At 34.5% G+C, this 133148-nt stretch overlaps 7 protein-coding genes, 1 long non-coding RNA gene, 1 other non-coding gene and 1 pseudogene across 12 annotated transcripts; 6 read left to right on the top strand and 4 right to left on the bottom strand.

Annotated features, from left to right (window-relative positions):
- Positions 1–2363: 2363 nt before the first annotated feature.
- LOC132640909 (RGG repeats nuclear RNA binding protein A-like) lies at positions 2364–7414 on the top strand. Its single transcript, XM_060357723.1, has 7 exons — positions 2364–2757; positions 4770–5091; positions 5247–5312; positions 5404–5536; positions 5814–5972; positions 6070–6117; positions 6877–7414. The coding sequence occupies exons 1-7, from the start codon at positions 2577–2579 to the stop codon at positions 7075–7077; spliced, it is 1110 nt and encodes a 369-aa protein (XP_060213706.1). The 5' UTR covers positions 2364–2576; the 3' UTR covers positions 7078–7414.
- A 2385-nt stretch (positions 7415–9799) lies between these two features.
- On the bottom strand, positions 9800–18484 carry LOC132640918 (GTP-binding protein YPTM2). The gene is made up of 8 exons (XM_060357733.1): positions 18471–18484; positions 11689–11758; positions 10962–11009; positions 10833–10880; positions 10550–10621; positions 10307–10462; positions 10073–10176; positions 9800–9982 (listed from the first exon to the last, which is right to left on the bottom strand). Exons 1-8 carry the CDS (start codon positions 18482–18484, stop codon positions 9886–9888), a joined length of 609 nt encoding a protein of 202 aa, XP_060213716.1. The 3' UTR covers positions 9800–9885.
- Positions 18485–46248: 27764 nt separating this feature from the next.
- LOC132640901 (receptor-like protein 53) lies at positions 46249–47835 on the top strand. The gene has a single exon (XM_060357712.1). It carries the CDS (start codon positions 46290–46292, stop codon positions 47724–47726), a length of 1437 nt encoding a protein of 478 aa, XP_060213695.1. The 5' UTR covers positions 46249–46289; the 3' UTR covers positions 47727–47835.
- A 14577-nt stretch (positions 47836–62412) lies between these two features.
- LOC132640893 (monooxygenase 2-like) lies at positions 62413–66964 on the bottom strand (annotated as a pseudogene).
- Positions 66965–68159: 1195 nt separating this feature from the next.
- Positions 68160–68233, top strand: TRNAN-GUU (transfer RNA asparagine (anticodon GUU)). Its single transcript has one exon. It is a non-coding gene; the product is annotated as a tRNA-Asn (tRNA).
- Positions 68234–69432: 1199 nt separating this feature from the next.
- On the top strand, positions 69433–77251 carry LOC132640885 (uncharacterized). 2 transcript variants are annotated; one of them, XM_060357695.1, is made up of 8 exons: positions 69433–69866; positions 71161–71249; positions 71340–71415; positions 73804–73853; positions 73953–74306; positions 74485–74523; positions 74665–74785; positions 75133–77251. In XM_060357695.1, exons 1-8 carry the CDS (start codon positions 69698–69700, stop codon positions 75159–75161), a joined length of 927 nt encoding a protein of 308 aa, XP_060213678.1. In that variant the 5' UTR covers positions 69433–69697; the 3' UTR covers positions 75162–77251. The 2 variants fall into 2 exon arrangements, with proteins under 2 accessions (XP_060213678.1, XP_060213670.1); XM_060357687.1 differs by lacking the exon at positions 75133–77251 and having other exon boundaries at positions 69434–69866; positions 74665–74982.
- Positions 77252–79527: 2276 nt separating this feature from the next.
- Positions 79528–85388, bottom strand: LOC132640876 (putative glycerol-3-phosphate transporter 4). The gene is made up of 3 exons (XM_060357676.1): positions 84163–85388; positions 82312–82851; positions 79528–80072 (listed from the first exon to the last, which is right to left on the bottom strand). Exons 1-3 carry the CDS (start codon positions 85190–85192, stop codon positions 80035–80037), a joined length of 1608 nt encoding a protein of 535 aa, XP_060213659.1. The 5' UTR covers positions 85193–85388; the 3' UTR covers positions 79528–80034.
- A 26937-nt stretch (positions 85389–112325) lies between these two features.
- Positions 112326–115863, bottom strand: LOC132640870 (uncharacterized). Its single transcript, XR_009582468.1, has 2 exons — positions 115228–115863; positions 112326–112524 (listed from the first exon to the last, which is right to left on the bottom strand). It is a non-coding gene; the product is annotated as an uncharacterized LOC132640870 (long non-coding RNA).
- A 1604-nt stretch (positions 115864–117467) lies between these two features.
- Positions 117468–123784, top strand: LOC132640857 (uncharacterized). 2 transcript variants are annotated; one of them, XM_060357662.1, is made up of 4 exons: positions 117468–117749; positions 118749–118859; positions 123082–123303; positions 123390–123784. In XM_060357662.1, exons 1-3 carry the CDS (start codon positions 117633–117635, stop codon positions 123289–123291), a joined length of 438 nt encoding a protein of 145 aa, XP_060213645.1. In that variant the 5' UTR covers positions 117468–117632; the 3' UTR covers positions 123292–123303; positions 123390–123784. The 2 variants fall into 2 exon arrangements, with proteins under 2 accessions (XP_060213645.1, XP_060213636.1); XM_060357653.1 differs by having other exon boundaries at positions 117472–117749; positions 123403–123784.
- Positions 123785–125154: 1370 nt separating this feature from the next.
- LOC132640846 (GATA transcription factor 26) lies at positions 125155–131762 on the top strand. Of its 2 annotated transcripts, none has more exons than XM_060357644.1 (8): positions 125155–125639; positions 127959–128318; positions 128792–129221; positions 129548–129620; positions 129987–130090; positions 130296–130482; positions 130570–130690; positions 131150–131762. In XM_060357644.1, exons 1-8 carry the CDS (start codon positions 125600–125602, stop codon positions 131443–131445), a joined length of 1611 nt encoding a protein of 536 aa, XP_060213627.1. In that variant the 5' UTR covers positions 125155–125599; the 3' UTR covers positions 131446–131762. The 2 variants fall into 2 exon arrangements, with proteins under 2 accessions (XP_060213627.1, XP_060213618.1); XM_060357635.1 differs by lacking the exon at positions 125155–125639 and adding an exon at positions 125883–127102.
- Positions 131763–133148: the final 1386 nt, after the last annotated feature.

Raw genomic sequence — 133148 nt, 5'->3', positions numbered from 1 at the left:
ACTTTGTATTAATTTAATGTATATTAAGGTAGTATTCACATTGTATTCTTTAACCATTGTGTATAAAGCAAACAATATAACAACAATTTGGCATTCTACCTTTTCATCTATTAGTTGCACCTATGTATAATAGTATATGGTCTTTTGTTTGTTTGTTTGTTAGATTATCTTTTTATACAAGGAAGCTGACCAGATGAGCTAATTCTTAATCCCTTTTTACTTTTTGCTTAACATATTTTATTTTATTTTCTTGATTATAACACCTTCTCTTCCTTAATTTCTACGGCCTTATTGTTTGAATTTTCATGTCACCTTATAAAGAAAAGATTTTTTTTCTAATCTAAGTGAAGGTGTTGTTTGAAGAAAATATTAATATATATTTTGTGATGAGAATATTTTAAGATGACGAGGCTTATCCACACTCTGGTGGAAAATCTTCATCTGAAAGGTAAGTTGCATAAGATAAATGCTTTTATCATATATCTTTCTACTCATAGACATAGCTATTTCAAGTTTAATTTGACTTATGTTTGTAATTTTTCTAGGAAAACAAGCCCTGGATAAGCTATCCAGTTGACACAAAAGTTGATTAGTGAGAATGATTTCATTGCGGTAGTCTTTATGACCTTTGCTATATTTTACTTGAATATAAATTCCACAAGAAGTAGTCAAGAGTTTTTTTTCTTTCTGTAATTCCTTTTATTTTTAGTTCTCTTCTCGTATCAAATAGAGATGTTACTATTTTCAATAGTTGTATAAATGCACTTTAGTTTTTATCTGGTTGAAAACCGTCTTTCATTATTAATTACTTCATTGTTCTTTGAGGTGAAGGATGATCCAGACAAGGGTCAAACTATTACTAAGTTGTGTTTTCGCTAAAGGCATGCTAAAAATCTTTATTGTCACTGATCTAAAAATTGGTGTTAATGAGTCCTTTGTTACAAGTTGTCGTTTATTTTGGGAATTATGTTAGCTTTTGCTTACTATGAAGTTATTATCTTCAATCCTTATATATGTGGAAGAGTAGAGTGATTGCAACACACGTTTGTTGTTTGTTGTTAGCCTTCTTTTTTCCATTTTAGTTCTAGAAGTTGATGGTCAAAATTTGTAAAAATCTCAAGTATTCATATTTTACTTCATGATCCACTGCTTATTGAACTAAATATTTATCGGTGGAAGTGAAAGTTTTAAAGTACTCATTGAATTGAGTACAAACTACTTGATTATTGTCAATAGTAATGAGACTATTCTCTCTTAATGTATTGACAATCTAATCTTAAATTAGTATCTATAGGCAATCGATGTACGGGCCTTTGGCAATATCTTGAATGTTAAAGGTGTTTTTAGGCTCAAATATTGCACATATATTTATACATTAGTGTTTACAGTCCAATTGACGCAAGTGCCTTTTGCACTTTCTTGAATGTTAAAGGTGTTTCTAAGCTCGAATATTGTACATATATCTACATGTGAGTGTCTATAGACCAGTTCATGATGCAAGAGTGGCACTTTCTTGAATGTTAAAGGTGTATTTAGTCTCGAATATTATACATACATCTATACATGAGTGTCTACAGTCTAATTGATGCAAGGGCGGCCTTTGACACTTTCTTGAATGTTAAAGGTGTAGGCTCAAATATTGTACATATATACGTGAATACTAGGTTGAAATTAATTTAAAAAGAATATTCTAAGTTGAACATATAATTTTGTAAATTTAGCTATACGTTGATTTGTACTTCACTTAGCAAAGGAAAAAGGTTTGGAAAATTTTAAGCCTGGTATGGCTTCAGCCTCTGCTTTGTATTGCTGCACTTGGTAGTTAACAAACCTAATAATAAGTTGGTATTTTTTTTAGTTTTGAATTCACGTGTTCTCTTATTTGAATATAAGAAAAATGATACTTAAAGTAAAGCATGTATTAGAACTCTTCTTCTTTTCCTATTTCTTTAGAAAGAAATTGATAATGAAAAATGCAGTTCAACTAACAACTAATTCCAAACAGTAGTATCTTTTTTATTTAATCAATATAATAAAATTAAACTTTCTATGCATATACAATGATTTTTTTATTTTATTTTTATCTATTCTATCTAAATTAATTTTATGAAAACTTATTGGTATTTTTATAATCGCGCGAAGCGCGAATAAATTTACTAGTAGAATAAAAAATTAGAGACCGGGACAAAAATTAAAGACCACCGCAAGATAGGAGCCAGATTAGTTATGCTAAAGCCCAAACCAAACGACCCCTAAAAGTTATAAAGCCCACAAACCAGGGAAGCACCACAGAGTCCACACCCACTACTACTCAGTGCACCTTCCCACACTGAATCCCCCTTCCATAGGGGTATTAAAGATTAGGTTCACTTGTCACTCATCTGCCGCATTGTCTAGGGTTTTCAAGAATTCCCACACTCTCTCTTTACAACCAGTTTCAGTCTATTAAGACACCATCACCATATCCCAATAATGGGTTCTAATCAGTAGTGTTTTATGTTTGAATTAAATCTTTGCTAAAGATACATAGTATCTTGTATCTCTCTCCATCTATACAGAAAAAAAGATCCATAAAAATGGCAACTTTGAACCCATTTGACCTTCTTGATGGTGATACTGAGGACCCAAGTTTGTTTGTTGTAGCTAAGCAGGTTCTTCCTGCTTCTGTTCCCAACAAGAAGGGTGCTGCTCAGGTTACACAACAAGCTAAGCCTACTACTAAGTTGCCCTCAAAGCCCTTACCTCCATCTGAGGCTGGTAATTCTTCGATTTCCTGTCCATCTTTGTAGTTTCTTGTCCTTCGATTTCCGGTTACTATCTGCTGTATCATATTAGTTTGCCGCAGTTACTGTTACTTTTCTTTATAATGCTTATCTATAGTATTTTGCCGCGGCTTCTTTACTTTCATCAACCCTTGCCTGACTTTTTTTGTGGGATTGCACTGGCTATGTTGTTGTACTTTGCTTGTGGATGATAACATGTGCTTTGTACCATGTGCATTACCCCAGGTGTTCCCACCTGACATCACTTTATAAAGCTCCATCCGTTTCAATTTATGTGTCTTGGTTTGACTAAGCACGGAGTTTTAGAAAGTATTTTTTTTTTGAATGTTTTGGTCTTAAATTAAATAGTACCAAGAAATTCTTTGTTTGCCATGTGGTATGACGAAATTAAAGAGTTGCTAAATTAGGAAAGAGTCATTTTTTTGTAGCAGACTAAGAGCCTGTTTGGATGGGCTTAAAAAAAGCAGCTTATAAGCTCCAGCTTATAAGTAAAAAAAAAATAAGTTGGGGTAGGCCAACTTATTTTTTTGGGCTTATAAGTTGTTTCCAGCTTATAAGCTGCTTTAGATAAGCTAAGCCAAATAGGTTCAATTATTTTTTTGGGCTTATTTTAAGCACAAAATGACTTTAAGCTGGCCAGCCAAACACTCAAACAAGCTGAAAACAGCTTATAAGCAACTTATAAGCCAATCCAAACGGGCTCTAAAAGGGAAAGTAGGACAAACAAATTGAAATAGAGGGAGTAATAATTTAGATACTTTTGCTTTGTTGCATGCTTTGCTATGTGGCGTTTTTGTTTTATGCATGCTTTGCTTTTTTGGCGTTTTTGTTTAATGCATGTTTTTTTTGGCGTTTTTGTTTATGGTGATAGTTAGTGAATGTAGCCGCCAGGATCTGGTTATGATGTAAATCTGTAGTCCTTATTCAATTGGTGTCGAACAAGTGTTTAAAGGGCAGCCCGGTGCACTAAGCTGTGTTTAGAGTTGTTTTTTTCCTGTGCTTTTAATGTCATTATACTCAAACCTGAAGTTTTCAGCTTTATTATTTCTATCGTATTACCTATTGACTAGTCTTGAGAAGTCCATGATAGTATATTTTCTTGTCTTTGCTTAGCGAGAGGCTGTACGTTCAATCCATAAAGTATGCTCCAACCCAAATTAGTTGTGTCTGGCTATATATCCATTGCGCTCTCTTCATGTCCATTTCATTCTAATACGTTCTTCTATGGCAAATTGGGGGTTCTCTAAATCCCATATTTGCCCCTACACGACAATCAAGTTTCCAACCAGAATACTCTTGAAGATAATGCAAGCGGAACTAAAATGACTAAGTTTGTTGGTTCCTCATATGGACCCTTTCGTTCTACTGTGTTATGTTCTTGGCTAGTTCTTATCCAAAGAAGTTTTAGTAAATCTGAGACAGCTCATCTCCTCCGATTTCAAGCTGCCTTGTCCAACTTTATCATCTTATATCATCAAATTGTTGCAACTAAGGACTAGTGCATCTGCATGTTTACACTCTTCTCGTAGGTCGTATATAACTTCTTTCATGGTGACACTTTTAGTTCATAAATAATAAATGGCAGTTTCTTCAATGTTTTGTGGCCTGTTGTCTGTTATTTTGATGGTATGGTAGCTTGTTGTTAGTAGATGGAAAGATGAATGTTCAGCTAGTTGGTTACTAAAGATAAGTTGATTGGCTGTTGTTTCCGTATTGAGGTTGTACTTGAATAAGGGAAATTTCCATTCATCTGGCCTTAATGTTCTCCTCTCTCTCTCTCTCTCTCTCTCTCTCTCTCGCGGATACCATCACGTTGGCCTAATTGTCATTGCTGACCTTCTTTGTTTAAGTTCTATGATATTAATGAAAACAATGTAGATGTTTTGTTACCATTTTGTTTTCTTCTGTTGTACTCCATGATCACCACTCGCGAGTCCTCCAATGGAAGTTCTCTCTGTTCTTATTTGTCTGATGATTTTTGAGCAGTGAGGGAAGCCAGGAATGATGGCCAGCGTGGGGGAGGTCATGGGGGACCACGTGGAGGATTCCGTGGACGCGGGCGCGGTCGTGGGTTTAACCAAGATTTTGCTGATGGTGAGAATACATTTGGCAGCAGTAATGGGTTCTCTGGAGGGTACAAAGCTTCAGAAGATGGAGAGTCAGGGAAGCCCTCTGAAAGGAGAGTTGGATACGGAGTACCACGCGGGGGGTATCGTGGTGTTCGACGTGGTGGTTTTAGCAATGGAGATGCTGCGGATGGTGAACGTCCCAGGAGAGCGTTTGAGCGACGAAGTGGAACTGGACATGGGTAAGTCATTTAAGGGAGTTACTAATTACTACATAAGCCAAGTGGATTCTACTTTTTTTGGGGGTGGGGTGGGGGGTCTCAACTCTCTAATGTGCTTATTTAGCTGGAATGCTTTAATGTATTAGTAATTATGTACCGATCGTCTTACTATACAGGTATGAATTTAAACGAGAGGGCGCTGGTCGTGGGAATTGGGGAACTTCCACTGATGAGCTTGCACCGTGAGTGCTTTCATCTCAATTCCTTCTTTATTCATCATGTTTTTTGTTTCTTATATAGTTTTAAAAGTTTTGTTATGGCATCTGAGTTCAGGGAGACTGAGGTACCTGTTAATGAAGGAGAAAAGATTGTTGATGCCGAGAAACAAGATGGGCAGGCAGATGCTGCAGATGCCAGTAAGGACGCTCCGGCAGTTGAGCCAGAGGAGAAGGAACCTGAGGAGAAGGTAACTTTCAGCATTTTTTGGGGCTGTTCTCCACTCTTTTACATGGTCTACTTCTATTTGTTGCAAATTAATCTGTCTCAGTGCATAGTTTTTATCTTGGGGATTTACTGGTTCTTCTACGACGAGTGATATGATTTTGTAGTGGACAGTACATGCAGTTGTTTTTTGGAGCAGCTTTAAGTTTTAATATCAAACTCTGGTGGATTAGGTTGCCTTGCATTTGTTCATGTTGCTTATGGATCTTTTATTTTAAACGACATTCTTGCTTGATATGTAGGAAATGACCCTAGAAGAGTATGAGAAGGTACTGGAAGAGAAGAGGAAAGCCTTATTGGCTCTAAAGCCTGAAGAAAGAAAGGTTAATTTGGACAAAGAGTTTGAGTCCATGCAACTTTTATCAAACAAGAAGAGTGACGATGAGGTCTTCGTTAAATTGGTGAGCTGTTCGGCATTTAGTTGCTTTAATGTGCTATTAGATACTTGATTATGCTCTATTAGTATGTTAATAACCGTGCTTGAAACATGTCACCCAGGGTTCTGAGAAAGAGAAGCATAAGGAGGCAGTGGAAAAAGCCAAGAAGGTACTTCAGGTTTCTTAGAACTTTGAAACATCTATTTTTGTTTGCAGCAAGCTGGTTTGTTGTATATTGCATCTTCTTGGGAGTCTATGCTATCTCATTATCCTACTGCTATATGAAGTCTTGACATCTTTTACTTTTCAACCTATTCCACTTTTCCTTCTTGCTGCTCCCTACATTGTTGTCGGGAATACAATGTGAAGGGAACAAAGCTCTATACATGCCTAAGAATGCGAGAAGATGCATATAATAAGTGTGGGTGAGGGAGGGATGCTCTGTCCATGCCTATCTATGCGGGAGGATGAGCCCCCTCCAATAAACAGAAGGGTTGAATACTTGAGTAATGAAAAGTAGGAAATGTTCATATAGAACTACCTTGAAAACTTTTTGTTGTAAAACTTCTGAATGAAGTCACAGAGTTTCTAACTCACTAATTGCTTTAACAAATGTCATCTGAAAAAGCGCTTATAGAAAGTTACTTAGTTGTGCCTGACTCAAGCTCCAATGTAACTTTTGTTTTGCCTTGGTGGGTTAGGGATTGGGTGGGGCATGTATATTTTAATAAGGGGCTCACCTTAAGCTTGGTTAACCTTTCTCCCGAGGCCAGATGCAATAGACAACCAAACATTTGTATTTCTTAAGAGCCTGATAGTGTGCACTATGGTTGAATTTTCCACCCCACATATATCAAACTGGTACAAAAGTTGCTTAAATGGATAAGAGGTTTAAATGCTGAAGACTTTTATTTATATTTTTTTGCAGACAAAAAGTATCAATGAGTTTCTGAAGCCTGCCGATGGAGAAAGTTACTATCGCCCAGGTGGCCGGGGAAGGGGACGTGGTCGTGGAAGGGGTGGTTCTGTTGGAAACAACAGTGTTGAAGCACCATTTGTAAAAGCACCATTCAAAAAAGCACCATCCATTGAAGATGTAGGGCAGTTCCCTTCCTTGGGTGCCAAGTAAGGAAGCAGAATTTAATATCTGGGCTCGTCTCTACTTTCGCACCATTTATCATGTTTGGGCTCAATGATGGAAGAATATCTCCGGGGATCTATTCCTGTATTAGAATTATCTGCAAAACCTTTATAGTTCATCTAATAGTGTAAATTTAGATGACTTTCTGGGATTTTATGCCCTTAGTATTTATTTACTTTTGCCATGCATGAATACCATTTCCTTCATTTAGGCATTAGAGTTGCTTTTACATTTTTTATTTTAGTTAAGAGATCAGGCTCTGATCTGGAGATTTTATCATAAAACAATTTTGTTCCTTTTTGCAAGCATTGTTTTGTAGGTCTAATTATTGTCTTACTCAAGCAATACTTCATGGATTTATGTTCTTTGCTGTGATTCTTAATGTGTACTAAATGACTTGACTAGAATTAAGCTGTTAAAATTTTGGTTGCTCTAATTGCTAAAATTACATAATTCCCAGCCAGAAATTAGGTTTTCGGAGGCATGTTCCTACTCCCGATTCATTCATTACCTACTTGTTTTCTTGATCCGGTGTAAGCTTCCACTTTGGATTAAAGCGTTGCAGCAAGATTGCTAAGCTAATTAAAGGACATGAGCTACTTCGTAAGGTTTGCATCCCAAAAAATAGAAAAAGATAGCAAGTATTTAAGCATAACTTCGAGTCTAAATTTGGTGCTCTTGTAAATGTGAAGCTTGTGTGTCAACCTGCTTTCTAGAGCCTGTTTGGATGGGCTTATGCCTATAAGTTGTTTGTGCCTATAAGCTGCAAACAACTTTTATAAGTTAAAAAAAATAAGTTGGGGTAGTTTTACTTATTTTTTTTGATTTATAAACTGTTTTCAGCTTATAAGCTGCTTTAGATAAGCTAAGTCAAATGGATTCAATTATTTTTTTGAGCTTATTTTAGGCACAAAATGACTTTAAGTTGGCCAGCCAAACACTAAAAAAGCTGAAAACAGCTTATAAGCAACTTATAAGCCAATCCAAACAGGCTCCTAGTGTACGAACTATTCATGTCTTAAAAGGCGTTGAATTTGGTTTTATAATTTTCTTTTTATAAGTTATATTTGCCCTTTTAGTCCCTTAAGTATTGACACATTTTGATTTAATTGCTTGTATTATCTTGCTAAGTATATTGAATGTTCGATTATTTGAATAGGTTCTGGTCAACATGAGATTGGATGAAGCCATAATCTACCAGTGCAAAGGTTGCCCATGCACGGCTAGTCCCATAGATTAGTGAATAACCATGCTTGCTTATGTTTTGGACAGGACGAAAGCCCATGAAAATCTCTAATGCAAAAGTATATTATCTCCGTCAACCTTTACTTGTCCTCTATACTTAAAATACATTCACCTTTACTTCTAAATTTTAGCATTGAACAACAACAACAACAACATACCTAGTGAAATCCCACAATGTGGGGTCTGAGGAGGGTAAAGTGTACGCAGACCATACCCCGATCTCGGAAGAGACTATACTTCAATTAATATGGGTATTCTAGTACTATATCGATTATTGTTTCGTAAAGGACGTGCAAAATTCAATCTGAACAAGTAAAAATGAGCGGAGGGAGTATTTTGTTGCTCTTCTTGTTGCACGAGTTCCTCAGATGCTCCTAAGACTTCCCATAACCTTCAGTTTGGTATCTCTCGCCTTCTAAATTCAAGAGCGATAATTTACGCTTAATTTGATGTATCCTTTTCTACTCTTATAGCAAAGTCTCTAGAGTTGTCTCTTTTGACTCTTGTTCAACTTTTGCAATGTACCACTAATAGAAGTACGAGTTCCTCATCCGCACCATCTGTTATAGTAGTTTTATCATCGATAGTACAGAAGCTAACATCATTTGTCTGTTATCGCAAGCAGCAACATTACTTAGGATCAGCTATTGAGGTGACAACTTGTCTCTGACACCAAGTAAAGCTTTAAAGGTCGTTTTAAATTTTCTAATGTTGCATTTAAACAACTAACGCGTTCAGGCTTGAGTTGTATTCAATTTCTAACTAAAACTTGAAGATTTTAACTAGTCCTCTTACCCTACATATGGAATTGTATTATATTATATACCAGTCTCGTAACAATTGTCGGAAGTGTTCCAGTCCTTCATTGTTTAGTGATGGCATCAAACTTACAAAAAGAAACTACGCAGATACTAAAGTGGAAATGTGGAATTGACTTCACCCATATAGAAAATGATGGAACTTCTCCTACAATGCCGAAGGTCCCAGTTTTGTTGGCGAGTTACTCTCTCTGTTGAAAACTGCCATGATCTGTGGCTTACTTTATCAGTTAATTTTAAAAGAAGGTATATTTGAATAGCAGTGAAAGACGGGTTGAAGGTAATTTCAAACCTTCTACAGAAAAGAGGTTGTGTGTGAAGGCAACAAGTTGGAGATTACTTCAAAGCTTCCCTTCATGATTAGAGTGTGAAATGTAACAAACTTCAAGAGATTAGGGTATTTTCTGAGATGTTGATAACGAGCATTTTCCACATTATTGGGTAAACTTTGGACCAACTTGTTCATTTATCATTAAGTTCAAGAGTGATGTTTAAAGCTGAAGCTACAGTGAAGATTCAAAGCATGGAATGAAAGCAAACACTAATAATTCCACCAATACTCCTAGTTTTTGTACAAATTTTGCTTAAAATCAAGTACATTGCAAAGAATGGGGTTCTTGGCAAAAGCCTGAGACAAAATATAAAGGTAGCATCTAAACATGAAACCACTGAGACTAATTTTACATGTCACATCAGATCAGAAGCATCATTGTGCTGATGTAGCTTCATCCTTTCAAGTTGAGCAGCAACCGCTTTTCTGGTTAACAGGTTGTCCGCGGATCTGCACAGTTGGAGGCCGAGCATTGTTTGATGCGGGTTGGCTCGCCATTCTAGAAAAGCAAAGAATCATAACGAGTCATCCATAAATAGATTCAGGTGTATATTTATGAATGACGTGGGTAATTTGACGAATCTGATACCTGTTCTTGATTGAAGCAGCCATGGCCATGAAAGCCTGCTCGACATTGGTCGCACTTTTTGCACTTGTTTCCATGAAAGAAATACCAATTTCATCAGCGAAAGCCTGCATATTTTGCATACCATGCATTAAGGAATATAGTACAAACTATACTCAAAGAGGCCTCCTCGCCCAAGTCCAAGAAATAGTCAATGTGGGACCTCGTCTATAATAAAAGGTGTTACGAACTTCTGACCTGAGCTGTCTCCGTGGAAACTACCTTTTGCGCTGTGAGATCACACTTATTTCCCACAAGAAGCTTGTTTACATTATCACTTGCATATCGATCAATTTCATTCAACCATTGCTTGACATTATTGAAGCTCTCTTGATCAGTCACATCATAAACCACCTGAAACGGTGCAATCGGAATAAGATCACCTTGATAGCTGAAAAAATGGAACCCCTGAATAAGTATAAGAAATAGTTTATTACTCACAATTATGCCATGAGCCCCACGATAGTAACTGCTGGTGATTGTCCTAAAATGTTCTTGACCGGCGGTGTCCCACTGTATATAACAAGGCAGAAAATAAGGGTCTAAAGGAACTAAAACAAGTTGAGAATGGATCAAATATATCTATAGATTAAAGGTTCCGACGTAGTTTCTGCCTCTCTCAATATATGGGGTAAACAACCCAGGGATTAAAGATATTCAAGCCAATTGCAATTCCTTTGACTGAGACATTAATTGCTAAGGCACTTGGAGTTCAAATACTTACAATTTGAAGTTTAATGGTTTTTCCATCCTGTTCCACTGTGCGGATTTTCTACAAGAGAATACAATTGTCACTGATATACTGCCAACGGTAGTTACAAAGACATTCTACAGAAAGGAATGGATCACTTACGAAGTCCACCCCAATGGTACTAATGTAACTTTCAAGATATGAATCATCCTGGAAACCAGAAAAGAGAAAATAATTAGGAAGAGTCTTCTTCCATAAAAATTGTTATAGCTTACAACAAAATTGCTGGGTAGTTCATAAGCAATACAAACTTAGAAAATGACAAATTCAAATCAGAAAACGACGAGAATATCCGTGGGACATGAAAGATTAAAATCATTCCAATCAACAGGAAAGAAGTTAATCCACTCTCGACATTGAGGCCATAAAAAAATTCAGACGTACGCAATTCCCTGCTGTACAAATGTCTGAAAGATGATTGAAGGAAGGAATGCCAATATATTGATTTATATTTAGATCACAGATCAATAAGAAATAAAAGGCTCCGTAATTAAACACAAGCTGAACCTCAGTGAGCCCAAAAATTAAATCGGAAATACCCACACAGACATATGTATATACTATATGGGGTCAGAGAGAGCCAAAAGGAAACGACCACAACTTGCCCAATGATTTTTCCTTTAAATCACCAAATTACAGAAGCAGAGCATGCTACCCTTTCCCTCACCTCAAGGATCCAAAAAAAGAGAAACAAAATACCTTTACAAGAAAAGTGTATCAAAGATAAAGCAAGGTAATTTCTTATCCCCAAAAGAAATGCACCAGAAGGTCTTCTCATCACATTTGAACTGAGAAGCAAACGTAGTGAAATTATGCAATTACTTAGAGCAAATCTGAGAAGGAGACATGATTTGCCAACACCAGAATCTCCAATAAGCAAAAGCTTGAAAAGATAGTCGCTGCACGGAAGAGTACAACATCAGATAAGCTATATAAATTCGAAATGTATCCAGATAAATGTAATATATCACAATGAAGACATGCCATGATTCCGAATATGATCAACAATCAACATCCATAATTAATATGCCCATAAAGCACCAGATGTTCTCAGAAGCACAAATCTAACAACACTATTTCCATGGAAAGGACTTCTCCTCCTATGAAATGGATAGGGAAAATGCTCAATCCAGACTTTGATAAATACAGTACCACTGAGATCTGACATTAGGCAACATAACCACACAGGATGCTTACTGGTACAAGTTTTAAGTGTATGAATAATCACACCAAATAAGATCCTCTAATAATCAGATAGCTTACGAAGATGGCACATCCACAAAACATAACTAAAAGAAGTTGAACTGTTCAAATCTTTTTCTACTTTGTGCTATTTGAGATTCAATGTGGCCAACTTATTCCAGTGAATTGGACATACAGATAAAATAATCACATGAAAAAGAAGTTGAAGTCTAAAAACTATAATAGAGATACTACAAATGCTTAAAAATTGTCTGAAAAACTCTGCTCAGAGTTTAAGAGAATTTGCTCCTGAACAACAATTCAGGACAGAGAGAGTAATGTCTAAAAGGGTTTTCAGATTGAAAGAGGGGAACTGACATACTCAACTCATAATGGTTGAGCCCTTGCCAACATTTTTTTTTTTGATGACAAGGGAACCCGTGCGCACAGGTAAACCCTTCTCCTGTGTAATAGGTCGCAAACCACACCGAAGAGATAACCCCGTGCGACGAGCATGTTAGCACATAATTCAAATCTGACAAGTCAATCTACACTTAATAGCTAAAACTTGGCAGCAGCTTAAACAAAATTATCAACCAGAAGTTTTACATTGCTACATTTTAGCAAAAGCTAAAACATAGTTGAGGTTACATTAACAGACAATGCACCAGGAGGTATTACTCTGTAGAATTTATAGATACTTCCTATATTCTTCTCCTTCTAGTGTAAAAGGAACACCGAACCAAACCTCGCCAACAAAAAGAGGTAGTAAATAGTTTTTTTGGAAAACCGAGAAATCCACAAGGGCCAATGGCGCACGGTTCGAAACCTAGTAGATAATGGACTTTCTCTTATACCCTGCTATACTTAAATACTATAAGTTTTTTGTCTACGGCAGGGATCACACCCGCGACGAGCGTATAACCCACACACTACGCGCTGGGCTCTAACAATTAGACTAAAGCCCAAGGGACTTGTACAACATTGTTTTCTCAAAGTTAAGATCCCAGCCTTTGAAAATAACAAATATCCAGCTACTATTTGACCAAAGAAAAGAACCGATCTCACTTAAAAGGAGTCCTAAAGGGTTAAACCAAAGCGACATGCTACTTAACTTCAACTGCTATTTGAACCTTACCAAAAAAAAGAAAGAAATCAATATTTTTTAAAGAAAAAAGTGTGGTTTGGCAGGTATGCATAGTGGCTTAGTTAAGGGTTGGTTATTATCTCTTTCCTTCTTTTTAATAATTAATAAGTGATTAGTTAGCACTGTTAACTTCCCTTATCCCTCAACCATAAAACACTGCACAATTGGTTTAATTGAAGGTCAAATGTGAAAAGGAAGGAACTTTAGTCGATCTCTGACATGAGTGAATATCGGTCTATATTGTAAAATTACTTCCATACGCTGAATTCCGAAACAATAAGGTATTGGCGGTTCCTCTACTTAGTTAAATTTCTGAAGTTAAAAAATGCTAAGAATTTAACAGTTCACATCACTACACTCCCATGAACAGAACCGATCAAAGTATATTACTTCCTCCGTCCTTTTAAGTGTCTTAGCACGGGATTTAAGAAATAAAGAGACTTTTGAATGTTGTGATCCTAAATTAAAGATGTGTATAATGTATTAAAATATCCTTTCTCTGTTCACTTTTACTTGTCCACTTTTGACTTTACACACTCCAGTGACGAAACTAGAATTTTTACTAAGAGGTATCAAAATATAAAAAAGTACATCTACGACGGAATTAAGGGGTTCAATATATAGTATATATTAAGGGTGTCAACCGGTTTGAACCGGAACCGGACCGGCAACCGGTTATAAAATCGGCCGGTTTCCGGTAAAAACCGGAACCTGCCACCGGTTCCAGTTTACCCGATTCCGGTTTACCCGTTAGAAACCCGAAACCGGAACCGGTCCGGTTCAAAACGTCCAAAACCTCTTTTTGTTTTTATTTTTTGTATAGTATATATATATATATTATAGTATTTATTAGTATATTGTAGGTATATTTACATATGTTATATAAGTTTATAAGTAAAGTTTATATATTTACTGACTAACAGGCAAAAACAGCAAGTCAGCAATACAGCATATACGTGTATATATATATATATATATATTTTTTTTTTTTTTTAAAGTTATATGTCTACTATATTGCTGACTATATATAAGTTATAAGTATATATAGTATACATACAACTTAAACATATATATATATATATATATATATATATATGTTTAAGTTATATGTATAATATATATTATAAGTATATTCTTAGTATATTCTAGTTATTTTTCAAGTATATAACTTTCTAGTTTTTAATTTAAGTAGATGTATCATGTATATTATAAGTATATTTTAGGTATATTCCTAACTTAATATAAGTAAAAATATGAACACAAGTAAATAGAAGAAAGCTCAATGAGCCATATATTTTATTCATTCTTGGATAACATTTATTTGCAAGTTGTAGTTTTTTTAACTTGCAAATAATACATGAGTCGCAAAGAAATAGTAGAATAATAAAATCACCAATTCTCAATCATTTGGTTAATTTCCCCCATATCATATTCGGCCATGGAGATATCTTTAAAGTCTTCCATTTGGTCCGGTCCACTTGCTATCAAATCTTCAATCTCTTCCTCCTCGCCTTCCTCCACTTCTAAATTTTGGTTGCGTCGCTCCGATCTAATCCAATCGCAAATGCACACTAGTACTTGCAAGCTAAAGCCGGATAATGAGTGTCTATGGTCTCCAATTTGTTGTCTTCCCTGGCTAAATGCACTCTCCGAAGCCACGGTTGATATTTGAACCGTAAGGATATCTCGAGCCATTCTTGAGAGTATCGGATGACTTACCTTGTATTTCTTCCACCATGCTAAGCCGTCCAGCTTATCTAGTTCCTTGATATCCACATTTGGCTGCATCAAATAAAAGTGATATTCATCAAAGTTTGCATTACAAGACGGAGTTAGATGTGAATGTAAAATTTTTAAACCCGACAAGCCCTTTTTGCTACTTTGAGAAGTAGTAGGGCGTGGAGCAACGGGTGTAGCATGTTCTTCCAAATTAGAATAATGAGTAAAAACTTTTCTAAACTCGTCATCAATAGCGGTTTCAGCTTCAGCTAAAGATGGTTGAACTCCCTCTTCAATTTCTAAAAATGTATAAATTTGACCAACCAATGCTTTAGTATAAGACATTTTTAAACAAGAATTTAAAAGAGAACCCAATATAAATAAAATTGCGATGGGAAAAAAATACTTCTTAAATTTTGTTGTCATATCAAAAATAGCCGCTTGATAACCGGGTTTATATTTATACTCTTGTAAAACTCTAGCTATTTCCGTTAAGTAGGCTAAAATTCCAGTTACCGTGGGATAGAATTGTTTAGAAAAAGCAAGAGTTGCATTATAAAAATTTTCTAAGAGTTCAACACATTTATTAACATCTTCCCAATCCGTAAAATTTAACCAATCATCATTATTAATATTATATTTGTTGTAAACTTGTTGTATGGGAATCCTATACTTATATGCTTGTTGTAGCATAATGTAAGTGTAGTTCCACCTAGTCTCAATTTCTACTTGAATTTTTCTAGGTCTAAGGTTATTTTCCACACAAGCATTCTTAAAATCTCTAATTCTTCCCCTATTAGTATTACAAAAAAGAAACGCAACCGCATCTCTAACTTTTTGAATAGAATCGTCAAAACGCACAAGACCATCTTTAACAATTAAGTTTAAAATGTGACAACTACATCTTACATGAAAAATATTTCTTAGCGGAGGGTTTAAAAGACCAATCGCCTTTGTATTATTAGAAGCATTATCTAAAGCAATACAAAGTGTTTTTCTATAAATGTTAAAAAATCTCATAATAGTAGACATTGAATCCGCTAAAATTTTTCCATCGTGACGACCTTTTCCTTCATCATATAAAAAAGCTATAATTCTCTTTTGTATAACTCAGTTGTCATCAACCCAATGACATGTAATAGCCAAAAAATCTAACTTGTTAAGACTAAGACCCAAATCAGCGGTAAGAGAAACATTACAATTTAAAGAATTAAATACATGGCGCAAATAAAATCTATATTTTTTTATACAAATCTATAACATCCGCTCTACAAGTACTTCTAGGAATACCCTCAAATAACGGATTATAACGTTGAATGTAAGTAACAAACCCCAAACCCGAAGGAAAGAAAAATGGTAAACAATCATAAGCTACCATTTTAGCTATTTCTACACGCTCTTTTTTCTTGTCATACTTAAAATTTTTACCGGTTCGTGGGTCTATCGTCATTTGACCCCCCCCCCCCCCCCCCCCCCCCCCATATTTAAACCCGTTTGCTCTCTCCAAACATCCATATGTTTCTTTCTCATATGACCATTTAGTGTACCCGTTCCACCATCCTTACTAGTTTCTTGCTTAAAAGTAAATATTTGTCCACATAGGGTACATTTAGTTGTTTGGCTTTCCCTATCCTTAGTCATAAATTTCCAAATTTTAGCGGTTGACTTACGAGTTCCAGGCGGTTTGTCTTGTGTATGTGATTGTGCAGGACATGTATCTCCTATGAGATTTTCGGGGGGTTGTGTTTCATCATCATCATCAATTTCATTAAAAATGCCGGTATAATGTTGTTGCATTACCTCATGACCTAAAAGTGGATTATTTCTACCAATATCAATACCTAAATTAGGTGTTTCTTTCACAAATGTTTCCTCATTAAACTCACGCCTAACAATACCACTACTACCGACACCACGTCTAAATCTCTTCGCCATTATTAAATAGAATTAATTTAAATCACACTCAAATAAATCACAAGAAAATGAATTGCAACAAATTAAATTGCTAGAATTAAATTGCGAAAAATAAAGATAGAGTTGGAACAAAGGTACCAAATTGCCGGACTAATTTTCAACAAAGTGAAGGCGACTATAATTGCAAATTCACCAAACCTACTTCGGATTGTTGCAAAATCACCAACTCCACCAACAATATTATAATTGCAAAATTAATAATTGAAACTATAATAAGACTTTATAATATTTATTTGAGAGAAATTTAAAGTGGCTAATTGTTGCAAAGTAACTATAATTGAGAGATTGAGATTTGAGAGAAAGAGAAGAGTGAATTGGTGTGGATTAAAATGGAAATGGAGAGGGTTTATATAGGGGTAGGGGATTGGTTAAAGTGTTAAAAAAAAGTTTGGGGGGTTTTGGGGGAAAAAAAGAGTTGGGGACCGTTTGGCAACGGCCATTTTTGCAAATGGACCGTTGCCCAACGGTCCAATTTGGGCCCAAGCCGCAACGGCTACAATTTTTTTTTTTTTTTTTTGAATTCCACCGGTTTACCGGTTCCGGTTTCAAAAAAATTGAAACCGTACTGGTACAAAATAAACGGTTAATCGAAACCGGTAAATCGGTTAAACCGGTTCCATTTTTATCGGTCCGGTTACCGGTTTGAACTGGTAAAACCGGACCGGTTGACGGGTTTAGTACATATACATAAAAAAAAAAAACTTTTTACGTATTTAAACAGTATAATTTTTCGGCGAAGCGCATGTGGCTCCGCCACTGTTACACCCCTTAAAAAATAAACTTGCCATGTACTTCCTCCATTTATTTTTACTTGTCCACTTTTAACTTTGCACACCCTTAAGAAATAATAAATGAAGTGCATAATTTATCAATATACTCATATTAATTGGTGCATATTTTTATTAGATTTGAAATGAGAATTTAATATTATGGGTAAAATAGAAAAAAAGAAATGATTTTCCTGATAAAAGTAAAAATCTATTTTTAGAATATCAGATAAGTAAATATGAACAGAGGGAGCAAAATTTTTGAATTGTCAACTTACTAAATATACTAAATTCATAAAGAGACTTTTTTTAGAAGAGACATAAAGAAAAGCAAGACATTTAAATTAAGACAAAGGGAGTACTAAAATCAATCTGTAACCATGATTCACCGATCCAGAGTATCTGCTCAACCAACAAGTAAATAATACTCTCTCTATCCCAATTTTATGTGACATATTTCGAATTTCGAAAGTCAAAAAAATTAATTTTGACCAGGTATGGAATCTTTAAGTATTTTAAAATAAAATTTAAGTATTTTCAAACCTCAAAAAAAAGTAGCATAAGTCACAATAATTGATAATTTAAAATATTGATAAATGATATTAAAAAAAAATTAGGGATTAAAGAAAGAAAAGACTTGTTTAAATCTCGAAACTCGAAAGACCAACACATAAATTGGTACAGAGAAAGTATTAGAAAATCACAAAAAAAACAAAAAGGGAGAACTTTTGGTTCTTTTGGAGAAAGCAGATCTAAAAGAAATTAATGAAAAGTAAGAGAACTAAAATCGTGACAAAATTAAAAAGAACAGATGCTACTTACTATTCGGGATTCATGACTGAAAATTAAAAAAATCTATGAGATTTTTTATCAGAGAATCAAAGATGAAAACAGTTGCTTATGAGAGAAGAGAGAGGGATTAAATTTGGTTTATTTTATTTTATTTCAAAAAAGAGAGAGATGAAATAGAACGGCGAAAGTTGGACTTCTTAAAGAGGTCTATAAATGTTGCAACTGTGACATGGCAATTAAATGTGTATACGGTAAAAACTGATATATGCAAGACCGATGAGATCGGGGATCGGAAATAAGAAGAAACATGCATGGTCATTGAGTCTGCCCTTAGAACTGATGGAATTGCACCGGCTGCGGCTGATCTGGAAAAAGTGAAGCAAACCTGTTTGGTCCAATATCTCCGGACCAAACTCGGCATCATAGCCAGTCCGGTTTCTCCATGACCAAGTTGATCGTGGCCGTTAGCCCGACTTCTCTATGACCGAGTTGATCGTGGCCGTTAGTCCTGTTGATCAGTTATAAAATTGCCACGTGTCAAGACCGTTCTGCTACATTGTACTGCCAATCGTACGGGTGTCAGACCGTACGGCCAACCTTATCCTTTCAGGGTTTTCTTTATTCTAAAAAGAGTTTTATGTTGTATGCAGGACCCATAAAGCAAAACTATAAATAGAGGACATTTCTCTACTTTTAAGGGTTAGCTGGTTGGAATCAAGAGCATTGTAGCAAGTCAAAATATTATTTCTCTTTAGTCTGAATCTGTGGAGTATTATTGTTAGCTGCACTCTTCTAATATCTCTTTACTTAATCATCCATAGCAACATATGCAACGTATTTATCCAAGTTATTAACGCATATATTCATATCTACAAACCATTGTACACGAATTCATACATATATAAATATTCCCTCAAAAATCAAAATAGATTAAAGTTTGTTCACATATCCTATACCTCACTTACAAATTCAATTGATTGCCTAATTTACGAGGTAAACAAAATGCAATGCATTCCACGTGGAATACAGAATCGGACTGCAATTACTGAAATTGTGTCCTGACTTGGATTAGACTGACTTGTAGGGAGTAATAATTTATTATGATTAAGTAAATTTTTTGATGAGAATAAATATGAATTTAATTATCTAATAAAAATATATGCTAAATGGATATATTGCGATCTTTTATTTGGTGTAGACTTTAAATCCTAGTGATTTTTTTCGTGGTTCCTATGCTATACTAGTATTTGATGGATATCCACTATGCTCTTGTTAAATATAAAAAGATGAAAAATAATAAGAAAAACTACACCGGGCAAGATAGTTAAGTTAAGCTATATGAAAATAAAAGAACTTAGAAATTAATTTGGATTAAACGATATGCAGTATGGCTTATATGTATTTCATTAGGTAATTTCAAGAAAAAAAAAATTTGAGCTATATCATTTTGTTAGTTAACATTAACGTAGGTTATACATCTTTTTTCAACCTACTCGAATAAAAAAATACTATAATATTTTAATAGAGAATATTATGAAGCTTTACAAACTGATACAGTACAAAAATATAAAGTTGAATGGACCACATTCATAGTTAAATTAGTCAAATGGAAGTTTTCTTTAATTTTCCAAAGTTATAGCATATATGATTGAAAGTGTTTTTGAATCTTGAAATGTTTTTGTTTTGATTATAGGAAACAACTTCCTTTTTCAAAATCAAATTCATTATTTTCTGGTTAAAACTTTTCAAACCAAACTAAAGGATATTTTTGTCATTCAGGAAACATTAAAGACATTCAAGGTGGCTGAGCCGGTAATTTCCTAGATGCCTCATATACGTGTGTACTTTTTAGTTGTAGTAAAAGTACAAAATAGCGCGTGGGCACGTTAAAAATTGAGCCAAAGATATTTCTACTTCGATTTAAATTCCTATTCAACTCTCAATACTCCCTCAATCTCAAATTCCTATAACAAAACTTGACTAGATAAGTTGATGAGACACCTCTCTATGACCATCATTGTTATTTATTTTTTTCTCAAATTTTTGACATTTTTCTCTATTTTGCTAAATAAAATAAAATATTAAAGGCTTCATCCCTCCACCCATAATAAAGACTCACTCACCATTTAATAACATTATTTATCATCACTTCCCCTATAATTATTGTGATTACTTTGTATTAAATTTGTTAGTAAATGAATTCGATCTACTCATTTAATTTAATTTGAAGGATGCAAAAATCACAAAAAACAAACAACCATTTCCTATGGAGAAGTAGCAATGTGCAAAAGCCTCCTCAAGTTTTACATTGCACTACTAGAAAGTCTAAAAGTCTTAATTTGAAAATCCAAAGGTCACAATAAGAAGCGTTCATTGGTATTAATATTAACAATTCATAATTAATGATAAAAGAAATAAGAAAAACGGAACTTCACAACAGCATAAGGGTGATATATCTATATAAAAGGGTCTAGGATGTTTGTTTTTGGGTATTCAAATTAAAATATGCACGAGTTTTGGTGCATCATGGTTTCTCTCAGAGAGGGATCCAGGATTTAAATTTTATGGGTTCAATCTATATATTTTTAGCATTGAATCCATTATATTTTTAAAGTTAGGGGTTCATATCTACTATTTATTAAAATTTTAATAATTTTTTACACATAAATTTAGGCTCCGCGTCCAAAGTTTGGGGTTCAGTTGACTCATTAACCTCCTCTTTTTGTGTGTGTATATATCATATGTGATATATATGCTATATGCCGGATTCTTGAATTCTCATATTAGGTTGTAATGCTGGATTTTTCTGCTCTGGATATTTTACTTCCTCAACTTCCTATGATTGTCTTCAGATTTTTTCCGTTTCTTTCTTTTCCTTTTAGTTTCTATAAACAAAATTGTGTCTTCAATTACTGGAATTGTGTATTCTTATCAATAAAAAATTAACAACGATATGACTAATTGTTAAGAGGAGGTTATAATGAGTCAAGAAGAGGTTAGAGCCAACTTGTGAGTTGCGAGTGGGAGATTATTGAGGATTCCAACGACTCTATTTTTCTATTTTAATATTTCTATTGTTTGAGTGTAGTTTCTTTGTCGAATTGTTAATGCTTAGATTATTGTTTGAGTGTAGTTTCTTTGTCGAATTGTTAATGCTTAGATTTAACATTGCTGATGAATATTTGTATGATTTTAGGGATTTTGCAATTGCGAGAGTTTGGAAGAATTCATCATCGATTGCGTATGTATTTTGACCTATTTGTTTTTTCTCCCCCTTGTGATATCCCTACGTATTGTGTTTATTCTGTTACTTTTTTCCCTTTTTTGTGTTTTTTCACTGTTTCTTTAGATGATGTAATTAGTTAGGTAGATTTATGAACTGGTTCTTGGATATCCAAATCCTATTTTTGAGTATTTCAAAATTGTTGAAAAGAACAAGTAAAGATTGAATAGCTCAACTTATGGTGCAAATATTATTTGGATGTGTATTTAGTAAGATTGTAGAAGATCGAAATATGTCGGTTTATTTCGCGAAAAGAGTGATTCAACTCATAGGAATAAACAAAGCAATTCAAGATCACCCAATATTCTCATGTGTAAGCGTTTCTTGAGAATGCTTATGTAATAATTCAGTATTATTGGAGTTCCTAATTGAGATATGTGTGACAACACCAAATCTTTTATCAAGAGCAATACTCCTATAATCATTGATCGGAGTTTCTTGAAAGTCAATGAAGCAATCATGTGAATACTGGAGTGTAGAGTTAGGAATACTACAATCAAACGTAAATAATTAGCAAAAAGGGTCCGTTTGGCTTAGCTTAAAACAAAGCAGCTTATAAGCTAAAAAAAAATAAGTTGGGCTACCTCAACTTATTTTTTGGGACTTATTTTAAGCACAAAATGACTTATAAGCTGACCAGTCAAACACTCAAAAAAGCTGAAAACAACTTATAAGCTATTTTTAGCAACTTATAAGCTAAGTCAAAAGGGCTCAAAGTCTCATTTCCTTTCTGTTTCATTTATAATCATCATAATGACTCCTTGTTCCTTGTATTTAAATTTAATTTTTTCCACATTTAAAGCATATGATAACATGAGCTAACTTCCAGATCCAAGCTCTGAGTTCCACCAATTAAAAGAAGCAAACAAACACACATAGAGCAGTCATAGAAGAATTTCACTAAAATAATTCGAGTGAAATGATCCTCACATCCTTACAGATAAGGAGACATGTATACAAATCAGTGAATAGAGCGCAAAAGAATGCACTTAAAAAATAAAGGACTGGATTAAGCCTATAGCAACTACTTAAATTCAGAGAATTTTAAAAAAAATTACAAGTCAAAAATTTCTAAAATTTGATTATCAAATCGGATTTTTTCCTTTTTAGTATTTTTCCAAAGCTTAATGGAAAATGTGATTTTAGATATTGATTGCATGTTGAACAATTAGACAAAAGTAAATAGCGAGGGATCCAAATGATATCCGGTTATTCACATTTCTTAGCCCTTGTAGTGGCATGTATTTTTTCAAATGTTTGATCATTTTTATGATTTATCCTACATCTTAGCAGGTTTTAGCTACAATAACATTACTATATTTTAAACAGCTTTTTCACTTTCTCAATTCTATTTCAAGCGCTCTAATTCTCCAGATTTATGGTTGACTAAGCTAATGTTCCTTGATCTTTGTCTTTTGCCTTTACTCAATACCTAGAGAAGACCGGTGTAAAACCGGAGAGTTCTTTTGATCAAAAGTTATAAAAGAAGAAATTAAGAGCCACTGAAGAAAAAGATGAAGAAGAAGCCACGTTCTGTTGCTGCTTTTGAAATGGAGAAGATAAGTTTTTTTTTTTAAAAAATTACAGGGCCGTTAGTTTGATGGTAATGACTAATGTGGTTGCTTCTGTTTTGCTTTTGTATGTTATTACAGTACATTTTTGATGTAGGTTGTGCGTCCTCCAAACAGTGTATGGGCAACTTAGTTGTGTACCAGTTCCCTTATGCAATGCAGTATGTAAAGGACACAGGATGTTACCGTGAAAAATTTCTTGCTCAAGGGATTAAAAATCACGATCTATCCGAATAGGATTTCAACTCCACTATACGAGCAGCTTCAGATTACAATCAATTGTAAGTTAGGAATTAACTCCCATAACCCCTCACCCTTTCAATGGCTCTTTTGTAACTTAGGAACTAACTCCCGTAGTCCCTCAACACTTGCGATACTCCGATTGCAATCAAACTCCCCTTGACTAACTCTAGCAAGGACCACTAATACACCTAGACTAGTTAGACCTTCTTCCTTTACTTTATTTTCCAAGACATACTCACCATTCCCTTGTCTTCCATCACACAATCAACTCCTACTCTTTTTTCTTCCTCTTCTTTCAAAGAATACTTTTTTTTCTTTTTCAATTCATTCTTCCTTTTTTTTATGTAGCAAAATCACCTTTACTTGTCCAGCTTTTGATTATTTTGCTCAAGCCTACAGCTCAATCATTTTACCACAACTCAAACACCTTCAAACTTAGAACTATGCGCAATCATCCAAGTTTGTAAAGTTCCGGAGGGAATAGTAGGAAAATGTGCAAAACTAAATACCAAAATGTTTAAGGCTTAAAACATGGATGCCAACCAAAAAAGATAAAAGGATTAAAAAGGGGTAACTAGGGTAATAATAATACAAGGTAAGAACTTTTAGTCTCTAACGATCCAAGGAAGGCCTACTCTCATCTCCTAAACCAAGTACTACATAGGATTTCGCCTCGAAGAACAAGCCGGGAAAGTTCTAGGACATAAATGCATGCAAATGAATTTTCCAATCAAACATCACTACACATGGCACATGACTTATTCAAGATGGATCAATTCACACTCCTAACAAGAACAACTGAGAAAATATCACTTTATGTAAAGCAATAATACCAATTAGTGAGTGTGGACTCAACTAGTGAGCCTAAACGTCACTAACAAGATCATTTAACTCAATTCAATTCACAAGTCAACATAAAAATCCATGGAAAATTTATTCAACTTATATGCAAGAATCTAGGTATGTTGGTATCAAATAATAATAATAATTAAAAAAAATATTGCCGAAGCCTATCAACTGCTCCGGTTGGACCGGTTAAAACCGGTAACCTGTAATCGGACCAGTTAAACCGGAACCGGAGCCGGTGGACCGGTTTACCCGTTAACGATTAACCGGGGTTTTTATACCGGTCTGGTTTTCAATTTTTGGGACTGGTTAACCGGCTAACTGGTCAAAAAAAAAAATGTTGCGTGGACTTGACCAACTGGACTGTTGGGCATCGGTCCATTTTGCAAAAATGGCCATTGCCAACGGCTCCAAACGGTCATTTTGGCCTCCCAACCCCCGCCATTTTTTTATACACTTTAACCCATCCCCCACCCCTATATAAACCTCTCTCCATTTTCAATTTTAATCCACACCAATTCGCTCTTCTCTTTTTCTCAATTTCTCTCAATTATAGCTACTTTGCAACAATTAACCACTTTAAATTTCTCTTAATTAAATATTATAAAGTTTTATTCTAGTTTCAATCATTAGTTTTGCAATTATGAAAAAAAATTGTTGGTGGAGTTGGTGATTTTGCAACAATCCGAAGTAGCTCCAAAGCTTTGGTGGATTTGCAATTCTAGTCGCCTTTACTTTGGTGGAAATTAGTCCGGCAATTTAGTACCTTCGTTCCAACTCTATATTTATTTTCCGCTATTTAATTTACGCAATTTAATTCTAGCAATTTAATTTGTTACAATTTATTTTCTTGTGATTTATTTGTGTGTAATGTAAATTAATTCTATTTAATAATGTCGAAGAGAGTGAGACGTGGTGGCGGTAGTAGTGGTATTGTTAGGGGTGGGCTTAATGAGGAAACATTTGTGAACGAAACACGTAATTTAGGTATTGATATTGGTGGAAATAATCCACTTTTAGATCCTGAGATAATGCAACACTATACCGGCACTTATAATGAAATTGATGATGATGATGATGAAACACAAGCCCCCGAAAATTTCATAGGAGATACAGGTACTGCACAATCACATACACACGACAAACCGCCAAGAACTTGTAGGCCAACCGCTGGAATTTGGAAATATATGACTAAGGATAAGGACAGACAAACAACTACATGTAGTTTATGTCAACAAGAATTTGTTTTTAGGCAACAAAGTAGTAAGGATGGTGGAACGGGTTCACTAACGGGTCATATGAAAGCTAAACATAGGGATGTTTGGGGAGAGAAATCGGGTTCAAATGTGGGGGATATTCAACAAACAATAGACCCACGAACCGGTAGAAATTTTAGCTATGACAAGAAAAAAGATCGTATAGAAATAGCTAAAATGGCTGCTTTTGATGCTCTACCATTTTCCTTTCCTTCGGGTTTGGGGCTTGTTACTTATATTCAACGTTGTTATAATCCGTTGTTTGAGGGTACTCCTAGAAATACTTGTAGAGCGGATATTATAGATTTATATCAAAAATATAGATTTTATTTGCGTCATGTATTTAATTCTTTAAAATTGTAGTGTTTCTCTTACCGCCGATTTGGGTCTTAGTCTTAACAAGTTAGATTTTTTTTGCTATTACATGTCATTGGGTTGATGATAATTGGGTGATGCAAAAAAGAATTATAACTTTTTTATATGATGAAGGGAAAGGTCGTCATGATGGAACATTTTTAGCGGATTCAATGTCGACTATTATGAAATTTTTTAACATCTATAGAAAAACACTTTGTATTATTTTAGATAATGCTTCTAATAATACAAAGGCGGTTGGTCTTTTAAAAAGGGAATTAAACCCTCCACTAAGAAATATTTTTCATGTGAGATATAATTGTCATATTTTAAACTTGATTGTTAGAGATGGTCTTAACTATTTTGAAGATTCTATTTAAAAAGTTAGAAATGCGGTTGCTTTTCTTTTTTGTAATGTTAATAAGCAACAAATGAGAGATTTTAAGAATTCTTGTGTGCAAAATGGCCTTAGACCTAGGAAAATTCAAGTAGAAGTTGAAACTAGGTGGAACGACACTTACATTATGTTATAACAAGCATATGATTATAGGATTCCCATACAATAAGTTCACAACCATTTTAATACGGATAGTGATGATTAGTTAAATATTACGGATTAGGAAGATGTTAAGGAATGTATTGAACTTTTACAAAAATTTTATAATGCAACTCTTGCTTTTTCTAGACAATTCTATCCCACGGTAACTGAAATTTTAGCCTATTTAGCAGAAATAGCTAGAGTTTTATATGAGTATAAAGATAAATCTGGTTATCAAGCGGTTATTTTTAATATGATAACAAAATTTAAGAATTATTTTTTCCCCACCCCAACTTTATTTATATTGGGTTCTCTTTTTAAATCCTTATTTTAAAATGTCTTATACTAGAGCATTGGTTGGTCAAATTTATAACTATTTAGAAATTGACGAGGAAGTTGAACCATCTTTACATGACGCCGAGCTCGCGATTGATGCCGAGTTTAAAAAAGCTTTTAGTCATTATTCTACTTTGGAAGAAAGTACTACACCCGTTGCCCCACGCCCTACTACTTCTCAAAGTAGCAAAAAAGGCTTGTCGGGTTTGTCGAATTTAAAAGTTTTACATTCACATCCAACTCCTTCTCATAATGCAAACTTTGATGAATATCACCTTTATTTGACGCAACCAAATGTGAATATCAACCAACTAGATGATTTGGACATCTTAGCATGGTGGAAGAAATACAAGGCGAGTCATCCGGTACTTTCAAGAATGACTCGAGATATCCTTACGGTTCAAATATCAACCGTGGCTTCGGAAAGTGCATTTAGCCAAGGAAAACAACAAATTGGAGACCATAGACACTCACTATCCGGATTTAGCTTGCAAGTGCTAGTTTGCATTCGCGATTAGATTACATCGGAGCGACGCAACCAAAACTTAGAAGCGGTGGAAGGCGAAGAGGAAGAGATTGAAAATTTGATAGCAAGTGGAATAGACCAAATGGAAGACTTTGAAGATATCTCAAAGACCGAATATGGTATGGCGGATATTAGCCGAATGATTGACACTTTTTGATTTTATTATGCTACTACTTTTTTGCAACTCATGTATTATTTGCAAGTTAAAAAAAACTACAACTTGCAAATAAATGTTATCCATGAATGAATAAAATATATGACTCATTGAGCTTTCTTCTATTTACTTGTGTTCATATTTTTACTTATATTAAGTTAGGAATATACTTAAAATATACTTATAATATACATCTACTTAAATTAAAAAATAGAAAGTTATATACTTGAAAAATAACTAAAATATACTAAGAATGTACTTATAATATAAATATACATAAGTTATAAAATAAGAATTTATAAACTTATAAAAAAAACTTAAGTTATATAAGTATATATAGTATACATATAACTTAAACATATATATAAGTTATAAGTATATATATATTTAAGTTATATGTATTATAACTTAACTTATTTATATTATAAGTGTAATCTTTGTATAAATTTGTAACTTAAGTATATTTATATTATAAGTACATTCTTCGTATATTTTAGGTATATCTAGCATATATATATATTTAAGTTATATGTATTATAACTTAACTTATTTATATTATAAGTGTATTCTTAGTATAAATTTGTAACTTAAGTATATTTATATTATAAGTACATTCTTAGTATATTTTAGGTATATCTAGTATAAATATACTTAAGTTATAAATAGAAAGTTATAACTTAAGCATATAACTTAATATATATATATATATATATATACACACACATATATGTTGTTAGTTAGTAAATATATAAACTGTAGCTATAAACTTATACTTCCTCCATTTCTATTTATGTGAACCCATTTCACTGGGCACGACATTTAAGAAAAAGTGAAGACTTTTGAAACTTATAGTTCAAAATAAGTCTTGAATATTTATGTGGCTGTAAATCATTTCATAAAATGAATTTGTTTCCAAATTAGGAAAGAGGTCATTCATTTTAGCAAGGATTAAAAAGGAAATAGATTCACATAAATTGAAACTGAGGAAGTATAACATATATAAATATACCTACAATATACTAAGAAATACTATAATATACATATACTATACAAAAAAAAAGGATTTTTTTAAAGTTTATAACAGGCCGATTCCGATTTCCAGTTTTGGAACTAGTTAACCGGCAACGGATGGCCGCTTCCACCGACCGATTTCCTAAATGGTTGCCGGTCCGGTCCGATTTGGACCAATTAATGGGCTTAGGTATACCAAAGAAAAGTCGTTCACCTACAAAACAAAAAGGATTTAAGTACGTTGTATATTAATTAGAGCAACAATGTTACAAAATTAGGCCAACATTTTAAGTTGTTACTCGAATTGGCCCAGCTTATGTATAAACTCAAACTTACTTTTCATCCATAAGCCCACACTAAGTAGGCGTTTGGCCAGCCCATGATTTGAAACCATGGTTTCAAATCAGGGTTTGGACATACGTTTGGAATCATGGTTTTAACTTTTTAAAATATAAAATTTAACCTATAAGTTTATATTTTGTAAAAAAAGACCCATAAGTTGGTAGATATTTTTAACAATTACCCCTATCAATCATTTACCAATCTCATTAACTTTCACCAACCTTTATTGTTGTCTACCAACCTTTAATTTATGTGGGAAGATTATATTAAAGAGTAGTTACATTACTATTCATGTTAAATTTTCGTTTTTATTGAACTAAAGTTTGATTAATTGATGTTGCATTTTGTAGAAATACCTTCTAGTAGTGTACTAATTTTGTTATAAACTATGATTTGCTCATTTGGTAAGATTATATAAGAATTAAGAATGTTTTGATAGTTTTCACAAATTATGAGATTTTTATGTCTATAAGAAAAAATACAACTTAAAATGTTCAAATTGTATATCAACGGGCCTAGGACCTAATTCTAGGTTCTAAATTTTTTCTTTCTTTTTTGCTTCCGTTTGTCATTCTTTTCATCTTTCCAATTCTTCCTTCTTTCTTTTCTTCTGCAACTTTTGTACTTCTTTCTTCCTCGTTCCTTCTTTCAACTTTGTTTTTCTGAAACCAAACCCCTCTTTCCTTTTTGCCTCTATTGAAGAAGCTTCAGAGCTTGGAATTCATTGAAGGGGCTTTGGAGCTCGGACTCCATTGACGGAGCTTGAAGTTTAACTCATTTATGAAAAATCTTACTCTAAAATGATTGAGTGAAATTAAAAATCGTTGGAAAAACTTGAATCTGTGATGCTGGGTTGATTGGATTTGATTAATGTTGGTCTTGGGAATCATACCAGTTGTATAATATTGTATATTGGGTGTGTGAACACAGTCATACAACATTGCTATATCTGTTCGACTTTGGTGCAATAGTCCTCCTTTTATCAGTGTATAGGAACGAAGATCTTGCTTTCGACGGAATATTTGCTGATATGACATCTGAGATTATATTCGAAAAAAGTATTGTTGGGTTTGCTTGGAAACATCATTGGGTGTTGTTCCTATCGATTGGAAACTTCAAGAGGAGTTCAAAACTTAAAATTTGAAGTGATTTAGAGCACAATTTCAGTTAAATTTCAAAAGAAGCTCAAGGAAGAAGAACCTCTCAAACTCCATTGATAGGATTCATTTGTTTAACAATGTATAATATACACTATTATACAAGATTGATACATTATTTAAGGTATTTGGTGGATTTCACACATTTTCTTCTTCTTCTTCTTTGTTTTTTCCCTATGGTAATTTTAGTGTTGAAACTGAGGTGTAATGGTGGCTAAAAGGTTTTCTACTGTAAGAGAAAGCTACTAAGGGAATTGAAATTGAGTGTAATTACATAATTTGATATGTTTGTTTGCCTAGATAATTACCAAGATAGAGGGGAGTTGGGTGTACACTCTCTAATTCAGGGGGTTAAGAATTGACTGTAATTACATCAGGTAAACATGTCAGTTTTTTTTGTTTTTTTTTTGTTTTTATATTATATTTTGTATTTCTTTTATTTTAATTTTTCCTTCTAAATTTTATTTTTTATTTCTATTATTTAATTTATTTTATGTTTTTACTTTTTTAAAGTATTTTTATTTTTAAAATATTTTTTTTTACATATTTATCTTTCATTTTTCAATTTTTACTTCTTGTGGTTTCATGTAATTTCTCGTATTTTTTATTTTTTATTTATTTTTCTTTATTTCTTCATTTAACGTAATTGTGTTATTATAGTTTTTGAAACTACACCTTCTAATATTGAAAAAATGAGTCGTTAAAAAACTTGGCATATAACGAGTGATGTCATTAAAATATAATTTCGTTATTGAATGAGGTTACAGACTTATGTTTTCCTTTTCTTTTGAATTATATATCTACTTAAGTTATGTTGAAACTTATTTTATATTATGTTGGAATTTGATATAAGCGTATTATGTTTTAAAAAATAGATTTTGAATTTATGTTATATTTTCGAATCCAATTTATTTGCTTTAGTAGTATTGACTTGTTATTTCACATTGCATGTCGTTCATTTTTCAATTAGAATTGATAGATTATTTTTTTATCAAACATCTAAAATAATGTTATGGAATTATATTTATAAATATTAATCTTTCTCTCGAACATGCGTCCATGATATTCTTACAAACTGTATGCTTTTAGTCTTTATAATTAACTAAATTAAAATATTATTAATATATGATTATTAATTAATATATTTCAAGAAACAATATGTATCTTAAATATCTAATTTAGTATTATTTAGAAAGGAGCATATTTGTCAAATATTACTTTAATTTCTTATTATTAATTTTTATTTCTAAAATTTAACCATACTATGTAATATTACACTTATGTTACCAAACAGTACGCTTGTAATTACACTGTAATTACGTTATGACAAACAATTAGGCCTTCGTAATTACTATACTACGTTATTACTATAGTACATTATTACTAGTTTGTGTAATTACTACCCTAGTAATTACACCAATTCCAATTACCAACTGGCTTTCCAAACATACCCTAATGTGTATTATCCTTGTTTATACACACTTATACAATGTAGATACATTGTTTAGATATTTGATATACAAGTCTATATATCGTATAAATTTGTATCATTGTGTATACTTGTGTATATTATTATAAACAATTGAAGAACACCAGTATCATTGTAGATTAGGATAGGCATCAAACCATCCTTTGGAATTAACTTAATTTCTAGTGCATTCAACTGACTATCTATTCCGATCTACTTTGAAATTGCTTCAACTAAATTTTCAAAGTTGAAATAGACCCAATACAGTCAACAACAAAACCGACAAATTTATTGTCATTATGCTGTTGACAATTATGAAGAAGGTATACAAGATAAATCTCCATTGAAAACAAGTTAAAATCAGGAATTGCAGCAAAAAAAAAGTTGAAACCTCGAACTGCAGAATAGGGATGTAATGAAGTTTTTGAAACCATGAATTGCAGAAAAACTGAAAAGAATTGCTGTTTTTTTTTTTTTTTTCACGAATTGCTGATATATATGAAGTTTTCGAGATGCATTGGGTCTGATTTTGCGTGAATGGGGATGCATGTGAAGTTTCCGAAGAGAGAATGGAAAGAACGGAGATCGAAGGGGAAAAGATACAAAATCCTAAAGAATGGAAAAAAATATTTTCTTCTTATTTTATCAGAGATGGGCCTATTGTTCTTAGGCCAAATCTTTACAATTTATGTTATGGACTATTTTTTTACAATGTAAGTCTGCGAATTGTATTATCCGAAAACTTCCCCAAATAAAAAAAATATTATGTTTTGTAGCCAGGAATCAAACCACATCATCGAACCTAAGGGAGAGTTGAGGGGCCCCGTCAACAAGTGCCCCTTTGAATCAAGGTGTCTAGTAAACTATATTTATGTTGTTCAGGGTGCATATATGAGAAAAATTATAAATAGTATCTCGAAAAGAAGTGTTACTAATTGATTAAAAAAAAGTTTTTTTTTTCATTTTATAATGAGTTACTTATTATGCTACTAATAAAATAACACTAGAAGCCAAAATATCAAATGAAATAGTAGGTATAAAGTAAATTGCTCAATGTTTCTAAATTAGTCTAACTTCATACTTTTTCGAGACTGACGGTTTAAGATTTGAAGTTATAGGTACGACTATCTTAAATTTATATACAATAATAATTAAGTTCATAGCCATATATTACTAAATATTTAATAGATTTTTTAATAAATATATAGACACTACATAAAAGTTATTCGATCCCGTCAACCCACATTTCATGCTATGGATCCCCCCTGTTTTATTGGGCTTATAAAGAACAAGTAAAAGGTATTGGACTTGCGCCCATGAGAAATAGACTAATAGTCAAAACTGTTGGATTTGCCTTCCCCATCTGCACGAGAAATATACGTGAGGCTCAATCTAAATCATGTTTTTAAAATATCATTTTTTAACATTCTCATCCAAAATATGACTAAAGACGTGCTTTAAAACAGTTAAATGTCCATTTAATTGAGTCATTATTTTTTCATAACTGTTAAAGCCATCAATGTAATGAACGTTATAGCCGCTACTTATTTTAGTTATTACAGGACAATCGTTAACTCCTTACCCATAAATACATGTTCTCATTTCTTTTAGGATAGGTACTAGTCCTTTTCTTTTTTGATCCGCAGGATTTTTTATTTTAAATTAACCTTTTGTTGTTTTTGCTACTAATTGATACTGGGAGAGTTTGTTGAATCGGGAGGGATACATTTTTGCTGGTGAAATATTTTTACGGGCAGTTTTCATGACAATTTTCGTATTTGTATCAACGGAAAAGGGTAAAAAATGCTCCTGAACTTTCAAATATTGTTTATTTGTACCCTCCGTTATACTTTCGTCCAATTGTACTCCTACCGTTATACTTTGGTGCAGATTTGCTCTTAGTTTAAACGGAGTGACACGTGGTATCATGAGAATGAAATAATCCATCCCTAATAATAATATTCGATTCTAATTAAAATCCACCCCAAATTTTGACCCACTACCCGACCCGCGCCAAACCCTCCTCATCTCTTCAAAATTCACACCACCATTTCTCTTCGTCTTCTCCGGCGACGAGGTCCGACCAAATGACCACGGCCATCTTTCACTGCTTGTTCCCTCTCTTCATCTCGTCTCCCAAACTCCACCACCCTCATCATCTTCTCCAACTCATCTGTCACCGTCCGCTCCACCACCACCACCTCCACCTCCACCTTCTTCATTTCTCAACGATTTGGGTTTCAAGAAAAATATTAGTTTGGTGATACTTTTGTTGCCTACTGGATTTGGGTCTCTCCGGTGATTAGTTGGAGAAAATGATGAGGGCTTGGTGTGAGTCCCACATTTGCTATGTGTTTGTCTTTTGTGGGTTGTTTATGAATTCAATAAGTTTGAGGGCTAATTGGGTCAGGTAGTGGGTCAAAATTTCGGGGTGGATTTTAATTATGTTGTAAAACAAGCTCAAAGTAACAATATAAAATATTAGAACAAGAGAACAATATAGAATAAAACAATGTAAAGATGACTTTCTTCTTTTCTTTCAAGTGTGTAGTACATCACATATGATACCTCTATTTATACTACTCCATAGAGAGGGGGTTACAAGATTGTCTTGAATATGACATTAACCTTTTGAGAAGGTGGGAAGAATATGTGGTTGTGGGAGATGAATTAGGGAGTAGTGGAGGTGTGGTATAACTACACATAATGGTGCATATAATAGTGAATTAACTCCTAGAAGTTATGGACATCCACATTATGATATTTACAACACTCCCCCTTGGATGTTCAATAATGTGCCTCGTTACGCATTATTTGCTGCCTCGTTAAAAACCTTGTCAGGAAAACCCAATGGGACAAAACCTTGACCAAGGAAAAAAGAGTGCAGCGCGTATTTTCTCCCCTTGATGAAAAGATCACTTTAGTTCTCGAAGACGACGCATTCCAATCTTGTATATCAGCTTCTCAAATGTCGAGGTTGGTAATGCTTTAGTGAACAGATCCGCCAAATTATCGATCGAGCGAATTTGTTGAACATCTATCTCACCTTTCTTTTCAAGATCATGAGTAAAAAAGAACTTTGGTGAAATATGTTTTGTTCTGTCTCCTTTAATGTATCCTCCCTTCAGTTGAGCAATACATGCAGCATTATCTTCGTACAATATAGTTGGAATATCCCTTTTCAAAAGAAAACCACACATTTCCTGAATATGTTGAGTCATTGATCTCAACCAAACACACTCCCGACTAGCTTCATGAATGACTATTATCTCCGCATGATTTGAAGAAGTGGCAGCTATTGTTTGTTTCATTGAACGTCATGATATAGTTGTACCTCCATATGTAAATAAAAAGCCTGTTCGAGATCGGGCTTTATGCGGGTCAGACAAATATCCTGCATCTACATAACCGATCATATCTGACTTGGATTCATAAGAATAAAATAATCGCAGATCAATTGTTCCTTGAAGATATCTGAATATATGCTTAACACCATTCCAATATCTTTTTGTTGGGGAGGAGCTGAATCTTGCCAATAAACTCACTGCAAAATATATATCTGGTCGGGTATTATTAGCTAGATACATCAATGCCCCAATTGCACTGAGATATGGAGTTTCATCTCCAATGAGCTCTTCATCATTTTCCTTAGGTCGAAATGGATCTTTATTTATGTCAAGCGATCTCACAACCATCGAGGTACTCAACGGATGTGATTTATCCATGTAAAAACGCTTTAAAACCTTTTCAGTGTATGTTGATTGATGGACAAATATTCCATTTGTCAAATGCTCAATTTGTAGGCCAAGAATTGTTTTTGTCTTACCTAGATCTTTCATTTCAAATTCTTTCTTCAAACACTCTATAGCTTTTGAAAGCTCTTTAGGAGTGCCAATGATATTCAAGTCATCAACATACACAGCTATTATGACAAATTCAGACCCACACCTTCTTATAAAAACACAAGGACAAATAGGATCATTTTTATATCCTTCCTTTAGCAAATATTCACTAAGACGATTGTACCACATCCGCCCTGATTGTTTCAATCCATATAAAGATTTCTGAAGTTTTATTGAACAGGTTTCCTGCGAACTTTTGTATGCTTCAGGCACTTTGAATCCTTCAGGGATTTTCATAAAAATATCATGGTCCAATGAGCCATATAAATAGGCTGTGACAACATCCATCAGTTGCATATCAAGCTTTTCACGAATTGCCAGATTTATTAGATACCTGAAGGTAATTGCATCCACCACAGGAGAATATGTCTCCACATAATCAATGCCAGGCCTTTGCGAAAATCCTTGTGCCACAAGTCGTGCTTTATATCTTACGACTTCACCTTTCTCATTTCGTTTTCGCACAAACACCCATTTATACCCCACTGGCTTGACATCTTCAGGTGTTCGGACTATTGGTCCGAAAACTTCACGTTTTTCAAGTGAAGTCAATTCTGCTTGAATTGTGTCCTTCCATTTTGGCCAATCATCTCTCTGTCTACATTCATCAACAGATTTTGGCTCAAGATCTTCATCTTGTTGCATTATCTTAACAACAACATTATATGCAAAAGTATTGTCGACCACAATATCATTTCGGTTCCACCTTTTCCCCGTCGAGACATAACTTATCGAGATCTCTTCACTATCATTATTTTGAAGTATTTGGACCTTCTCTGTGGGCTTATCATTTATTATGTCTCGGGCCTCTTCTTGAGCAATTTCCCTCACATGATGATCATCTTGATCATTTATTTCTTTTCTTTTTCGAGAATTTTTATCCTTGGAACCGATTGGTCTACCACGTTTCAGACGTGGCCTGGACTCATTTGCATTAACCGTTTGTCCTACCGGGACATGAACTCGAACTGGAGTATTTGCAGCTGGAATATGAGATTTAGTAACTCTTGGAAGATTAGTAAATGCATCTGGCAGTTGATTTGCGACATTTTGCAAATAAATCATCTTTTGAACCTCTTGCTCACATTGATTTGTTCGAGGATCTAAATGAGTAGTGATAATGCATTCCAATCTATCTCCTTTTCCAACTGCTTATGTTCTCCCCTTAATGTTGGGTATACTGATTCATGAAAATGACAATCAACAAATCTTGCTGTAAATAAATCTCCAGTCATCGGTTCTAAATATTTTAAAATTGAAGGAGATTCATACCAAATATATATCCCTAACCTTCTTTGGGGACCAATCTTTGTGTGTTGTGGTGGAGCAATTAGAACATATACCGCACATCCAAAAATTCGAAGATGGGAAATATGGGGAGAATTCATGATAACTGGTTAGCCTTATACGCACAAGTGCCGCTGTATGAAAAATAGCATGTCCCCATACCGAAACAGGAAGTTTTGTCCTCATTAGCAATGGTCTAGCTATCAATTGTAGGCGTTTAATCATTGATTCTGCCAGACCATTTTGAGTATGAACATGAGCAACCGAATGTTCAACTGTTATTCCCGTGGCCGTACAATAATCATTAAAGGCTTGAGATGTAAACTCACCAGCATTATCAAGATGAATTTTCTTTATCGCATTATCTGGAAATTGTGCTCTTAACCTTATTATTTGAGCCAACAATCACGCAAAAGCCATATTGCAAGTTGATAATAAGCACACATGTGACCATCTTGTAGATGCATCAATCAAGACCATATAATATTTAAATGGTCCACATGAAGGGTGAATTGGCCCACATATATCACCTTGTATACGTTCCAGAAATGCGGGAGATTCAATCCCAACCTTAGTTGTTGATGGTTTAATAATCAATTTTCCTTGAGAACAAGCAACACAAGAGAATTCCTTAAATTGAAGAATCTTTTGGTTCTTCAAAGTATGCCCATGTGAATTCTTAATTATTTTGCGCATCATACTAGAACCGGGATGGCCCAACCGGTCATGCCAAATGATAAAATCATTAGAACCATTAAACCTTTTATTTACTACAACATGTGTTTCAACCGCACCAATACTTGTATGGTACAACCCGGAAGAAAGTGCGGGTAATTTTTCATGCACAAACTTTTCCCCAGCTTTCATTGTAATAATATAAAGGTACTCAACCCTTCCTTCATTGGCAGTCTCAACATGATAGCCATTTTGGCGAATAACCTTGAAACTTAATAAGTTTCTTCGAGACTTGCTGCAATATAGTGCATTACTAATGGATAATATTGTTCCTCCAGGTAGTAATAAGGTCGCTTTTCCAGAGCCCTCAATTAATTTTGTACTACCAGATATTGTATTAACACAAGCCTTTTTCATAACCAAATGAGAGAAATATTTATTTTCTCTTAATATAGTGTGAGTTGTAGCACTATCCAAAAGACACATATCTCCATTACTCATCTTGGATCCAATTAAAGACTGGGGAATTTTATTTATCTTCATAAAAACAAAAATACATCGTAAGAAATACGGAAACTAACAATATAAAACTTAATTACTAATCCTTGAAAATAAAACAGCATAGAGAACTTAAGTACTTCTCGAAAATAAAACAACATAAGGACAACTTAAAACACATAAATAAAAATAAGAACATAACACATTCCCCAGTGAAACGATCAAATCTCAATTTTGATCTCCAAAGAAGTCTTCAACTTCCAAATGAGTAATATCATCAAGCCCATCAAAATCATCATCTTTCAAAGCCAAATTAGCTTCAACATTATCATAATATTTTCGTGAAGGCCCTGCCTCATCTTCATTTTTTAAAGTCATGTGTGACTCCACTCGGGCATTAGCGGAAGAGGCACCACCTCTATTTGCCTTTCTTTTGAAGGAATTTTGATAAAGCCTGGCAAAATGTTCAGGCGCCCGATATTCATTTTTCCAGTGACCTTTCGAACCACAACGATGATAGTTGTTCCTTGAAGGATTGCCTTGATAACCCATATTGTTCTCCCTTTTATGGTGACCACCATCACGACGATTATTATATCGTCCCTTGCCCCTGCCACGCCCACGCTCATTATTATGGCCCCGATTATTTTGTCTTCTTTCAGTTGGGTCATGTGTTGCTACCACATTCGCTTCCGGGAATGGAGCAGTTCCAGTGGGACGGGCTTCATGATTTTTCAATAAAAGGGTATTGTGCTGCTCAGCCACAAGAAGACATGATATCAAATTTGCATGCTTTTTAAAACCCTTTCACGGTACTGTTGTTGTAATACCAAATTGGAGGTATGAAAAGTCGTAAGAGTCTTTTCCAACATATCCTCGTCAGTTATATTATCCCCACATAATTTCAATTGGGAAGTAATTCTATAGACAGCAGAGTTATAATCACATACAGTTTTAAAATCTTGTAACCGTAAGTGAATCCACTCATAACGAGCCCTGGGCAATACCGTTACCTAAATGTGGTCATACCTTTCTTTCAAACCAGTCCACAATTCAAGTGGATTTTTCACTGTCAGGTATTCAACCTTTCATCCAGATGATGACGAAGGAAAATCATTGCCTTCGCTTTATCCTGACTCGATGTTGTACTATCCAGAGTAATAGTGGCACCAAGACCTTTGGCGTCTAGGTGAATTTCAGCATCAAGTACCCATGATGGGTAATTCTTTTCCGAGATATCAAGTGCCACAAACTCAATCTTCGACAAATTCGACATGATGATCAAAACTATCATTAAAGTATTTGAGTTAGAAATAATAAAATAATCTCAAAACAGTAGCCTTGTTTCGACAAAACAGTACCTATTTTTCACAAAACCCTTTTTCACAAAGAACAGTACATTATTTCTGACAACAACAGAACTCTTTCACAAAAACAATACTTAACAAACAATACGTTTTTTTTTCTCACAAACTTTTAGTCAGTATGATCCAATCGAATTAACAGTAACGTAAAGTCATGGTCTTATTAAAAGAACAATTAATTCACAACCATCAACCAATATAAATTTAAAGCATTGTTTTATAAAAAAAAATACCATATTAACGTTGTTAAGTGTTAAATGTTTACTATTATAGCACATAAAATAAGTTCATCATTGCATGAGAAAAGTAAAGGCAAATTGGCAGCTAGCGGAATATTAACCGACAGACCAAATGTATGGTAGTAAAATATTTGCACAAAGCAGACGACGAAATTAATTAACTTTCTGTTTGCATAACCTATATCAGAAGGATAGTAAAAACGCATACCAGATGAAAGAGTAAACTCAACTTGGAACGACGATAGTGGAGTTAGAGATTCGTGCTGATAACGTGTTGTAAAACAAGCTCAAAGTAATAATATAAAATATTAGAACAAGAGAACAATATAGAATAAAACAATATAAAGATGACTTTCTTCTTTTCTTTCAAGTGTGTAGTATATCACATATCATACCTCTATTTATACTACTCCATAGAGAGGGGGTTACAAGATTGTCTTGAATATGACATTAACCCCTTGAGAAGGTGGGAAGAATATGTGGTTGTGGGAGATGAATTAGGGAGTAGTGGATGTGTGGTATAACTACACATAATGGTGCACATAATAGTGAATTAACTCTTAGAAGTTACGGACATCCACATTATGATATTTACAACAGAATAGGATATTATAATTAGAGATGGGTTATTTCATTCCCATGATGTCAAGTGTTTCTCCGTTTAAATTAAGGCAAATCAGCACTAAAGTATAACGGTAAGGATATCCATCATTCCCATGATGTCAAGTGTTACTCCGTTTAAATTAAGGCAAATCAGCACTAAAGTATAACGGTAAGGATATAATTGGATGAAAATTATAACGGAGGATATGAATAAATAATATTTGAAAATTCAGAAATATTTTTGACCCTTTTCCGTTGTATATCAACAATAAATACAGGATTTTCTCCAAAATTAAAGGTGTCCTCTGATCCCCTTCACATAGGGTAAGTCCGCGTCTTATCTTGACCATATAACACTATTGCAAAACATATTTTGTAACATTACTTTGACTTTGTCCAACCTAGAGCCATCAATATTGAAGAATAGGCATGTTCTATGAGACTATGACTGTATTTTATTTTTGCTACGCGGCGTTCTATGACTGTATACCCAATTAGGCAATTAATCCCTCCATCTCATTTTATGTCCATCTATTTCTTTATTAATCTTTTCTATATTTGAAATTTGTTTACCTTTATGCCATGATTTATAGCTACATAAAATGTATGTGATTTATTGAACACCATAAGTTTAAAAGTCTTCTCTTGTATTCCGTATCCAATTAAATAGGTTCACAACTTCACATAAATTGAAACAGAGGGAGTATAACATTTGGAGATATTTGTGGTGACGGTAATCCTCCATGTTCATGCATATCTAAATATGGTATTATGGTCGCATCAGTTAAAAATCTCTTCAAGATGTATTTACCTTTCCGTTCTATCTTGTCTCTTTATACACAATATGACTTTCCTTGTAATTTTAGCTAAAATGATTCTGAAAAAGAAAAATATGAATAAATAAAATATTAGAACGTACATGAAACTATTAACACCAAATGCACAATCAATCAAGTTAATCATATGGTCGAATTTCTTTGAGAATTTGTACAAACACCACTCGATCAGTAGAAGTGGCAATGGGGCTAAGGAGTGAGGCGAGGCAGAAACAAGGCATGAGAAATGGGTGCGCACTGAGTAAAATTTATTCATACTTGTGTTTACGGGTGTACAAAAAAAACCGATAAATCGCACCAAACCGATCATCCGAACTAAACCGAGAAAAATACTTGATTAGTGGGTTGGTTTGACTTGATTTAGTATTGAAGAAAAAAAAACTCGACCATAATTGATTTGGCTTGGTTTTAACTAATAAAAGTCAAACCGAACCAAACCAACCCGACATTACATGTATACAATTTTTTCAAAATATTTATACAAAGTTATTTAAAATGATTTTTATAAATATTTTTTGAACTTTTTCAGAGTTTTGGTCTTTTAACTTATTATTTCAAACTTGAACTTAGAATCTTGAATGATCAAATAAGTTTTATAATCTATAGATGTTAGCAACTCAAATAAAACCCAAATCAAAACCAAAATGCTAATAAAAGATCCCCTTCTTGTCGTTTGAATAATCATTCATGTCACACGGAAATCTATTCTCTTTCAATTTGTTTTGGGTCTTCCTTTACAAAAATATTTTTCTACTGCCATGTCGAGAAAGGAAACAACTAAACCACATTGGGCAATTTTGCGAATTGCCCTTCTTTTGGGGTGGTCTTTAAATTTTGCCCCTCATATTTTAAATCCTTAAATTTTGCCATTCGGCTAAAATTCATGGGTTCCAGGTTCGAATTCCCACTCAGTCAAAAATTTTTAAAAAAATCGCAAGGCAGAGTTTAAATTTCACTATGCTCCCACCGGCATACACTTGTTAAGGAATTACCAAAGTTATGCCGGACCCGGCATACTTATGCCTTATGGGCAGACTTGGCATAAGTATGCCGGATCCGGCATAACTTTGGTAATTCCTTCACAAGTTTATGCCGGGTCTAGCATACTTATGGGCAAACTTTTAGTTAAGCCTTAACTAAAAGTTTTTTCCTAGTTATACCTTATGGGGCAGACTTTTATTTAAGGCATAACTAAAAGTATGTCCCATAAGGCATAACTTTTCCTTAAGACATAGACTTTGCCTTATAAGGCAAATTTTTAGTTATGCTTTAAGGAAAAGTTCCACCTTATGGGACATACTTTTAGTTATGTCTTATGAGGCATACTTTTAGTTGTGCCTTATCTAAAAGTTTGCTCCATAAGGCATAACTAGGAAAAGACTTTTAGTTAAGGTTTAACTAAAAGTTTGCCCATTAAAAGTTTGCCCATAAGTATGCCGGACCCAACATAAACTTGTTAAGGAATTACCAAAGTTATGCCGGACCCGGCATACTTATGGCAAGTCTGCCCATAAGGCATGAGTATGCCGGGTCCGACATAACTTTGGTAATTCCTTAATAAGTGTATGCCGGGTCCAGCATACACGCAACCCAAACCTTGCCTTGTAATTTTTTTTTTTAAATTTATGCTTGAGCGGGGGTTCGAACCCAGAACCTCATGATTTCTGCGTGAACGCTCAGGGTTGCAACGCGAAGGGAAAAAATTAAATACCAGCAATGTGAGGGGCATAATTTAAAGACCACAAATATGAGGGCCAAAATTTAAAGACCACCCCAAAAGAAGGGCAATCCGCGAAAAAAAAAATGAACCACATTGGCCATGTAGGCTACATCAAGCCTTAAACTTTCAAAATATAAAATATACCAAAGTGTAAATTGAAACATACATTAATTACTGCTAAATTTGGCTTTAACCTTTCAAAAATAAAGTATTGAACTCATGCGAGCACCACAGGGACACATGACTCACCTGATCTTACGCGATTTCAATATCTTTTTTGTTGTATATTTTAGTAAAATGTCATCACTCATCTCACATTTTATGTTATTTTCTTAAAACACACTTTATTAGATAGTTGTATCTTACTACGACTAATGAAATATTTGAAACACAAATTATATGTTTGTGTGAAGACTTTACCGAAAACAACCCGAAAAAAATTGAAAAATTCGAGGTTGAAAAACCCATCACAATTAATTTGGTTTGGTATTTGAAAAACCCGAACCAACCCGTCCATGTACACCCCTACTTGTGTTTATACTAAGGGTGCGTTTGGTATGACGGAAAATGTTTTCCGAGAAAATATTTTCTTGGAAAATAAGGGATTTTCCTACTCATTTTCTTGGTGTTTAGTACGCAAGTTGCAAAATGTCATTTGAAGAGCATTTGTATATAATCAAAGCATAACCACTATGAAGTTTTTAAATTCAGAGTGCAACTTTTGATAGTGGGAAATTAATACGGGTTAGGAGGTGGGTAGGCTGTCTCTATGTGTGTGTCTGTGGGTTGCCCGGGGGGGGGGGGGGTGTTGTGGTGTTGGAGTAAGAAAAATTTCTTTTTTTATATAAATAGAAAATTCAGTGGGGGGTGGGTATGGTGTAAATTTTTTTTTTTTTGGAAGGGGTGGGTTGGGTGGTGGTAGTGGAGGGGTGGGTAAGAAATTTTATTCCATTTTTTATAAAAGTAAAAAAAATATATATGAAAAAGAAAATTCGGATTGGGGAGGGGGTGGTGGAAGGTAGGGCGGGGGAGGGATGGGGTGAGTGGTGGGATGTGGGGATTGTGGGGTGGGTGGCTTAGGGTGGGGTGTGGGGATGGTGGGTGGAGGTGGTGTGGGGAAGGTGGGGTTGGGTTTGTGGGTGTGGGTGTGGTGGTGGGGGTTGGGGAAATGCATTGGTGTGCTTTTATTAATCCAGAAAACGTTTTCCCTCAAATATTTATGAAAAATATTTTCTCCTATTCTGAGGAAAATATTTTTCAAGATTTGAAGTGCAACCAAACAAGAGAAAATAGGAAAACATTTTCCGTCATACTAAACACACCCTAAATGTTATTAATTTATCATAATTAAGTTATAAATTAAGATAATTAGTGATAAATTAATTATGATTCAGTTAATAATACTCTATAAAGGCATGTGTTATGTATTTATTGAATTGATGTAAATACCACCTGTAATTAAGTTTTTACCAAAAATCTTGTGAGGCAAGCAAGGAAATCTGTAATGGACCCCAAAGGTGACAATAAGAAAGTAAAGTGTTTCGCGAGCAGTGGCGTATCTAGCATAGAAAATAGAGGTTCAATTGAATTTTATTAAAATTATAATATATAGTAGATATGAACTCATAACTTTAAAAATATAATGAATTCATTACTAAGAATTTTAATATTGTATCCTTAAAATTTAAATCATAGATCCGCCTCAATCGCGAAACAAGAGAGAGTGAGTTAAAACTTTGATAGAAAACTTTTGTGCCATTTGTCATCTCTTAGACTTTATATCGACAGTAAAGGAAGATTTCTCCACGCTAATCTTTCAGGTTTCTTATCGAACAAACACATTAGAAGCAAAAAGAAATCCTTGAGTATTTGAGATTTGACGAATGTCTGGCGTATATATATTTTAACTCGTATTCTGTCAAATAATAGTATAGAAAGATGTCGAACCCACAGAGATTAGGTTATCTATTTTACAGAAGTTTCTTGTTTTAATTACTATTTGAGATAATCAGAAAGAGTTGAGTTGTGACTTAATTAACTAAAAATACGCAAATAGAGCAATGGAGATATATTTTGTTTTTTCTCAAATATAATAAAAGGTGTTGGGATCCTGACTTCACTTGATATTTTTATTATAAAGTAAATTCTTTAATCTTCAATTTCTATTTCTCATAAATGTATAAATGTCTCTCTCGATTACATTTAGATATTATTACTTAAGTTGAAGAATTAATTGCACTCCTCTCGGTTATACAAATTAATTATCAAAATAGTACTATTAAAGCACCAGAAATATATGCTTGAACTGAAACATGCTCTTTATAGTAAGTCTCTTTCTGTTACCTTACTTGCTATAACTAATCAATACACTATCTGCTTCTCTCGATTACAAATAAGTGTAAAATTAATTACGATATAAAAGAGATAGATGTCACTAAATAAATGTTAACATCTATCAATACGACAATTAACTATGTTACTTCTTCCGCCTCTCTCGATTACAGAATTAGTAACAAATTAATCGGTAGTATAAATTAGATAAACGTTAATAAATAAAATAACATCTAACTGTAAAGCATATAAAAGTTAAAATAGAAAGCTTCTGCTCAAACATGTGAAATTGAGGAATAATATCTACTATTATATAGAAATATCAAGATCCGTCATTCTCCTAACACAAAAGAAAGTTACTCCATACTGGAGTTAATACAATTCATGAAAATATTCTTATCCATTAATAAGAAAATATAAGAAATATTCAAGAAGAATAATTCCGCTATTTAATTATAAATAGAAACTAGAATAATTTTCAATACCAAATAATTAAAGAAATAGTCAAAGAAAACTGAAGAAAGGGACAATATATTTTGCAGTTCTCCTCCCGTTACTCTCTAATCCTCTCCAATCGGCTTTTCCAAAGCAGCTCAAACAACTCTATTTATAGAGTCTTCAAAAGGCCGTAAGTCTCTAGATTTGGCAAGTTGAATATTGCAATTTGCATTTGCCTTATTTTTAAATTGCTACTCCCATAACTTGTCTTCAAGTTGGCCAATTACATTTCATGTTTTGAAAATTGGTTTCTCCGACATCCTTTACTTTTTTGCAGTCCACTTGCTTCAAAGTGGCATGAATATGGAAATGTGTAGTGGCCTTCTTCTCTTTTACCATTGTATTTTTGTTTTAGTTTGATGGGTCCCACACCAAGAAAAAGTTTGTACAATTGATTTCATCTTTGCAGCACTTCCCTTTCTCGTTAATTGCTTTTCTTGCTTCTTCATTTTGATATCTTGAATTTATTTATTAAATTATGGTATGTGCTGCAAATAAAACATAAAAATATTAATATTAAAAGTTAAATAACAATTTAATTTATATACGTATTTTTCCCTCATCAAGATTAGAATAATAAAATAATGCTTCTACCCCGACGACGAGTACTCTTTAAGTTTATATAACTTTGAACGTGGAAGAAGTCAAAACTTACACACATTTCAAGCATATCATATTGTGTGACAAAGTAAGATTGAAGTTTCAATCTTCATAAGATATTTTAAAGATCGGGACCCAATATCCAAGTTCCACTCTATAAAAACTTCCTACTCTGAGCAAACACAAGCACAACTACAACTACAAATTCACAATGCTATCTTTCTCTCAATTTTCGGTCGTCCTCTTCTTTTTCCTCTCTATCCTCACCCTGCATTGCTTCACATCCATTGCAGCAAAATGCCACGTGGACGATGAGAGCGGGTTGTTAGCATTCAAGTCGGGTATCACATCTGACCCGTCGGGTATGCTAGCATCCTGGAAAGCAAGTACTGATTGTTGTACGTGGTCGGGTGTATCTTGTCGGGTAGAAAATCGGGTCACAGAGTTATCACTCTCCGGACGACCCGAGAAAAACGAAATCTTATCTGGTACCATCTCGTCATCTCTCTCTAAACTAAAAAAGCTAAACGGTATTTATTTTACGAATCTTAAGAACTTAAAGGGTACACCGAATTTTCTCCTTACTCTACCCGAAATTCAATATGTTTACATCGAAAACAACATGTTATCGGGTCGTATACCCGAAAGCATTGGTAACTTGACCCAACTTGGTGCTCTGAGTTTCATGGGTAACCGATTAACTGGCCCGATACCGAATTCTATCGGTCAGTTAACTCAGTTGACTCAGCTCAAACTCGGTAACAATATTCTCACTGGCACTATACCAAAGACATTAAGCAAGCTCAAGAACTTAACTTATCTGAGTTTAGAGAAAAATCAACTCAGTGGATCAATACCAAACTTCTTCAATTCCATTCCTGAGCTCAGAATCTTGACACTTTCTTACAACAAATTTACTGGAAAAATTCCAAGTAGTATTGCAACTCTAGCTCCACAACTACGGTTCCTTGAGCTAGGACACAATTATTTAAGCGGTCAAATCCCAGATTTTCTTGGAAAATTCCGTACTCTAGACACATTAGATCTTTCTTCAAACAAATTCTCAGGGACTGTACCAAAATCCTTTGCAAATCTTACCAAAATATTCAACCTTGATTTATCCCACAATCTTCTTGTGGACCCATTTCCAACATTGTTTGTAAAAGGCATTGAGTCTCTTGATCTGTCATACAATAATTTCCACTTAGGTACAATTCCAAGTTGGGTCACTACTTCTCCAATTATATACTCTTTGAAGCTGGCAAAATGTGGGATCAAGATTAAATTGGATAATTGGAAGCCAAAGACAACATATTTTTATGACTATATTGATCTTTCGGATAATGAGATTAGTGGAAGTCCAATTGGGTTGTTGAACAAGACTGATTTCTTGGTTGGATTTTATGCTTCTGGGAATAAATTGAAGTTTGATTTGGAGAAATTAAAGATTGTTAACACACTGAGGGATTTGGATTTGTCAAGGAATATGATTTATGGTAAAGTTCCAAAGGCAATTTCTGGACTACAAAAGTTGAATTTGAGCAGTAATCATTTGTGTGGTCAACTTCCACCGACAAAGTTTGGAGCTAGTTCTTTTGCTGGAAATAAATGTCTTTGTGGTTCACCATTGTCACCCTGCAAAGCTTAGTTCAAAATTAGTGTTTGGATTGTGTTGTTTTACAGTTATAGTAGTGCCAATAATTTGGTGTTGTACAACCCGCTGCACTTTGCTTTTATGAAATGAATGTGTTTGACCAGTGGATTTCCCAAATTAAATAAAAAAGAAATATAATTAAAGATGATGAGAGAAAATCTAGTGCTGTCATTTTCCCAGTGATCAATGATGTCTAATGAGTCAACATTCACTGCTAAAGAAATCACTTTCACATCAAAAGGAATGGCCCTCTAGAATGCCAAAGGGTGAGGTTATTTGTCGAGAATGAAGCCCCTGGCGGAGAGAAATTGGTTAAAATGTCAAATTTCTCTTTAGTAATTGCATTGCTCTTACTCTTTAGTTACATCAATGACATGTCAAAGACTTTTTGGTTAAAAGGATTCAAGAAACTTTAAATTTATTTTCAAGATGTATGAAATCCATTGGTTCTCATTCATCATTTACATCACATTTCATATTCGAGCTCCTCCACTTTCTTCTTTTCTTTTTTATTTGAGAGATTAATTCATGTATTATATTTTATATTAAATTTATACATGAAAAATATTAAACTAAAAATAATAAATACCATGTTCATAAAAGTGAATATAGTATTATTAGTATTTATTACACTATTTAATTATCTTTATTATATATCAAATATTAGTATATACACTTTTATGACCATGGTATTTATTTTCTTTAAGTTAATGTTTTTCCTTTTAATCAAATAAAAAGACAAAAGAAAAAAAAGTGAAATTTAGGCCAGAAGACTTTGAAAAAGGTTGATGATAATATTAACTTTTAAAGTTATAGTTTAAAAGTCTTGGTGTTTAATTAATTCATATAATTGTTATGGTTTAAAAGAAGGTTGTTAACAATATTAACTTTCATAGTTATACATAATATAACGTAGCTAGGATAAACTAATTACGGATAATAGTCTTATTTTAAAAGTTGATAATAGTTAAATTATAGTTTGATCATAGTTAATCAAATCATATGGTAATGTCTTATATTAAAACATACTTAACCAAATCTTTAGTTTTATCATATATTTATATAACTAAAGTAATATCTTGAATTCATATATTTAAAAAAATACTTTATAATATGTATATTTAATCTAATGTTGTTAGTGCGTCTCTCATGGTCGATGGATCAACTACTTGTACTCGACCCATCGACGTAGACCATTTGAGGGACTCAATCCTATTAATTGCCTATGTCGATCTGTCGACTACTTGTAGTCGACCAATCGATCAAGACCATTTGAGTCTCAATTTCCTTTGGTCGATCGATCTAATTATGTTGGGGATTTTATTCATGTTAATTGCTTAGGTATAATTTTGAATAAATAATAAAGATACTTAAATAGTATAATGATTTTAGTTTAATTTTGTGTTAGATTATTTTCAAAAATTAAAACATTTAATCTTTTCCTATTTTAAAAAGCAAGACAAAAGAGTAAATACAAATATTAGTATATACACTTTTGTGACCGTGGTGTTTATTGTTTTTAGTTTAATATTTTTTCCTTTTGATCAATTAAAAAGAAAAAGAAAAAAAAGTAAGTGAAATTTAGGCCAAAGGGATTTTTTGAAATAGCTTGATGATAATATTAACTTTTAAAGTTATAGTTTAAAAATCATGGTGTTTAATTAATTGACATAAGTATTCTGACTTAAAAAAAAGTTGTTAAAGATATTAACTTTCATAGCTATACATAATATAAGGTTGCTAGGATAAATAAATCGAGGATGATAGCTTTATTTAAGAAGTTGATAATGGTTAAACTATAGTTTGATCATACTTAATCAAATCATATAGTGATGTCTTGTATTGATATTGTTGACACCCAATTTTGTCCCGCCTCTCCTCCGAAATACCTATTTACGTTTTTAATATTTTTAGAAAAATTAAAATATATATATTTATTTTTTACTATAATTATTAGTCTCTTATCAATATCGGCGTTTCATTATTATATTACAGTTACTTATTATTATTATTATTATTATTATTATTATTATTATTATTATTATTATTATTATTATTATTATTATTATTATTATTATTACAGTTCACAATTTTTATCATTTCAGTATTTTACCAGCTTACGCACACGCATCGCATTTATCTTTGCATAATTAAATAATAGTATTTATCTTACTGTGAATTTTCGAAATATTATTGCACGACTATTACAACGCCATTTTTTATCTGAGCATTAATGTTTGCATATTTCATGTTGAGCAATATTTTAACACAAGTTATTTAAATAGGTCTCTTATTCAAATTTAGAAGCCAAACTATTTCTTGCACTCGGTCCGTATTTTGACTTACCGGACCCCAAATTAAAGTCCGATTAATCCCTAATATCTTTTGGACTAGCCCATATCTTTTATCTCAATTTTTTAAAACCAGTCTATGTTTTTAATTCTAGCCCATTCTTTCAATACTCAGTCCAAAAATGGACCCAGTCCAAAAAGAACCGGGTCCGGCCCAATCTTGCTTAAGGGAAACCCTTTAGGTTTCCCCTTTTCATTTTTCCCTCATCTTCACTTATACTCCACCGCCGCTCCCTCTCATCTTCCTTTCCCGCCTCTCGCCGCCGCTCCCACTTCCCCCTTTCCCTCCTTCTTCTCCGCTCCCCACTCACCCTTGTCCCCCACTACCGCCGTTTCCTTTTCATCGTCACCCCACCACGCCGCACTTAACTCCAACCACGCCGCTCCCCCCATTTCCGATTGTCTCCCCTCGCGTTCCACCCCACCTCGTTTTGTCCCCCCCGCTCCTCTCTCTCTCTCTCCTTCTTCATCAGAAACCCTAAACCCACCCTATAAATAATTGTGGAGTGGAATCGATTAAGGGGGACTTGGGGATTCAGAAAATTCCCCAAGAATTGAAACCTTAAAATCGTTGAAATCCCCCTAAGAACAAGTCGTTTTTTTTTACGGCAGAAATCCTCTAGAAATTAAGGGAAATTCGGAGAAATCGCAGAAATTTCCCATATAAGACATTAATTCTTTAGTTGTACTGTTCGATATCAAGTCAAAATCCACACCTTTTGTTCTGTTTCGTCCTTAGCATCTGTCTAGATTCGAAGGGTATGCAAATTCGGGGCTTTTAGTGTTTCGAAATAGATTTGAAGTGTTCGAGGTGGATCGAAAACTCGAAGCCTCATTTCGCTGCACCCGAAGAAGGTAAATACTCCTCCTTTTATTTAATTTTAGCAATTATTGCGTTTAGCATGTGCGTTGGTCAGTCATTATATGTTCATTTCAGTTCTCTGTTTGATATATGTGTGTCGATAGCTATGTCCTTTCAGTCTTATGTTAGCTTTGCTTAGTCTCTTAAGATGAGTTAGTTTAGTTAATCTGTATGTACTAGGTGTTTGTTAAAATGGGATTTGCAAATGATTTATGCACAGTGAGATATCATGTGATCCCCCTTTCTTCATCTCTGTTCATCTATGCTTAACAAAGTGGTCCCGAAATCCTTCGAATTGTTTCACACTTGGATGTTGGTTTGATTAACAGTTAGCTTTGATTCAGCCCCTGCATTTCTTTAAAAAATCTTACTCTATCTACGTTCCGTGTGCATCACATTGTATGTCATTATCCACATCATGTCTTCATTCATGAAGCTCCTATTTCCTGTTAATGACATAGCCATGTTCCATGACTCACCACATGATTCCCTGTAGTTCAAGATTTCTTCTTCCCGTATGCTTGAAAGACTTTCCTGTTTGTTTAACTAATATACATTTGGTTAAGTATAATTTCCCTGTGATATATATGTGTTTTGTAACTTATGATCAGTTGTTTAAAGGGGGGCAGTTAGTGGTTATGTTTGAGTAGCAGATAAATTTGAATCATTCAAATTCCTATGAATTGTGGTTATTTGGTGTTTGCTATGAAATATTACTACTTTGATAAGATAAAATGACCATCATGTTTACACACATATTGCTGTCCTGTGTGCTGCAATGATTTTCGACTACACTTGTTTAATTTCTTTTCTTACTGCTTGTTCAATAACTGTTAAGTAGTTATAGGCAGTCCTGATTAATTTAAAATCACTAAATCATTACTCCAATTGATAAATGTCTTGTGAAATATTGAAGTGCTCTCCCCTGCCATTTTGAAATCCTGTAGCTTTCAGCTAGCTTTAATTAGTGTCATCTCTGTCTGGAACCTATGATTTTGAATAGGTTTTACTTTCACAAACTAATCTCAGGCATGCTAATTCTGTGTTTGCTACTGCTTATGTTCTGTAATTATATATTTCATTTGACTCCTTTAAATAGTATGAATATGGAAAAGGATCATATCCTTTACTAACCTGTAAGCAATTAGTTAATATCATATAAATCTCAAATGGTTAGCCTGTGATTTTTCCTGTCTACCTACCTATTGGGGTGTTGCTCATTATGTACTCTTGCTTTGCAATGTGCAAGATGTTTGATTATGTATATTTATGCATATTAGTAATATAGTTTCACTGAAGCACATTAATGAGGAGGGTAGTTAAATCATATTAAGGAGTTTGAATGCTTCAATTTTCAATTTCCAGTAATTCACTTGGCTCAATGCATTATTAAAAAAAAATGATACTCAGTGCTTGGCTCGGTTGGTTGTGAAGTATACAGATTGTAAAAATGTTTAGTTTCTTCCTTAGTTTTATTTTAGTTTGTGATGAAATCCATTGAAGTTTGATCATGGCCACTGAGTATCTAAAATGATCAGTCCTAAAATATGAACTGCAATGTATTGGCAGACCCCTGCTACTTACCCCTTCCCTCTTCGCTACTATGCTACTGCTGTATGATATACATGGGTTATACACAGTGTATACACCATCTGTTTGAAGGTACATCTTACGTGTTTGATATTCTTCATTTGATCATATTCTAATCCTCTTTCTTTCCATTTTTTATGCATGACCGCCTCGCACGAGTCCGAGGGACTCGATTTCATCCGCTTTCGGCGTTGGGCTAAAAGCCCAATACAGCTTTCCTCTTGTGTCATCCCACCTGCAGCAAAGTAAAAAATAGATTCTGGGCCAAGCCCAACTCCCATATCAGCAGCAATCCGAATGGGCTGAGCCCATTTAGCCTTATTTATGATTTTGTTTTATATATATATATATTTTTTTTTTTTTTTAAACTTGTATATTATTTGACTAACACTCCTCATATTTTGTTTTCTCTTAGCTTAGGTGATCTATTGGAAATTAGTATGGATAATCTAGTAATGGGTAGTTAGCTTAAAAAAGACTAATAATCAATCCTACGAGTTTATTCTCTCCTCTATGTCAAAATTACTTATAATGTCTAATATTATTTCATTGAGAATAACGGACTTGCGAAAAGCACGACTATATATATTTCGAGTCAAGAGGAACATTATTTCATTCTTATTATTTTAGGGATTTCAAAATGTTGCTAATAGTACAAGTACAAAATTCAAGTATAAAGAGTTCTTCGTGTTCGAATCAATCATCAGATCTTAGCGAAACACGATTAATAAGTAACAATGAAAAGTAAAGGGAACTTTCATTAGCTATTTTCGTATTTTTTTTTTTACTCTTTAAAATCAATCAATATTCCGGCATTTCAATTACTCATTAGACATCGCACAAACTCACATTTGTTTCTACTTATATACTGTATGCATCTTATTTAAAAATAGTATTATTATTATTAATCTTTGCAACATTTATAAGTTTATTTCTTTTTTAAAAAGGCATTTCAGATTTTATTTTTTCCATGCGAACCACATTTTTTACAAATCTTTCTAAAAATAGCATTTTATTTAATGTCTTAGTCGTATCATAAGTTTTAAATAGCAGCCGAAGCCTTATTTTCATGCAAATTATCATATTTTCTATCGGTCTCGTTCTAAATAACATATCTTATCTAACGCCTTAGCAACCTTTATAAATATTATTCTAAATAAAATTATTACTTTTTTCTTAAACTTTAGCAACATTTCTTAAACCTTTTTTCTTTCCTCAAAATTTAAAGCACCTTATATTTAACCTTAATTAATTAACCCAAGTTGGTCGGATAACCGTAAGTTAACGGATTCTAAAGGATGCTTAACCCCTTCCCTTTAGGATAATATAGAGCCCTTACCTAGAATCACACTGGTTAAGCAGACTATTAATTGAGGTTTAGTTTAACTTTCCCTTAGTTAATATTTAGGTGTCCTAATTCACCATTAAACTAATTAGGTGGCGACTCCTTAAAAAAACAAAAAAAAATTAGGAATCTCCAATACGTCATACTCCTAAAATTAACTACCCGGTTAAAATGGGGTGTGACAGATATACTTAACCAAATCTTTGATTTATCATATATTTATATAACTAAACTAATATATTGTATTTATTTATTTATTAAAAGAATAAGTTATATTATTTATATTTAATATAATGTTGTTAGTGTGTCTCTCACGGTAGATCGATCGACTATTTGTACTCTGATAAGTTAATATTTTACCAACTTATCTCTTCTTTAAGCTTAGATTTTTGCTATGTTTGATTGAGAAAATAGTGCATTTAATATCGTTTACTTCCATTTTATAGATTTTATGTGATTTAAAAGTGATCGGGAAGAAACCAAGTGAAAATGAGGTAAAAAGGAGCCAAATTGAAGAAAATGACAAAAGTAACTAGAGGCGCAAAACTGGCCAGATCTGCAATTCCGAATTTCTTTGGTGATTTTGGTCATATTTTGATATGGGAAAATAGGAATTTATGAATTGTCAATTTATTATATGTTTATGAATTGTTAAATTATTATATGTTTATGAATTGTTAATTTGTTAATTGTTTATGATTTGTTAATTGTTTAATATAGCAATGTACTATTATTTGTAAATTATGCAATTATTAATTTATTAGTTGTTAATTATTGATTATGAATTGATATTTTGTTAATTGTTAATGAATTGTTAATTGTTTATGATATGTGAATTGTTTAATATAGTAATGTACTATTATTTGTAAAATATGAAATTATTAATTAATTAGTTGTTAATGAATGATTATGAATTGATATTTTGTTAATTTTTAATGAATTATTATTTTGTTAATTTATTATGAATTGTTAAATCTATATTATTTTAAAAGCATGAATATATATATGTTAAATAAAAAAATATTATCTAAAAAAGAATAGTTAAAGTTCTTCTTTTAATATTTATGTTCACGGAAATAAAAATTATTATGAATTTCATAAATACATACGTTAACGATAAAATGCAAAGTTTGTAGAAAAATATGTGGTCGACGAATATACTCTTTTAGTCTAATTTTACCATATTTGTGTTGCCTATTTGGTCAACTAAAAATATATCACATATTCAAAATAGAGTTCTAAACAAATATTACTGCTGAATTTCGATTCCCAAACTAATTAACTTAAAAGTCTTTGCCATCACATAATTCAAACCCCCGTGTCCTTACTATCACATATTAAATTTACTGCACATTTAATATGACGAAAGTTATGTTGAAAATAATTATTTTCTTCCAATATTTGGTTGGAGAGTGAAAATAATTTTTGGAAAAGACTATCTACTAAAGATTGATGACAAAATTACCAAATCAAATATTCATAATCGTGAGAGGAAGTAAATATTTGATTTTTATACATTCAAAATAAATATTGTATTCAAGATAATAAGTAGATATTATTTTTTTCAAGTTGCTTATCAATAGAATATAAATAATATTATAAAAGTCGGCAAGAAATATTCGTGCAACGCACGTACATAGAGACTACATACCCCAAAAATATAGTAATCTCCTATTATGTTAATTATGCCATTGTTACTTTATTTATTTGTGAAATTGTTTATCCCATGTTAATTATTCACAAGATATAATACAACATAATTCACATATTCCCTACAAATGATTAATTAGTTAATATAATTTCTCTTTAATTTCAAGAATAATGACTAATTTAGTTTCTACAGACCCGACTCTTTCATGGATTCGAATGTTCCCCCGGGGCCCGATGATCAACTGGGCCCGCTGTTCACCCGGGGTCCGATGATAGATCAGTATTTTTTTTGCAAGACAATCATAGGTCAGAGTTATTATGGGCTGGTACTATAGGGATATCGACTAGGCTCCGTCCCCATAGGCTGCAGAGAGCGTGGGCTCTTTTACCCGAGCCCCCCCACACCTCCGCGTCTTAGAGATATTGTTTGGGGGCGGCATCTATCGTTGCGTGTCCGTTGGTCGGGTACAACATGATTGGGCGCTCATTACGGCCATGGCTGAGCGGTGGAGGTCGGAGACACATACCTTTTATCTTCGCACTGGTGAGGCCACAATTACACTTCAGGATGTGGAGGTCCTCTTTGGATTTGTGTTAGATGGAGAGCTATTATACACTCAGTACGAGCCTCCTCATGGTAGTACATGGGTGACGGAGTTGACTAGGCTCACCCACTTCGTGCCTGGTGTCGAGGGCCAGATGTCGGGACAGAGTCGGGTTCAGATTAGTGCACATTGCACTTATTTGGAGGCTCTGCCTCCTGTTAAGGACGGTACCCAGCAGGACGTTGTTGATCGTCATGCCCGTTTATACCTGCTTATTATATTCGGGGGCATCTTGTTCGTGAACTCATTGGGTGCCTTTGTCAGTTTACGATTATTGGTCTTCTTGGAACATCTGGATTGCTTGGGAGACTACAGCAGGGGCGGTGCTGTTTTGGCGTACCTTTACAGATGCCTATGCCGAGCGTCTATTGGTGCTGTCAGCGATGTGTGTGGATTTTTTGCTCTTCTCTAGGTAATATTTTAAGTGTGCGTTCCTTTAATGTAAACAAACCTCTTGAAACGACGACTAAAAAATCGTATTTTCTAATATCGCTTACAGTTATGGGCGTGGGAGAGGATGCTGCCTTTTTAGCCTGTACCTAGGCATCACCTCGATATTGACATGCCCTATGCAAGGAGGTGGACGGCGGGTTTTGACTGGGATGTGGATATGCACCACAGTATTCTTTCATTCCGGGACCAGCTTGATCACATGACGGACGATGCGGTAAAACTAGTTAACTTTACATTATTAATTTAATTAAACGTCTTTTCTACTTGGTGATCACTAATTTGTATTTATATGTTATGCAGCTATTTATATGGATGTCATACGCTGCTATATTAGATGGGTTGCCGGCCTTTTGTAGGGCAGGTCAGGGGTTGTCGAGGTCGCGGTGTCCATTGATACACCTGGACATCATTGAGGACCACATGCCCGAGCGCGTCTTACGAAAATTTGGGCATACACAGAGTATTCCCCCTGACGTTTGTCATGAGCTCCGACACTACCTGCGGGACGATTGAGCCGCCGTTGATGATGCATTTCTGGCTGTCCAGCTCCACCGTTGGAAGCACAGGTTGGACACTTTAGCGGTGGTTGGCCATTTGACTCCCATTAAGGATTACATGCGCTGGTATCATCAGATCACTCACAGATTGATCGGCAACCAAGCTTTGCGTCCCGCAAGGGATATAGGATACGCAGCACTCTCGGGGCAGTACGAGGCGTTGGTAAGTTTGTCGTATTTAGATTTATTTAATTGTATTAATTGTTACTTTTTAAAAAATAATTTTTTTTTAACTGTTGAACACAAATGCAGCTGGTGGCCATACAACGATTACGCATGTTGGGGTTAGAGCATATGCCTTACCCTCGGCTTGCGGATATGGTATGGATATCCGAGGATGGTATCCGGCAGGCGGAAGAGTTTAGGCGCATGGAGGAGCCTGTTCCAGAGGCTGAGTATCAGCCAACCCAGGAGGAGGACCTGGTGCTGCCAGAGGACGCCGTGCTGCTAGAGGATGCGGTGCACGTAGAGGATGCGGTGCTGCTGCAAGAGGACCTAGTGGTGGAGGACCCCATCTGGTAGATAAGGCAGATGAGGCTGCTCCCATTCCAGAGGATGTTCCTGTTCTAGTCCATCTGCAGCCGTTCCAGGCCAGTGGTAGCTCACCTGGACAGTCAACTACATTTACGCCGGCGCTCCTACTTGCTGAGATACCCGGGTCTTCATCACGGCCGAGCCAAAATGCATACATGGAAGAGTGTGATAACGTCGATTGGCGGCGTTACGCGCTTCATTAGCTGATGAGCGGCCTGTGAGGAATTTAGAGGGACCCAGGATTCTTGACTTCGATGAGTTTTTAATCCCAGTTAGTATTTAAAATATTTATTTGTTCATTTAAATTACTTATTTTAAATATATATGTTACTCATTATTTAGTAATATTTTATATTTTAGGATTCAGAGCCAGCGGGTCCACCAGAGCGACCCACTCAGACGTTTTCTCGTGGGCCTGCTGAGCAGCGGTGTCTTCCCATGTGACTGTCGAGCCACAGGTAAGTTTTTTATTAAAATTAATTTTATTCAATATAAGGTCAATATTTAAAATACATATTTGATTATTTAAAGTACTTATTTTAAATATATATGTTACTTATTATTTCATTTTTTTTTTCATATTTTAGGATTCAGCGCCAGTGGTCCACAAGAGTTTTCACGCCCCGAACCATGGCCTGGGCGTAACACGGCACTCGGGCCTTGCTTGCATGTGTCCGAGCGAACCTCATGGCTTGCTTGTCAACATGGGCATCAAAACAATATAATATATATGATGCAATTTAAATAAAGCATGAAAATGTAATTTGCGGAATAAAGTCTTGAAATTATCTCATAGCATGAAATATCATGGAAACACAATAGTTTGTAAACATAAAAGCACAACTGACTCTGTGAACTAACATATGTCTATGAAACCTCTAAAACATGTCTGAATACTAACTAACAGGACATGGCCCTGGACTACCATAAACTGAATACTAATGCAGACTCCATGTTGAACCCCGAGAGAAGTGGGGCTCACCAATAAGCTGATATCTGAAGTGATCCTACTGCGCAGATATATGCTCCTGAAAACCGGTATCTGCACCGTGAAGTGCAGGCCCCGGGCAAAAGGGACGTTAGTACATAGTGAATAGTACTAGTATGTAAAACCTGCTGAAATGAAGAACATGGCACAACGTAGATATAGGATATGGACTGAAATTGAATGTGACTTGAACTTGAACATGAACATGAAACGTGAGTGAAGTCTTAAAACAGTAATCAATAGAAATACTTGTATGTAAAACTACTTGTAACGTGGGGAATGCTATAGTATAACCGACAACATGGTCTGGTACTTGCGTCCTACCAGCAGAACACTCACAACCTTGCCAGGGTTATGAGATTTAAGTAATAATAAGCATGTAAGGATCCAAACTGCATAATGAAGGTGTTGCCTCCTTGCTGACAACCCTTATCCTACGGTGGCTACGTAGTTTCAGGCTATCTGAGCCTTCTCGGTTAACTAAGCAATTCCCAAAACATGAACATAATATAGTTGGCTAAGAAACCCATGATTTTCGTGAAATAACTTGTAAATAACTTGTAATCATGATTTCACGAAATAACTTGTAACTTGGTTTCATGAAATATCTTGTAATATGGTTTCATGAGATAACTTGTCATAGTCTTGCAAACATGTTCTTGATTCATGAGTAATAACAATAGTTCATAATTATATATATATAATTGACTTGAAAACATGCTTGTAACTTGCTACATAAAATCATAAAGTTTCATATAAACATAATGAGAATACATGAGGAAGAATTCATGATTCATGGATTAAGCTAGGGTTCCTAATAACCGTAATGGAAGATTAGGAATACAATAACGAATATAGATACAAAATTCATGTACATAAATACATAAATACGGGCTACCAATATGTTGGGTTTAATTCCCTAGGGTTTGAACTTCATGGATATCAAGAAACGGAGCATGGGGAAGAACGTAGAGATTCCCACACGTGGATGGAAGTTCTACATACCTTAATTGCTCCAAAACTTGAGTTAAAGACTTGAGCTTTGAAGAAGATTTTCAAAATCTTGAATTCTTGAACCTTGAGATGGGTTTTCTTGAAAATCCTAGTTTTAGAATGATAATTTCTTATTTAGATTACAAGGATAGGTGCTAGAATTGAGTTGAAATAATTAGAGTAGGCTTACCTTGGTGTTCTTGATGATGGGAGAGGGTAGGAAGTCGTTCTAGGGCTTGAAGGAATGAAAACTAATGATTTGAACTGGTATGGACGAATATATACTGTCCTGGGAAAATGAAGTTTACGTCCAGCACTGTGCTGGCCGTATTTTCAGTTTACGGGTTGTAAACTGCAATACGGGTCGTATTTTGCAATACGGACTACACTGCGTCTCTTCAGTAAAATGGCCATAACTCTTTTCACAGACGTCTGTTTGACCCCCATAATATACCGTTGGAAAGGTATTTTAAAGCTCTACAACTTTCATCAAGGAAGTTTTCCCAAATTCCAAATACGTTTTGAAATAAGGGCCGTAAACTAAAATACGGTCCGTATTTAACCATGTGACATCAAAATGCCAAATTCCAGAATGTTCAGAAATCCTTGGTTTCAGTTTACGACTTGGTTTACGACCCGTAAATTGAAATATGTCCACTGTTCATGGGCATAAACCACTATCTCACAACTGAACAGGAAAATTCTAACTCTCACATTCTTTATTTGACTTTCTAAGTCTAGGATCATGATCAAAGTTTAAGTTAAAGGTACGGGGTGTTACAATATCTCCCCTTTCAGGAGCCTACTCATGAGCCTGCCGAGCTAGAGGTGTCTTCTCATGAGACTATCGAGCCACAGGTAAGCTTTTTACTTAAAATCAATTTTATTCAATATAAGGTGAATAATTATTTAATTTTTATAACCTTTATTTGGACTTCGAACGGCATCTCGTCCAGGAGACTACCTTATATTCTGCACCAGACCCATCTTAGGAGCCTACTCAGGCACCCGTTGATACACAACTTTGATTGTTCAACAAACGTTAATGTATTCAATATAAATAAGAAATGGTACAAATTATTATATATTTTTCAGGTTCATCCTTCGGCGCCCGCGGTGGCAACTCCCGATGAGGACGAGGTCCAGTTTCCAGACCCAGCTCAGCCTGAGGTTCTGAGCGTGCTAGCGGGACTAGATCCCAAGAAGAAACATGTTCTAGTTAAAGGCGCAAGGGCTAGGGGAAGACGAGATAATCATGACTTGGAGCGCCCGGTTATTAAGAGGAAAAAGGGCGATGGAGACGATGGTGAGGGCGGTGGGAATGGTATGAGCCTTAGGCCTAAGGATAGTCTTCGGCATACTACATGTGGGACCCACTAGTACATACAATAATCTTGTACAGTTTAAGTAAATATTATATATTTAAAGTGTTTCTTTTTATATTTATAAATACTATCTTAGTCTTTATTATTGTTTGTAGTGTCACATCCTAAATTGATAATAAATAAAAACGTGGCACATTCGAAATAAAGTTAAACATTAATTTAAAAATAACACGAAACCCTAAAACATAAATAACGCAAAGCTAATGACTACAAGTCTACAAACAAAAATGGACTTCGAGCACTTTCAAACCACTAAAACGACAATCCGAACTTTTGCGTATCCTTGATGTATTGAGCCTACCTTATTAATCGCACAAAAATAAGTAGGGTTCTATATAAAATATTGAAGTTCCGGAGTCTCAAAGCATGATTAATACGCTGCTAAAGTACGTAAAAAAGTGTGAAAATGTAATAAGAGGCTGTTTTGGGAAAATAGGGAGTCGTATAGTGCAGTATTTTATTGCACAAAAGGGGAGGAGGAATATGGTTTAGCGTAGTAAAATACTGCGCTAAAGCACTTAACGGTGCCGTTACAGTTAAGTGCTTTTTACTGCGCTGAAGGTACTTTTGTACCAATTTTTTTTTTTAGGGTATTTTGGTTCACTTGAATTTTTATTGGGTCATTTTGGTTCCGGAACCGTGAGATGTACATGATCAACTGTTGTGAAAAATTTCTCTAAATTCATTTCTCCCAACACACCTCAAGGAAAACTCTACTCAAGCCAATTAAATCTACTGTGCACTTCCTTCCACCTTCCATTAGATGAACTAACGAATGGATCATCGTTTATGTCTCATTCGAACCCGTGGTAGCACCCTTACATCGAAGTTAGGGGTTTACACTGAAGGTAGGGAATCAATCTGGAGAAGTTCGTCTTGATGTTTCTTCAGTTTAAATGGCTCACGTACTTCTCATGATCAGCCAATTCCGTCAAAGATACTCTCGTCGTATGCTTTAAATATAACGTAAATAAGAAGTTGTAAGTTTTTGTAAACATAAAGGACTATGACTGCTCAGGCGTATAACTAAACGATTATTTCAAACCAACCCTCAAACATAACTCATTCAATCATTAATTCTGAAAGCAAAATCTTATCCACGCATCTGTGAGAAAACGTATTTTGCCTTTCGTATTGCACATGTTATAAGATGGCTATTATACTGTATCGTAATAGGAAGCCAAGCATGAGTGGCTGTAATTAGCAGAAAATTCGTTCTGATGAGATGTTCTTGACATTGCAAGAGCGAGAAGGAACTCCTGTACTGTAGTATATATGTACAATAACAAACAGCAATATCTGTACTTTTGATGTATACCTCAAAATTAAGTGTTATCTACACAAGCAATTTATTGGGGAATACCAACTAAACGAAATTTTTTCTTATAAAGGGTCAAATTCAAAATTAGTATGCTCCAGAACTGGTCCAAGCCTAACCAACTTAGGTACAACAATGTTATCCCTAAGGGCACATATCACTGGATTATCCCACTGCAATAGTGCACCTACAAGATATGCACGTACTGTTAATGGAAATATACGGGGCCATCTTTCACTTCCATATGCTTTGAATGCATCCTCAACCGAAGTACGTTTAGACTTGATTGCTTCTGCAAGTTTTTTCGTCAAAACTATTGAATCTTCCAGTGCACAACAAGCACCTTGCCCAAGATTTGGCGTCATTGGGTGCCATGCGTCGCCAACCAGCACGATACTTCCAGTAGAGGCTGGAGGGCTTATTGAGGGCCAAAGCCATCTATCTACTAGGCTGGTTTTTATGATTGTGTCGTCTGGTGTAAGATTAATGAGATTTATTAGGTCGGTTGGCCAATTTCTGACGAGTTGTTCAGCCTGCTGTCTCAAAATAGATGGATCTGTTATCTTTGGACCTGTCAACAGATATTCAAAACAGTTAGAATGATGTAATAGAAATCCATAGACTTTTTCTATTTTAGAGGGTAGCATTATAATCCATCTACAGAAGTTGGATGGTAGGAATAGAAGTATCAAGTCGTTGAGTGAGTACCTAATTAAAATTGATATACTTAGAGCCCGTTTGAATTAGTTGATAAGCATCAAGTGTTGAAAAGCACCTTTAGGTGTTGAATCTGATTTTTATATATAAGTAGTTACGTGTTTGAATAAAAGTGTTGAAACTGATAATAAACAATTAACGTATTTGGTAAAAAGCTGTTGATAAGCACTTTATATAGAAATTATGGATCCTCAAAGCTATTCCCAGAAAATATAAACTTAAACGATTTTTTTGCATAAAAATGACGAATGACAGAAATAGACTAGAGAAATAATTAAATTTATGTTTTAGGAAGAATATTTTGGATATTACAAAAGATATTAGGGATAAATCGTAAAAGGCTTGGTCAAATCAAAAGTGCTTATAAGTTCTAAAACCGAAAGTTAGGGGTGACCAACTTATGACTTATGAATAGTTTTGATTTCTAAGAACTTGGCGGCTTATAAGCACTTTTAATGTTTATTAAACGCATAATAAGCCAAAAAATGCTTAGAAGCTAGTTTGACAAGCTTATAAGCTTAGCCAAACACCCTCTATGATTTGTACTTTACAACTGGTGCCATATGGGAACCATTTGTTTTCAAATAACAATTAGTGAGAACCCCAATATAAAATAGAACAGCCACTGGAAAGAGCATCATATGCACATGGACATTTCATTCCTGTCTCTAATTTTCTAGGTGTACTGACATATCAAGTTCTCATGTATAAAACTAGGGCTACAGATCTGTAAACCCCAATTCCTATTTAGGAGTATAGAGGCAAAACAAGAATGTTATATCTTAAGGAGTAGATTTTTGATTAAGTGGCTGATATAAATGGATTCTTGTGTCTGTCATAAATACTAGAGAGACAGAAATAGATCAGAAAGCCGTTATGAAACACAAACCTGGTGACGAGCTATTGAAGCAGATAAACCAATAGACTTTGGTTTCAGAGACAGGAACATATCCAGCACGCACTCCTTTTCCATAGACATAGTTTACTTTTTTGGTTCAAATGGCTGTCCTTCAGGGAAATATGCTAGGCCTCGAAATGCACAATGTCCTACATAGTTAGGCTCTGAAAATCCCATCAACTTGGCCACTGGCGACCGAATCCCATCACAAGCTATCAATATCTGTACGGAGATGAAATTCAAGAGGTAAGGGTAAGCTTGAGAAATAAATCCACTTGGTCATTTTTTGAATAAATCTAATACTAGTTACAAAATGAGAATCATCAAAATAGCAGAACTAAACAATATTCTATGCAATAAAGAATTCATGGTTTTTGTTGTTAAGTTGCATCACAAAAAAATGTATTGGCAATAACTAAGATGTCTTCAGACAAGTGAGGACAAGCACTATGCAAACCCTGCACGTAGGCAGATCAAGTATACAGTTAACTACCTTGGCAGATATCCGAATTCCATTTTCAAGTTCCAACAATGTTTCACCATTCTCACTTTTTTCAATGTTTGCCAGCTTTGAGGAAAAAGAAATAGCATCTGGTGGTAGCTTACTGGCAAGTGTTTCCAGTAGGACTCTCCTCTCCACAGCACGGACTTCTTGACTACTCCATTTTTGTGGGATCAATAGACAAAAGGATAAGAATTTTGTGATAAATTACCACTCAGCACAGCAATGAGAGAGGACTATTACCTTTCATCCTCATCTTTGAACCTGAAGGAGCGCAACTCTCTTCCATCTTCTGATTTTATCACCATCCTGCGAATTCCAGAATATTCTTTAAATAAAAACCAGTGACTTTAGATACGAATAGCAGACAGAAGATAGGAGAAGCATATGTGTGAATGGTTTTGAGATAAACAAGCTACAAACTCGTCCTTAAAATTTGAACCACTTATATCTAGACAGATACCCAACGAAAGCATAATCAAGAGAAGCAACTTCAGCATGATTTCAGTATCGGCATGACAGCATCCATAAACCTCCAGAAGCACGCTAACGAATGAAGAAAGAGAAGACAAAGAGGTTCTTCTATGTAGGACACTAGAAGACCTCTCACTAATCTTGCTAGTCTCTGTTTAAGTATGCATTATTATCTGATATGTCACACTAGACTGCATTATTTCCCCTGCACTAACCTGCATTGTGTTATCTACGAATTCTAAAAAGTGATCATTTGTCAGTTCGTGAAGTTAAGCCTGGTTGTATACACTAGAGATAAAAAGATCTCTGCTAGTGTAGTATGCCAAATTGGAATATTACCAAATACAAAACTAATAAGCACGGAAGTAACTTCATATTAGTCTCCAATGCTATCTTCTCTCCTCTGTTTTTTAATTGCTAATCAAGATGTGTACTTACTAGCTGTTCTCAACACTCCATAGGGACAGCCAATAGTCAGATATTTAAGCAAATGGAAGAACAAGGATTACAAGTGAAAGAACATACCCTTGAATTTCAAGAAACTGAGTCCTGAGATCATTACCAACTCCAATAGCATCCAATGCCTTCCATCCATTTTTGAAAAGCGTTAGCGACGTTCCTCCCGTCCTCAGTGACTCACCCTGTTCAAGCACCAATGTTCTAATACCCAGCCTAAATAGCAAGCAATCACTTCATCAAACTTCACAATTTCACAAAAAAAAAAAATCATTGTACTAGCACTGAAATGTCCCAATTGAGCAAAATAGACACAGAAAATTCATATAATCGACCTCAATTTGTTCGTAATTAAGACTTATTGGTTGATCCATTAATTGTAATACTCCCTCTGTCCCAATTTATGTGGCGCAGTTCAAATTTTGAGATTTTGACTGAGGATTAGGACATAGAATCTTTAAGTTTTTTAAAATAAATATAACATATTTGAAAATTACTTAGCTTCCGTTTGGCCATAGATTTTCAAGCTGAAAATTGAAAATTTGAGTTTTTAAAGTTGTGATTTTTGAAACTTGAAGTTGTGTTTGGACATGCATCTTACTTAGAAAATTTTTGAAGTTTTGTGAGTGGAAGTGAAATTTCTCCCAAAAATATTTTGAAGATGAATTTTCAACATATATATGATCAAATTTCACGGTCAAACATATATTTGAAGATAAAGTTTCAAAATCTTATCCAAAATCTATGGTCAAACGCTAGCTTTAAATTGAGACGCAGTGAGTAGCAGTTTGAGTTGGGTGAAGTGAACCTTTGAAGTGAAACAGCAGTAGCAAGGCCAGCAATTCCAGCCCCAACAATAACAATATCTTCTTTTCTATCATCAGCTCTACCATTTACAATGGATAAAGAAATGGGTCTAACTCTAACTCTACTTGCAACTTGTAACCATGGTTGTTGGGGTACTGAAGATGTTCTTCTGAAGTAAAATGATGGGTTAGAAGAAGAAAGAGATATGTGGGACTTGACAAGTAACAGAGTTGAAGAGGATAAAGCCATGAAATAGTTAGTTCGTTTGTAGAAAGAAAATGTGAAGACAAGAAAAGATATTCAAGTGGGAATTCCATAAGAATACGAGTGGTCTACATTTAACGATGTGTCAAAATCCACCCTTTATGTATTTTGCATCAAGATTTTCCCAACCCACTTTAAATACAAGCATTTCCCGGCAAAAATTGTATCTTTAAAGCGGAACAGATACAGATGATTTATATAGTCTACCCGAATTATTTGTAACTGAGAGGAAGTTAATTGCTTGGTTTCTTTGTTTGTTCTAGTGAAGTTTGAGCATTGTGTATATTTGAAAAGTTTGCGGGTTTCCAGCGACGGCCTTCTTTACTTCTCTTTAGCCAATAGCGTCGTGTCGTGAGAGAATCGGTGCCCGGCGGAACGGTAAAACAACAACATTCCAAAAGTGGGATGTAAGCAGGACTGAAGCGGTAAAGTAATAAACGCCTACAGAATGAGAAAACTATGCGGTTACTAAATAATACTGATAGTAACGAGAAATGGAGAGGGGACTAGCCCCTTGCCTATCCCACATGAAGTGCGACAACACTCAGCTATCAAGTAATGTTCTACCCTATTCATCTTTATATCTTTCTATCTAGAGTCATGTTCTCACTAAGTTGAAGCTATTTCATGTCTTGGCTAATCACCTCCCTCAGTTCTTATTCGGCCTACCTCTAGCCCACCGATCCTAACTCTTGTTATAGCCAACCTCTTTACATGTCCGAACCATCTCAGCCTAGCTTCCGTCATCATGTCTGCCAAGGAAACCACTCCCACCTTGCCCCGTATAACTTCATTTCTATACACATCGGGTATGTCATCTAAGCATCCTTGCTACATTCGTCTTCTAAATGTGGACGTCTTGACTAGCTAACACTTTGCCCTATACAACGAAGTTGGTTGAACCGCTATTATGTAGAACTTACATTTAAGCCTTGGCGACACATTCTTTTCGCACAGTACCTCGGATGCGAGCCTCAATTTCATCCACCTCGATCCAAAACGGTGTGCGACATCCTCATCAATTCCTCCGTCTCCTTGGATTATGCACCCAAGATACTTGAAACTTTCTCTTTTGGATATGACTTGTGCATCGAACTTCACTTCCACCTACGCCTCATGCGTTAATGTTACTAACTTGCACTCTACGTACTCTGTTTTAGTCCTGCTTAACCGGAAACCTTTAGACTTTAGGGGCTGTCTCCAAACTTCCGGCCTATCGTTAACTCCACCACGCGTCTCGTCAATCGGTATTATGTCGTTTGCGAATAACATACACCACGACCTCCCCTTGGATATGTCGTGTCAATTCATCCATCACTAAGGCAAATAAGAACAGGTTAAAGGATGATTCCTAGTGCAACTCCATCACGGCCGGAAAATGTTCTGAATCACCTCCTGTTGTTCTTATCTGAGTCTTGACTCCATCATACATAAGCTACATATATATACACCTCTAGACTCTAAACATAATCGGTGGAATGGATTCATATGTAAATTTCAAGCATTATCATTACCATTAAAAATGAGATGGATAGAAATTATATATACACTTGCTTCAAGCTAAATACAGTTAATACTATTGGTATGATTGTTTTTTTTAAAAGAAGGGTGACCTGTAGGAGAGAATAAAGATTTTCTGAGCCTTGCAATTTTATTTAAACCAAAGCCTAGCATCAAAGCTGGAATAGCTCAGTTGGTTAGAGCGTGTGGCTGTTAACCACAAGGTCGGAGGTTCAAGCCCTCCTTCTAGCGTCAATGTTTTTTATCTTTAAGTTGACTTTTACCTGGAGAGAAATATAAATGAATTGCTAATATAGATTTTTTAGACTAACAAAAATGAAAATCATAAATTTATCAGGTCTGTGTTGCGTTGAATTTTTGGTTCTTACTGTAATGACAATATAATTCAAAATTGTCAGTGGTATTACTTTAGGAAGGGTCTTAGGCCTTAATTCTTTTTGCAATATTAAACTTTTCCAATTTAACTTGGTTTAATTTTAAGTTTAGATAGATTGATAATATTTGATTTTCTTTGATATTTAAAAAAGGCTTAATGCATATCCAGCCCCCTAAACTTGTGCCTTTTTTTCATTTTGGCACCTCAACTAAGTGTCATTCCTATTGAACTCCTGATTTCGTCCTCAAGTGTGTCTATCAAATCATCTAAATCTGATTTTTATTAGAAGCAAAAAATAAATTGTGGAAATGAAGGTAAAGTAATACTTTAGACATGTGGTAAACTATGTTTTAGGTCATGGATGTGTTGGTTTTTGTTGGTTCTGCTCTTTCACTGCTAGCTTAATTAAGAGCTTACTCTTTTTTTTCCCTTTCAATTGCTGCTAATCTTAGCTAAAAAATAACATAATTAAATTAGAATATATATTAGCATGTTGCTACATTGAAGATAGAATACTATGTAAGTCAGATTGTATTTGAAAGTCAGATTGTGTTTGATAGACACATTTGAGGACTAGTTCAAGGGTTTAATAGTAACAACACTTAGTTAAGGTGCCAAAATAGAAAAAAGGGACAAGTTCAGGGGTTGCATATGCATTAAGCCTTTAGAAAATGATCTTCCTTCGCCCATGAAGGCCACGAAGTTAAAAAAGAGATATTTTTTAAACTTATGATCTAAAATAAATCATAGCAATTTTTGAGGCTAGAAATCGTTTCATGAAGTATTAAAGGGTATATTTAAGTTTGAATTGTTATTGGTATCATTCTTTTTGGTACGGACTAAAAATGAAAGAGGTTATATAAATTGGGACGGAAGGAGTAATATTTATTTATATTTAATTTACAAATCTAATAATCCGACATAGTATTAAATTTTTAAAGTGAAATATTCAATACATCAATGAGAAGTTAATTTGATAAGTTTAATGACCCTTTCTTATAACTTAAAATTTTCTAATGAAAAATCAAAAATATAAAAAAAGGGTCAAAACTCGTCTTTATTGAAAAACCCTAATCATCAAAATTTTTATACATGGCAGATGCAAAAGAATTTCTATTTTAGATGCAAAAAGAAAAGGGCTGATGTATGTGACTGCAGCACAAGGACTTACCTATGACCCTCGACAAAGAGAGGGACAAAAGTAGATGCTTAGCTCAAATTTCTTGCAGAAAGCAACACTCTCCACTCTAAAGTTTTGTTCAAAGAGTGAAAAGACTGAATACTGAGCTTTTTGTAGAAAAAGGAAGGAGGCAGTGCTAATGGATACTGGGAGTAGTACAAGTAGTAATAGCAATGGCGTGATAGTTACTGCAGAAAAAAGAAGAATGAGAATAGAAAATCCCTTTACTTTGAAAGTGGGTCAAGTATTTACTGGCTTTGGCATTGGCTGTGGTATTGGAATTGGTGTTGGTCGCCCTTTAAATCTAGGTACAAATCATCACCCTTCTCATTTCTTCCCATTCACCCAAATAAAGAAAGAAAGGACAATATTAAAAAGAATGAAATTTGAAGATTTTTGGAAACCTAAAGAAGGGGAACCCAAGAATTCAAGTAATTCATTTTGGGGTTTTAATTTTGTTTTAGTTTGTTGTTTGTTAATGACTTGAATGTGTAAAGATGAAATCTTTATGTTGTTGGTATTCAATTTTTGCATCTTTTGTGCTGTTGATGTAATGCTGCATTGTTTGGTTACTTACAACCCAATTTAAAAACCAATTACACTTCTTTTGAGCCGAGGGTCTATAGGAAGTGGTCGCTCTGCCCTACAAAGGTAGGTGTAAGGTCTGCTTACATCCTACCCTCCCCAGACCCCACTTATGGGATTACACTGGGTATATTTTTGTTGTTGTTGTTGTAATCTAATTCATTTCTGGTTTTTAAATTTGTCCATGGTTTATGTGTGTGTGTATTAATGAAGTAAAAGCGTAAAGTTGAAATATTTCAGTTGTTCATAATGGTTGGTATACTTTTCCTGCCTGTTTTTGTTATTACTCCATTTACTGTTCTCCATTTAGGAATTATTTGCTTTATTACACCAAGTGAACACGGTTCTTTGAGCTGAGGGTCTATCGGAAACAACCTCTCTACCCCACAAAGGTAGGGGTAAGGTCTGCTTACATCTTACCCACCCCAGACCCCACTTGTGGGGTTACACTGGGTATGTTGTTGTTGTGCATCAAGTAAACACAAGTTAAGGAATATTTGAAATTGAGAATGCACATATTATTTAGCGTTGCTAATCCTCCTCCTTAATGCTCTTTCGTTGTTTGTTCTTATTGGGTTAGTCTTTGCTGAAAGAGGATTCTCAGCAATTGATTCCTTGGCATATGCGTGTACTTGGGTTGATGCTCTTAGTTGAACACTGTTGAGAACAAGAGTCGTTGATTTGTAATATGTTGGTATGCATATGTATAAATGATGTGCGCTTGAGCAGTCTAAGCCGTGCAGTTTGTGTGGTTTATCAGACTGCCATTTGTGTAGTCACGTCATTGTATTGGTGTTACGTGCAAATTAATCCTGTTCAGCCTTTCTGTACTGTTAGGACTGTTGGATCCCTAGTGTCTAAAATTGGAATTCATCAATTTGATTGAATTGGTTCAGGCTGTAATTTATCACTTGGATTTTCTATCTTAGCTAATAATAAGTGCAAACGGGATTATGATATGAGATACACTTAAATTAAAGGACTTCCCTCTTTATCAATATTTTACCTTGTTTCTAGGTGCAATACCAATGCTAAATCAAGTTATGACTGCCACTAGAGGCGCAACGGATGCATTCTCTGGTGTTGGAAGACATGTTAATAGTACTGTATGTCAATTTGTTAAATTGTCTTTACATAATATTGTGACTGCTTAAGTTTGTTCTTTCAGTTCTTATTTCTTTTCGTCTTTTCTGTAGTTGAGGAAGGTGGGGGCAAAAAACATTGAAGCAGGTATTGGATGTGGAGTCGGTTTTGGACATGGTTTTGGAGTTGGTATGTAGACTTATATTTGCTCGTTGAAGGTTATCTTGTTTTGTTTATTCAAGTAAATTAAGATTTCACTGATAAAATGCATCCAGTAGATGCTGAATTACAAGCTATAGCAAAAACAAAAAAGACTTAGTTACGCCACAATTGAACCTCCTAAATGCATCCTAGGGAGATAACAAAGTCAAAAAGCTGAACAAAATGTTAAAGGTTATCTGTTAAATTTTGCATTGGGATGATTCATTTTGAAGTGAGGAAATTGGTATACTACTGTGATATTTCCAACCACTTTGTGTGCAATATTTACTTAGAGGAGATTGAGCTGAAGACTTGAAAAATCTCTTGGGAAAAAAAAGAAATAAACAACAATAATGTTGGACAAGCAAGAGGTTCTATAGCCTATTGAGGCAGAAGAAAGGAGAGAGACAACCAGTGTTTTAAAAGGCGGGGGCGTAAGGCGGGGTGTTTTATATTTGCCTCGACGAGGCATAAGCCTCGAGGCACGGGGCGTAAGCCCCATGAGTAATTATTTTTAGTATTTCATAAAATATTATAAGTGCAACAAATATTTTTAAATAGGTAAAAGTACATAAAAAATAAAAGACACTGTAAATAAATAATATATGTAACATTAGTATTTGTATTAGTGAGGATCAATTCAAGTCAATAAGATATTAGCCATGTGTTTTAAAGACATTACCTAGGATGTTATTGTAAAAACTTTATTTAATAATATGAAGATTTGAGTAGTTTAGTTCAAAGTTTTAAAATATTGCTCTTAAAACGTAGATGGTGTTTTTTCTTTCTTTTGTTATATATATTTTGTACTTCTTTTTACAATCTTCAATATTATCTAAGAGAAACTTAAACCATAAAATTCATCCGTAAAATTTTTTGGGGCCTCAAAAGTTTGAAGGCCTAAAACAAAAGCTTTACTAGCCTCAACCTTGAGCCACCCTTGCTTACAACTTGTAATTATATATAACATAATTTTACCATATAAACAATACAATGAATTAAAAGCTATTATGGAATACAAATCAACTCTAACATCTTAACTTTCAAACAATGAAAAAATCACAATTTCTTAAAACAATATTTTTATCATACTATTCATTTTATATCAATAAACTTTATCAGTATTATAATTAAAATGTAATTTCTTCATGAATAAAATTAAAATTACTTTCAAATAGCGAAATAATATAATATGATAATTTTGATACATAGGACAAAAGACCAATGACAAGTGAAAATGTACAGTTCGGCTATGTATTTTTAAAAGAAATATTAAGTGATATTCAACCCTCACGATGTTCTCAACTAGTAACTATGCAATACTACGACTTGTTATTTGAGTTACACTCAATCTTCTTATTTTTATAGATGAAAAACTATTAAGTATCATTCATTTGTTAAAGAATTATGAGGGTCAACAATTTTAATTAAGGAAAAACATATAATTTGTGTAAGAACGGTTAGGCGAGCTCCGAGCGTTGGGCGTTAGGTGTGTTTAGGGCGTAAGCCTCATAGGAACTAAGCCCCGCACATGAGCTCCGGGGCGTTTTGCCAGTGCCTCGCCCGGAGGTGAGTCCTAAAATTGCCTTTTAAAACACTAGAGACAACGGCCTAGGAACCATCCTGCCTATTCCCTATAGATTAGAGCCTAAGGCAAGTTGCTGCTTAAAGAAAAGAAGTGTCGTCAGAGAGCAAAAATCAACTCACAATTCTTTACCATTGGATTGAATGGGTTCATCCATTTTGATAAGTTGGCATCACTAGCAAGTAAGAAGAAACCTGTTTGTAATCTGATGTCTAAGACAAGTAGGATTACGTACGAGAAGCAAAAAATATTGCAAATTACTTTTGACATATTACCCTGACTTGTCAAACGTTTAGTGCAAGATAATCTAGTTCACAGAAATATTTTGAATTTAAATAGAAATCTCCTATCACTAGGTTAGAAACTTTTAGAAGTAAAAATAACAAGTCTAAGCTAAAAAATGTAAAAGCCTTATATAAGTCCTGGTGCTTATCCTGTCCCAAAGTAAACTTTTCCCTCTTTTCTTTCTTCTCCTTCGGAAAGTATGATATAAAACCATTAACATAAGTTTGACTGGCATACGCTAAAATTGGAGTAATTGCTTAATTAGTTTAGCCTCTTCATGTTTATTCAAGGCAATATGTTAGTGGACTCCTTTTCTCATGTTTCTTTTCCTGTAAATATTGACAATTTCTGTAGCTGTATCGACAGAGAACGATCGTTTTTGGAAGTATGCCTTGGCTGAACTCACATATGTGAGATCAGTTAGTATAATCAACATGATCCTTATAATTAGCTCTTGTCTATATTTTAACATCACGCCATGTGTCATTCTTGGTGATGCATGTCAGGTCTTGCTGTGAAGCGCGGAGTGTTGGATCAGATTCAGCTGTATTTAACTGTATGTATTCTTGTCCATAGTTCATTGCTGCTACCACCTAAGATTTCCCTCTTCCTCCAGGCTTCCTTAAGTGTTGACATAATTTCTCTTAATCTGCAGCAAGCCATGACAAAATTAATGATGAAGTCTGGAATGTCTACTACCGGCTTATCTATTGGTCAAGGCATCCTTCCAGCATCCTTGCAAGCTGGCATGAAAACAGTCAATGAAGCCTCTAATCAGAACCCACTGGGAAATGCCAATCCACTTGAAGTGAAGGTCCCTCATAGTTCTTCTCCCGGCTTGCTTACAGATAGGAACACAAATTCTCTCTCTTCTCATGAAAATGAAACTTCAAGAGCTAATCTCACCTCTTCAAATGCATCATATAGCAGCCGAACAGAGAAGGTTATTAGCAATTTTCTGCAGAGTCCACTTGTGAAAGACGAAGACAGTAGTACAGCAAATGAGCTGGTATGTGAAGATGAATACACATTTCTTACAACACTATAGGTTAAGCGTAATGTTGTGAGGTCTCCTTGTATTTGTTGTTTATTGTGCTGAGGTTAAGATTGAAAATTGTAGATGGAAATATGAGGTTGCTAGTTATTTAAATATATTAGTTCTAATTCCTGTACTTCTTTATTTGCAGTCTGAGCGTTTGAGATCAGAGAACAACATCCTTCATGTTGTAAGCTTTCACTTTGATTATTTATTTAGAAGCCAACTATTTTTCTTAAATGCTTACATTGCTGAAACCCAGTAGACTTACATTGATGTTCTATGTTTATATGGCATGTGAAGTACTGAAAATACTTTTGCTGCATTGTAGGTGTTGAAACACCAGCAAGTGATTGATGAGCTCATGCAGGAAAATGAAAAGCTTCGCCAGATACTGGTGAAAGACTTGAAAATCTCGCCCAGTAAACTCCAAACCAGCTACTCCAGTGGAAGTAAGTTTCCAAGTACTGAATGTTTTGAGTGCCGTAGAAAACAAAGGAGAAGACGATGAATGAATACAATATCTTTCTCCTTTTACTTTTTCGCTAAGATGAATGAAAGGAATATCTTACATATTTTATCTACATCACCCAAGCAATTAAATCAAGAAGCTGACCTGGTCTTTTTGACCTTGCGAATTTGCAACTTATTTTTGGGTGTTGTATGAAAGCTTTCTCCACATGCAAATAGGTAGCATGTGGATTAGCTTAAAGCCACTAAAATATATGTAGGATGCTAGAAACAGATAGTTACTTCTCTTTTTTTTTTTTTTTTTTTTTTTTGACATGGGAACCCGCAGCCGCTACCCTTCGGGCGCGCACAGGGTAAACCCTGCTCCTGTGCAATAGCTCGCAAACCACACGGAAGAGGTAACCATTTAGTGCAGTCTTCTATTTTTAGGTTTTGTCGCGCGTCTCCTACTCAATCCCTCTTTATTTATATAATGCATATACTCCTCAATGCCTGTAATATGTACTTGTTGCTGAAATTCATTTACATGAAAGTCAAGTAGCGCAGGAAAGACAAGTTAGAGCAGTGGTTTTTATTAAGTTGAGTGAAAATGTTACATGATAGCTGTAACAATTGATAACTGATAAACCTTCTCTGGCATCCTCATCGTTCCTTAAAAACTCACATACACGCATGAACCTCGAAAATTAAGGACAAAGTGAAACAACGAAAATGAAAAACAACAATACTGTAAAATATATTAAATAAAATAAAGAATACACAAATGTTGAAGGCAAATGACCATCAAATTAGAAGAAGAGTGCTACACTCCCAATCAGTGCTACCATGACCATGGTACTTCCGTGCACAAAAGCACTTGATGGAAGTATCGATCCATCAGAAGGTCCCGGAGCCGGTGCCGATGCAGGCCCCTGTCCCACGGGTGCAGGGGGTGAGGCCGGCATGACGGGTGCCATATCAGGTACTGCTGGGGGTGAGCTAACTGATGGACCAGGGCTCATTGTTGGAGGAAATGCTACTGGTGCTGGTGGGGACATAACCGGAGGCATGGTGATCATCGGGGACAGGGCTACAATGCTAGTAGGTGGCATTGTGGGTGCTTGAGCAGCAGAGAGGGATAGAAATGTAAGGGAAAAAGAGAGCACTAACATGACACATGAGGAAGCCATGACTTTCGAAATTTTATTGTACTTCTTGAAAAGAATGTACAAATTAAGGGCTTTATGGAATTGTGTTATGAGGTATTGGTTTGAGATATAGATATAGATATATAGAAACAAGGGCTCCCTGTCCTGATTTTTCTTAACAAGTCTTTTCAAGACTTTAATTTGCGATGTTTGTGGGTGAGCACTCCTTTATCTGTTGTAAGTGCTTACAACTATGAGACATATTTTTCAAAACAGAATCAAAATGGAATTAATTTTGATGAACGTGTCTGAAGATGAGTAATTAAGAAGTACGATCTAAGATAATATATTTGTGAAAGAACGTCTTTTTCATCAAAATTAATTCATAATAATAAAGCAATAGTGAAATTCAAAACCCCATTTAGATTATAAAAGCTATTACAAAAAAAGTTTTTCATAATTGAAAATTGAGTTTATTTGTTTTAAAAATTTACCTTGTTAACGGTAAACATGATCAGAATATTTTTGGAATGAGTCATCCTAAGAGTGTGGTCCAGTGGTCAATGAAGTGGATTGAGAATTATAATGTGTCATGTTCATTGTCAACAGAGGTAGGCCCAAGACACTACGGTTATAAAAAAGGGAAATCTACATGGTGTGACAAACTAGTGTAGGTAATTATATTTAGTAGCTATAATTTACATTAATTACTTCTCATAGCTAAAAGTTGTATGCTAATGACACTTATTAGCTACTTCCTCCTTCTCCTCCTCTCTCTAACGTTCTCCTCCACTCTCTCTCTCTCTCTCTCTCTCACGTCGTCTTCTCTCTCTCTCTCTAACATTTTGAGCCGTGGTCATCTTTTTCGACGGAGTTCTACCGGGGCCCAATCAAACGACTGCCTCTCTCTCTCTCTCTTCCTTCTCTCATTCTCGGATTTGTATGGATCTGTGTTGATTTTTGTATCTTCAACAGATGGCCAATCTACGCTAACTTTGTTGTTGTTGAGTTCTATGTTGTTGCTGTTGGCCGTGGTTGTTGTTGTTGTTCGTCTTCTCTCTCTCTTCTGACGACGACGACTTACAACTCCGCAGCGGTCATATCTGGATGGAAACAACCAGATCTGGCCAGAATTTGGCCGAAATTTTATTTCTTGTATTCAGTTTTGAGTGTATTCGTTAATTTTATTTCTTGTATACAAATGAATACAGTGAATTTTGAAGTGTATACAAATGAATAGAGTGAAATTTATTTCTTGTATTCAGTTTTTTAGTGTATTCATTAATTTTTTTAGTGCAAAATTTTATGTTTTGGGGTGTATTTTGAAGGATATTTTTTTTGTATACAATCGATTTTAAATACAATGTAAAAGTAGCTATAGATGAATACATTTGACATGAATACAGTTGAGTTGAATACAGTGAAAAGAATTTTTGAAATTTTTTTATTCGCTGTATTCATGAATACAGCTAGGCCGTTTTATGAATATAGCGAGCCATTTTTTTAATACAGCGGGGAAACTGTAGCTACGCAATGTAAATATTGAAACTGTAGCTATGGAAAATTTTAAACCCCAAAGTGTAGTCATTTATGTAAAATTCCCAAAAAAAAAAAAAAAAAAAAAAAACAAGTTAAAGAGAGGTTTTTCACAGAACCATGTTAACGAGCACAAATATTTTCCAAAATAAAAGAAGAAAAAGAGATGATAATTGTCATATACAACTTTTCTCCAAACAAAAGCTTTCCAAAGGTAACTTTGTCACAAAGATTATAACACCAATATGTGGAGTTTGAATGTGTCTTTGTCATTGATTTGGAAAATTTTAAACAACGGTTGAAGTACGAATATTATCTGGAATATGGCCTAATAAACCACCCATGAAGTACGAATAAAGCACCATCTTGTTTCGTGCTTGCACGTGTTTTGAAATTAGAAAATTAGTGAAAAGGATCCACAGTTCCTACAAATCCCGAATTTGATTAAACACGATTTTTTTTTTTAATTTATGTTTCAATTTTTAAAGAAAACTTGTGTACATGTAGAAGATTCTACAATTTGTCAATTTTGCCAAAATTAGTAGGTTCGGTTTTTTGTTTTAATTACATATGAGTAGGGGAAGGGACATTAGGGGAGGAGATTACAAAGTGGAATCGAACCTCACCAATAAGGTGAAAGTTCGGTAGCCAACCAATTGTGCTATTAAGATTCCCCGGTTCTGTTCTTTCTATATGTATCTATTTCTATTTCAATTACGGCGTCTACTATCCGCCACTGTAGTAATGCAAGCGGTGACTAAAAATCCTTGCGAACACTTCAGCTTAACGTAATATTTTACCGGTAAGTTCATAACTTCAAATCTAAACCATATACGGCTATTAAGCGTGACATTTTAAAAGTTCGGAATCTTGTTTTTTTTGTGTTTGAAATACTCAAAGGCGATTTTTATTTGAACAAATGCAAAACTGAGCTTAGTTGAGCTTTTATATCTCAATATTCTTTATTAATTAAAGATAATCTGCCACAGCTAGAACTAGGAACCCGTTTAGTATGGATAGACGAATGTTCACTGTCACAACAGTTTTTCTCTCTCGATATTATAATAACTCATATTTTATGCCAAATAGGTCAAAGGTGCTAAAATTGCTAATTGACGCACTACCTCAACAACAACATACCCACGGTAATCACACATAGGCCTGTGCATAAATCGATTCAATCCGAATTTTTGAACCAATTCGAAACAATTCGGATAATTCAATTTGGATAATACAATTCGATTTTGATTTACAAATGCAATTGTAAAATCTTACGGTTTAACGATTCGAATACGGTTGGCTTCAATTATCAACCGAACCGATCCGAACAAATCGAATTTATATGCCACTAGTGACTAATATGACTAATTTGGTATATGTAATGTGGTGTTGGCGGATTTGTATGCTTGCATAAGTTGTCGAGCTCTTATTTTGCTATTTATATGTTATTATGCTTGCAAGTTTATGATTTCTTGGTTAATGTCTTGATTATAAGGCTGCAAATTTAGGATCTCATTATTTTTTATTATGTTTACTCTAAAACTGAAATGATATAGTTACTTGTTTAAATTTCGAATAGACCGAACAAATCGATTTGTGTAACCGAATCGAAATAATAAAAAACAAATTGAATTGAACCTGGGATTGATCGAGTTTAGTTGAGAATTTTATAAAGTCAAAATTTGAAATTTCAACTCGATGATGGCCAAAACCGAACCGAACCGATTCGTGCACAGGCCTAATCACGCAGGTGGGGTCTAATTGAGATTATCTGCGGAAGAATGACACAATTAACTGACCAAATTCTAATATACTTTTTTCACTATCAAATGAAATTGTTACACAAACTCTGGTTCATGATTGGAGAGTGAAGATGTTTAGCTGACTCCACAGGCAGTATGTCCCCAAAGACTTGATCATTTTCTCGTAGAAGAATACAGATAACCAGTTAACTCGCAGCTTCCCTTTTATAGTGTTTCAATTAAAGGCAGTGTTAATAATGAGAGAGGTTCAAAAAGAAACAGAAGGTAACTTCAACAAATATCCTTATGAGAAGAAGATTTATGCAAAAACTTTAGAAAATATGTAATATGGACCAAATGGTGAAACAAACAAAGGATATTCATCGGATGTCATAATAAATCTACCAGTCTAGCCTCACTTTATTCTATCAACAACTCCTCAAGGGATAGGAAGAAAGGTAATATCAGCTGTATCATAACTACCAGACACGTCTCGCTAAACCTCTAAACCTCTAAATATATCTCAGATAATAAGCAATAATCACAACAGAAAAACCTCAAGAGAGAAATGCCTTTGTTTCATTTAGACACGTACCAAGAGACTACGACGACTCCAACGAGCTACAAAAGAACTTACATTCCGTAAACAAAAGCATATCGAAGAAAGATGAATGGCGATTTTGAAGACAGAGTGGCTTCTCGAGTCACATTGATTCCATTGGCTTTTTGGTACCATAGATTTTTGCTTATGTTTTCACGCAGAGGCAATACTTGTATCTTCTATCATATCTTTATGTTTCTTGAGAAAACATGCCCAACAAATCCTCATCTTTGGTCTCTTAAAAGGGGTTGAGATGCAGAACCTGCAAGACGGAGCAACTTTCTTAGATGAGAATGGTTCATAGTTTTGAAGATTACAAGCCAAAACTTAAAAGTAATTTGAAGAACAGAGAACATGCTACACACCCTATCCTCTAAAAGGTGAGAAAAAAAAAACAGTATTTTGAATAGCAACTTCTTACATGAACAAATCAATGGCTCACACATAATATCCAAGAATATATCAGAAAATTTCATTATACACCACATAGCGACAATTCCATAAACAAAGCAATTTCCAAAGATTTTAAGTGAACAATCGACACGTTTAATCATAAGGTCCCTCCACAGCAAAGACTGCAAGATCATAGAAGCATGTGCCAGCGTACTGTACTAATAAAATTTTTCGGGAGATTGCGACTCCTATGTGGAAGCTTTTAAAGTTGTTTCACTACTAATATTATCACAAAAAGACCAAGAAAAGCGGAGTTCATTCATCTTCTTCAATATCAATAGAGAACTAAAAACAAGAAAGTCCAGAGTAAGATGCATTCTTTAGTTGCAGTATGAATCATTTTGTGGGTTTAAGTCTCCTAAAGAGTTCTAGATAACAAAACAAATGGCAGTAAATTGAGGATTGAAACATGTCTATGGGTGCTTTATAGGAGCTTCAAACTGCAACTATGTACAGAAACAGACATCATTAAATGGTAATGTATGAGAAGCAAAATGATATGCAGATAGGATTCATTATTTGAAATAACTTTTTCATAGTTTACATATAAATATTACACAATAATGAAGCACTTCAAAAAAAAAAAAAAAAAATCTGTAATGAGAATTTCAGAATACACAAACAAAGATGATGATGATGATGACAAACAAAGATGATAAAGCTACTCTAATATGTCTGTAATTACTGCACAAGCAAGGAGAGACATATATCAGAATTCACCTTGTCCTAATATTTTTTTCATGCATTGTATTGCATTTAACGCATTTTAAACATTAATTACTCCTCCATTCATTTTGGGGGTGGCTGGGAGGGTTAGGAGACGATTTGAATAAGTTTCAAACTCTTATTGAAAATAGATTCTGCTTGAGTAAATGAACAAAAAATAACAACAAAGAAACAAAATCTTTTGCCGAAATAAATTCACCCACTCGTATCACCCAGATTCTGATGCACTTGACCATGCAAGTAAATTATGCAATTTAATTAAATCTTGGAGAAATATCTATACAAAAAATAAATACTAAGTAGTACTTTCATTTCCTCCATGATACAGATGGAGGAGGAGATCAAGCTCATTTGAAGCTGGATTCAGTAATGGATTATGTGTGAGATATAAGGGGATCAGATAAACATAGAGAAACTAACAAGTAATTATCATTGTTGACGTAAGATGTTTTGCATAGCCCACACAAGAAGATATATGCACCAATATGTAGAACTCAGACTAAATTACTGCTCTGTGTCATGGGGTTGTTTAAATTTCCATTCTTCACTGCAAATGCTATAACATACTACTGATCCAATACACCAAACTTGCACAGGGATCTACAGCATGATACAGTCTAATAAATTTGATAATTAAGTTTCAAGCTCCAATAATTTCATCATTTACTCGAGGAGTCTATAAGCTAAGAACATGAATACTTGGGAACATGAAATTTTCTTATACAGGACACAGCTATAATATCTTGACTAGAACTTCTATCACAAAAAAACTCATATAAAAAGGATAAAACATTTTAATTTCTCTTTTACCTTTATCAAAAGTACTATCTGCTTCAGCTTTACTCGACAACAATAAACCACTGTTCCAGATAGATTATTGTCACCAAGCTTATACAGAACATGACCAGCAATAGTCATTTGTTACTTATTTCTTGGGTATAAAAGTGTTAGCAAGACATTTGAACAAAATACTTTTTCCCCAAAAGCCCAAAAAGGGGGAAAAAGAAGAAAGGGAGCAAAGTGTTGTATCTTTTCACTATTGCGTGAGCTAGATTAAAAAAAAAATGTTTATAATTCATTTCATCCTACTGCTCCAATTCTAAAATCAGTATGCTAATTTTTTTGAGCAAATGATATGCGTTTACATATGCATATACTCTGACACATTAACAAATTATGCATTTGTGCCCGACTTTGCAGAGAAAAGAAGAAATGAAATAAGGAAATTTACCTTTGTCAAACAAAATAATGAACTAAGGATGATAGACACAGTTGAACAAATACAAATCACAAACAGACACACAAATGAAGACATATGTTACCTCCGTCATTGTGTTGTCCACAGGGTAGGCGTTTAGAGAACTTCTCACTCAGTTCAACAAGAACCAAACGTGATAGAAGAAGACCAGCACTAAGTGCACCAACAACAAGCATTATAAAAACTGCATCCCATCCTTTTGTCGAAAGAAAACCAGTCAATAGAGGACCTAAAGCAGCACCCATAGATCCAGTACCATCAATAATGGCAGTAACTGTTGCAAGTGCTCGTGAATCTCCTTTCAAAGAGCTGTGAGTACCCAAATCTGCTGACACTGCCGTTGTTATAAGAGCATAAGGCCCATTAATAAACAAGCCAGCTATCATCATCAGAAAAATGTTCATGAACTTTGATGTTCCTCCATATTTGCGATACAGAAGCATTGAAGGAATCGCTGCATACATGAAGCTGGCTGCTGTAGTAGCACGAGCATCAAGCTTGTCAGATAAATGTCCAGCTAGAATTCCACCAACTATACCTCCAACATCAAACAGAGCAGATAGATTCCCAGCAGATTTCACTGAAACATACTCTCCCCCTATAGCTGTAAGGAGATCATCAAGAACCAAGATGAGGAACATGACCATAGCGTCACTTGGAAATTTGCCAAAAGAAAACGAAGTCTGACAATGAATCTTCAAAGTAAATGAACATTGATACTAGTAATCAAACAAAAAAAGATAATCAATCTAGGTATTTTAAAGTTATCAGGTAAATTTAATATCTTCATTACTTCTAAAAATAAGGGGAACAATTGCAACAAATGGAGAATTGTTACTTTGTAGTTAGCACCTGAGGAACATTTGACATCAAAGCAAGTATATAACCAACAAACATGTGTAACAAGCTTCTATCAAGAAGTGAGTTATGAAGTTGAACTAGAAACACTACTTTGCGAGTAATGCATCAGGGAACTTAAAGAAACCTAGCTGAAATTAGTTGTTAAGAGTACAGTTTGCTTAGGCACAACCTTCAAATTTATTAGATATGCACCTTCTCTTACTTACGCTAACAAACCATCAAACTAAGATCTGCATAATTTGTAGTTTAAACAGACTCAGATGGTGCCTTCTTATTCAAAACGTCTATAAGTTTGGTACTTCCCTGCTTCTCACTTAAGGTGGTCTGTTTAGAAGCCATTTGGCACTAGAATGTAATGTTAGAGTTGTTTGCTAGCATGCCAGAACTAAAGAGCTTGTGTGAGATATTCTACATATGTTGGTATGCTGATGCAGCATGGCCCTTGTCCTGTACGGGTTCTCATCCTTTTTGGGATTTCAGAAAGCAGGGTAAGGCGAAACTGATCATATGAAAAAGAGTGACACTCCTGTATGCAATGTAAATGCAGCAAATAGAAAAACACAATCAGTAGCTCGATTTGCCATTTGAAGCATATACTACAGTGTAACTCCAACATTATCAGCTCCATGCTCCTTAATCAGATGAAACGTTAGAAAAGATGGAACGTGTATTTACCACTCAGGAAGCATCAGAGTTAGCAGCACCAACTACTTCATTTAGAGATTTAATAGAAATGCAGACCTGAACACCTTTTTTTTTTTTGGTCAGAATTTCTTTCCTTTCAACACTCAAAAGCTCCATGAACAAAATTCCCTACCTTATCAGCAATGGACACTCCTAAACACCTCATAGAAACAAAAATTATTACAAATCAACCTGCAAATGGGAAAAGTAACAGTCATGAAAACTAACTTCAAGCCTAGGTAATACATTTCAGATAATCCCTCCAATCTGTAGGTTTCTTGGACAAGTTCTTTTACGTCAGAACAACGCCTATCACACACAAAGAACCAAGTATAGCAAACGCGCAATTCATAAATATAAGCAACTATACCTGTTTGACTAAGGTAAAACGGCAACCAGTACAAAAACGTGTATGCCACCAACTTTGAGAAGAAAAGGCACAGTGCAAATGGAATAACTCCTGGTATTAAACAAGCATCAAGAAGACCAACACTTGTCCTACTTCCTGAACCAACCCGAGGTACATTAAACTGTTCATTTTCACCCACATTTTCTTTCACTCTCTGAGCTTCTTCATCGTTCGTTGAAACCTCAACAGACGGTCGATTAGGACAAGGAAATCCAACATCCTCAGGATAAGCAGGCAATAACAAATACACCATTATCCCCGCGAAAAATATAAACGCACCCGGAACAATAAAAGACCAACCCCAACCATATTCCAAAACAGCAGCAGCCATAAGTGATCCACTAATATTACCAACAGAAGTATGAGCATTCCAAATACCCATAATTAATCCTCTTTTCCTTTTACCAAACCAATTACCAATAACAGCAACAACAGATGGCCAACCAGTAGCTTGAAACAAACCAGCAACCATTTGCATTACCAAATAAAACCAAAAAGCATGTACTTTCCAAAAATAACCCATACCAAATAACCCCACAAATATCCCACTTCCAATCATACCAGTTGTTAAAAACAACCTTAAATCCAATGAATCACCTAAGTGTCCAGCTACATACATTCCTATAGAATAACATGCTAGAAATGCAACATCAATTTCACCTAATTTCAATGTTCCATTTTCACCATTAAATGGTTCCCAACCTTTCTTTCTTGATTTATCCAAATGACCCAAAGTTTCTTTTTTTACAAAAAGTCGCCCAATTGGCCATGGATTTGTAACAGTTATGTTGATATATGGGTTGGGATGTAAAACACTTTTAACAATACTACTAGGTTTTCTTGAAGCATGATAAGCTGTATAAGCAATAAATGTAATCAACAAAACAACATATTTATATGTCTTTAAACTCCAATCTTTCCTTCTCATGCTTCTAATTAACAATATCCCAGGTGGGTTTCCTCTCATTAAATCATCATTATTCCCTGCCATTCTCAAAAAAAATAAAAAAAAATATGAACCCTCTATCAAGAATCAAGAACCCAAATTTCACCTTATAACTTTAATTTTCTTGACTGATAAAAAATAAAATTGCAGAAAGATCTAGAACAGATATTTTGGGAAATTAATTCACACATAATTTAATCCAATTGAGAGTTTTATTTTGTGTGTGTGATATTTGTTTGAGAGAATGGAGGGAGAGAGTGATGACGTGAAAGAATAGGAAAAAGACACGTGTCGATTTTGAGAGGATTTGAAATTCTGGTCAGTTGCCACGCAAAACCGTTAAGTGGGACCTACAAAGAAAGGGCTTGTCGTCTGACATTACTGCTGAGAAAAGGATATTAAGGCGGCGGTTTTTGGCTCTATATATATAAATATATAGGGGTTTTAAAGTTCCAAGAAATTGAATTATTGATTAGAATGTTTCGGCTTTCTATAAGTGGTTTGTTATTTCAACAAAGATATTTGTGCACTTGTTTACGTGATTTTTTTGCTTTAAAAAAATTAAATTAATTGTCTAAATATAGTAAAATTGAATCGGTTTATCCGTCAAATTGGTTGTAGCTTGATTTGGACAACCTCGAGTCTACCTTCAATTTCGCATTAATACCACTTGTTAGGATCGAAAATAACATCTTCTTATTATGATTTCATTTAGATTCAGGACCGGCCATAGGGTGAAACCCAGAGAGCATGGGATTTAGGCCCCCACCTTTTGAGAGTCTCATTTTATACATAAACAGTTCACAGCTTTTGTAAAAAAAAATATATATATATCATTATATTGTTTCATTGAAAAGAAAAGAAAACTTCTTAAACTTTTGAGTTGACTAGAAAAAGGCCTTAAATTCGGCTTTTTTAACGTAATATATGTGCAAGATGTGACAAGGTAATTTTTATTTTCTCTTTTACTTTTTTCAATCAAGATTGTGAAAGTTATTTTCTTGATTTTGATACTCCTCTTTCTTCTCTTTCCAAGACAAACTTTACCTTTACTTTTGTCTTTGTGAATCTTGGAAACAAACAACTAACAAGAGAAAAGTGTGGCAAAAAATTATTAATCTACTTTCTAGAATATCAAGCTATGTTGAAAGTATATGAAGCAACAAATAATTATTTTCTGATCAAGTTATTAAATCAGGTTCTATTATTTCAATTCTTTAGTATTATTTTTTGGGAAAATACATAACCCCCCCCCCCCAATGTATAGTCAGATTAATTATGACGCATCCAACCTTTGCGGGCGACCTATTACCCCAGTCTTAATTTCTCTGTATTTTTGTACCATTTTTTGACTGACATGGCAAAAAAAAAAAAATTTGAAGCCCAGTTGCACAGTGAAGAGTGTTGCACACTCTCCGCCACATTGGTGCCACGCTGCTGCCACGTCACTGCCACTTTTTCTTTCTTTTTTTCATTTGATTTTTCTTTAATTAATTATATTTACACTAATTAACCATTAAACCATTAATTTTGTCTCCTTCATCACTAAACTCTTCTTCTTCATCACTAAACCCTTCATCAAGAAATCCATCAACCCATTTTCTTCCTCCATTAACACACACACATTCAACCAATTTTCTTCCTCCATTAACACACACACACACATTCAACCCATTTTCTTCCTCCATTAACACACACACACACACACACATTCAACCCATTTTCTTCCTCCATTAACACACACACACATTCAACCCATTTTCTTCCTCCATTAACACACACATTCAATTTAATCATCAATCATAAAGAGCTTATTTTCAAGAAACATTCAACCCATTTTCTTCAACTCATTTTCTTCCTCCATTAAAACCCATTTTCTTCAACTAATTTTCTTCCTCCATTAACACACACACATTCAACCCATTTTCTTCCTCCATTAACACACACATTAATTTGAAGGCAAATCAAACACCAAAATATCTCTTCCACCGAAATGGCATTATGTTTTAATAGGTCAGACCCATTTTCATATTGATGTTGTTGCTGCTGTTGCTCCTGTTGTTGCTGCTGCGTTGTGGCGGCGGCGTTGTGGCGGCAGCGACGGCGGCGGCGGTGGTTGAGGAGAAAGAAGAAGAAAGAGAAAAAGGAGAAAGAAGAAGAAAGAGAAAAATAAATCGCATTTAACAATTGAAATGTGGAAGAGAGGGAGGGTGGGGGTGGGTGAGAGGATAAAATATAAATTAATTTTTAAAAATTAATTTTTATTAAAATATAAAAAATATTTTTACTGCTTTCACTCGTCATAATTATTTTTTTTGCCACGTCAGTCGAAAATGGTACTAAAATACTGAAAAATTAAGACTGAGGGGGTAATAGGTCGCCCGCAAAGGTTGGGTGCGTCATAATTAATCTGGCTATACGTTGGGGGGGTTTTTATGTATTTTCCCTTATTTTTTCATATAAAGTTTAGTTTTCTTCATATTTATGTTACTTAGCATATATTTTTCTTTTATTTTTTTATTGATATTTTAATATGTTTACTAAAAAATGTGAATCCGGTTATTCAAACTTTTAAAGAAGAAAAAAGAAAAAAAAAAAGACTCGAATCTTTGATACAATCCCAAGAAGGGGCTCTTGATAAATTTGTAACAAAATAAAAAAATATAGGAGAATATTCTTTAGATGAACAGGTCACTAACCTAGTTGAATTAGATGACAACACTATTCAAGAAGAAGAGGAGGGAACTCGTGAGAAATCTAACATAGATCCGCAAGAAAATCAAGAACTTAATGAACCAAATAATTGTATTCCTAAAGACATATATGATCCTAGTCAATGGACTAATATTGATACAAAGTTTTGAGGGATCTCTTAATAGAAAAGGGACCAATTGGAATTACCAAATGATAAATTATCAAGACATTTTTCGAATACTCATTATTTTCAAAAATTAGCAAATGGGGAAATACATGCAAGAAAATGGTTAGTTTATTCTAAAGACTTGGATAAACTATTTTGTTTTTGTTGTAAACTATTTAATACAAATTTTAGTATTAGTAACACTAGACTAGCAAGTGAAGGTAGTGGAGATTGGAGAAACCTTAGTGCTAAGCTTAAAGCTCATGAAATATCAAACGAACATATTATTAATATGGGTGCATGGATTGATTTAGAAATGAGATTGCACAAAAATAAACAATTGATAAAGATGTTCAAGATCAAATCAATAGAGATAGGGAGCATTGGAAAAATGTATTGTCAAGAATTATTGCAGTGATAAAAACTCTTGGGAAAAATAATTTGGCATTTAGTGGAAAAATGAAAAGAAATATCAAGAAAACAATGAATTTTTTTAAGTCTAATTGAAATGATTGCAGAATTTGATCCAATTGAGCAAGAGCATAGCCGAAGAATTAAACATGATGAAATTCATAATCATTACCTAGGATATAACATGCAAAATGAATTGATAAATTTGTTGGCAAGTGAAATTAAGAATAAAATTATTACAGAAATTATAGAAACGGAGTATTTTTCAATCATACTTGATTGCACGCCAGATATTAGTCATCAAGAACAAATGTCTTTTATTGTGCAGAGTGTGGACATTTCAGCAACTCCAATAAAGATTACTGAATACTTTTTAGAATTTTTAAAAATGGATGATACAAGTGGAAAAGGTCTTTTTGAAGTTATTGTAGATGAGATAAAAAATATTAGACTTGATATTGATAATTTAAGAGAACAATGATATGATAATGGATCTAATATGAAGGGGAAACACCAAGGTGTCAGAAGAGACTTCTAGATATAAATCGCAGATCATTTTATACTCCATGCGGTTGTCGTAGTCTAAATTTAGTACTCTGTGACATGGCTAATTCTTGCACAAAAGCTATATCATTTTTTGAAGTGGTATAACGTATATATACAATATTTTCTTCTTTCACTATACGGTGGAAAGTCTTAAAAGATAGTGGGCCCATCATAACTCTAAAATCATTGTCACAAACACGATGTGAAAGTCGTATTGAAAGTATTAAAGCCATAGTGTTTCAAACTCCTCAAATAAGAGATGCTTTACTAAAATTAGTAGAAGTTAGCGAGGATCCAAAAACTAAAAGTGGAGCTAATTGTTTAGCAACATATGAACTTGAAAATTTTGAGTTTATATTGAGTATGACTATTTGATATGATATATTGTTTGCAGTTAATACAGTTAGCAAATCTTTACCATCAAAAGATATGCATATTGATGTTGCCATAGTTCAACTTAGAGGTTTGATTTTTTTTTTTTTTTAAAATATATATAGGGAGGAAGGATTTATAACTGCTATGATTTTTTCTGAAGAAATTGCATCTAAGATGAATATAGAACCTGAATTTCGTAGTAAATGTGTAATATATAGAAAGAAACAATTTGATGAGAATGTTGATAATGAAATCACAAAATCTCTTGAAGAATCTTTTAGAGTTGATTACTTCTTATACATGGTAGACCAAGTCATTTTTCCACTTCGAAATAGATTTGAACAATTCGAAGCCTATGAAAATACTTTTAGATTTCTATTTAGTTGTAAAAATTTGAGATAACTAGATGATGAAATTTTTTTAAAAAAATTGCCTTAACCTTGAATCTTGTTTGAAATATAATAGTCACTCTGATATTGATGGCTTGGACTAATTTTCCGAATTAAAAGTGCTAAGGGAGATGGTACAAGTAGATGATAATACTCTAATCGATATACTCAATGAAATAAAAAGACTTGATTCTTTTCCAAATGCCTATGTTGCTTATAAAATAATGTTAACAGTTCCTATAACAGTTGACTAAACGGAAAGAAGTTTTTCAAAACTAAAATTGATAAAATCTTACTTATGATCAACAATGTCTCAAGAAGATTAAGTGGATTAGGTATATTGTCAATTGAAAAAGAATTACTAGAAGAAATTGATCGTAAGACGATTATTCATAACTTTACATCTCAAAAAGATAGAAAAATTGATTTTAAGTAAAATTTATATATATATGACATTATTTCTTGAAAAAACAATTAAGGACTCATATTGAAGTTCCGCTTTAGGCTCCAATAATATTGAGCCGCCCGTGTTTAGATTAAGCTAGAGAAGAATTACAAATGCATATAGAAGAACACGAAACATTGTATAACCTTTTCAGCTATAAGTATCTTGTTTAAACTAGTCAAATCTTGGTTTCTTTTGAACTTAATAATTCCTACATCCTACAAACTTTGACCTTTACCATCCAATTATCCCTATTAGTAGCTAACTCTAAAAGAAGAAAATAGGTCATATTCGATAATAAGTGAAGAATGGAAAAATAACATATGAGTTTAAGGAGGATGTCAGAAATTGCTGAAAGATAAAGTCTGAAACAGATGTATTTGCAAGAGTGAAATAGAAACTTGTTATATACATGGTTTTGGCTAAATTTTTTATGTGTTGGTAACAATTTATTGAAAACGTACAACCCTTTATAAAAGACATAAGAACATATGTTACATAGCACGAAAAGAGACAAGCATTATCTCGCCTATTGTTCCGTTATCAAGACAGACAAATGAATAAATCGATTAGGATCAATATGTGGCTATGCAAAATATTTAAAATAAGATTAAAAGCATTATGAATTTAAAATAATTTAAAAATATTTTCTTTACTTTTCTAGAGGCAGCAACATGAATGCTAAAAATATGGTTGAAAATTTATCTTCACATGTAGTAGCACTTTGGTCAAATTTATAAATAAATTTTTTATTATCGTCAAATTGGTTGCAGCCTGACCTGAACCACATCAAACCTATCTACATCCCCGCTCTAATACCACTTGATAGGATAAAAATAACATCTCATTATTATAAAGTGGTAGAATTGTCTCATTTAGATTAAGATAGAGAAGAATTACAAATGCATATAAAAAGAATAAAAGACACGTATTACCTTTTCATCTATATGTATCATATCCAAACTAATCAACTTTCGGTTTCATTGCAAATTAATAAATTCCACTTCCTATTCCTTACCATCGAATCATTCCTATTAGTATATAATTTTGAAATAATAGAATAGACCATATTCGGTAATAATTTAAGAATAAGAGAATAACATGTGAGTTTAAGGAGGATGTCAGAAATTGTTGAAAGATAATGTCTAAACCAGACGTATTTGCAAGGCCGAAATGGAAGCTTGTTATATACATTGCTTTGGTTCAATTTTGTAAATGTTGCCAACGATTTATTGAAAAGGTACAATCGTTTATAAAAGACACAAGAATAATTTATACATAGCATGAAACTGAGGCAAATATTATAGCGTCTACCGTTCCGTTATTAAGACATATAAATGAATGAATTATTAGGATTAATATGAGAGAGACTAGTGCAAAATGATTAAAATAAGATTAAAAATATTATAAATTAAAATAATTAAAAATATTTTTTTACTTCTGAAGGTGTAGAAGTGTTAATGTTGAAAATATGGTTAAATTTTTTTTTTCACATGTAGCAGCACTTAAGTCAAACTTCATTAATAAAAAATTTCATCATTGTCAAATTGATTGTAGCTTGATCTAAACCATCTCGATCCTATCTGCAACCTCGCTCTGATACCATTTGCTGGGATAAAAATAACCTATCTGCAACCTCGCTTTGATACCATTTTTTGGGATAAAAATAATACCTCCTTATTATAAAGTGGTGGAGTTGTTTCATTTAGATTAACCTCTTGTTTGGATGGTTGTTTCCCGTGGTTCATTATTGGATTATTTTCTATGAAATTATGTTTGTTCATTTATAAACATTTAATAAATTTCTTAATAAAAATATAGAATTAAAAGCTACTGAACTTCTATTAATCCAGAATATGTTCTAGATCTGCCACTGACTATGATAACAAACATGTAAAGATGACCATTTTTACTTAAGTTATATGAAAACAATAAACTTATCTTCTTTTACTCTCTCCTTTTCATTTTTATATAACGATGTTTGATTGGGCACTACATTTATTATCACAAGTTTAAGGGATTGCCAATGTATTAAGCTAAAATTAATTAATGTATTATTAATTTGGAAGGGTTAATTGCTTGATGTTATCCAGTTTTATGCAATTTGATTACATGATTGTTATAACTCAAGTACTAATAGAACTAGAGATTATTATTAAGGAAGGTACGAGGTTTTTTTTTTTTTTTTTGAATTTTCCTTCCCTTTCCAGTTCTAGTTCAAAATGAAGTGTTAATCCTATATTGATCATTTCAAGGAAAAACACAAGAAACCTCAACGCGTCAATCCGAATCTAAGTCAATATGGGAGAAGTTTATATATATAAAAGGGTCATTAGAGACTCTATTCTTCATTCCAAAATATTTCATATTGCTTAATTTGATTTACTCTATGGAAGACGATGATAATGTGAATGATCATCAATTTCCCGACAATGTTCCAATGTTGACCTGGCCTGACCCACTAATCTATCACACCTGTATTTTGTTATGTTTCATTTAGTGGGTTAGGGCGGGTCAACTATGGGATTGGGTAATTTTAATTGAAATCGGGTTTTTTAAATCGGTTTGGGGTTTTCATCCAAATAGGGGTACAGGTGGGAAGTTTGAAGACGGCGGGGTATATTTATCCACTATCACTAATGGAGGGTAAAGTTAGCTATTAAAACAAAGTAGAGGGGTATATTTTCCCTTTTCCCTTCTTACAATTGGTTTGTTATTTCAACAAAGATATTTGTGAAGCTGTTTTGAGATCGAAAATAAAAAGGTGTTATGCTAAAGGAAAAGGGACAAAAATATCTCTATACTTTGTTTTAATGGCTAAAAATATCCTTCGAATTAATTTTGAGTCATTTATGCCCCTGTAGTTATGAAAGTTAACAAATATACCCTTCATTTTACGGAAATCGCCAAATTGATTCAAATAACCCGATTTCATAAAAAATAACATGTTCTCTTATTTTACCCGCCTCGACCCACCTCCTAAAATAACCCATTCTTCCTTCTCTCTCATATTTTCTCTCCAGTGATCAAGCCCGTCGACGATGGAGACTTACTTTCTCTTTAGACGTTAACTGATTCAAAAGTTAGTGTCATGTTTTAGGAGCTACAATTTTTGTGTTTCAGTTAAGTCATCTTAGGAGTCCTAATTATATTGAAATTAGTTAGGTAATGGGGTCAACTCTTTTAGCCATTACTTCATGTCATATGTTAGTGATAAGTTAGTGCTCTATTTATCTGCTTAGTTGGTTGCCCTGTAGTACTAACTATGTCAATGTATGTACAGATTGTTTCCAAAATGATTGTCAATTGTTTTCATCTTTCTTTGCTTTCCTTTCTAAAGGAAAAGCTTGAACAGAATTTCTTTTCAAATAATGAATAACAAGTTTATAAATTATAGATGTTTGACAAAGATGAAATTTAATTAAAATGTTTTCTGGTTTCAAAAACCATTTCTTAATCTTCTTCTGGTTATAATTGATGGAATCGACGCCTTGATAGCTGGAAGAGAAAATATGAGAGAGAAGGAAGAATGGGTTAATATAAGAGGTGGGTCGGGGCGGGTAAAATAGGAGAATGGGTTATTTTTTATGAAATCGGGTTATTTGAATCAATTTAGGGATCTCCGTCAAGTGAAGGGTATATTTGTTAACTTTTATAACGGCAGGGCATAAATGACCCAAAATTAGTTTGGAGGATATTTTTAGCCATTAAAACAAAGTAGCGGGATATTTTTGACCCTTTTCCCTTATGCGAAAATTAATATGGTAAATCTTGAATGACGATAAATAAGAAATTAAAAAAAAATCAAAAGAGAATAACTTAAGGAACGATTATCAATTTATAGAAATCCAAATATAGTAAAAATGTATCAGTTTATCTATCAAATTCGTTGCAACTTGATTTGGACCACTTTGAGTTTATCTTCAATTTCGCTCTGATACCATTTATTGCGATCGAAAATAACATCTCCTTATTATGGTTTCATTTAGATTCCGGGTCGACCATAGGGTAAATTCCATAAAGCATGGACTTTAGTTGGGGGCCCCATTTTCTACATGAACAGTTCACAGCTTTTGTATAAAAAAATAATAATAAAAAAAGTACTATTATATTATTTCATTGAAAAGGAAAGAAAACTTTTTAGACCTTTGATTCGACCAAAAAAAGTCTCTAAATTTAGCATTTTCTAACGTATGGATGTGCAAGATGTAACAAGGTAATTTTTATTTTCTCTTTTACCTTTTCCAATTAAGATTGTGGAAGTTCCTTTCTTCTCTTTCCAAGACAAACTTCACCGTTACTCTTGTCTTTGTGGGTCTTGGAAACAAACAACTAACAAGAGAAAAGTGTGGCAAAAAATTATTGATCCACTTACTAGAATATTAAGCAGTGTTGGAAGTATACGAAGCAACAAATAATTATCTTCTAATCAAGTTATTAAATCAGGTTCTATTATTTCAATTCTTTAGTAGTAGTATTTTTTCTATTTAGCATATGTTTTTCTTTTATTATTTATTGAGATTTTAATATGTCTACTAGAAAATGTGAATCTGATTATTCAAAACTTAAAGAGAGAGAGAGGACTTGAATCTTTCATACAATCCCAAAGAGGAGCTCTTGATAAATTTGTAACAAAATGTTCTTTAGATGAACAAGTCACTAACCTAGTTGAATTAGATGACAATACCATTCAAGAAGAAGAGGAGGGAGCTAGTGAGAAACCTAACATAAATCCTCAAGAAAATCAAGAACTTAATAAGCCAAATAATTGTATTCCTAAAGACATATATGATCCTAGCTAGTCAATGGACTAATATTGATACAAAGTTGAGGGATCTATTAGTAGAAAAGGAATGATTGCAGAATTTGATCCAACTATGCAAGAGCATATCCGACGAATTAAACATGATGAAATTCATAATCATTACCTAGGACAAAACATACAAAATGAATTGATAAATTTGTTGGAAAGTGAAATTAAGAATAAAATTATTACAAAAATTATAGAAACAAAATATTTTTCAATCATGCTTGATTGCACGTCGGATACTAGTGATCAAGAACAAATGCCTTTTATTGTGCAGAGTGTGGACATTTCAGAAACTCTAATAAAGATTACTGAATACTTTTAGAACTTTTAAAAGTGGATGATACAAGTGGAAAATGTCTTTTTTGAAGTTATTGTAGATGAGATAAAAAAATATTTGACTTGATATGATAATTTAAGAGGACAAGGATATGCTAATGGATCTAATATGAAGGTGAAGCACCAAGGAGTTCAAAAAAAACTCCTAGATATAAATCCTAGATCATTTTATACTCCATGCGATTGTCACAGTCTAAATTTAGTACTCTGTGACATGACCAATTCTTGCACAAAAGCTATATCATTTCTTGGAGTGGTACAATGTATATATACAATATTTTCTTCTTTCACTATACGGTGGAAAGTCTTAAAAGATAGTTTGCCCATCCAAACTCTAAAATCATTGTCACAAACACGATGTGAAAGTCGTATTGAAAGTATTAAAGCCATAAGGTTTCAAACTCCACAGATAAGAGATACTTTACTAAAATTAGTAGAAATTAGTGAGGATCCAAAAACTAAAAGTGAAGCTAATTTTTTAGCAACATATGAACTTGAAAATTTTGAGTTTTTATTGAGTATGACTATTTGATATGATATATTGTTTGCAGTTAATACAGTTAGCAAATCTTTACAATCAAATGATATGCATATTGATGTTGCCATAGTTTAACTAAGATGTTTGATTTCTTTTTCTTTTTTTAAATATAGGGAGGAAGGATTTATAACTGCTATGATTTTTTCTAAAGAAATTGCATCTGAGATGAATATAGAACCTGAATTTCGTAGTAAATGTGTAATATATAGAAAGAAACAATTTGATGAAAATGTTGGTAATGAAATCACAAAATCTCTTGAAGAATCTTTTAGAGTTGATTACTTCTTATACATGGTAGACCAAGCCATTTTTTCACTTCGAAATAGATTTGAACAATTCGAAGCCTATGAAAATTCTGAATTAAAAGTGCTAAGGGAGATAGTATAAGTAGATGGTAATACTCTAATCGATATACTCAATCAGATAAAAAGACTTGATTCTTTTCCAAATGCCTATATTGCTTGTAGAATAAGGTTAACAGTTTTTCAAAACTAAAATTAATAAAATCTTACTTAAGATCAACAATGTCTCAAGAGAGATTGAGTAAATTAGGTATACTATCAATTGAAAAGAATTATTCGAAGAAAACGATTATTCATAACTTTGCATCTCAAAAAGCTAGAAAAATTAATTTTAAATAAAACCTATATATATAAAACATTGTTTCTCGAAAATAATAATTAAGGCCTCTAATTGAAGTTCCACTTTAGGCCACCAATAGTATTGAGCCACCCCTATTTAGATTAAGCTAGAAAAAAAAATACAAATGCATATAGAAGAACAGGAAACATTGTATAACCTTTTCAGCTATAAGTATCATGTTCAAACTAATCAAATCTCGGTTTCTTTTGAACTTAATAAATTCCTACATCCTACAAACTCTGACCTTTACCATCCAATCATCCCTATTAGTAGCTAACTTTAAAAGAAGAAATTAGGTCATATTCGATAATAAGTGAAGAATGGAAAAATAACATATGAGTTTAAGGAGGACGTCAGAAATTGCTGGAAGATAAAGTCTGAAACAGACGTATTTGCAAGGGTGAAGTAGAAACTTGTTATATACATGATTTTTGCTAAATTTTTTATGTGTTGACAACAATTATTGCAACGTACAACCCTTTATAAAAGACATAAGAACATATGTTACATAGCACGAAAAGAGACACGCGTTATCTTGTCTACTGTTCTTTTATCAAGACAGACAAATGAATAAATCGATTAGGATCAATATGTGGCTATGCAAAATATTTAAAATAAGATTAAAAGCATTTTGAATCTATTTATAATATAAAGTTAGGCATAGCTTAGGTGATGTGGCATGCCTCTTTGATCAAAAATCCTATTTATCTTTTTTCTCAATTTTTTTTGTTTTTTCTTCTTATTTTTTCCTATTTATCTTATTTTAAAAAGTATAAGAATTGCCTGCATTAAGTTTACTCAATTAATGCACAGAGAATTCAAACAAATGAAAAAGAAAAGACGTGAGTTTCAAGCCATTATTATCCACTAACAATAATAGTTACACTGGCTATTAATCAACACTAACCGTTGGTAATTAAAGAGCGGAATTTTAATTTATTTTAGTTATTTCTTACATATTATAAATAGCTTATAATCTCCTCACCATTCTACTAAACTTCATTCCCTTCTCCCTTTCAGATTCTTCAAATATCCCCGTTATATATTTTTTTCAGCTATTATTTACATGCTCACATCAAACATAAGTAGTTATGTCTCTTAATTTTCGATTATATATATACTCTTTCGATATACTCTTCTCATGGCAAGTTTTTTCTTCTCTTTTATCTACTTTATTCTTTTTATTTTATCCTTGATTTTTCTAATATATATAAGTGCCTTAAAGGGACGAACACAACATACCCAACTTGTACCAAAAGCTTTACGTACACGCAATAAATGCTTGTACCATAAACTATATAACTTGTACACTTTATCCAGCTATTTTTTAATCCCACGTGAGCATATGTCATAGTACTCAATATTTATTCCCTTCTCATGTATAGACGTATGCACTTAAATTTTAATTCTCCGACACATTTATTTCCTCTGTGCACTTTTACTTGTTCACTTTTGACTTTTCACGTTCTTGCTGAATATTTATTCTCTTCCCATGTATAGACGTATGTAGTTCAATTTTAATTCTCCTACACAAATTTTTTCCTCCGTGCACTTTTACTTGTTCACTTTCGACTTTTCACGTTCTTTAAGAATTAATAAATCCCACGTGAATAAATGTCATATTATTGAATATTTATTCTCTTCTCATGTATACACGTATGCACTTCAATTTTAATTCTCCGACACATATTTATTTCCTCCGTGCACTTTTACTTGTTCACTTTTGACTTTTCACGTTCTTACTGAATATTTATTCTCTTCTCATGTATACATGGATGCACTTCAATTTTAATTCTCCGACATATATTTATTTCCTCCATGCACTTTTACTTGTTCACTTTTGACTTTTCACGTTATAGACTAACACAGCATCACCAACTTGTACCAAAAGCTTTATAAACTGTACACGCAATGAATGTTTGTACCATAAGCTATATAACTTGTACACTTTACCCAACTATTTTTTATCCCACATGGACATATGTCATAGTACTTAATATTTATTCTCTTCTCATGCATAGACATATGCACTTCAATTTTAATTCTCCGACACATTTATTCTTCCGTGCACTTTTACTTGTTCACTTTTGACTTTTCACGTTCTTACTGAATATTTATTCTCTTCTCATGTGTACACGTATCCACTTCAATTTTAATTCTCCGACATATATTTATTTCCTCGTGCACTTTTACTTGTTCACTTTTGACTTTGCATGTTCTTTAAGAATTAATAAATCCCACGTGAATATATGTCATAGTACTGAATATTTATTCTCTTCTCATGTGTACATGTATCCACTTCAATTTTAATTCTCCGACATATATTTATTTCCTCGTGCACTTTTACTTGTTCACTTTTGACTTTGCATGTTCTTTAAGAATTAATAAATCCCACGTGAATATATGTCATAGTACTGAATATTTATTCTCTTCTCATGTGTACACGTATCCACTTCAATTTTAATTCTCCGACATATATGTATTTCCTCGTGCACTTTTATTTGTTCACTTTCGACTTTTCACGTTCTTACTGAATATTTATTCTCTTCTCATGTATACATGTATGCACTTCAATTTTAATTCTCCGACACATATTTATTTCCTCCGTGCACTTTTACTTATTCACTTTTAACTTTTCACGTTATTTAAGAATTAATAAATGAAGATTACTTGGCCATATTACTTGACTTTTCACGTTCATTAAGAATTAATAAATGAAGTACTCCCTTCGTCCCATATTACTTGGCCACATTACTATACTTGACTTTTCACGTTCTTTAAGAATTAATAAAAATGAAGTACTCCCTTCGTCCCATATTACTTGGCCACATTACTAAAAATAAGAAATATGTCTATTTTTCTATTCTATATTTTTCTTCTTCCCCGTAGTGGTCCTTGCTTTTAAGAAAGCGAAGCGGGGCCAATTTCTCGTACTTGCTCAGTGTGCCCCCCTTTCTTTTTTCTTCTTATATATAAACGCCCAAGGTGGACGAGCACAACAACAATAAGTTGTACAAAAAGCAACTGGAATTGTACTCTAACCAGGGATTAACATGTGTACATTTCAGAAGTTGAACATTAATTCTACCTCTTGTGTGTCCACAGGTCCGCAGTGTTAATTGTCCTTTCATTTCATTCATTTGGCATGTACTCCCTTTGTCTCAATTTAAAGTGTCTATGTTTGACTAGACATGGATTTTAAGAAATAAAGATAGACTGTCAAATCTTGTGGTTCTAAATTAAAAATGTGTATAATATAATAAAACATCCTTTGAATCTTGTGATTATAAATTTTACATGTAGGATATTTGAATTGTCAACTTACTAAATATAAAAAGAGGCGGACATAACCAAAATAAGACAATTCTTTTTTTTTTTTAACAACAAACGCCCAAGTAGACAAACACAACAACAATAAGTTGTACAAAAAGCAACTGAAATTGTACTCTAAGCCAGGACTAACATGTGTACATTTCAGAAGTTTAACATTAATACTACCTCTTATGTGTTTACTTTTTAATTCCCCACGTGTCCACAGTGTTTTAATTGTCCTTTCATTTCTTTCATTTGGCATATACTCCATCTGTCTCACGGACTTTAAGAAATAAAGATAGACTATCTTGTGGTTCTAAATTAAAAATGTGCATTATCTAATAAAATATCCTTTAAATCTTGTGATTATAAACTTGACATGTAGGATATTTGAATTATCAACTTACTAAATATAAAAAGAGGTAGACATAACCAAAATAAGACAACTTTTAACAACAATTGAGAAATTAAGGGGAAAAATAAGACGAAAAGAAAAAAAATATGGAGACTCACTAAGGAGAATCGCAGTATCTTTTGCAAAATATAGAAACCATAAAGAGTAAGTAAATTGAGTAACCAAATTAATCATGTTGGGCTTCGTGCATCGCACGGACATAGTTTGCTAGTTTAATGTATATATGTTACCATCATCTTATAATAGGCTCATGAATATGGAGCTGTAAGATATGAAGAGATAAGTCAAGAATATTTTTTTTTTTATCACTATCATTGTTATTTTCATTTTTGTAAGATTTTATTTTGGTTTTTATGGTTTAAGTTTTTTTTTTTTTTTTGTGTTGTTAATAAAGAGGAATCTACATCTATATTTACATATTTTTATCTACATAATTGCGGGCAAGGGGGGAATAACCGATAAACCGATATGGTTCGATTATCAATTTAAAATATTTATGAATAGATAATTAATAAGCCTCGATAATATTTAAAACCGAACGATCGATAAGCACCCTATAGGTGGCACCTCTCTTCAACTAGGGATGCATTTATTCTTTTTTTTTTTTTTTTCTAAATCTTTTGGCCTTTCTCTATACGAACAAAGTTGTTTTCCTTGCTCATAGTTTCTCATCTCTATTTATCTTTTCTCCCCCCATATTGTGTGCCTTATTTTTGTGCCTTAAAATTTTGCAGAAAAGTAAAGATAGTTTTATTATTTCATCATTAACATTATTAATCACTTTCCTAAAACCCCTCTCTATTCCTTCTTAAAAATATATCATACTAGAATTAAGACACTTAATATCAATCACGGAGTTGATTTTCTTTTATTTGACATTAGTTATTTAGTCTTTTTTTATTTGATAGTTATTAGTTATTGATTTTTCTTTTACGATCGTACGAAGCGCGGACTAGTTTAAAATAATTTAAAAATATTTTCTTTACTTTTCAAGATGCAGCAACATGAATGCTGAAAATATGGTTGAAAATTTATCTTCACATGTAGTAGCACTTCGGTCAAATTTATAAATAAAAATTTTATTATCGTCAAATTGGTTGCAGCTTGACCTGAACCACATCGAACCTATCTGCAACCCCGCTCCGATACCACTTGATAGGATAAAAATAACATCTTATTATTATAAAGGGGTAGAGTCGTCTCATTTAGATTAAGATAGAGAAGAATTACAAATGCATATAAAAAGAATAAATACACGTATTACCTTTTCATCTATATGTATCATATCCAAACTAATCAACTCTCGGTTTCTTTGCAAATTAATAAATTCCACTTCCTATAAACTTTGATCCTTACCATCCAATCATTCATATTAGTATATAGTTTTGAAAGAATATAATAGACCATATTCAGTAATAATTTAAGAATGAGAGAATAACGTGTGAGTTTAAGGAGGATGGCAGAAATTGCTGAAAGATAATGTCTAAAACGGACATATTTGCAAGGCCGAAATGGAAGCTTGTTATATACATTGCTTTGGTTCAATTTTGTAAATGTTGCCAACAATTTATTGAAAAGGTATAATTCTTTATAAAAGAACAAGAACAATTTTTACATAACATGAAACAGAGACAAACATTATAGCCTCTACCATTCCGTTATCAAGACATATAAATGAATGAATGAATGATTAGGATCAATATGAGGAGAGACTAGTGCAAAATGATTAAAATAAGATTAAAAATACTATAAATTAAAATAATGAAAATATTTTATTTACTTTTGAAGACATAGAAGTATCAATGTTGAAAATATGGTTAAAATTTTGTTTTTACATGTAGCAGCACTTAAGTCAAACTTCATAAATAAAAAAGTTCATCATTGTCAAATTGATTGTAGCTTGACCTGAACCATCTCGAGCCTATCTGCAAACTTGCTGTGATACCATTTGCTGGGATAAAAATAATACCTCCTTATTATAAAGTGGCGGAGTTGTTTCATTTAGATTAAACTCTTGTTTGGATGGTTGTTTCCCGTCGTTCATTACTGGATTATTGTCAATGAAACTATGTTTGTTTCATTGTTCTTAAAATTATGTTGTAGTTGTCATACCCCTTTCTAACCCGGGTTAAATTAGAAGTACGGCATATTGGGGATTCCTATTTTTTGTTTGTGTTTGTTTTAAGGAGTCGCCACCTAATTATTTATGGTGAATTAGGACACCTAAATTTATTAAAGTTATTTTAAAGTTAATTCTGTTTAAAGTCTGTGAAACTTAAGATTCTAGGTAAGGGTTCAATTAGTCTAAAGGGAAGGTATTAGGCACCCTTTAAGACCCATTAACAATGGTTAACCGACCGGACTTGCAATTGATTAGTCTAAGTGTAAATATAGTATTATAAAAAGAAAATAGTTTTATAAATATGACTAAAGTTATAGATAGATATATAGGATTATTGTTTGAAAAACAGGATTTGTAGAAGGTAATAAATTTATATAAAAAAAGTATTTCCGATGCCATTTAAAAATATGACTTATACATGTTATTAAAGCTTTAAATGAAAGTATAATAGTATTGTTTAAAATAATACTTGTAGAGGAGATTCAACAAACGCGAATTTTAAGTAAAGATGATATTGCATGAGTAGTGTGATATAAAAATCTAGACTTGTTTTTTTTTTTTTGTAAAATGGGATGTAAAATAAAAGGAGTGAATTTCTTTCTCTTTTTATTAATTCTTACTTAACCATATTCAACTAAAAAAATGTGTAATTGAATAAATCTTGCAAATGTTTATAAAGTCTAATCGGATTCTTATTTTGTATGTTAGTGACGTTTTGGAATTATGAGATAGTAAGAATGAAAAATGATTCCTTTAACCCAAAATATGTAGTCATATTATTTGAAAATCAATTACTCGAATAAATGTTATAGATACTATAAATAGTTTAAAAAATAGAAGTGAATGCAATTTGTGGAATTAACTACCCATTACTAAACTAAAACCCTTAATGTCACTAAGGTTTATCTAAATTAACAAACAAAAATGTTAGTCATACATTAAATGCACACAAAAATAAAAACAGAGGAGTAGATATAATGTAAATGGGCTCAGCCCATTTTCTTGGACTGTTGTGGTCTGTTGACTGTTGGGCTTCGGCCCAACAAATTTCTTCATATATTGCTACAGATTAGCCGCTACTGTATGAGGGCTGACTCGAGAGAAGTTGTGTTGGGCCTTTAGCCCAACACTGAATGTGGAAGATGATGAATCCGAGGGACTCATATGCGATAGTCATGCATAAAAACGAAAGAAAAAAAGGATTAGTATGTGACCAATAGATAAGGTTTAAAGATATGAAATGTAGATTTAAAACAGACCAGTGGATTATGTATGCTAGGTATATTTGAGTATATTCAATGTATATTTTAAATGTACCTTATGCATACACAATTCAGCCACCACACAGTACACATAAATAAAGCATCAACCAAAATACCATAACGTTGAGCAAAGATAAGTAGCAACAAATATCAAACATGGCTTTTTGTTAAAAGGATAAAGAACTAAAAGAAGCCGATCCCATTAATTTTTGAGCAGATTGAAACTTATACGAAATAGAATTAAACTCCTAATTCGTACTAAATTCAAACAAATGGAAAACCGAAGAGGAAAAAGGATTAAAATGCTAGGTGTATACAACACTTGAGAACAAATGTCATTTTGATCCTAAACACCTATCTTTGTAAAAAGAATGAAATCATAAAGGAAGATAACATACCCGACATATGGAACACAATCTTAACAGCATAAGGATTTAAACAAAATTCAATATAAATGTACAAGGACATGTTGAGAGAAACCATAAACAAAGCATGCTTTGTGACAGCCAATAGTACGGCTGATGAACATACCAAAGCCTGGATTCATCCAGATTTCAAAAGGTAAGAAGGAAGTGAACAAAAGAAAGAAAGAAAAAAAAATAAAAAAAATAGAAGTACGCAACATATATATTTTGTGACATGCTATTCAAAATTTACACCAGAAAACAATTAGTAAACATAAAAATATTCCATAATACAAACACCCTAAAACATGATTTTTAAAACGCGGTATTTTAACAAAAAATAAAAAAACAATGAACGGAGCCGGGTCAGATTTACCTTTTGTGGGTGCAGTGAACAAGGGATTTGAGTCTCGATCTACTCTTTTACACCCGAACAAATTCGAAGCTAGAGTTGTGAATCGACTACACTCGTCGCGGCTAAAGTTCACCGGAAAAAGGAAAAATCAAGCTTGGAATATAGTTGGATCTCTGAAAATGTTGAGTAATTTCCGGCTAAAGTTCACCGGAAAAAGGAAAAATCAAGCTTGGAATATAGTTGGATCTCTGAAAATGTTGAGTAATTTCCGGCTAAAGTTCACCGGAAAGGAGAAATCGATTTTTTTTTTATTCTGTTCACTGAAAATCCCTTTAAAAAAAAACCTGAAAAGTCCCCCTTATTTGAGTCAAAATCCACCTCTTATAGAAAAATATGAGAGAGAGGAGCGTATGAGAGAGGGAGGAAGGAGCGGGGGGAAGGGAGGAGTAGAATGGAGCGTGAGAGATGATGATGAAGAGAAAGAGATGTAGTCAAAAAGAGAGCAAACATGTGGAACCCATTAAAGAGAAAAAAAAATCAAATGTGGGAAGATGTGTGGAGCATGTGAAAAACAAGGTGAAAAAGATAGGAAAGGGTGCAAAATAAAATAAAAATGTAGAAAAAAGAGGAAGAGAGAGTGCGGCTCAAGATGATGAAAGAGGAGTGCAAAGTTTTCTTTCTTTCTTTTTTTTTTCTTTTTTTTTCTTTTGGGGGTAGATAGCTATTATCAAGAATTTACCCCTTGTAAAATAATATTTTGATGAAATAAAAATTATAATACGTTGTTTTAAAATACGAGCTTCAAAATGAGTCCAACATTGATATACTTCCGAGCAATTGCTTATGAGGTCAAAATTGTTGATTCTTCCTCCTCTATTTAATTATTCTTGGGTTTCTAATTTAGTAACTAGTATGTAGAAAATAAGGATTTAACAAAGTGTTGTCTTGTAATTAATTTAACGAGTTTCAAACCCAAAAAATGAAACGATGACTAACTGTTTAAAATCTGTAATTAAGTAATGCTCATACTGTTGAAAATAAAAGTAGCGATATTAATAGTAGTGGCAATAAAATATTGTGAAAAATAAAGTATTTAGCTCGTCAGAAAATTTAGAAACCCGAGTAAATTAAATAAAAGAGGGACAAAATTGGGTGTCAATAGATGCCCCTCTTCGACCGGAGATGATGTAAGAATCTTCGGGCGAAGAAGTTGACGTAGTAGCCAATTTTGTTTGGACCAACGAATATGAATTTGTAAGAAAGTACGGTTTAGGAAAATTGATGGAAAATATTACGAGGACCGAAGGAATTATGGAAAATTATGGCCGAATCTTAGTTTTGAGTTGCCTACATATCTCGGGCTGCACGAGAATCAGGCCATGTGTAGTTCGAAAGTTTTGTGGATTCATACTCTTGCGGGGTTGTGGACAGGTGACAAGAGCGTTCAAGAATGGAACACATGCTTATAGCCTCCTAATTATAAATGTGGCGCGCAACACACCTTTAAGTAGGACTCTACAAGGCACGATGTGAATTCTTCAAAGATGCCCCAGGGTTGAGTTATGGAGACACTGGGGTGTAGAAAGGAATATGAGATTGTGAAAAGAGTAGATTTGGTAGAGTTTTAGCGGAGGATGTGAAAGAGAATTTTAACCTACGTATCACGTGTTTGTGGACATAGGCGGAATTGAGTTCGAGAGTAGATTCGTGACCTTTGCTTGTGAGTTTGGTATTCCTCTTTAGCAAATTTGCCCCAGTTCACTGCGTAAGATAAAGTTCCACGTTGTGTTGTGTCCCTGCAGGTTGTATTTTCTGCCAAAACTGAAATTCATGTCAAAATTAGTAATAAAGTTAAAAAATGTAAAACTATAAAGAGTGTAAATGATAGTAAATATGATTGGGGGAATGAAAAATGAAGCCGTGTGGCCAATGTTCTCTCTGGTTGTCTTCAGCGACTTGAATGAATGCGTGATGCGTATGCTGAGGATGTGATAATATCTCTAGTTGCATTTGAAGATGATAGTGATAAGGTCTCCGGCTGTCTTCCGGGACTCGATGATAACTGATATCTGCGAATTTTAAGGTAAATTCATTAAAGTGGTAAAGTATATGATGAAATAAAGGAATGAAGTAAGGAGTAAAATAAGTGTATAGCCGTTCGGCTTATGCAGGTGAAGCCATGTAGCCATGTGATGTCTCCGGTTGTTTTCGGGGACTTGATGCTATGTCTCCGGTTGTTTTCGGAGGCTTAATGATACGTCTCCGGTTGTCTTCGGGGACTTGATGCTATGTCTCCGGTTGTCTTCGGGGACTTGATGCTATGTCTCCGGTTGTTTTCGGGGACTTGATGCTACGTCTCCGGTTGTTTTCGGGGACTTGATGCTACGTCTCTGGTTGTTTTCGGGGACTTGATGCTACGTCTCCGGTTATTTTCGGGGACTTGATGCTACGTCTCCGGTTGTTTTCGGGGACTTGATGCTACGTCTCCGGTTGTTTTCGGGGACTTGATGCTACGTCTCCGGTTGTTTTCAGGGACTTGATGCTATGATGTAGCCGTTTGGCTTATGCGGGTGAGGCTGTGTAGCCATGTGATGTCTCCGGTTGTCTTCGGGGACTCGATGATATGTCTCCGGTTGTCTTCGGAGGCTTAATGATAATTTCTGTAAGGTTCAATGTAAAATCGTTAGCATTGGTAAAGTGAATGATAAGGTGGAGAGTAGTGTCATAGTGTAGCCGTCTGGCTTATGCATATGAGACTGTATAGCCGAATGATGCCCCCGGTTGTCTTCGGAGACTCGACGCCAATCCTGTAAAATTCAAGATAAATATGTGAATTCTCATTTTAGGGTAGAATGACCCAATATGTCCTATTTTAGGGTGGACGAACCCGAGTATCCTATTTTAGGGTGGAAGAACCCGATGTATCCTATTTTAGGGTGGACGAACCCAAGTATGTCTCCGGTTGTTTTCGAGGACATGATACATATGCCGTGTGAGGCATTTAAAGAAATGATATCCTATTAAAGGCGGACGAGCCTAAAATGTCCTATTTTAGAGTGGACGAACCCAAGTATGTCTCCGGTTGTTTTCGAGGACATGATGCATATGCCGTGTGAGGCATTTAAAGAAATGATATCCTATTAAAGGCGGACGAGTCTAAAATGTCCTACTAAAGGCGAACAATCCTAAAGTGTCTTATTAAAGGCGGACGAGCCTAAATGTCCTATTAAAGGCGGACAAGCCTAAAGTGTCCTATTAAAGGCGGACAATCCTAAAGTGTCCTATTAAAGGCGGACGAGCCTAAATGTCCTATTAAATGCGGACGAGCCTAAAGTGTCCTATTAAAGGCGGACAATCCTAAAGTGTCCTATTAAAGGGGGACGAGCCTAAATGTCCTATTAAAGGGGGACGAGCCTAAATGTCCTATTAAAGGCGGACGATCCTAAATGCTGTGCGTTTGCGAACAATGATGTTGTCCCTTTGTTGGGCATTTGAAAGTAATAATGCAATGCTAGTGTAGTGCATATGCAGTGCGGTGCTTTTGCAGTGCGGGCATTTGAAAGCAGTAGTGCATATGCAGTGCGATGCTTTTGAAGAAATGATGTCCTATTAAAGGCGGACGAGCCTAAAATGTATAGTTATCCTCGGGGTGTGATATTGATGCCTCCAGCGGTCTTAGGAGATGCCTCCAGCTGTCTTTGGAAACTTAACAATGATTCCTGCAAAGTTTAGAGTAAAATGGTTAAAGCTGGTAAAGTATATGATAAAATAATTGATAAAGTATGGATTAGAGCGATAGAATAGTCGTTTGGCTGATGATGTTTGACGGTATCGTGACAGGCTGAATTGATGGCACGTAATCCTGATTTGATTCGTTTTTAACCTGCAAACAGGTATATTTGTTAATGAAGTCATAAAGTTGTTGTGATAAAAATAAGATAGAGTTAGAAATAAAGTCGTTTGGCTTTTAAGGCGAGGCCATAATGAGCCAAATGATGCTTTTTGGCCCTGATTGATAGACTTGATTGTTGATCTCGCGATTTTAGGTTCCTGCACTCAAAGAAAAATTCTTAGTTTGGGAGGGGGAAGTTGATTCGTGTTGACTCGAAGCTCGACGTTGTTGGCGCTCCATTCGTCTTGTTTGTTTGGATCTTGTGATCTCCGTTCAAACCTCGGTAGATGAACAGTAGTGGGAAAAAAAAGTATTTCATTTGTAAGTGTATGTATAAGGAAAGATATATACGTGTAAATATATATATGTAAGTTGTAAAATATTCTGCCAACTTTTAGATTGTGACACTTCCAAAGTAAATGGTCTATAATACTTCCTGTCTGGTAGCCTTAATCTTGTCGATATCCAACCGTTCTTTTGTCTATATCTTTTCAAAATATGCCCCAGTTTTTGGTTTAGAAGGGTATGCTAAATTTATGTTGTAGTGTGACCGAACCTTGTATAGGTTGCCTACGTATCCGCCAAGGAATCAGGTCAAAACGTAGTTCGTGAGGTTCATAAAAATGATTTGAAATTTTCTAATAAAGGGACCGAACCCGATATGGATTGCCTACGTATCCCACCAAAGGAATCAGGTCAGCGTAGTTCTATTATACAAATGGTAAAAGATTTGTTGGATTTTTATCTAAGCGTGACAGACCTGTATGTTGATAGTCTACGAATCCCGCCGAGGGAATCAGGCTATATGTAGTTCTCCTTGTATAAGGATTTTTGGATTTTCTATTATAATACAACCGAACCCTATATGGGCTGCCTACGTATCCCACCACGGGAATCAGGTCGGAACGTAGTTCGTACGCATGCAAAATCTTTTGATTTTTTGTTCTAAATGCAACCGAACCCTATGTGGGCTGCCTACGTATCCCCCCATGAGAATCAGGTTAGAACGTTCGTACGCATGCAAAATCTTTTGATTTTTTGTTCTAAATGCAACCGAACCCTATGTGGGCTGCCTACGTATCCCCCCATGGGAATCAGGTCAGCATAGTTCGTACTTGTTAAAGGAAAGGTTGCAAACTAGGTTGTCTTACCTAATGTCGTCGTTTGATCTCTTCTTAGATTGCTAGCTTTCAGGCTTATGTTATCACCTATCGGCTATTTCAAATATTTTGAGTGGAATCTTGTCTTGTCCTCTAGTTTCTTTGTTATTCTCTCGGGATGTACGTTGTCTGTTCGTTCATTTCATGTCACAATCGTAGAGTTGACAGATTTGATAATTATAGTATAAAATAGATGATAAAGGAAAATCAAAAATGCGTTCATAGTTTTTGCAATTCAAGCTTCCATAAGGTGAAGCAAAACAAACAAAATTTTGGGTACGGTTCAAGCATCAATAAAAGAAAACGAGTTCACTACATGTTCATGCTACCAAGGCTCTCGACGGATCGGGGACGGAGTACAAGTACAATTCTTCAGAGTCTCCCCTGGTTCGGCACTTCGTGTGATAGGTGTCTCGATGTTGTGAGTCGTTGTAACAGTAATCTTCAGGTGTGTTTGTCTTTGGATTGTTCACGGGAACGACAAAAGTTGATGGCAGGTCCCTTTCCGCACTGGACTCCTTCAAATCTTGGCATCTCCGTGAGCAGGCAAAGGATTGTTGACCACATTGGGCTTAGCTTCAGCGAGCTGGATCACTCCTTCCTTAATCAGGGCTTCAATTTTGTTTTTAAGCCCATAGCAATCTTCAATGGCGTGCCCAGCCACTCCAGAATGGTAGGCACAACGCTTGGAACCATCAAACCATTTTGGGATAGGATCGGGAATTTCCCCTTCAATCGGTTGTATTATGCCTGCTTCCTTCATTCTTTCAAACAATTGAGCCAAGGGTTCAGCGATCCGAGTGTAGTTACGGGTGTTTCTGGTGTCAAGGTTTGGACAAGCTCTAGGTGCAGCAGGTGGTCGATTTTGGTAAGTTGGAGTTTGGATGGGTTGATACGGACGTGGGTTTTGATGTGGAGGTGCTCGGGGTTGGTAGTAGTTAGCTTGGGTGTTGTAGACAGGGTAAGGAGATAGTGGAGCTTGGTAGGGTTCGGGGTAGTGGTAAGGGTAGAAAGGTTGTTGTGGGTGGTTAAAATATAGAATGGCTTGGCTCGGCTCCTGCCCTCGGACGTTCATGACTGCAGCGATATCTTCCTTCTTCTTTTTAACCCCGTTGATAGAACCAGATTGAATAGCTTTGTTTATTGCTTGTAAAGCAATAAGATCCTGAATTTTCCCCGATTTGATTCCTTCTTCTAAGGCTTCTCCCATTCGAACAACTTCTGTGAATTTTTGTCCCATCATACCTATCATTTTCTCGTAAAATATGCCAGCCTGGCATTCAATGAAGGTAGCAGTCATTTCTCTATCATTCATCGGAGGTTGAACCCTGGCCGCTTCTGACCTCCAACGTAACGCATACTCGCGGAATGTCTCAGCTGATTTCTTGGTTAACTTAGTCATGTAAACTCTATCTGGCGTGATATCGGTGTTAAAACTGAATCTGTCCATAAAGTCTTGCGCCATGTCACTCCAACCACGCCATTTACGGACGTCCTGTTGTGTATACCAAGTAAGTGCTTCGCCAGATAAGCTTCTTATGAAGAGCTTCATCCTTATGTTCTGGTCTCTGCCCACTCCAACCAGTTTGTCACAATAAGCCCTCAAGTGTGTATGAGGGTCGCCTGTTCCATTGAACGTATCAAATTTTGGCGGTTTGTAGCCTACGGGTAAATCGACGTCAGGTTGAACACAGAGATCTTCGTATTCTACACTTTTGGTTCCCCTAGCAACTTGAAGGTTTCTCATTGCTTCTTTGAGATTGTGGATCTCTTTTAGCAATATGTTATCTGCCCCTGCCTTTGCATCCTTTTCCATTTCTTCGTATTGATCTACCTCGGGTTGGAACCTGACCGTTACTGGGTTGGTAAAGGCTTGTGTTTCTGCGGCATATACCGGAGGAACATATTGTGCATTAGGGGTGACAAAGTGTGCCCCATGTATATGCTGGGTTGGATAAGTTTGGACGATGGGGGTGTTTTGGACAAGAGGTGGTGTGTTATAATTGGTGTTTATAGGTGGTTGATTTGGTGGGTTTAGAGGAGTGGTTGTGGGTAGTGGATTAGTGTTGGTGGGTAAAGGAACATAGGGAGTGTGAACTAGCGATTGATTTGGTGGGTTGACGGGTGGTGGATTAGGAGTAGTGTAGGTAGTGTAGGTGGGTGGTTGATTTTGTGGAGGAGTATAGCTAGTGTAAGTGGGTGGTTGACTTTGCGGGGGAGTATAGACGGATGATGGATTTGGTGGATTTGCGGGGGTGATCGGAGGTAAGTTGCTGTTGGTAGGTGCGTTGTTTTGAGGAGGAAAATGCTCAGGAACTGGGAATTCGAGTGATAGGAAACGAGGTGGGTCTGGTGCAGTATTTCTAGGTTCAGGAGGTGAATTTTGGAGTGTGATGGATAAATTGGTCAAGTCCCTAACCCGATTTAGTTCTTCACGTAGATTCTCAATTTCTTGAGTCAGGCGGGCGATATGTTCATCCCGTTGAATAGCAGTTCCGTGTTCGGAGGTCTCGGGCGGATCGTTAGAGATCACGATGTTTTCCACACCAGTCGAAATAGATGCGGCTGGATCAGACATAGTAATTTCATTTCCTTGAACAACCCAACTACGTTCAGGTAACGATAACGTCTTTGACCTTGTGATGTAAGGATGGTCGGCCATCGAGTGTCAACACGAATTAACTCTCTGTTTGGGCATAAGATAAAAGAAACATACAGTACAAACGATGTTAGTCTCATGATCACGTAAAGTCATGTCGAATAAAGTCAAACACGTTGTCAAACAAATGTAAACGATTATATCAAATAATAACGCGTCCTAATATGCATGTGACCTCTTTGTGCCAGAGGTGGGCCTAACGTTGTTTGAAGGGTAAAGTGTGCCATAATATGTCATCCTGTTGCTTTGATTAATTAAACAGATTCTATTTCCCCAAAATAAAGTACAAAAAATTGTGTAACATTTATTACGTATCAAATGAATACAACATGAAGTGTTTCCTAATCTGAGTAAAGTAAATACAATTTCCTGTGTCTAACTTCTAGCTCCGTTTTTTATGTCCTTGATCTTCGTCATTTGTTGTACTCCAATGTAAATCCATACCTGTCATAGAAACGTTAGTCATCCCCTCCTTCCTAAAGTTTAATTAATTAGAGCAAATAGTCAATATTTAGGCACGATTATCCTTCAAACATGCACATAGAGTGTGATTGGTGTCACTCGGGGTCGTGAACCCGCTTGGACGTTTGGGTAAAGTCATCTAATGGATTTAATACACCAAGGGTATTAAACCTCCTAGGATATGAAATGTATGCCCTTAATAAAAGGTGTTGGTTTAGCTCTATCCTAGGTTGACTAGGAGTGGGTTTACTAGACGCAAGGTTCCCGAGCGGACTACTCGAGTGAGAAGGCTACGCGGTCCCCATTATTCGAGCACCCCGCGCATACGCCAACTCTCCTAAAATTTAGATTCTACGAAAGAAATTTGCGGGTGCGCAAAACACACCTCGCGTGTACGTGTGATAGTGTGAGTTTCCAGAAGTGGAAGAAATATGAACGGAATGACAATTTATCAAAGCAGTAACATATAAACAGTTTATATCACACAAACAATCAATAGCAGGTAATCAATTTATAGCATGTAGAAATAGTTTAAGCAAATAAAGTAATTAAGCTAGCACACAAAGCCTAATTAAATCTAAGTCTGTTATGGTTAGAACCTAAACATCCCCAGCGGAGTCGCCAAGCTGTCATACCCCTTTTTAACCCGGGTTAAATTAGAAGTACGGCATATTGGGGATTCCTATTTTTTGTTTGTGTTTGTTTTAAGGAGTCGCCACCTAATTATTTATGGTGAATTAGGACACCTAAATTTATTAAAGTTATTTTAAAGTTAACTCTGTTTAAAGTCTGCGAAACTTAAGATTCTAGGTAAGGGTTCAATTAGTCTAAAAGGAAGGTATTAGGCACCCTTTAAGACCCATTAACAATGGTTAACCGACCGAACTTGCAATTGATTAGTCTAAGTGTAAATATAGTATTATAAAAAGAAAATAGTTTTATAAATATGACTAAAGTTATAGATAGATATATAGGATTATTGTTTGAAAAACAGGATTTGTAGAAGGTAATAAATTTATATAAAAAAAGTATTTCCGATGCCATTACAAATATGACTTATACATGTTATTAAAGCTTTAAATGAAAGTATAATAGTATTGTTTAAAATAATACTTGTAGAGGAGATTCAACAAACGCGAATTTTAAGTAAAGATGATATTGCATGAGTAGTGTGATATAAAAATCTAGACTTGTTTTTTTTTTTTGTAAAATGGGATGTAAAATAAAAGGAGTGAATTTCTTTCTCTTTTTATTAATTCTTACTTAACCATATTCAACTAAAAAAATGTGTAATTGAATAAATCTTGCAAATGTTTATAAAGTCTAATCGGATTCTTATTTTGTATGTTAGTGACGTTTTGGAATTATGAGATAGTAAGAATGAAAAATGATTCCTTTAACCCAAAATATGTAGTCATATTATTTGAAAATCAATTACTCGAATAAATGTTATAGATACTATAAATAGTTTAAAAAATAGAAGTGAATGCAATTTGTGGAATTAACTACTCATTACTAAACTAAAACCCTTAATGTCACTAAGGTTTATCTAAATTAACAAACAAAAATGTTAGTCATACATTAAATGCACACAAAAATAAAAACAGAGGAGTAGATATAATGTAAATGGGCTCAGCCCATTTTCTTGGACTGTTGTGGTCTGTTGACTGTTGGGCTTCGGCCCAACAAATTTCTTCATATATTGCTACAGATTAGCCGCTACTGTATGAGGGCTGACTCGAGAGAAGTTGTGTTGGGCCTTTAGCCCAACACTGAATGTGGAAGATGATGAATCCGAGGGACTCATATGCGATAGTCATGCATAAAAACGAAAAAAAAAAAGATTAGTATGTGACCAATAGATAAGGTTTAAAGATATGAAATGTAGATTTAAAACAGACCAGTGGATTATGTATGCTAGGTATATTTGAGTATATTCAATGTATATTTTAAATGTACCTTATGCATACACAATTCAGCCACCACACACTACACATAAATAAGGCATCAACCAAAATACCATAACGTTGAGCAAAGATAAGTAGCAACAGATATCAAACATGGCTTTTTGTTAAAAGGATGAAGAACTAAAAGAAGCCGATCCCATTAATTTTTGAGCAGATTGAAACTTATACGAAATAGAATTAAACTCCTAATTCGTACTAAATTCAAACAAATGGAAAACCGAAGAGGAAAAAGGATTAAAATTCTAGGTGTATACAACACTTGAGAACAAATGTCATTTTGATCCTAAACACCTATCTTTGTAAAAAAAATGAAATCATAAAGGAAGATAACATACCCGACATATGGAACACAATCTTAACAGCATAAGGATTTAAACAAAATTCAATATAAATGTACAAGGACATGTTGAGAGAAACCATAAACAAAGCATGCTTTGTGACAGCCAATAGTACGGCTGATGAACATACCAAAGCCTGGATTCATCCAGATTTCAAAAGGTAAGAAGGAAGTGAACAAAAGAAAGAAAGAAAAAAAAAAGAAAAAAAATAGAAGTATGCAACATATATATTTTGTGACATGCTATTCAAAATTTACACCAGAAAACAACTAGTAAACATAAAAATATTCCATAATACAAACACCCTAAAACATGATTTCTAAAACGCGGTATTTTAACAAAAAATAAAAAAACAATGAACGGAGCCGGGTCAGATTTACCTTTTGTGGGTGCAGTGAACAAGGGATTTGAGTCTCGATCTACTCTTTTACACCCGAACAAATTCGAAGCTAGAGTTGTGAATCGACTACACTCGCCGCGGCTAAAGTTCACCGGAAAAAGGAAAAATCAAGCTTGGAATATAGTTGGATCTCTGAAAATGTTGAGTAATTTCCGGCTAAAGTTCACCGGAAAAAGGAAAAATCAAGCTTGGAATATAGTTGGATCTCTGAAAATGTTGAGTAATTTCCGGCTAAAGTTCACCGGAAAGGAGAAATCGATTTTTTTTTTATTCTGTTCACTGAAAATCCCTCTAAAAAAAAACCTGAAAAGTCCCCCTTATTTGAGTCAAAATCCACCTCTTATAGAAAAATATGAGAGAGAGGAGCGTATGAGAAAGGGAGGAAGGAGCGGGGGGAAGGGAGGAGTAGAATGGAGCGTGAGAGATGATGATGAAGAGAAAGAGATGTAGTCAAAAAGAGAGCAAACATGTGGAACTCATTAAAGAGAAAAAAAAAAAATCAAATGTGGGAAGATGTGTGGAGCATGTGAAAAAAAAAGGTGAAAAAGATAGGAAAGGGTGCAAAATAAAATAAAAATGTAGAAAAAAGAGGAAGAGAGAGTGCGGCTCACGATGATGAAAGAGGAGTGCAAAGTTTTTTTTTTTTTTTTTTTTCTTTTTTTTTTCTTTTGGGGGTAGATAGCTATTATCAAGAATTTACCCCTTGTAAAATAATATTTTGATGAAATAAAAATTATAATACGTTGTTTTAAAATACGAGCTTCAAAATGAGTCCAACATTGATATACTTCCGAGCAATTGCTTATGAGATCAAAATTGTTAATTCTTCCTCCTCTATTTAATTATTCTTGGGTTTCTAATTTAGTAACTAGTACAATACATACTATGTGAAGACAATTAATAATTAATATGTAGAAAATAAGGATTTAACAAAGTGTTGTCTTGTAATTAATTTAACGAGTTTCAAACCCAAAAAATGAAACGATGACTAACTGTTTAAAATCTGTAATAAAGTAATGCTCATACTGTTGAAAATAAAAGTAGCGATATTAATAGTAGTGGCAATAAAATATTGTGAAAAATAAAGTATTTAGCTCGTCAGAAAATTTAGAAACCCGAGTAAATTAAATAAAAGAGGGACAAAATTGGGTGTCAACAGTAGTTTTGTAAACACGCTGTAATTCCGTGGTTATATAATCATAAAAAAGTCTAATTCTTATCATCACGGATTTGATAATTTTTGAGTGGTTACATATTTCTTCTTCCCATTAAACCCTCACCCCCACCCAATCACCACACACCACCTACTTATTTTTTAAAGTTTCTATTTTATCCTTTACCTTAGTTTTATTAATATATATAAACTAGTTTGTAATTAATGATCAAATATATCTTAATAAACTTACAAGTTATTATACAGTACTCGCTCCTGTTAAAAAGATGTCTACTTAGCCATTAGCACACCCCTTAAAAGAATATTAACTTCTAGGCAAAAATAGGTAATTTAACTAGAATGACTAATAGGTATTGAGATTTGGTCACTTAGTACTTAATGAGGGCAAATATGAAAAAATAAGGTTAATTCTTTCTTGATTTAGTAAGTGAACATTCTTTTTTAACAAAAAAATAAAGGCTCCTTTTGAACCGGAGGGAGTACTATACAATCAGACCAAACAATAAAAATATTACTCAGTCACAAAAAACGCTACAGTCCATCCAAATATTATATTTATTAATACAGTACAATATAATACATGAGAATTACTTAGTACTCCCCGGATAAAAAAGAGTGTCCACCTAGCTTTTTTTTCCTAGAGTCATAAACAAATCAATTATCAAATCAAGAAATAATTAACCTTATTTTTCCAGATTTATCCTTATTAAGTGCTATGTGATCAAATCCAATACTGCAATACCTATTGTATTAGAAGTATTTTAGTCAAATTACCTCTTTTTATCTGGGAGTTAATATTTTTTTAAGAGGGTGCAAATAAAGCTATGGATACTCTTTTTATCCGAAGTGAGAACTACTCCCTCCGTTTTAATTTATGTGAACCCATTTAACTGGACACGAAATTTAAGAAAAAAAAAGAGAAAGCTTTTAAACTTATGATATTAAACGAGTTACATATATTTTGTGTGATTTATAAAGATATATTATTTCTAAATATAAAAAAAAATCATTCTTTTAACACAAACTAATAAGTCAGATAAATTGAAACCGAGCGAGTACTACTTTAGTACAACAATAAGTTACTACAGCGGAGCAACTTGTTCAGCACTAGCGACGATGAATCCTATTCTTGAAAGGTGAAAAAAAGAAATCAGCTAATAATTTCACATTTGCAGAGATATTTAAGAGTGAAAGTTGATCACCCAACTAAGATGAAGAAACTTGTAGAATTTGGGAGGAAAGCAATGTTCTATATTAGGGTTCTTTCTGGTTACGAAGAGCGTAGAATCCGATCTTATCGTTTACAAATGCAACAACGTCTCCAACAGGTCATTTTTATCAATTTCAATCTGCTAAATCTGATTCTATAGTTATCCTTATAGTCAGATCACTAGATCTTATATAACATCTCTATTCATAACAAAACCTAAATAAAAGACAACTCTTTAATTGGAAAAAAAAGAAAATAAAAGTTATATGAAGGCATTTAGCTGTGTACGGAGTTTAAGAATAAAACGGAGACTTCTGAACTTTTGAAACTTGTGGTATACATCTCATTAAGAGTAAAATGGGACGTTTAAAGTTAATTTGTTACTAAATATAGAAAGTCAAAGTGTCACATAAATTGGGACGGAGGGAGTATCTTTTTGTTGGCTGACTGCTTATTGTTCTGGCATATGATCGTGTTGAATGGTTTTTGTTTATTTCGTGATGCCAAAATAAGGATGTGATCTTGTCTGTAGTAATAAGGTGTCAACGCAGACTAGCTCTGATTGATGTGATACATCCAGCTCAAATTGCCAATGGTGGTGCCATGGTACCCTTTTTGATTCATTTCTGCGTCGTGTTTAGATTTGATATGTAAAAATATTGAATTATCCGTTTGATAGAAACTCGAGCCCAAGATCTACATTATCAAAAACAAAAAACATGTAAAAAATTAAATTCAGGATTTGATGGCAACTTAAGTAAAATATAATCTGCCTCCCCAGCAAACACATGCAAACACAAAGAACAAAATTTAAGAGTGCTGTAGATGCCTGTGGCTATAAACTGGTTTGCCCCTTGAATGATACGTTGGGTTTGGGTTCTCTTCGCCAAGTGCCAACACGCTCTCCTTCTCCCTATTAGTATAAAAGAACTGTGCTTGTGCCTGTGGCTTGCAACTTAGATGATTTCTAGGGTATACAATTAGTAAGGGGAGACCACGAAGAAAGTTAACAGACAGTACTTTAAGAGTTTTAGTGAGTAGATCTTTCATTAGTGCTTTTTTTTTCGGTTCTACACTCTTATTCTTTTATCTCTCTTCGTGTGTCATGTCTGAACAGGCAGAGGAGAAGAAGGTAGCCATAAGGAAGATGCCTGAACAAATGATTTTGTCAGAAGTTAGGCGCATGGTGGAAGAGATGCAAGCTTTGAATAAGAAGCTAGAGGACACTGTGAGTTCACAATTTTCCTGAATTTTACCTTGTTGTTTATTTGCTTGTTCTGAAGACTTGTGTTTATATTCCTGTTTACTTCAGAAACATGCTGATGGACTATTAGCTTGGTAGCTCTGATTATAATTCTTTAATAATGTTCTGCTCTCCTGGACACTGTTGTGTATAATTTGCAAAAGAGGTTGTGTTAGGTCCTTGAAGTCTTGAAGAGGATGTCGGATCTATTCCACAATACTATAAAAGGGTATTCCAAATGAGCACTGGGCCTAATTTCTTGAATTCATGCTTACTGTACCTTAACATGCATTTCTTATTAGAGCGTTTTAGGAAAACAAGCTTAATATCTCTTGAAAACTAGCTTGAGCAGAAGTCTTAGCATTTCGCAGCTGATATCTTACTTCTGTATTCATAAATCACCCTCAGATATCTCATCAAAAGGCTTTAAGACCTTGTTTCTGTGTGTGATCCAAATTGAAATTAGTCATGATAATAGATAATTAGACTTGGGAGTTGGCACTGTCTTTTGTCATAGGTCCTTAGAAAATAAGGACATTTTGATCAGGAAACAGGACTCTGAAAGGTGATAAAAAAGTACTTTTTGAAAATTAGAATTTGGTATAACAATTAGAAACTTATTGAGCAAAAAGAATTGAGTGGAAAAACTATTCTAAAAATTGAAAGAACCTTCGCACTGAAGGGTGTGGCCTAGTGGTCACTAAAGTAGGATGAAGACCATGGAATATCAAGGTTCAAATCCCAGCAAAGACAAAACAGGATAGGTGGTATTTTTCCATCTGCCTAAGCCTTGGTGGACATAGTTTTTGGTACCTGAACTGGTGGAAGGTAGCAGGTAGCAGGTACCTGATGAAATAAGTCAAGATGGGGACAAGCTGGCCCGGATACCTCCATTATCACAAAAAGGGCAAGTAAAATGTGAAAGAATCTTGCGTAATATATTATGTTACACTGCTTCCACGTCTTTTAGTCTCCAGTCTAGCCAACTTCCAACAAATGAATCCCTTTGTCAAAGTTTCCAGGTCCCAAAGTATCACTTCTTTCTCTCCTCTGTCCTCTCCAAACCCTTCTTCATGTAGTGCTTCTCTATGCCAACTCTCTCTAGAACTTGTTTCAACCCAGCCTTCTCACGACTATTTTCCTTTTTCTTATCTTTCACTCCTCCAGATGTTATTCTTTTCAGAGAGTCTAGATTCCTTGCCTCCCTTTTCTTCTGGAACAGACAGAGTCAACTTGAATGAATTTCACAAAATAGAAAGGTTCTACTTTCAGAGCACAAATCGGGGTTCAAAACATTATTTTCTGGGGCCACAGAATTCCATATTTAAGGCTGGACTTTAAACTTCCAGCTCTAGGAGAGCGTAGAAGAAAGTGGAATGCAATTGAATAAGCCAACTGGCTGATGAACTAACCAGCTTTTACTTAGCTTAAGCTTAGTTGGGCTTACTTTCGTCAGGTGTGAACTGAGACTAACCTGTGGCTTTTGGCCACATTTAAAGTTTTTACCTAGCTGCTTAGAACTCTTTGAGTCTAGAGAGAATCAACCATTCCTCATCTGCACATCATATAACCTGACTTATCCCCCCACCCCACCACCAGTGTTTTGGACGGCGCGCGGCGACAAAAGGCGACAAGGGCCTGCCTCGCCTTAAGGCGAGGCGCGCGGCGAGGCGCTCGCCTTTTTGAAGCGCGGCGCCAATAAATACCAAAAAATTAAAATATTTAATTGCATATGTAAATAATCAAAATCTCACTAGCAATAACATATTAGCAAATATTTCAATTCAAAAATTAAAAGTAGATAGAAGATACTAAAAGTCTAGAACTTGAATGAGTCAACAAAAGTTTATAACAAAAGTTAAACAATTATTGAACAGAAAAAACAGGAGCAAAACAGCCACTGCCTCACTGGTGCTGTTGAGAAAAAAAAAAAAAAACAGAGGAAAAAACGAAGGAGAAAAAAACAGAGGGGAAAAAAACAGAGGAGAAAAAACAGAAAAAGAAGAAGAGAATAGAAGAAGGAAAAAAAAAATGCAGAGGTGGCCGGAAATAGAGCAGTCGTCGCCGGAAAAAAAGAAGAAGAACAGAAGAAGAAGCAGAAGTCGAAAATAGAGGAGGAAGAAAGAAGAAGAACCGAAGAAAAAGAAGAAGGAGAAAGACACGTACCTGAAAACCTTGAAGGAGAAGAGAGGAGGAGGCAAAAAAAACCCTAGCTGCTGTTTTTCTTTTGAAAATAAGTTTCATTTAAGCCCTCCACTTCTTTTAATTGCTTTTTTTTTTTTTAAAAAAAAGGATTGGCACCTCACCTCGGCGCCTTTGGCGCGCCTTTTGAAGGTGAGCTCGCCACAGCCATAAAAGGCAGTAGAGCCTCGCCACGCCTCTCGCCTTTCACAACACTGCCCCCCCCCCCCCCCCCCCCCCCCAAACACACACACATAAAAAAAAAAGGAGGACAAATGCAGATTACCTAGATATTGATCTTGCATCTTCAAACCTTAGATTTTGCTGCGATGGATGGGTGGGCACACTAGGAGAGATAGGATTAAGAATGAAGATATCCGGGACAAGGTGAGAGTGGCCTCGGTGGAGGATAAGATGCGGGAAGAGAGGCTGAGATGGTTTGGGCATGTGAAGAGGAGAGACACTGATGCCCAGTGCGGAGGTGTGAGAGGTTGGCTATGGACGGTTTCAGGAGAGGTAGAGGTAGGCCTAGGAAGTATTGGGGAGAGGTGATTAGACAAGACATGGCGCAGTTCTAGCTTACCGAGGACATGACCTTAGATAGGAGGTTATGGAGGACTCATATTATGGTAGAAGGCTAGTAGGTAGTCCCGCTTATCCTTTTGTACTAGTAGTCGCAGTTTTGCTCTATCTTTTCTTGCCCTTTGATTTCTGCTACTCTATGTTTCTTGTACTTCGATTATCTTATTTATCTGTGGTAGCTAGTGCTCCTTTTTCCAGACTGCTTTATCATGGTTTTTTGCATTCATTATTTTCATTTTCATACTGCTTTGAATTGCTTGTCCTTATTTGACCTTTCTTCCGTGCTTTCTCTTGTGCCGAGGGTCTTTCGGAAATAGCCTCTCTACCTTCCAAGGTAGGGGTAAGGTTTGCGTACACTTTACCCTCCCCAGACCCACATTGTGGGATTTTACTGGATATGTTGTTGTTGTAATGACTAATGACTGAAACTACTGATTTAAAATGAATCCTTTGCACGCATATCATGGTTGAATGAATTGTTCATTTTGAATAGATTGAATTTGAGAAATTGCTGGTATTTGGCACTCCTTTCAAGCCAAGCATCTTGAACCAAGTTAAACGATGTCCTTGATAGGTTTAAGCTGCTTTTTACTCAAATTGCACTGCTAAACCTTCAAGCCCTTCCTCATTGAGTTCTTGCTTATACTATTTGGTTGTCTCTGGTGCATTCTCTGCGCTTGGGCTTTACCACATGCTGCTTCATCAATGTCACCCTGATCTTTAACTTGCTACTCCCGTGACTTTCTGTGGTATATGACCTTAAATTTGATGATTTACATATATTGATTTTCCATTGTACCCAACAGTTCTTGTTTACTCTGTATTTCTGTCCATATATTTTTTTATAAGCTGGCTTTACATCATTTTATCATCTGCTGCTTCGTTCATCTATTGTATTGTGACATCAAGTTATTAGGAACTTAATACATAGTACGGTTGGCTTCACTGTCCCCTCTATTACTTTACTGATGTCATGTGCCACTCCCCTCTATTTCTCATTTTCCATTGTTTTGATTTGCTTGTCCGTATCTGACTCTTTTCCTTTTTTTCCTTATTTTCTTTTGAGCCGAGGGTTTTTCGGAAACCGCCTCCCTACCTTCCAAGGTGGGGGTAAGGTCTGCGTACACTTTACCCTCCGCAGACCCCACATTGTGGGATTCAACTGGGTATGATGTTGTTGTTGATGTGCCACTCCCGATAGTGGCGGAGCCAGGAATTTGGTGAAGGGTGTGCAAATTTGCTTCTCACTTGTGCTAAGGGTGTGCAAAATTAAATATATACTCATAGAAGCTAACATTTAACCTATGTACACCACGTAATTTTCCGATGAAGGGTGTGCACTTGACCACCCTTCGCCGAAGGTGGCTCCGCCCATGACATATGATGCTTTGGCTGATCTTCTGGCTTGGACTCATTGCTTGAAAAAATGGGTGAATGCTTTCAGGAGGCTGCTATTGATGACTATTTCAAGCCAATAAACATGGAAGCAGAAGCAATAGTGAAAATGCAGCTTGAAGGGGAGGAGAATAGAACAAAGGAGATGATGAATATCCTGCAGAAACAAGCTTTTCTTGAGAAACATCAGGCGGAGAAACTAATAAGCGCAGAAAATGTGGTCACGAACAAACATGGCCAAGATAAAGCATCTACATAGATTCCACCAGAAGTAAGATGATTTTGTAGAGCATAAAATTGTTCTTGATATTTCTTTATAATTTTTTTTTGATGTTAAAACTATAAGAATTCATATAGTTTTGCTTCTTAGATATGGCATTGTTTTGGCGATCTGAATGAAAAAAAGGGATCTGCCTGGCTGCCCCTTCCGGAGCATCTGATAAATTTGGAACGAATGGAGGCCGGAATCTACTGTTTATTTCAATCACACATGCTAGTCATGTTTTCTGTTGTAAATTATACATTGTTTCGATGGGATTTTTTGGTTCCCAAAATAAAGTTGTTAGTTTTTGTTTTCTGTAATCACATTCAGCTTCAGCTTTGTAACTGATTAATTTTGTTACTGAAAACAGAAGACACTTTTTTAAAATTAACACAAGAGGGACAAACTTGTCCATATGTCGATTGTAATATAATTATGTCACGAATGATCTTTCTTGGTATTGAAGTCAAATTCATTTGGAATTTACTCATTTCTCATATATGCAAAAATGAATTATTGCTTATCTGCTGTAAACTTGACTGCAATATTTTTTCTTCTTTCTTGAGATGTCACATACATTTCCTATTCTATGCCTCATAATACTCAAAGCTTTTACAATGAAAGTGAAAGTTGACATCAATGTCACACCTTATGATCAAAGGATAAATTAGAGTTCAAACTAGAGCAGATTTGTATAATCTTTGAAACTATAAAGAGATATGTAGTACAACTTGAAACCTCAAGGGAAGTATATGCAATTCTTCCAAATTAACCTATACCAACAAGATACTTGCAAATTAAGGACTTTTATCCTCAACTTTACTATGTTCACAACACTACTCTCGAGTATATGATATGAGACATAAATGGTGACAACCACTTTATTGAAGACCTAGTTAAAATGAGAACCTAGTCAGTGCATGCCATGAGTGGGACCCTTAATTTATAATCTCTTAGTAGGAGATCCAATAACTAAAGCACAGATTGCACTAAATCAAGATCCTTCAAGGAAGAAGACCTACTCCAGATAAATTAAACTAATCAACATCGTGTCATCACAAGGCATATACGAATATAAATATTTTTGCTTATCCCTATACCTAAGAAATCAAAATAGGCACAAGGATAAAAAGGAAGGTTGATAAAAAGGTTCAAACAAACTCTCTTTGTTTCTTCTTCCTCTTTTGCTGTTTCCTTGCCATTACTTTTCTATTCCTTTTAATTTCTTATACTACTAATGTATTTTTTAGCCATAAAAAATAAACTTAAAAATATTCATAATCTTGATCCTTACTTTAAGATAAATTCTTAGCAAGAGCAATACAAAAACTAGGAAAAGTACTTTTTTTGTGGAGTTTGCAGGGTGGTTGGGGGTTGCAAAAATGTTCCACATGTTTGTGGTTATTATCGGGAATAGCCTATAGTCAACAAGGACATTAGCAATAATATTCTTCAAGCTTATAAAGTTTATTTATATATTTACAGATTAAATAAAAAATAAAACAGTTTCTATTTCCAATAAAAACAGAGAGATTTGAACATTTCAAGAAGATTTAACACCCAAAGAAAGAAAACAAAACATATTACTCCCTCCCTCACATATTAATTTTCAACTTTTCTTTTTACACGCCCTTTAAAGAAATCATTAATAAAAGTGCATTTTTACTATAATGCTCTTTTCTTTCTCCAATAAATTATACTCTAATCAATATTAATTACTTTAAAAAATAATCAATGTTAGGGATAAAATAGGAAAAATTAATTAATTCTATCTTAATTTTATTGATGAATAAGTATTTTAAGACATATATTTTTAATAACGTGGTCAACTAATATGGGACGGAGGAGTACTACTATTACTTCATTTACAAAAAAACAAGAACCCATTTCTGTTCACATTTCACCTTCCTTTTCCCTAAATATTCATAAAATTCCTTCAATTTCCAGTGGTCTTTTTTCTTCTTCATTGGATTGTACAAATTCTCAGCTGAAAAAAATCCCATCTTTAATCCCTATATTACTTGTTCATAACTTTAGTTATTTTCAGTGGATTTTTTGGACTTTTTATATACAGACTGTTCTTGGTCTTTTTTTATTTTTTATTTTTTTATGTTTCCTGTAGAACTTCTTTTTGGGTCCATTGCAGAGAAACTTAGATACCCAGTAACATATATACTACCAAATATAAGTGACTGAAAAGAATAATTGAACAGATATTTATTTTATAAGTATTGAAACTAAAAAGCTTTCTACCTTGAAATATTAATTTTTTTCTGGAATTAAGGGACAAAAAGAAATTGCACAGATGGGAAAGCAAGGACCTTGTTATCATTGTGGTGTTACAAGTGAGTTCTTGGTTCTTCAATGTATTTTATTTTTCCAAATCTTCAAGAAAAAAAATAGTCTTTTTAGCTCATAGAATTCTTCTTTGTTTTTCTTCTGTTGAAATACTCTTGTTTGATTAGTTTAATTGTTCAATTATTGAACTGTATACTCATTTGTTGGTTGCTTCTAAGGGAAGAGATCACTGACCAATAAAAAATTGATGTTTGATGAGTGATTATGTTGTTATTCATTTCATAATCTGTTATGAGTTATATTTTGCTTGTACATTCACTTAATTCTCTAGATTTGCTTACTGGTTTTGAAGTGGAATTTGTTTCTGAAAGGATTTCTTTTTATTCCCAACCTTCCTTTTGTGGAAAATATATTTGCTCAAATCTTGCTAAGAGTAACAGCAAGTGGGCAAATATGGAGGTCCATTTGAATCCTTTTTTATTCAATGCAATTAGGGAATGTTTCCAAACTTTCTTCCTGTACTTCTTTTCCTTGTTCCCTTTCTAAATGTAATAATGTACTTTCTTAGGTGTCACGTTTCGTGCCAACTGATTTGCTCTATGACTGGTCTTTTTCAAACTTCATCTTCCTGATCTTTATAATTGAAGGGTGATCATTCGGGGATATATGTGGCTTGGTTGCTACTCATTCATATTTTCATATAAACTTTGGACTCACATGGGTGGTGCAATAGCACATTCTTAATAAGTGGTGTCTGATCAAAGGCTTGTAGTGTTCCCTTGTGTTTTCTTTACGTCACGAAACGAGCTCATTGGTTTCAAGTTGATATAGTAAATTGGTGTTATCCTGCTTGAATTGTCTTTAACATTGAAAACATGGCCTCATGTTGACAAATGTTTGCATTGACACAACTTATGATATTTTTTTAACAACCAAAATCTATCAATCAACTACTACTTGATAACTAGTTGTAATCGGCTAAGAACATTCTATATCTATTTTCTCTACTCAGATGCAAGACATCACAAAATGTAGTAAATTTGTGTGCTTCATTTGGTGATATCTTCTTGAAATCGTATCTCATCTTTTGCTGCATAACCTACTGCGCTTCGTACTTTCACAGCTCAGATTGTCTAGAAAAGACTTGTTAAGTTTGACTTTCTCTCCAGCGCTGGTGCTACTTAAAGTGCTCAACTATGTAGCATATGCGCTGCAAGATGAAGTAGAAAATTGGTTGGGTTACCTATAGCTGTGTCTTCGGCCTGAGTTTACAGGAAGTTCTTACTGATGTCACATTTTTTTACTAGTAAATATAATGTCTCAAAGCAAATATCTTTAGAAGTCCATGCAATGCCGTGACTTTTGACGTTCCAATTCAATCCTGTTTTTCGCTCCTATTTATGGCGTTCTAGTTTGGAAGAGTTGCTGTATAAAAGTTTGGACCTTTGGTTGTTTTGTTGCACCATGAAGAAGAAGTTTCGTAGTTCACTTCTCATGACAACAATTACCAGTTATGTTCCTTCTCCTTTTGTTATTCTCTCTTTCTAAAAGTACACGGAAACAGCTGCTAGTATTACCTTTACAACGGAACCACTTGAAAAAGAAAGCTTGTTTATCATTCCATTAATTTGCACACTAGGTGACTATCATGGTGCATTGCAGTTTCCAGCTATACTGCTCACTGCTTTTCTGAGAAGGATACTCCATGCTCTAGTGTTCAAAGCCCATGAGATGTCAGGCGAACAACATTTTCGTTTTCCTGTTATTGCTTAGATGCTTCCTTTGTTCTTCAACTCCATGATAATTCTTGTTCTCTTGCTCCTCCATGTCCTCTCTTTTGCCAGCTTAACTTTTGCTTCGTAGCTGGACCACGACTGCGCTTATGGATTTTTGCACAGAATACTTTCAGTCTGTCATTTACATCAGAATAGTTCAAGTTTTTGATAGAGTTGATTGCATTCAAAGGAGAGGTTTGCACTGGTGATTGTTCATGGGCTTACAACTTCAGTCCTGAATTAAATTCTCTCACACAAATCCTTCTTTTCTGTTCTATGCTTCAAATGCAAGATCCTGTCCATATTGCATGTTAAAGTAAGAATAGAAATAACTCCTATATTGCCCCTTTAATACAAAACGACTTTCTGTCTGAAGTTGCATATTTAAGAGTATCTTTGCATTGGTTGTCCTAACTTTCTTGTAATGTGTGTGGAATTCCTAGTTTTCAATTCTAAGATGCCATTCTTTCTTCTCTCCTTATCTATGGAGGGACTCTTTGGCCATGATTTCAAGTCATGATCGGGAATCAGGTTGATTTGAAGTTGAAATTTTGATGAGAATACATTCTTAACGTCGACGTATTGCTGCAGGCACCCCACTTTGGCGTAATGGGCCTCCAGAAAAGCCAATATTGTGCAATGCATGTGGATCTCGGTGGAGAACAAAAGGAACCTTGGCAAATTATACTCCTCTGCATGCAAGGCCGGAATCTGATGATCTTGAGGATTATAGGGTATCTAGGGTCAAAAACATGTCTTTTAAGAACAAAGAGGCAAAGGTGCTGAAACGAAAGCAAAATTATGATAATATTGTAGTTCCTGATTATTATAATCAGGGTTTCCTTAAGGGTTTAGATGAAGATACAAGCAATAGGTCAAGTTCTGGTTCCGCCATCTCAAACACTGAGAGCTCTGCACAATTTGGTAGTACTGAAGCAAGTGATTTGACAGGTAATTCATTTATTAATGTAGACACTATTCCCAAAGAGCCAACAAACTACAAAAGCTTGATATTGGAACAGAATTATTTGATTCGTCAAACTGTAGATATGTGCCTGTATATCTTTTCTTGTTAGCTACTTGAAAAATTCTTTAGGCTGTCATTTTTGTTTGATGCTTATAGTATCTGTTCTGCATCTTTTGATTCAATTACCAATATTACCCTCGGGTTAATACCTTCTCAAGTGAAAACTTTGTGGTAAATTCGAGACCTTTCTCTTCTTCTCTCAGTCAAATCACAGAAGTTACTTTGAATAGTATCTTCTTTCCCTACCCCATATGATATACATTCTCTCGCCTTTTCTTTTATGTTCTTTGTTTATACTTTATGCTTCTGTTGTGCATTCTAACCTTCAATTTGCAGTTGGAGCACAAAGCTCACTGAATTCTTGCATAATAATACTTCCCCTTACTTCTGCTACCAGGCCCTGCTCAATCCAACAAATGGGAAGCAATGGTGCCTTCAAAGAAGAGAACCTGCATAAGTCGTTCAAAGCAGTCTTCAGTTGAAAAGCTTACTAAAGACCTGTGTACCATCCTACATGAACAACAATCTTCATACTTGTCTGGATCTTCTGAAGACGATTTGCTTTTTGAGAGTGACAGGCCTATGGTCTCTGTTGAGATAGGACATGGAAGTGTGCTTATTCGACATCCGAACTCAATAGGTAGAGAAGAAGAATCAGAAGCCAGCTCCCTGTCTGTTGATAAAAAGCGACATTATGTAAAGGAGGCTTATTCACGATTGTCTACCCCACCTGTAAATATTAGTAGGGGTGTCTATTTATCAAATCTGGGCACTGAGAGAACCAAGAAACCTAATAGTCCGGGAATGGAACAACACCAGATTAAAAGGTGCTTTCTTCATTAATCTTGATAGCTTGCAAAAATATCTTGAGAAATAAAGGTGGTGATGCTGCTGCATGTGTTAAGAAAATGGATATGAGGTTTTAAATGCATGAATATCCTGTTAACGTTAGTTCTGATGTGGCTCCAATCAATATGCATCAGGAAGATACATAAATTGGACCAACACATGCTCTGCACCACATGATATTTCATTACAGTTACTAATTGTGCAGCAAGTTTGTGGTGGCATCGGATGCCATATTCCAAGAGCTAAGAAACCTTTTCTTTGCTTGAAGTATGCTTTCCGTCCTCTGATTTTATTTTAAATGCAGGGATAAGGATCACCTTGAAAAATTGCATATTCTTGGACATCATAATTCACCACTGTGCCATATAGATCTGAAGGTCTGTTGCTGGCTCTTGATTTCATTACGAATAAATTTTTTCTTCATCTAATATAACAGTGGAATACTTCCTACAAGGCCTACTTGTCTGCATCTGGAGTACATTTCCTATTCCACAATATGTTGTTGTGTTCATGGATTTTTCTCGTCTATAGATATAATATGGCCTTTGGCTTCTGATTATCATTGAATATGTTAGAATTCAAAATATATCTTGCATGGATTTGCTTCCTCTCTAAGTCTGGATGAATTTGATTAATTATAAACTTGACTTTGTCTGTGTAGTCAATTGTTAATTATTACCAGTATGGATCCAATCAATATGCTATACTTCAAAACTGATATGATTATGATAAATGTGGTTCAGGATGTACTTAATTATGAAGAGTTCGTGAGGCATTTGTCAAGTGATGAACAGCAGAAACTCCTAAAATATTTAGCTCCTGTTGATTCTTTTGCGCCTCCGAATAGGTTTGTACCAATTACTTTGTATTCATATCTTTTTTTAATTGTCGGAAGTCTTAATAACATATAGCACCACTGAACTACTAATAATAAATTCCTTTTCAGTAAGATGCAAGAATCAAGTTTTCTTCTTCTTTCTCCTCCTCTTCCTCTTCGTCTTCTTCTTCCTCGTCCTCTGATTATTGTGTTTCTATTGTTTCTATACATGCAGTCTTAAAAGCTTGTTCGAGAGCTCTCATTTTGAGGAGAATTTGTCTTCCTTCCAGAAACTTCTTGCAGAAGGTGTTTTTGACAACTCATTATCTGGGTTGAAAATAGAAGACTCCAGGACCTTGAAGAGGTTAATATTGTGCTATTTAACAAAGTCAAAGTGGGTCGAAAAGTATAACCTTCTCAAGGTTAGGTTTTCTGCTTTTTTAATGAACATTCTACTTTTTCTAAACAAAATAGTGCAATTTTACTGAAGCTATTCTTGTTTGTGTTAGGACATAAAATGTAAAAGTAGTACCAGTGGTTCTGAAGTTGCAGAAGTGCACAATGCTATTGGCACAGATCATTCAGTGAATGTGAAAAGGCCATTGGAGGGACACCATCCAAAGTATTCAGGTTGGTCAGTTGCCTCTCTTGTTCAGTTTATGGTTTGTTCAACAATGTTGTGGCATTCAACGGATTCCTCTTGATTGCTGGGACTTGTTATCTGGAGGTTGTTGAAGTGTGATACATCTCATCTAAAAGTTTAAGCTGAGAGAACACATTTTTATTTACTTAATTATGTTCTCAACACGCCTCACTTGCGGACTTGATTCTTTTTCATGGACCAAGCACCTGTGAGGTCTCTTTTTAATTGGGTGGTGGTGAGGCTCGAACCTACTATCATGTTAAAGTGTGTGAACATCTCTTCTAAAAGCTTAAGCTATTAAAGAGAGCACAGAACACAGTGTTATTTACTTAATTATGTCTAGCTTTTCTCTCTATTTCCTCTAGTCCCATTTTCCATGTGATGTATGTGTTTTGACAATATCATCGTTTCATATGGAAATAATTTTCAAACCATTTCGCTTTCAGGTGCAAAGAAAGCAATGAAGAGCCCCAAGAGGGTGGTGATGAAAAGTAGCTATGAGCAGAAGGAACTTGTAGACAACGATAGCTCTTGCTTCAGTCCAAGAAGCCTATTTCCCTTGCCTTCTAATAGTTCTCCTGCTCGGGATTCTTTCCATTTTGCAAATGACCAGGACGTGCTGCTGGATGTGCCATCCAACAGCTCCTTTGCCCAGGCAGAATTACTCCTGCCAACATCAAGTTTTGCTGCACAACCAAGCACTAGTAGCAGCTCTGTATATCCACATCTTGTGCGTCCCTAGCGATAATATCACATCTTGCGTCTTCGTAGGGCATCTAGAAGCTACTTCAGCCAAACCAGATGATTGTGTCTGCATGTTCCTCACCAATCATGTGGTAAATTTTCTGAAAGAGTTGGATGATTTGCCTATAGCTTTTTGCCTTTGAGCTATACTAAACAAAATTTTGGATTCAGCCGATGGATATGGTTGTTCGCCCTTTTCTTTATCTTTTCTGTAAAATTGACAAACATTGTATAATATAGCTGAAAATGCGGAGAAGATCCAGCGCTTGTATGCAGTAACGTTTTTCAACTTAAATTGCGGACACCCTTTCAATCTGTTGGTTTTGTTGATGACAAAGTTGCTCTTTCAAAAGACAATTCAAATTTCAAAGTGGAGGGAACTGAGCTCCTTCCAAGTATGTCAGTAATTGACATGAAGGGTGACTAGGAGGCTTTTCCCCTAGAGGACCACATAAGGTTTGTTTCTTTCCTTTTAGTTTGGGTAGCAGAAATTGTAATTTGTATGTTGGGGAAAAAAGAAGATTCACTAATAAATAGGCAACATATCTCAATTTACCATTTGCTTAGAAGCTTGTGATAATTTGTCTTACATCATTAGCTACCAGCCTCTCCAGCCAGAGGCTGATTCAAGATTTGAACTTTATGGGTTCAGAATGTTACTGAATCCACTAACCATTTGAGTATGTTCGAAATTTAATATTCGCACATATTTAGTAGATTTCGTAACACATACTGGGTTTGATTCAACTGAACCCATAGCTTAGCTCATCTTATACATCTGCCCTACCACCAGCTACTTCCAATTTCATAAATGAAAACTAACCTTATAGTTATCCAGGGATCATGTCATCATAGGAATTTAAAAAGGGTGGAAGTTGGGGAGGGGATTAGTTATTGGTAAGTCAGTGGATCTACTTAAATTGAGAGTAGGATAATGTGCCAAGATAATGATCACAAATGTTGGTTAGACTTGTTCATTATTATCAATTATTGATCAACCTTACCCAATCAACCCCACCTTTTTTATGACATTAATGACCATTTAGAGATTCAAGTGATGATATAATTTGCATGACGAGTAGATGATTGAAATTGTTCTAGAAAAAATTGATCCTCTTCTTCCCCGCAATCAATCTTTATAAGTTTCATTGGTCTTGTGCTACTTCTAGATTACCATAGTTGTGAATTTCACACAACTTGTAACCAATATGGTATATGTTTGGGAAGATGGTAATTTCATCAAGGAGCTTTTCTTGTAGCCATTGGAAACCAACTTTGATGATCAAATGATCAAATCAAAACTTGAAAAATCTTTCTTTTGCACATTGTTGATAACCAGCATTAGCTACAGAAAATCCCAAGTGGTTTAGCCTTGCGCATAAAATCTCATCTTGCACTGTTGCACACAGGACTCACTTCCATTCAAACAGTTTCAGTGCACAATTTACATCACAGGTGCTATTTATTTTTTCGATCCGCTTGATATGCTTTTCCTTAAGCTGATGGTCTATCGAAAACAACCTCTTTACTTCACAAAGGTAGGGGCAAGGTCAGGGGCGGCTCTAAGGTTAGGCCACTTAGGCCGTTGTCTTAGGCCCCCAACATTTGAAGGCCCCATTTTTTTTTTAATTATTATTATTATTATTATTACTACTTACTACATACTATATCATTTATATAAATAATTATTAAAAATAAAAG

This window comes from Lycium barbarum, chromosome 1 (genome assembly GCF_019175385.1).
Source record: "Lycium barbarum isolate Lr01 chromosome 1, ASM1917538v2, whole genome shotgun sequence".
NCBI lineage: Eukaryota > Viridiplantae > Streptophyta > Magnoliopsida > Solanales > Solanaceae > Lycium > Lycium barbarum.
This window is presented reverse-complemented; position numbering and strand designations above follow the sequence as displayed.

Coding starts and splice junctions, on each gene's coding strand:
- LOC132640909 (XM_060357723.1), top strand. CDS start 2,577: ATGGCAACTTTGAACCCATTTGACCTTCTTGATGGTGATACTGAGGAC. Junction 5,092..5,246: donor CGAAGTGGAACTGGACATGG/GTAAGTCATTTA, acceptor CTTACTATACAG/GTATGAATTTAAACGAGAGG. Junction 5,537..5,813: donor AGAAGGAACCTGAGGAGAAG/GTAACTTTCAGC, acceptor CTTGATATGTAG/GAAATGACCCTAGAAGAGTA.
- LOC132640918 (XM_060357733.1), bottom strand. Junction 10,463..10,549: donor GTGGGGCTCATGGCATAATT/GTGAGTAATAAA, acceptor GCACCGTTTCAG/GTGGTTTATGATGTGACTGA. Junction 9,983..10,072: donor GCTGCTTCAATCAAGAACAG/GTATCAGATTCG, acceptor TTGCTTTTCTAG/AATGGCGAGCCAACCCGCAT.
- LOC132640901 (XM_060357712.1), top strand. CDS start 46,290: ATGCTATCTTTCTCTCAATTTTCGGTCGTCCTCTTCTTTTTCCTCTCT.
- LOC132640885 (XM_060357687.1), top strand. CDS start 69,698: ATGGATACTGGGAGTAGTACAAGTAGTAATAGCAATGGCGTGATAGTT. Junction 69,867..71,160: donor TGGTCGCCCTTTAAATCTAG/GTACAAATCATC, acceptor CCTTGTTTCTAG/GTGCAATACCAATGCTAAAT. Junction 71,416..73,803: donor TGGACATGGTTTTGGAGTTG/GTATGTAGACTT, acceptor GATGCATGTCAG/GTCTTGCTGTGAAGCGCGGA.
- LOC132640876 (XM_060357676.1), bottom strand. CDS start 85,192: ATGGCAGGGAATAATGATGATTTAATGAGAGGAAACCCACCTGGGATA. Junction 82,852..84,162: donor GTTTTACCTTAGTCAAACAG/GTATAGTTGCTT, acceptor ATCTCCTTACAG/CTATAGGGGGAGAGTATGTT. Junction 80,073..82,311: donor TGGACAACACAATGACGGAG/GTAACATATGTC, acceptor TCCGTCTTGCAG/GTTCTGCATCTCAACCCCTT.
- LOC132640857 (XM_060357662.1), top strand. CDS start 117,633: ATGAAGAAACTTGTAGAATTTGGGAGGAAAGCAATGTTCTATATTAGG. Junction 117,750..118,748: donor TGCAACAACGTCTCCAACAG/GTCATTTTTATC, acceptor ATGTCTGAACAG/GCAGAGGAGAAGAAGGTAGC. Junction 118,860..123,081: donor ATAAGAAGCTAGAGGACACT/GTGAGTTCACAA, acceptor GAATGCTTTCAG/GAGGCTGCTATTGATGACTA.
- LOC132640846 (XM_060357635.1), top strand. CDS start 127,057: ATGAAGAAGAAGTTTCGTAGTTCACTTCTCATGACAACAATTACCA. Junction 129,621..129,986: donor TGTGCCATATAGATCTGAAG/GTCTGTTGCTGG, acceptor AATGTGGTTCAG/GATGTACTTAATTATGAAGA. Junction 130,091..130,295: donor TCTTTTGCGCCTCCGAATAG/GTTTGTACCAAT, acceptor CTATACATGCAG/TCTTAAAAGCTTGTTCGAGA.